The 136,180-nt window shown below is 41.8% G+C and overlaps 1 protein-coding gene across 3 annotated transcripts; it reads left to right on the forward strand.

Moving 5' to 3' along the window:
- The first annotated feature begins 53,466 nt into the window (after window positions 1-53,466).
- On the forward strand, window positions 53,467-107,730 carry SMS (spermine synthase). 3 transcript variants are annotated; one of them, XM_024240872.3, is made up of 11 exons: window positions 53,467-53,735; window positions 80,058-80,178; window positions 84,780-84,873; window positions 85,385-85,449; window positions 89,933-90,108; window positions 90,829-90,983; window positions 91,758-91,847; window positions 97,203-97,317; window positions 98,039-98,118; window positions 105,477-105,592; window positions 107,206-107,730. In XM_024240872.3, exons 1-11 carry the CDS (start codon window positions 53,687-53,689, stop codon window positions 107,243-107,245), a joined length of 1,101 nt encoding a protein of 366 aa, XP_024096640.1. In that variant the 5' UTR covers window positions 53,467-53,686; the 3' UTR covers window positions 107,246-107,730. The 3 variants fall into 3 exon arrangements, with proteins under 3 accessions (XP_024096640.1, XP_063577376.1, XP_002831496.3); XM_063721306.1 differs by having other exon boundaries at window positions 91,767-91,847; XM_002831450.5 differs by lacking the exon at window positions 53,467-53,735 and adding an exon at window positions 54,209-54,230.
- The last annotated feature ends 28,450 nt before the right edge of the window (window positions 107,731-136,180 follow it).

Genomic DNA, 136,180 nt, shown 5'->3' on the forward strand with positions numbered 1-136,180 from the left:
TTTGGATTTTTCATTCTGCCACTTGCTTATTGATATCCTTTGTCCAGTTTTCTATTGTGTGTGCTAACTTTTTCTGTTTGATCCATAGAAATTTCTTGTATATTCTAGATTGGAGGTCAACAAATTATGGCCTGCAGGCCAAATCTTGCTCACTGCCAATTTTTGTACATAAACTTTTATTGTGTTTTATTGGAGCACATTCATTCATGTATTCGATGGCTGCTTTTGTGCTACGATGGCTGAGTTGAGCAGGTGCAACAGAGATCATATAACCAAAAGCCTAAGATATTTGCTATGTTTTACAAATATTCAGAACAACCCATGTTCCAGATCAGTCTACTTACAGAACAACCCGAGTCCTAGATATCAATCTCTTGTCCATTGTAGATGCTGCAAATAACTTTTCCCAGTTTGTCACTCGTCAGTAAATTTTATTTATGAGGTTGTTTGTTGAACAATGATCTTTAGTTTAATATAGTAAGATCCATTAATTTCTTGAGTTATTGTTTGTGTTTTGTGGGTCTTATTGAAAAAGTCCTGTCCTGTCCCAGGGTCACAACAGTATTCTCTTACATTTTCTTCTATTTGCTTTAAAGTTATACTTTCATGATGAGATCTTTAATTTCTGGAATATATGATATGAGGCAGGGAATCGAGGTTTATTTTTTTATATAGACTTAACTATCCTTAAAATAAACATCATAGTATTTTCTTTTGAAGACTATTATATAAAACAGCTTACATAAAGTAGTTAATATGGTGCCTGGGATGCTCAAGTTATTACTGGTATTATGAACTTAAAGTACTTATTTTCAGAATGCAGGATTAGGACTTAATTTGCCCTGAAATCTCAGTGTGTACTGGTGTTAGCTGTTGCCTCCTTTTGATATGCCTTCTAGGCTTCCAGCGCCTTCAAGCTGGTTCTGATTGTCCAGAGTATCTTGCAGGCCTTGGCTCTTTTAAGCATTTCTTCCCCCAATCAAAATGGACCAACAATCGCAGTATTTAAGCAAATGGCTAAGGATTTTGCTTCCTGTAACTAGTCAAAATAACCTGTGTTCATGAGTGTATTAGCTGATAGTAACATAGGCCAGCATTTACATCTGGTCTTATGAAAACAGCATATTAACTCAGAAGGAAGCACTATGAGAAACCAATATAGGAGAGAATTCAGGATAGGATGGCCTTTGAAGCCACCAAATCAGACAATAAAAAACTTTCTACTCTGTGCATGGTCTGGGATCTTATATTTCAAAATAATCTGTTTTTTACATGTTCATTTTAATTTGCATTTTGTTGTTGTTGTTAGAAAAGAGGCTAAAGTTTTTAATTTTTTTCGAGACAGGGTCTTGCTCTGTCACCCAAGCTGGAGTGCAGTTGGCACGATCACAGCTCACTACAGCCTTAACCTCCTGGGCTCAAGCAATCCTCCCACCTCAGCCTCCTGAGTAGCTGGGACCACATGCACGTGCCACCGTGCCCAGCTAATTTATATATATATATTTTTTTTTTTTGGCAGAGGCCTCGCTATGTTGCTCAGGCTGGTCTCAAACTCCTGAGATCAAGTGATCCTCCTGCCTTGGCCTTCCAAAGTCCCAAAGTGCTGAGATTATAGGCGTGCCCAGCTTAAGCTTCTTTGTTAAAATGTGTGTGCTTTGGTAGATTCCTTATCCATATCCTTTGCCCATTATTTCCCTTCAGTGGTTGTCACCTTCTTATTCCTTTTCATTGTTCAGGAATCACATTTTTACAAAGGATTTACAAACATATTTGACCATACCTTACAGTTCCTTGGCTTTCATACTTTATTCCTAGCAGTCTTTTCTTACCTTTGAACCTCTTTGTTTCCATCTTTTAATGGCTTCTACTTTTTTCCTAGCCTTTATGTATTACCAGAAATCTATAATGGGAGGTAGCACTTTGCAATTTATAACATATTCCCTTCTCCAGTTTAGGGTACCCCTTTTCTGTCGAGGAAATACCTAGGGAAAAGAAGTTAGAACAGAAGGAGACAGGCCTTTATAGAAAAATAATTTCTTATCAGAAAATAAATACACTTTTTTTTTTTTTTTTTGAGACTGAGTCTCGCTCTTTCGCCCAGGCTGGAGTGCAGTGGCGCGATCACGGCTCACTGCAAGCTCCGCCTCCCCGGTTCACGCCATTCTCCTGCCTCAGCCTCCCGAGTAGCTGGGACTACAGGCATCCGCCACCGCGCCTGGCTAATTTTTTTTTTTGTATTTTTAGTAGAGACGAGGTTTCACCATGTTAGCCAGGATGGTCTTGATCTCCTGACCTCGTGATCTGCCCACCTCGGCCTCCCAAAGTGCTGGGATTACAGGCGTGAGCCACCGCGCCCAGCCAGAAATACACTTTAATCACAGAGAACAGGTTAATGAAAATAAATTGTGATTTTTTGAAAACAAACAGGGTTGTATTATGCATAAACTGGTAAGCCAGTGTTTAAACTTGACAATATATTACAAACACTTTTATGTTATTAATATTCTAATGTTATTTCAGTGGCCATATAATATTGCAGTGTTAAATATGCCATAATTTTATCAACCCCTATTATTTCTAATTTTGCAATATTATAAATAAAACTGTTAGGAATATCCTTACAACTAAATCTTTTTGCATTCTATGACTCTTTAGACAATTCTAGAAACTCTTAGGAAAATCCTAAAGATGACTTTCTTAAAGCATGAACAGTTATATATATAGTATACATTTAATTTTTTTTCTGTTAATTGGGTATCCGAAGATGGCATCTTGTTTTAATTTGTACTTTTTGATTTTTAAAAAAAGTTGAATATTTTAAAATGTGTTTATTGGCCATTGTCTTCTTTTTTTTAATCCACAATCTTTGCCCATTTTTCATGTGAGGGATTATCTTTTTACTGCTTTTCCTCGTAAGCTCAGCTCTACCATTCGATCTGTTACATGTAAATATATTAAAACTTCATTTAAGTATAATGCTTATTTTTGTTTTCAATATATTGTGGTCTGTCAATCTTTGTTTTGTTTACTGCCTTTGGTGATATGTTTTGAAAGTTTCCCTCACTCCAAGATTTTATAAATATTCACATTTTCTTGTAATAATTTTGTGATCTAATTTTTTAAAATATTTAACTCTTTAACCTATGTGGGATATATTTTCATGTTGGTGCAAAGTAGGGATATAATCTTATGTTTTGTTTTCCTCAAATGATTGGCCAGCCATCCAAAAGAGATGGCTAGTCTTCATATGAGAGGCAACTATTTATTAATTTACTTTTACAATTCAGTAATACAATGAAATGAGTACATACCTCATGTGTTTCATTAGAATAGAGTGCTTAAATCTTTTTTTTTCCTTTAGGTGGCTTTATGTTTTTATGGAAATAGTGTTTCTCATTCCTAAACAATATAGACTAGCAATCTGGAGATTACCCTTAACATATATCATTATCTAAAGGTACTGTTTTCACCACCTTCTTAATTAAAATATTTTTTGCTTCATAGATTTTCAAGCTTTAACTCTTCTATCTATCTCTGAATCATTTACTATTCATTTTTAAAGGTTAAAAAGGCAATCTGTCTTTAGAACAGATATCCTAATTTTAAAGTAAGTATTTTATCTTCATCTGTTTTCGTTATATAACGATTAAGCATGGAACATTGCATTTCTTGATTACTTGTTCAAATACATGCATTAATTTTTATTGTCATAATTTAAATCATGAAAATTAGGGGTAATGCAGATACTATGAATTTGTATTTTATTATAAGATTTAAACTGTTTTTTCTATTTATAATAAATGATGAGTTTAAAAGAAGTTGGTTAGCTGTGCTTTTTTCCTATTTGAAATGTTTTTCTTCTGAGCTCACTGTAGTTGGTTTTTAAGCTTGCCAAATTTTAGAATATGACTCTTACAAATATGATACACTAAGAGATGGCTATTGGTTTTAAAAAGTTCCATTTTTCATATTCATCCCTATTCTTTAATCACTGGAACCAATACATAAAGTCTTTCATTCATTTAACAAATGTTTATTACACACTTATTACGTGCCAGGCACTGTTCTAGGCTCTGGGGATACAGCAGTAAATAATACAATTTTTCTCTTTTGTATTTTGTAAGAAAAAAAGTCCCATTTGTTTTTATATGTTAAGGAGAGTGTGCACTTTAGCCTCATCACAAATAGGAAGTCATTGAAAATTTCAAGCAAGATTTGCCTTTTAGATGGATTATCTCAGCTAAAGGTAAAGCATTGGTGGGAGAATAGCAAGTCTGTTAGCAAAGAAATTGGTTAGAAGACTATTTCACAGCTCGGCGTGGTGGCTCACGCCTGTAATCCCAGCACTTTGGGAGGCTGAGGTGGGTGGATCACATGAGGTCAGGAGTTCGAGAGTAGCCTAGCCAACATGGTGAAACCCTGTCTCTACTAAAAATATGAAAATTAGCTGGGTATGGTAGCAGGCACCTATAATCCCAGCTACTCGGGAGGCTGAGGCAGGAGAATCGCTTGAACCTGGGAGGTGGAGGTTGCAGTGAGCCGAGATCATGCCGTTTCACTCCAGCCTGGGTGACAAGAGCAAAACTCCATCTCAAAAAAAAAAAAAAAAAGGCTATTTCAGTAATCTTCAACAAGAGATGACAGTGATGGCGAATACAGTGGTGGCAGCAGAGGCGAATACAGTGGTGGCAGCAGAGATCAGAAGGAAGAAGAGAACAAACCAAAAGTAGACTCCACTGTATTTGATGGTTAGGTGTGTATTAGGTTCAAGGAGTCAAGAAGGCAATGAAATGATGGAAATGCCATTGACAGAGCTAGGGAATACCAGAAAAGGAGCAATTCAATTTGGAACTCCTTTTTTTTTTTTTTTTTTTTTTGAGATGGAGTCTCATTCTGTCGCCCAGGCTGGAGTGCAGTGGCTCAATCTTGGCTCACTGCAACCTCCACCTCCCGAGTTCAAGTGATTCTCCTGCCTCAGCCTCCCAAGTAGCTGGGATTACAGGTGCGCGCCACCACGCCCAGCTAATTTTTGTATTTTTAGTAGAGACAGGGTTTCACCATGTTGGCCAGGCTGGTCTTGAACTCCTGACCTCAGGTGATCCGCCCACCTCGGTCTCCCAAAGTGCTGGAATTACAGGTGTGAGCCACTAGGCCAGCCTCAATTTGGAACTCTTGAGTTTGAATACCTGAGAGACTTCCAAGTGGAGATGACAAGTAGGTAGTTGTATGTACAGATCTGGAACTTAGGAGAAATTAGTTGGAGATGCCATCTGTGAGCTGATGCACCCCAAATACATAATTGAACCCATGGAAGTGCATATTGTCCAGCAAAAACAGGGAAAAATGAAAAGGGAAGGTGTCCTAGGATAAAGATCTCAGGAATACCAGCATTTAAGTTAAAAAAAAAAAAAAAAAAGTACAGGAAGAGGAAACAAAGGAGCTTCAGAAAATTAGAAGGAAAACCATAAGAGTTTGGTATTAGAGAAAGGGAAGAGAATGTGTCAAGAAGAGGGGGATGTCCATAATATGAGGTGTTGCTGAAAGAGAAATGATGTCGGATGAGGACTGAAAAATATCCATGGGTTCTAGTAGAACAGCAGTCCCCAACCCTTTTGGCACCAGGGACTGGTTTCGTGGAAGACAATTTTTCATGGACCAGAGGTGGGGAATGGTTTCAGGATGATTGAAGCACATTACATTTATTGTGTGCTTTATTTCTATTATTATGGCATTGTAATATATAATGAAATAATTAGACAACTCACCGTAATGTAGAATCAGTGGGAGTCCTGAGCTTGTTTTCCTGCAAATAGATGGTCCCCCATCTAGGGGTGACGGGAGACAGTGACAGATCATCAGGCATTAGATGCTCATAATGAGCATACAACCTAGGCCCCTCGCATGCACAGTTCACGATAGTGTTCTCACTCCTATGAGAATCTAATGCTGCCACTGACCTGATAGCGGGGAGATCTCAAGTGGTAATGCAAGCAGTGAGAAGCAGCTGTAAACACAGATGAAGCTTCTCTGGCTCACCCGTCGCTCACTTCCTGCTGTGCAGCCCAGTTCCTAACAGGCCATGGACCAGTACCAGTCCGTGGCCTTGGGGGTTGGAGACCCCTGTAGTAGAAGAGTTCATAGATGATCTTGAGAGAGAAACTCTAGTGTGGCAGGAGAAGTTGAGCCAGGTTGGAGTGGATGGATGGTGGATGGTGGAGTGGGTGGGGTGTGTGCGTGTAGAGACTGCAAATACAGAAAATGCCATCGAGAAGTTCAATTTGGAAGGGGAGGAGAGAAAAACTGTGGGACCTAGTGAAGGATGTAGGAGAAAGTTGTTATCGTTGTTTTAGCAATAGCAGAATCGTGTGCATGTTTTTGGTGCTAATGGAAAGGACCCGAGATAAAATAATTGAGGGAAGAGATGGGAGCCAGGGCACGATAGAGCCTTCATTAAGAGGGATGCCCTTTCTAAGAGGGGGAAAAACGGATGCAAGTATAGTTGTCGTGGTTTTGATAGAGAACCTCATGTGGCTCTCCATCAAACATCACTTGAGTCATAGGTGTCTGGAACACTATTTTGCACCTTAGAAATATTTGAATAGACACCTTAGAAATCTTTGCTGAGTAAGACAGATTCCTTGCATAGCTGCAAGAAGCTTAGCCAACCCCATTTCTAGATTAAAACTACCAGCAAAGAGGTACTTGAGGAATAGGCACCGGGTGCTCAGCTCTGGGCTAATAGCATTGAATGTCCTGATTTTTAGAATGTTCTGTGCTTAACTTCTCAGGCAACACAGGCTGAAGTATAAGAGTTGAAGGGATTTAGAATAAGTCATTATTTCATTAAAAATTATTTTTGGCTGAAGGAGAAATAAGATTTGGATGGGGACACAGCTAAACCATATCATATACCATCTTAATTGGGGATGGTGTTTTTTTTTTTTTTTTTTTGAGACAGAGTCTTGCTCTATGGCCCAGGCTGGAGTGCAATGGCATGATCTTGGGTCACTGCAACCTCCACCTCCCGGGTTCAAGTGATTCTCCTGCCTCAGCCTCCCGAGTAGCTGGGATTACAGGTGCACTCCACCATGCCCAGCTAATTTCTGTATTTTTACTAGAGCTGGGGTTTCACCATGTTGGCCAGCCTGGTCTTGAACTCCTAGCTTCAAGCAATCTACCCACCTCGGCCTCCCAAAGTTCTGGGATTACGGTGTGAACTACTGCACCCAGCCAAGTTCCTGAAATCTCTTATCTGTCTAAAAGCAGAATCTTCCAAAAAACAAAACAAAACCCTCGATTGCCATAAATTCCCTCCCTGAGAGCAACATAGATGGAGATGAGAAGTTGGCACCACACCCAAACAGACATTGTCACCAAACTCATATCTCCCATCTATTCTCCTAAGGGTTCATTTATCTTTCAAAAAAAATCATTTTTTTTCCATAAGTGCCCTTCCCTAACCCCCTTCTAAGAAGTTATTAGTTCTCCCAGAAGTGTCCTCTGACCCTCCCCAACCCCAATTAAGATGGTATGTGATATGGTTTAGCTGTGTCCGCACCGAAATCTCATCTTGAATTGTAGCTCCCATAATTCCCATGTGTCATGGGAGGGACTCAGTGGGAGGTAATTGAATCATGGGGGCGGGTCTTTCTCATGCTATTCTCGTGATAGTGAATAAGTCTCATGAGATCTGATGGTTTTATAAAGGGGGCTTCTCCTGTACATGCTGTCTTGCCTGCCACCATGTAAGACATGCCTTTGCTCTTCCTTCACATTCTGTCATGATTGTGAGGCCTTCCCCAGCCATATGGAACTGTGAGTCCATTAAACCTCTTTCCTTTATAAATTGCCCAGTCTCAGGTATGTCTTTATTAGCAGCATGAGAATGGACTAATACAGTATATAAGCCCCAAATTCTAACCACCTCCTTGAGTCACATTTGTTGTGAATTTCCATGCCAACCAACATAATTAAATGTTGCTGTCTCTTGTGAATCTGTCTTTTATCAGTTTAATTTACAGGGCTCCAAGAAAAGAACCAAAGAGGGCAGAGGAACAGTTTTTCCTCTCTGACAGAATAAAAGGGCATGGTGTTTGAAGCTTACTTCCAAATGGTTCTGAGAGAATGAGCTAATAGAGCAAATGTAGCAAAACATTAACAATTGTCGAATCTGGGTGAAGGATTTGAGGGAGTTTTTGTACTGTTCTTGAAACTTTTTTTTGAAATTATTTCAAAATAAAATTATTTTTAAAAGAAGAATAAGCTTCTGCATTTATTCATCACCTCTGCTTTTTTTTTTTTTTTTTTTTACTCTATTTCCACTTTCAATGCTTTTTTACTCACAACTTCCTATGAGTGGAAAGGATGAGGAATTTGAAAAACAGAGCTGCCTTTTGGGTTTGTGCAAAATCTCTGTGTCTTAATTTTTCTATCTGTAAAATGAGGATAATATCTTCAAACGTTTGCTACATGAACTGAGATGAGGATACAGTAGGCCCTCAATAAATGTTATTGCCTACCCTTCTAAGACCAGTTCAAGTCCTATTTCCTTTATTAAGTCTTCCCTCATCACATCCATGATAAAAACTTATTTTATATCGTACCATACATTTAGCTAAATGGCTTTCTCATACATTACCTCATTGAATTATCCCAATAACCTTACAAGTTAGGTTATCATTTTCTCTACATCATAGTTAAGGACATTTAATGAAGTTAAAAGATTTGGCTAAAATCACACAGTCGGTCAATAGAAATAACAGAATGAAAACTCAGGCTCTTTTAGCCCCAAGTTCTATCCTTTATGTTATACCACAATTTGATATTTCTCCTACTCAAGTGTTTTAAGTGTGGTAAGAATATATTTAACATAAAATTTACTATCTTAACAATTTTAAAATGCACTGTTTAGTGGCATTAAGTACATTCACATTGTTATGCAACCATTCCCACTATCCATCACTAGAACTTTTTCATCTTGCAAAAACTGAAATTCTGTACCATTTCAACACCGACTCTCCACTCCTCCCTTCCCCCCAGCCCCTGGTAACCACCATTCTACTTTCTGTCTCTATGAATTTGACTGCTGTAGATATAAGTGGAATCAGGCCTATCGTGGTGGCTCACACCTGTAATTGCAGCACTCAGGGAGGCCAAGGTGGGAGGATTGCTTGAGCTCAGGAGTTTGAGACCAGGCTGGGCAACATAGTGAGACCTGTTGTCCACAAAAAAATTAAAAAATTAGCTGGGAGTGGTGGTGCATACCTGTAGTCCCAGCTACTTGGGAGGCTAAGGCAGGAGCATCGTTTGAGCCCAGGAGGTCGAGGCTGCAGTGAGCTGTGATGGCGCCACTGCACTCCAGTCTGGGTGACAGAGCAAGACCCTGCCTCAAAATAAAATAAAATAGGCCAGGCGCAGTGGCTCACACCTGTAATCCCAGCATTTTGGGAGGCCGAGGTGGGTGGACCACCTGAGGTCAGATGTTTGACCAACACGGTGAAACCCTATCTCTATTAGAAATACAAAAAAAAATTATCCGGGTGTGGTGGCGGGAGTCTGTAGTCCCAGCTATTTGAGAGGATGAGGCAAGAAAATCGCTTGAACCTACGAGGTGCAGGTTGAAGTGAACCAAAATCAGGCTACAGCACTCCAGCCTGGGCAACAAGAGCAAAACTCCATCTCAAAAAATAAATAAATAAAATAAAATAAAAATTTAAAACTAAAAAATAATTATACAAAAAGGGAATCATACAGTATTTGTCCTTTTGTGATTGGCTTATTTCACTTAGCATGATGTCCTCAAGGTTCATTTATGTTGTAGCATGTGTCTTAAGTTTTATAAACACTTGTGCTCATGGCACTCATGTACAACTTCGTGTGTACTTATTTCCTTTCCTGGTTTATAAACTCCTTGGGGGCTGAAATCCCAGGCTTTCTCTTGGTATTGCCACCCTCATAGTGCCTCGTTCATAACAGTGCCCAGTGAGCTCTCTTGAATGGATAGATACAGGCCACTCTAAAGTAGAAAACGATCCACCTCCTATACTTGATGAAACTTGTATACAGTTTCATCACTGCTCTCAGCTATTGGAGACAAGGAGCTGGACAAGCATAATTGTTCTCTCTACTATTGAAACGGGAGCCAGACAAATTAAGAAGATTCCCCAGGTTGGAAGTATGACAGGCAGGTGAACTTTAGTCAAGTAGAATTAGCTCTCTGCCCAGTGTAAAAACATATATGCAGTATTCTTCGAAGAGGAAAAAATCTCATCTTTAGTCATATGAAGTGAGAGAGAGTTTGGTCATGGCTTTTTTTTTTTCCTGAGAAAAAGAAAAGAGATCTGTCAAGACTGAACTTTGCAGGAGAGAAATCATCAATCTTTGGTGTCATCTGAGTGCATTGGAAATGCATTTGCCTTGTCTTGCGGTTTGATTGTTTTCTAATCCCTGTAAACATTAAAGGATAAAAACAGGAGAAATGGAACAAGAAATATGTGGGATCCAGGTTTTAGCTGTGCTGCCCACTGGTGACTTTCGAGGTGAAGCTTTCAGGTCCCTTCTCCCTAGCACGCCCGTGCCTCCACCTCTATGAAGCAATAGAGCTTCAAGGGCAAATCTGGCCTCAGAGCCCAGAGGGGAATATGGCCACGTCAGGGGCCACCCCAGGAGACTCAAAGGCCTGCATCTCTTTGTCTTGCAGGAGTTGCTGCTGGACCACATGACACCAGTCCCATTCTTGAAGCAGAATGTTCAAAGAGTGTGTACAAAATGCAGAAGCCACCCATTTCCAAGAAAAATGGCTATGCTTCAACCAGCCTAAGTCTGCTGCAAGCGAGGGCACCCATAAGAGATGGACCTTGAGGGATTCAACCTAACTAACTGTGAGTAAGGGCGTCTAGCACATTTTGGAGAGTACTGGTGTGAAACAGATTCCAAATCAAATAACTGGAGGCAGGCTGGGTGCAGTGGCTCGTGCCTATAATCCCAGCTCTTAGGGAGGCAGAGGCAGGAGGATAGCTTGAGCCTGGGAGTTCGAGACCTGCCTGGGCAATGTAGGAAGACCCCATTCTCTACAAAAAGGAAAAAAACAAACAACAACAACAAAACAAAACAAAACAAAACAAAAAAACAAGAAATAACTCGAGGCAGCCTGTAACATACTAAATTATTTCCCATTAGCACATTAGCACATAAACACCATTAGCACATCTTTTTGAATACGTAAGGTCTGTGGAGACAAGACTACACACAGGATCTCAAAGAATCTCCCTTACTAAGGGGGAAATCAAGTTGGCTTTTATCCTAGCAACTTACTTAAGCCCTAACATACTTACAATTGTTTTACATAGTATATAATATTTCCCATACTTGATTGTGTTTCTTAAGTTTCATTTTTAATTTTCAAATCAAAACAGGAAATATGAGCTGGGCACAGTGGCCCACATTCTCAGCATTTTGGGAGGATAGCTTGAGGCCAAGAGATCAAGACCAGTCTGGGCAACACAGCAAGACTCTGCCTCTACAAAATTTTTTTAATTAGCCAAGCATGGTGGCATGCATCTGTAGTCCCAGCTACTCGGGAGGCTGAGGCAGGATTGCCTCAGCCCTGGAGTTCGATACTGCAGTGAGCTAGGATCATACCAATATACTCCAGCCTGAGTGAGAGAGGAGGACCCTGTCTCAAAAAACTGTCAAAAAAAAAAAAAACCCAGAAAATATAGAGAAGAGGTAGCTAGTTAGAATGCTTGTAGAACTTTTGTAACATTACTGTTTTTTAGACTTAGGAACATTCTCCAAAAATATGATTTGCACACACTTTTGATTGCCTAACCAAAAGTCATTTCTCTCTCTCTTTCCCTTCTGGCAGGGCCTGCTTCCCATAAGAAGGGCTAAACATGCCAGACACTCTCTTTCAGCCTCTTTTGCAGGTAGGGCTGGCCACATGACCCATCTGGCCAAATTAACCTTTCAGCCACACTCTTCCAAAGGCTTTTAGAAAGATTTTTCATGGTAATGAAAACAACAGATATTCAAGGAGAGCTTTTTTTCCCCACCTCTTCCTTCCTGACATTTCATAGGCATTTCATTTCATGGGAGCTATGGAGGCTATATTGCAGCCATTAAGCAGTAGACAAAGCGAACGTGCTGAGGATGGCAACAAACAGGGATGGAAAGAACCTGGATCACTGATGATGACACAGTTTAGCTTGGCACCATCACCTTCTGTATTAGTCAGGGTTCTCTAGAGGGAGAGAACTAATAGGATTTATATATATATATATATATATATATATATATATATATATATATATACACATAAAGGGGAGTTTATTAAGTATTAACTCACACAATCAAGAGGTCCCACAACAGGCGGTCTGCAATCTGAGGAGCAAGGAGAGCCAGTCCGAGTCCCAAAACTGAAGAACTTGGAGTCCGATGTTTGAGGGCAGGAAGCATCCAACACGGGAGAAGGATGTAGGCTGGGAGGCTAGGCAAGTCTAGTCTTTTCACATTTTTCTGCCTGCTTTATATTCTACCCATGCTGGCAGCTGATTAGATGGCGCCCACCCAGATTAAGGGTGCGTCTGCCTTTCCCAGTCCACTGACTTAAATGTTAATCTCCTTTGGCAACACCCTCACAGACACACTCAGAATCAATACTTTGCATCCTTCAATCCAATCAAGTTTACACTCAGTATTAACCAGCACACGTTCTAAACATCTTATTATGTAAAATGATACAATCCTGTTGGATATGCCACCTTTTTTTGAAACAGGGTCTCACCCTGTTGCCCAGGCTACAGTGCAATGGCGTGATCACGGCTCACTGCAGCTTCAAACTCCTGGGCTCAAAGTGATCCTCCCACATCAGCCTCCTGAGTAGCTGAAACCACAGGCGTGTGCCACCATGCCTAGCTAATTTTTTTTTTAGAGAGAGACAGGCTCTTGCTATGTTGCCCAGGCTGGTCTCGAACTCCTGGGCTCAAGTGATCCTCCTGCCTCAGCATCCCAAACTCCCGGGATTATAGGCGTGGAGCCATTGTGCCTGGCTGGATATACCACTTTTAGCTGGATATTGTTATTCACAGCTGAAAGCACCTTAACATATTCAATGCGATTTTAAATACAGTCCAAGAGGAAACTATTTTATACCAAATATTGACTAACTTTCTCTCAGATATTGGAAGGGCATGTTCCTAAACATAAGCATATGAGAAAATCCTTGTAATGACGAGATAAAGGGAGTTTGCCAGTTTAAACACCCGCAGGTTGCCCTGGCAAATGTCAGGTGTCACAGGGTCGAAAAGATTAGTTCATAATGTACTAGGAAAAACATCCTGCAATATATACGAAAATATATATTGTAAAAAATCTTTTTGGCTAAATGTATTGGCACAATTATTAGAATACAATCTAGAAACATTTACTTTAAATTTTAAGAGCAAAGACAAGACTTCTGATCTTAATTAGTCAAAGTTTTTCTTAAGGATTTCAATTCAAATGTGTCCTTTATTCTGATTGTGATGGGACTTTTGATTTGTCCTATTTGAAATGCCATGTAAATGCCTTAGAAAACCCAGACATCTGACCTTATATTTTACTTGATAAATAGAAAAAGCCACTTGCTGATAAAATTTTGTTATTCACAGGTAATTAATTACATGAGTGAATTCATTTTTCTACTTGCTATTTTTCTAGACAACTATCTTCATTAAAATTTTAGATTACTGTAATTTACATGGAGCTCATACATTCAATTTACAGATTTAGAATACTTATCAATTGATGTCCATTTTATTTTTTCTTTTAGTTGCTGAGATAAGACATCCATTTATCTCAAAATGTATCAGGTCAAGCTAAAAAAAAGAAGTGAAATTAATATGAAAATATCTATTAAAGGACATCAGTGTCCAAGCTCACCATCCTTTCTAACTATCTTTCATCTGGACATAGTCAGGGCTTATACAATAGAATTAAATATACCATCCCAGAGGACACCTGGCAGTGTCCGGAGACATTTTTGGTTGTCACAACATGGGGGCGCATTGCCACTGGCATCCTTGGTAGAGGACAAGGATGCTGCTACACATCCCACAGTGCACAGGACAACCCCCACAGCAAAGAATGCTCCAGCCCAAAATGTCAATAGTGCCAGGGTTAAGAAACCCTGTTCTACACCAAGCACCTTGATGTCTAAAATACAACACAAACTGGTTCTTTGTTCATTAGAATTCCTACAGAGGAAAGAATAGATTACTATCATTTTACAGTCATCTCAACAATTGAAGTCAGGAGAAGCCTTGATTCTTATAAACTGCAAAACATTAGTTTGAAGTCTAGTTTGTAGGTATCATTTGTTTTCTATGAGGAATTCCTTCTTTTGATGTTACATTTTCTTTCACTCAAAGACAGGACTTACATGAGCCTTCCTTTCTGCTGTTCCTTTTCTTAAAAAAAAAAAAAATTGTCTTATGGCTGGGTGCAGTGGCTCATGCCTGTAATCTCAGCACTTTGGGAGGCCAAGGCAGGCAGATCACCTGAGGTCAGGAGTTTGAGACCAGCCTGCCCAACATGGTGAAACCCTGTCTCTACTAAAAATACAAAAATTAGCTGGACGCGGTGGCAGGCACCTGTTATTCCAGCTACTCAGGAGGCTGAGGCAAGAGAATCGCTTGAATCCAGGAAGCAGAGGTTGAACCGAGATAGCGCCATTGCACTCCAGCCTGGGTGACAAGAGTGAAACTCCGTCTCAAAAAAAAAAAAAAATTGTTTTATATCTAGTGTGTCTTGAAGTGAACCTGAACTTCACTAACATTGCCAAGAGTCTTCCCCAAGATGTGGACCATAGATGTGAGTTCAGTATAAATTATATGGCTATAGGAAAGTCACTTAGAGAAACTTTCACTGTGCCTCGGTATCTCCCTGAGATGCCTGCCTTGCTTGTAGAGATAATGTGAAAACATTTCACTTGGAAATAAAGTCACCATCCAAATCTAAGATCTGATATAAAAGAGATGATAAAGAACACTAAGTTCACATTACCCTTCCTGGTATTTTAAATGTCTTTTCTATCTTTGAAAAGCTGACCTGGATCACAGAGAAGGGAATTTTTTTTTCCTTTTAAAGATCCCTATGGAGGATTGTTCTGGAATCCATCAGAATGTTCTAATATCTAGCCTCTAATTTTTCATAATAAGGCATGACATATTACAATGTAGATTGATAAAACTAGTTTGGAAAGCAATTTATCAACACTCATCAACCTCAAAAATGTTCATGCCCAATGCCTGTAGTCCCAGCTACTTGGAAGCCTGAGGCAGGAGGTTCGCTTGAGCCCAGGAGGTTGAGGCTGCAGTGAGCCATGATTGTGCCACTGCATTCCAGCCTGGGTGACAGAGCAAGATCCCATCTCTTAAAAAAAAGAAAAAAGTTAAAAAGAGTCCACGCCCTTTGAGGCAGTAATTCTTTTTTTGGAAATTTATTCTAAAGTTCTAAAGTAATAATCCTAAATATATACTAGGCTTTCTACAAAGAGATGTTCCTAAACCTGTGATTTACCACAGTGAATAACTGTAAACTACCTAGCTGTCCAACAACCAAAATAGTGGAATGGATACAATAAATTCACTAACTTAACTCAGCTTTATGTCTACATAAACATAGTAAGAATTATTTTTATAGAACATGTGTGATAACATGGGGAAATATTTTTATTAAAAAACAATATGAAACTATAGCCACTATATGATTATAATAGCATAAGAAATCAAGCAAAATCCTATAAATTGGTGTAATCAAAGCTGTGTACCCAGAAATTCCACTTCTAAGATCCTTAATCCTAGGGAAATGATTGGCTACAGGGATTTTTTTCTTTTTCTGAGACAGGGTCTCACTCTGTCACCCAGGCTACAGTGCAGTGGCACGATCACAGCTCACTGCAGCCTCAACCTCCCAGTCTCAAGCAATCCTCCTGCCTCAGCCTCCCAAGTAGCTGGGGCCACAGGCAGGCACCACCACGCCTGGCTAATTTTTTGTATTTTTAATAGAAAGGGGGTCTCCATACGTTGCCCAGGCTGGCCTTGAACTCCTGTGTTCAAGTGATCCTCCTGTCTTGGTCTCCTGAGTAGCTGGGACCATAGGCACGTGCCACCATGCCTGGCTAATTTTTTTTTATTTTAAATAGAGATAGGGGTCTCCCTGTGTTGCCCAGGCTGGTCTCGAACTCCTGGGCTCAAGTGATCCTCCTCGGTCTTTCCAAGTCCTAGGATTACAGGGGTGAGCCACCATGCCCAACCTGTTACAGGGAAATTAATCACCATGCAAAAAAGTCGAAACAATTTTAATTTTTTTTTAGTAAAAAAGTGGAAACAACTCAAATGTCCAACAACTCAAATAATAAGAGATTCGTAAAAATCAATTACGGTACAACAATACAGTGGAAAGATGAGCAGCCAATAAAATGATGTTGAAACACGTTTATTAACAAGACAACATGTTCATAATATATTAAGTGAAAATTCAGGCTTAAAAGGGTAGACGCATTAAAAATCCCTTAAAAGAGTAGGAAGAGGTAAGAATGTGTATGTTCAGTATATAAGAAGTCCAAAAGAATATTCTCTGCAAAAGTAGTTGGTTTTCTTTGAGTGGTAAAATTATAAGGAGATTTTTTTTTCATTTTGCTTGTATGTATTTTTCGAAATTTCTATAGTAAGCATGAACTATCTGCATAAAAAAAGAAATACATCAAATGTTATCAAAGCCTACAGAATAGAACTATGGATCTCTTCTTATTACATTTTGTTTCCTGTATTTTCCTAATGGTCTTTACTTATTTCACTTGAGAAGAGGTGAACCATTAGAAGAAAGCACTATCCAGTGTCTTCTTTAGGAGAAATATCTTGGGTCAGTCACTTTCCTTCTTTAAAATACCTGTCTCAGATGGGATAGGGTAGGTTATGTTGTTGTAACAAACAAGCCCAAACAACAAAGGTGTATTTCCCACTCATGCTACATGTCCATCACAGGTTGTCTGGCAGCTCTGACCGCCATAGTGACTCAGAACCTTAATCTGTGGATCAGCTACCATGTCAAACTGTGCCAGTTGCCACACTAGAGGAAAAAAAGAGCTCTGGAAAGTCACACATCAGCAACAAGTTGCCCCAGCCTGAAAGTTACTCTTATTACACAGTGGCCACAATTAGTCACATGGCCCTATCCAATTCATAGGAGGCCAGGACATGGGTAAGACAGATTGTGTTTGGTGAACGGCACCTAATTCACCAGCTCAGAACATTGTAAGCAAATATTGAAACAACTATAAGGAGACATCAACAAATTTATAATCACAGTGGTCATATTCCTGGCACCTGCTACTTGAGTCTGTGGCCAACTTTATCTTGTTAGATGCAAGCATTGTAGAAAGCATACCAATGTGTCAGATGGAGACCACTTACCACAAGCAAAATAGGACATGCTTTTTGTGAAATCAAAAACTAACAATGCATTTGTTGATTGGGTGGCAAAAAGAGGATAAAGGAGCATGCAATACATACACAATATATACATAGGTGACAGCATTTCACATTTACTCGGGATATACTCAGCTGGGCAAAGAAAATTGTAGCTTTCATGCCTTCTTGGCCTTTTGGCTAAGATCAAGTTATTGTAGCTTTCTTCTTTCTCTCTGACTGCTCTGATTTACCTTACAAGCCCCCACCCTCTAGGTAGAAGTAGGGAGGGGAAACAAGATTGAATTCAATTTATTAACCTCAATTCAGTCCCTAACTTAAAATGTCTTTGTGGGTAAATAGTCCCTACTTGGATGACTCAGTTAAGTGCTCAACCAGTAAGAGTTCCACCCCTTCCTCTGCTCCTTTCCAAGATGGCATCAGGTGTGTGAGGGAGGGGTGTAGCTTTCGAGACCTCTTAGTGGCAAAGGGCAGATGTTAATCCTCCCAAAGAAAAGCAAGATCCAGACCTTCCCATTTGCAGTCCTCTGCCTTCTCAGCAACCTAGCTAACATGCTTCCTGCCCTAGGACTTCAACCTAGAAGGAGGCGATCAGAACCACTGTGTCTTGTGACCTGCCCCCAGACTGGGAAGTGGGAAGGGGTTAGGGAGTGGGGAGAGTTTTTCTCTCTACTCTTTACAGCCTGACCAGGCCTCCCTTCTATCCTGCACACAGGCCTGTGTATTGAAAAGGAAGCTTTGTTATTTAGAAATCCCTTTCTCCAAAAAGCCTGGGTTTTACATATATTGTTTTACTCAAAAGAGGTCAAGAAAATCAGCTTTGAAATGCAAAGCTGGTGAATGGGCTCTGTTCTAGACAGCACCTGTTCGTCCTTTCTTTCCTGGGACAATAACCTTGATGACTCTATCAAAAGGCTAGCAGGAAGTGGGATTTAAAGGGGAAAATCAAAATGCATTGGTTTAATTATTATAAATGCATTGGTGTTCCTCAGAGGCGAGATTGGAAGAACTAAATTAATGAGGTATCTATTTTCTTGGGTGTCTTGTGAGATTTATCTCTTTTCTTCACAGAGACAAAGTAAAATTTTCAAAAATATGACCCTAATGAAAATACAGAATGAACACCTCACTGGTTTTATGCATTAATGAGGGAACCAGCAGGATGGTAAATCTGGTACAAAGGAGAATTCAAAAGATATGTTTAAAAAGAAAAAGCATGCCGAAATAAGCTTGCTAAGTTAGAGGCAAAACAGGGCAATAAAACCACAACCTTTGAGGTCAGCCCTTCTACTGCAAAGAAATCATTTGCATCTCTACTGGACAAAAACCTCCAAGTTAACATCCTGGGCTTTAATCAAGCAACAGTGCATTCTCACAGAGAACTGAATAATCCTTGGGTGGGCGCTTTAAATGGAGGCCTTTTAATAAAGCTTCAGTCTGGAAATTGAAAGGACAAGCAGTCATTCTGTCTCCTTGTTTGCAAGTGTTAGGGAATTTTTCTTCACATACTCAAACATTGCCTACATCCCACCCACCTTAACACACACAAAACCGATCTGCTGAGAGCTCATGGAAGAAAGAGTTATGAATGGATTAAAGAGCCTATAGGAATAAAAGATGGGGATTTAAAGCAAGCACAGGTTTCTGCTTCAGAGACACAAGTGAATGGGTATCTTTAAAAGCCTAAATATGTGATTTTGTTCTAAACCTACATATTTTAAAGATGTTTAAATTACGCTTTCCTTTTAAAATTACCTTTTCCTTTTCAAAATCTAGATAGACTTAACTAGGCCTGAATGATTCCATTACCAAAGCAGATTAATCTGGTTAAATGAAACCGTAAGGGCATGTGATAATTATTTTTCAGTTGTCACAGGTTACATAGGTTACCACAGCCCATTAATGTATGCTAGCCTATTAAGTTACTGAAATGACAAACATTATTGCATCGGTAAGGCATATTCAGTCCAGTTGAGATAGAAACCATTCTCCAAATGATAATAGTTTCCAAAAGAAACCTATTTTTAAAAATCTCATAACAGCTCATTTGTAATACAGCTTGCTGCTCAGATGGTTTCTGAAAAATATCTTCTTAGAGAGAAATCAAAACATCTCATATACTTCATAAATATACACACCTATTATGTATGCATAAAAATTAAAATTTTAAATTTTAAAATTTTAAAAAACAAAACAGACAAAAAAAGAAAACAAATATTATAATAGGACAAAGCCTACTCTGAATAGCAGGTTCCCCATGGAATTTTGTTTTCTGAGTAGAGAGCAAGATCATCTGATTAAAAGGCTCAAATTCTCTGAAACTTTCTGTTGAAGGCTATGATGTGTAACCTGAGCACATTTCCATATGAAGGTTATTCAGCTGTGGAAAACACCAGAACCCACACAAAGCTTTTCCTTTAAAAGCTGAATAAAATCTAAGACACTGCATGTTAGTGCAGAAATGAGAAATCTTAAGTTGTTGTTCGCTGACTGCTTGGCTGTGTTTTTTTTTGTCCTGCAAGAAAGCAGAGACACACATTTGAGAAAGCATTGTAACTCAAACGCGTGACCACAGCTAAGAAATTTAAGTAACCATATCACAGAAACACAGGAACGTAGAGTCTGTTGGCTAATCTAAATAGATAATTAATCATGTTCCTGGCAGTGTGGAATGCAGATTTGCATGCTATTCACAGAGACTTTGGCAGGCAGGCTGAGAGCTTTCTGGAATATCAGAATCTGGAGTGTCTTGAGGAGCTGGTAAGTCAGTCACTCTGAGATCTACAGATTTCTTGGATCAGTAACATTTAAAAGTAACGTTGAAGACCAACATGGTATTAACAACTTCTTGTTTTGGCAAATAATAATATTGTAAAAAATACTTACTCTTTATAATTGCCATTATTTCATAAAAGATATGGTTTCACAGACTCTATTTTTTTAGGCTAGTTCGTAATTGGATTTGCTGTTGGATTTGGGGGTGAAGATATCTTTAAGTAACTTATTTCTCAAACCTTTCATTAGTGACTGAAAGGCATATTGAAGTACCTGCCATGTCCAGTCAAAATGAATGTTACTTCTGAGACAGGTGAATGTGACAGGACTAGACTGGCTCTAGATAGGAGCTTGGATCTTGAGAGTTCTTCTGTGGGATCATCTTGTCTTAAGGAGGGTTTTTTCAAATGGTGGGGAGATAGGAGATTTAAACATTGACCAAATTCCAACTGTGGCATGTTTTCAGCTTTCTTCTGCCCTTCCTGACCTGTAAATAAGAATTAAATCAAGTAATACTGCCCAAATGCCTATTACTAAGAGTGCAGGGTTAAGCTTTGGGGCAAAACTTCTCAAACTTAAGTCTTCGTAAGAATAGTCTGAGAACCCATCAAAAGGCAGATTCCTGGGTCTTAGTGCCATGGGTTCTGAAGTCTGAGATGGCAACCATGGAATCTCAATTTTTAACAAGCATAACATGATTTTGGTGGAAATGGTCCATGGGCCCCATCTTTAGAAACATTAGCCTAGGAGTGAAAAAAAAAAAAACACTTCCAATTTCTGTAATGACATACTAGGTATTCAGACCAACTTTCCTGCTGAACATAATATATTAAACATCTTCTTAAAAGCATCAAAAAGCTAACAAAATAGCAGTAAATTACTGGGATGCAATTCAGAAAAGAATGGAAATCCACAGAAGTGAGCCTGACATTCTGAACCATTTTTGCCTTCCCATTACTAGCAGATCCTGAAGAGACAACTGAGAGGGTGAGCTGTCTTCTTAGCCAGCTCATGGGAATAGGGAGACAAAAATCAGAGATCAGGACCTGCCAAGGGTGGACACACGGCAAACCAGTCCTCATCCCATACACATGCACACACATGTTAGGAGGAACGGTGAACTGGAAGTGGCTTGCTCAGAGAATCTCATATCTTGAACTTGGACTAGGGCGATCAACTTGGGCCTCAAATTATTCTAACAAGTAATTTTTCTTATATAGTGCCCAGCACACAATCAAAGATAATCAAGCCTAATTGAGACAGAAAACCTTGAGCAAGAACCACTAGGAAAAATGAACAACAAAATGGATTTAGAATGACTCCAGATACGAGTAAATCTAAATGAGTATTAACTATGTGAAACAATTAGTATAGTCCCCTGTGGGAATAGATAGATAGATAGATAGATAGATAGATAGATAGATAGATAGATAATTTATTTTAAATGCATGATAATCATAGTATAAAGTCTTGAGAGGAAAATAAATGGAGATAAAAATGTTCTAAATTCCTAACATTATCCAAAAGGAGAGGAAATGTATCAATTAAAGTTAGATATTTGGCTGGGTGTGGTGGCTCATGCCTGTAATCCCGTCACTTTGGGAGGCCAAGGCAGGAGAATTGCTTAAACCCAGAAGTTTGAGACCAACATAGGCAACATAGTGGGACTCTGTCTCTACAAAAAATAAAAAAAGTTAGCTGAGCATGATGGTGCACGCCTGTAGTCCCAGCTACTCTGGAGGCTGAGGCAGGAGAATTGCTTGAGCCCAGGAGGTCGAAGCTGCAGTGAGCTATGATTGTACCACTGCACTGCAGCCTGGGTGACAGCAAGAGACCTTGCTTCAAAAAAAATGAGATATTTAGGCCAGTCGCGGTGGCTCACGCCTGTAATCCCAGCACTTCGGGAGGCCGAGGCAGACAGATCACCTGAGGTCAGGAGTTCGAGACCAGCCTGGCCAACATGGCGAAATACCGTCTCTACTAAAAGTATAAAAATTAGCTGGGCATGGTAGCAGGCGCCTGTAATCTCAGCTAGTCAGGAGACAGGCAAGAGAATCGCTTGAACCCAGGAGGCGGAGGTTGCAGTGAGCTGAGATTGCACCACTGTACTCCAGCCTGGGCAACAAGAATGAGACTCCATCTCAAAAAAAAAAAAAAAAAGGATATTTATAAGTGAAACATACATGCTGTAATTCTAGGGTAACCACCAAAAGAATAAAAGAAGAGTATATGATATATAAACTGTAAGAGATTTTTAAAAATTGAATGTAAAAGTCATCAATCCAAAAGAGGGTGAGGACAGAAAGAAAAAAAAACACAAAACAGACAAGAAAAGAAAAAGTACATAATAATAAGATTTTAACACAAATATATCACAATTACATTGAATGTAAATGGACTACATTTTCCAGTGAGAAAACAAAGATTATAAAATAGAAAATAGACAAACAAGCAGTACTACTATGTGTTGTTTAAAGAGACACATTAAAACATAAAAATAAAGAAAGGTAGAAAGTAAATAAATGACAATAATTTACTCCACAATTGGTAACTAAAAGCAAGTTGATATAGCTATATTAATATCACACAAAATAGACTTCAAGCAAAAAGCATTATTAGAAATAAAGCAAGTCACTTCTTTTTTTTTTTTTTTTTTGTTTGTTTTTCCCCCCGCCTGGAAGGCGTGTGCTTAGGGATGCAGTTGGCAGTGGTTGAATTCTCAAGAAACGTGCTGGGATGGCGAGGTAAGCGTGCATTAAGACACTCATTCAATTCCCGCTTGCATATTTCTGGAGGATATGAGGCCTGTTGCCACCTGGGTGATCAGGAGCTTTGAGAAGGGCAGGCCTGGGTTCCTAGCACCTCATGGTGTGCCATAAGGGAGCTGCCTTGCCTCTTGAGGAACAGCACGGCTCCTCCACGCAGGAAGGAGGGAGCACAGCCAGACTCCCTCCTTTGCCTTCTGCCCCTGTGTTCCTGTTCTTGAGATTCGGTCACTTTGATCACCGTGGCCACCATCCTGAAGCTGGTGCCTGGTGAGAAGTCCTTGTCCTAAGTGAGGCTTGGGCAGTTATTATGAGAACCTTGGCTCTGGAGCTATTGAAACTGGGCTCAGATTCCAACCTTATCGCTTATGGGTGAGTTTAAGCAAATTACTTAGCCTTTATGGGCCTCTGTTTTTTCTGTAAAATGGGAGTAATAAAGGTACGTACTTCACATGATTAAGGGAGATAATGTATGTAAATAGTCTCTAGCAGTGCCTGGAAAATAGGGAAATGCTCAGATAATATCAGCTCTTCGCAAGTCACTTCTTAAGAAAAGTTAAATTCACTAGGAAGACAGAACAATTTTAAATTCGTGCATAACTAATAACCTGGCCTGAAAATATATAAAATAAAAATTGAGGCTGGGCATGGTGGCTCACACCTGTAATCCCAGCACTTTGGGAGGCTAAGGTGGGTGGATCACCTGAGGTCAGGAGTTCGAGACCAGCCTGGCCAACATGGTAAAACCCCGTCTGTGCTAAAAATACAAAAATCAGATGGATGTGGTGTTGCATGCCTGTAGCCCCAGCTACCAGGGAGGCTCAAGCAGGAGGATCACTTGAATGCAGGAGGCGGAGGTTGCAGTGAGCCAAGATCATGCTACTGCACTCCAGCCTGGGCAACAGAGTGAGACTACATCTCAAAAAAAAAAAAAAAAAGAAAGAAAGAAAGAAAAAAAAATTGAGGCTCATACCTGTAATCCTAGCACTTTGGGCGACGGAGAAAGGAGAATCAATTGAGTACAGGAATTTGAGACCAGCCTGGGCAATATAGCAACACCTTGTTTCTACAAAAAAAAAATTTTAAATAGCTGGATGTAGTGGCATGTGCCTTTAGTCTCAGCTACTCGGAAGGCTGAGGTGGGAGGATCACTTGAGCCTGGCAGCTCGAGGCTGCAGTGAGCTACAATGGTGCAGTGCACTCCAGCCTGGGTGACAGAGTGAGACCCTGTCTCTAAATAAATAAATAAAAATAAATAAAAAATAAAAATGTATAAAAATAAAAATTGATAAAATCAAAATTAAAAGTACATCAAGGAGAAGAAAGAAAACCCCCAGTCATTTTGAGTGACATTAATACAACTTTCTTAGTAACTGGTGGAACCAATAAACAAAAAAAGTCAAAACACATAGGTGTACTCTACACAGCCGCTACAGGTATGACCATGTGAAATAGTACACAAGGCCAAAGTCCAGGGAGGATCATGTACAAGGGAATTCCTCCCAGAGGGCAGGACCAAGGTCTGACAGGAGAACTTCCTTCACTACTAGGGAGTCTTTGCACATCTTGCCAAACACGATTTCATCATTTCTATGCACCAGTGACTGATGAGTGCTTTCCATTCTACATTTTCCCAAATGGGAGTTTTCTCTGTGTCTATCCTGTTCTTGCTCTATATGATGTGCCAAATGTTGAGTAGTGTTGGGGGAGTAATGTTCTATTATTATATAGATTTCTGGATCATGAGACAGTAGATCTAGACCTGATAGAAAAGACTGCACATTACACAGAGGTGTCAGACTTTGTTTTGTACTCAGGAAATGGATTGTACTTTGAGGGATGAGTGTATTCTGTGTGTATGGATATTTAGATGCCAGAGGTTTGGAAGTGTCAGAGTTTGCTAATTGTTCCCTGTGTCCATTTTGCCTTTCTACTTTTTGGTAACAGAGGCCCCCTGCATGTGAGCTCATCACATGGCTGCCCGGCAAGATACTACATTTTCCAGTCTCCCATGAGGATAGATGTGGTCACGTGACTGAGTCTGGGCCAATGGGATGTGTGTAGATGTGATGTATATTTATCTCCATAAAGATGAAGCTGGTTGCCCTGAATATTCTGTCCATTAGTTGGGAAGTGGCAATGAATGGAACAATGCCTTGGGCCCCAAGAGGGATCCTGAGTATGGCAGAGCTTCCCACCAGCCTAGGTTCCTGTATGTCATCATGGGACAGAGAGGCCTTGTAGACCCTGGACTGTTATGTTAATATAAAAAAGAAATAAACTTCTATCTTATATAAGCTATTGTACTTTAGGATTCCTTTGCTACAGCAACATTGCCTGTACCCTAACTAATACATGTGTTATGGAGTGACAAAGGTCAGTTGGGAAGGTGGGGGTGAAGAGGAAACACTTGTTGTTAGCCTTAATAGTAAAACTCAGGAGTCAAGATTTGACAGGCTTGGTAATGTGACGCATTGCCGAGGGACAGGGCAGATGGTGGTGCCATTAATGGTGATTGGGTAGCTGATGAAATGGCTTCAGCTACCTTTTGTGTGATGTTTGTAATTCCATATCTCTGGGTAATTCTCTCCAGCATATCATGTCCATATCTCTCTTGAGATCAAATAGGCTCCTCAAACTCAACATTTCAAAGCTTAGTTTTCTTCTCCCCAAAGCCTTTCCTTCTTCCTGTATTTTCTATAAGGTTAATGACTGTACCTTTCAATATCACCCTTCACCCACTTGTCAGTAGAAACTAGAATCACCCTTGATTCCTCCTTCATCACCACACAGTGTCTCACAAACATCACCTACTTCTATTCTTTTTCCTCTATTCCCATCGCTAGTGCCTTAATTCAGGTCTTCATCATCTCTTACTTCAAATATTGCAGTAGTCTCCTTTCTTTTTTTCTGTTTCTTTTTCTTCTTTTTTTCAGCATTCTTCTTTCTAGCTGATTTCTCTGATTTCAACCTCCCCCATGCCTCATACTGCTCTCAGGACTCTTTTTCCAAATAACAAATTTGATCACGTCACTTACCCTGTTTAGACATCTTCTTCGATTTCTCAATTTTCTTTTTTTGAGATGGAGGAGTCTCACTCTGCCACCCAGGCTAGAGTGCAGCGGCGCCATCTCGTCTCACTGCAGCCTTGACTTCCCAGGCTCAAGTGATCCTCCCACATCAGCCTCCCTAGTAGCTGGGACCACAGGCACACACCACCATGCCCAACTAATTTTTTGTATTTTTGGTAGAGATGGGGTTTTGCCATGTTGCCCAGGCTGGTCTCAAACTCCTGAGCTCAGGCGATCCACCCGCCTCAGCCTCCCAAAGTGCTGGGATTACAGGCGTGAGCCATCGCACCTGGCCATCTTCTCCAATTTCTTATAAGCTAAGGAGCCTGGACTGGTCCCCTTTGTACCCTTATCAAGCCCCTCAGTACACTGTGGGCCCCAGGCACAATGAGCCTTTATAATGTCCTCTCTGCCTGGAACACTTTTACTCTGTCTTCATTTAACAGACTCCTACTCTGCCTTCAAAACCCAGTTTAAACATAACTCAATGAAATATCTTCTCAGGCCAGGCAGGGTGGCACACTCCTGTGATCCCAGCACTTTGGTAGGTCAAGGCAGAAGGATCACTTAAGCCCAGGAGTTTGAGACCAGCCTAGGCAACATAGTGGGACCACATCTCTACAAAAAATTTAAAAATTAGCCAAGCATGGGGGTGCACGCCTCTAGTCCCAGCTACTGGTGCGGCTGAGGCAGAAGGATCACTTGAGCCCAGGAGATCAAAGCCGAGGTGAGCTGTGAGCATGCCACTGTACTCCAGCCTGGGAGACAGAATGAGACCCTGTCTGAAAAAGAAAGAAGAAAGAGAAAGAAAGAAAGAAAGAAAGAAAGAAAGAAAGAAAGAAAGAAAGAAAGAAAGAAAGAAAGAAAGAAAGAAAGAAAGAAAGAAAGAAAGGAAGGAAGGAAGGAAGGAAGGAAGGAAGGAAGGAAGGAAGGAGGAGGGAGGGAAGGAAGGAGGGAGGGAGAGAGGGAGGGAAGGAAGGAAGGAGAAAGAGAAAAGAGAAAGGAAGAAAGAAAAGAAAAGAAAGAAAGAAAAAGAAAGAGAGAGAGAGAAAGAAAGAGAGAAAGAAAGAAGGAAAGATCTTCCCAGAATCCCTTGGCTTAGTTGTTTAGCTATTCCCACCTCAATATTTGATATATGAATGAATGAATTAAAGATACATTAAGAACCAAATCCCAAAGAACACACCTGGCAGAAAGACAAAAAATTTCCAAAGTATAGAAATTTATGACTGGAAAGGGAGCTTATAGATTGTAAAGATCATCTAAATGTGTTTACAGATGAGGTTCAGAATTATTATGTGACTATCTCAGGATCAGACAGGGTCTGACTATGCTGCCCAGGCTGAAATGCAGGGGCTATTCACAGGCACACAGCACACTACACAGCCTCAAGCTCTTGGGCTCAAGCAATGCTTCTGAGTAGCTGGCACTACAGGTGCACATCATTGTGCCTGGCTCTTCCTGTACTATTTTTTTCTGTATTTTGCTGTGAATGCATTAGAGAATAATTTTAATAGAAGGATTTGTTTGAAAAGCTGAATTTAAAGGTTCAATGCTTCAGCTTGCCAACAAAGTTGCACTTCAAGTCAAATATGAAATGATCACAATGTCAGTGTGATCTTGTCACAAAGATAATTATCTAAGTTACAAGCCATTCTCCCAGAGAGACTAATAGAAACCCTGTGTACACACCAATGTAGACATTGAAAACAAGAGATCATCCAGTCCAAGAATTCTAAACATATTTTTTTTCACCTAGGAGTCCTTTGGCAGGCTGGCTTCTCAGAATAATGCTTTTGAATGCATAAAACATCACACATAGGAATACAAAGGAAATCAGTATATTGAAAATATGCCTATCAAAATAGTAAATATTATAAATGTGTGATATAGTATTATATATGTTTCTTCATTTAATCTATTAATTAACAACATCTATCAGGAGTCTAATTTTGAAGCGGTAATAAGCATAAATGATATTTCAAGATATATGCAACAATTGTCATGTGATACAAAAATATTTCTGATTTCTATTAATGACAAATCACAGGTTCTGCTAGCATGACTATGGTTTAACACTTGCATTTGCAGTTAAATAAAACACATGCTTTTGTTAGAGATTACTGAAAATAAAAAGGAAATGTTTTTCTCTTTCAAGTTCACTGATACGCTGAACCCCAAGTTAAGAATCCCTGGGTTAGCTCAATCCCTCATTTTAAAAGTAAGGGATCTTTTGTCTGAGATATGTAAAATTAGGTCAAATAAAATTAATTCAGAGAAAACCATTGATGGGTCTATGACGTTGGCCTTTTTCAAGTCAGCACAGTTCCCTTGAGGAGCTTGGGTTTAAAAACAAACAAAAAGACTTGAAAAGGGAGGCTGTTTTTATACAATTTCTGCTTTCTGCTCAGTGTTCCTGGTCCCTAAGTCCTGCTTGGTACAAAGGCCCTTGAACTAGGGGAAAGGACATGTAAGAACTAAACTCAAATTAGTATCTCAATATGTTATCTTGCCACCGTACTAAGAACAACAAGAAAGATGACACAATTAATTTTTGAATAAATGTCAACAGTAAGAAGTGTCCAAAAATGCCCTATTAAAGAACAGAATACCCAGCCTTGAAATGAACTGATACTGTACAGGGATTTGGGGCAGCTGGATCTTTCAAACCTTTGTGATTGCAGCTCACAGTAAAAAATAGACTTTTCATTGAGACCCATCACTCACGTGCATGTATACACATACGTGTGATTCAAACAAAAGTTTCCCCAAACAGGCTTACCTTAGTAAGTGATGAGACCCACTGATAGTTTTTGTTTTATTCCTTTCCATTTCATTCAAAAAATGCTAGTCAGTGACTCACTATTCGTGAGCAAGGATTGGGTTACAGCCCATAGTTTCATAAATATCGGACTGGATGAACTTCAAGGACTCTCAAATTCTAAGATTCTATGATGTATGAGTGGATCATATAAATGAATACAGTATTGCAGGGGTGGTAAATGTTTTTAACTTTATTTTTTATTTCCAACTCTTCATTTTGAAAAATTTCAAAACTACAGGAAAATAAGAAGAATGGCAAAATAAATGCCCTATATAGTTCACCAAGATTGACGTGTATTTTATCACATTTGCTTTTTCCCTGTCACTGAACACACACACATAGGTATTTAAGTATATACATACGGAGACAGAGTCTCCTTCTGTAACCCAGGCTGGAGTGCAGTGGCACGGTCTCGGCTCACTGCAACCTCCACCTCCAGGGTTCAAGCGATTCTCCTGCCTCAGCCTCCCGAGTAGCTGGGATTACAGGCATGTGCCACCACACCCGGTTGATTTTTGTATTTTTAGTAGAGACAGGGTTTTACCATGTTGGTCAGGCTGGTCTCGAACTCCTGACCTCAAGTGATCCACCAGCCTCAGCCTCACAAAGTGCTGGGATTACAGATGTGAGCCACCATGCCCGGCTGGTATTTAAGTCTATTCTTGTTATTTTTGCTAAACCATTTGAAAATGAGTTGCAACATTATGATACTGAATCTTGAAGTGAAATACTTTAGCCTGTACTTCTTGAGAACAGGGATATTTTTCTACAAAGCCACAATACCATTGTCATATCCAAGAAATTTAGCATTAATGCAACAATATTGTCTAGTATACAGCTCACATTCACATTTTCCCAATTGCCCCAAATGTCCTTTATAGCTGTTTTTCTATCCAATCAAGAACTATGCAGTACACTTGTTATTTCTCATTAGTGTCCTTTCATCTTAGTTCTTCATGACACTGAGTTTTCTTTTTAATAGGTTTTTGAGGAACAGGTGGTGTTTGATTAAATGCATAAGTTCTTCAGTGGTGATTTCTGAGATTTTGGTGCACCCATCACCCAGCAGTGTACACTGTATGCAATGTGTAGTCTTTTATCCCTCACCTCCCTCCCACTTCCCACCTCCGAGTCCCCAGAGTCCATTGTATCATTCTTATTCCTTTGTGTCCTCACAGCTTACCTCCCTCTTATGAGTGAGAGCATACCATGTTTGGTTTTCCATTCCTGAGTTACTTCACTTAGAATAACAGTCTCCAATTCCATCCAGGTTGCTGTGAATGCCATTATTTCATTCTTTTTTATGGCTGAGTAGTATTGCATTACATATATATATATATATATATATATATATATATATATATCACATTTTCTTTATCCACTCGTTGGTTCATGGGCATTTTGGGCTGGTTCCATATTTTTGCAATTGCAAATTGTGCTGCTATAAACATGCGTGTGCAAGTTATCTTTTTCATATAATGACTTTCTTTCATCTGGGTAGATACCCAGTAGTGGGATTGCTGGATCCAATGGTAGATCTACTTTTAGTTCTTTAAGGAATCTCCACACTGTTTTCCATACTGGTTGTACTAATTTACATTCCCAGCAGCAGTGTAGAAGTGTTTCCTTTTCACCACATCCACGCCAAAATCTATAATTTTTTGATTTTTGATTATGGCCATTCTTGCAGGAGTAAGGTGGTATCTCATTGTGGTTTTGATTTGCATTTCCCTGATTATTAGAGATGTTGAGCATTTTTTCATATGTTTGTTGGCCATTTGTATATCTTCTTTTGGGAATTGTCTATCATGTCCTTAGCCCACTTTTTGATGAAATTGTTTGGTTTTTTCTTGCTGATTTGTTTGAGTTCCCTGTAGATTCTGGATATTAGTCCATTATCAGATGTATAGGTTGTAAAGATTTTCTCCCACTCTGTGGGTTGTCTGTTTACTCTGCTGATTATTTCTTTTGCTGTGCAGAAGCTTTTTGGTTTAATTAAGTCTCATCTATTTATCTTTGTTTTTGTTGCATTTGCTTTTGGGTTATTGGTCATGAAGTCTTTGCCTAAGCCAATGTCTAGAATGTTTTTTCCGATGTTATCTTCTAGAATTTTTATGGTTTCAGGTCTTAGATTTAAGTCTTTGATCCATCTTGGGTTGATTTTTGTATAAGGTGAGAGATGAGAATCCAGTTTCATTCTTCTACACGTGTCTTGCCAATTATCCCAGCACCATTTGTTGAATATGATGTCCTTTCCCAACTTTATGTTTTTGTTTGCTTTGTCAAAGATCAGTTGGAGGCCAGGCGCAGTGGCTCATGCCTGTAATCTCAGCACTTTGGGAGGCTGGGGCAGGGGCATCACTTGAGGTCAGGAGTTCATGACCAGCCTGGCCAATATAGTAAAACCCCATCTCTACTAAAAAATACAAAAATTAGCCAGGTGTGGTAGCAGGTGCCTGTAATCCCAGCTACCTGGGAGGCTGAGGCAGGATAAGAGCTTGCACCCAGAGGGCAGAGGTTGCAGTAAACCGAGATTGCGCCACTGCACTCCAGCCTGGACAGAGTGAGACTCTGTCTCAAAAAAAAGATCAGTTGGCTGTAAGTATTTGGCTTTATTTTGGGGTTCTCTATTCTGTTCCATTGGTCTATGTGCCTATTTTTGTACCAGTACCATGCTGTTTTGGTGACAATGGCTTCATAGTATAGTTTGAAGTCAGTAACATGATGCCCCTAGATTTGTTCTTTTTTGCTTAGTCTTGCTTTGGCTATGCGGGCTCTTTTTTGGTTCTATATGAATTTTAGGATTATTTTTTCTAGTTCTGTGAAGAATGATCATGGTATTCTGATGGGGATTGCATCAAATTTGTAGATTGCTTTTGGCTGTATGGTAATTTTCACAGTATTGATCCTACCCATCCATGAGCATGTGATGTATTTGCATTTGTTTGTGTCATCTATGATTTCTTTCAGTGTTTTGTAGTTTTCCTTGTAGAGGTCTTTCACCTCCTTGGTTAGGTATATTCCTAAGTATTTTGGGGCGGGGGGCAGCTATTGTAAAAGGGGTTGAGTTCTTGATTTGATTCTCAGCTTGGTTGCTGTTGGTGTATAGCAGTGCTACTGATTTGTGTATATTACCTGCATCTCTGGTATGAAACCCACTTGATCGTGGTGGGTTATCTTTTTGATATGCCATTGGATTTGGCTAGCTAGTATTTTGTTGAAGATTTTTGCATCTATGTTTATCAGAGATATTGGTCTGTAGTTTTCTTTTTTTGTTATGTCCTTTCCTGGTTTTGGTATTAGGGCAATATTGGCTTCATAGAATGATTTAGGGAGAATTCCGTCTTTCTCTATCTTGAGGAATAGTGTCCATAGGATTTGTACCAATCCTTCTTTGAATGTCTGATAGGATTCAGCTGTGAAACCGTCTGGCCCTGGACTTTTTTTTATTGGCAATTTTTTTATTACCATTTCAGTCTTGCTGCTTGTTATTGGTCTGTTCAGCATTTCAATTTCTTCCTGGTTTAATCTAGGAGGGTTGTGTATTTCCAGGAATTTATACATCTCCTCTAGGTTTTCTAGTTTGTGCCCATAAAAGTGTCCATAGTGGCCTTAAATGATCTTGTGTATTTCTGTGGTATCGGTTGTAATATCTCCTGTTTTGTTTCTAATTGAGCTTACTTAGATATTGTCTCTTCTTTTCTTGATTAATCTCGCTAATGGTCTATCAATTTTATCTTTTCAAAGAATCAGCTTTTTGTTTCATTTGTCTTATATATTTTGTTTGTTTGCTTGTTTCAATTTCGTTTATTTCTGCCCTGATCTTTACTATTTCTTTTCTTCTATTAGATTTGAGTTTGGTTTGTTCTTGTTTCTCTAGTTCCTTGAGGTGTGACCTTAAACTGTCTATTTGTGCTCTTTCAGACTTTTTGATGTAGGCGTTTAATGCCTTGAACTTTCCTCTTAGCACTGCTTTTGCTGTACCCCAGAGGTTTTGATAGGTTATGTCACTATTATTGTTCAGTTCAAAGAATTTTTTAATTTCTGTCTTGATTTCATTGTTGACCCAATGATCATTCAGGAGCAGGTTATTTAATTTCCATGCATTGCATGGTTTTTAGGGCTCCTTTTGGAATTGATTTCCAATTTTATTCTACTGTGGTCTGAGAGGTATGTGATATAATTCTGATTTTCCTAAATTTATTGAGACTTGTTTGTGGCCTATTATATGGTCTATCATGGAGAATGTTCCATGCGGTGATGAATAAAATGTATATTCTGCAGTTGTTGGGTAGAATGTTCTGTAAATATCTGTTAAGTCCATTTGTTCTATAGTATAGTTTAAGTCCACTGTTTCTTTGTTAACTTTCTGTCTTGATGACCTGTCTAGTGCTGTCAGTGGAGTACTGAAGTCCCCCACTATTATTGTGTTGCTGTCTATCTCATTTCTTAGGTCTACTAGTAATTGTTTTATAAATTTGGGAGCTCCAGTGTTAGGCACATATATATTAGGATTGTGATATTTTCCTGTTGGACTAGTCCTTTTATTATTATATAATGTCCCTTTTGACTTTTTTAACTGTTGTTGCTTTAAAGTTTGTTTCGTCTGACATAAGAATAGCTACTCCTGATCACTTTTAGTGTCCATTTGCATGGAATATCTTTTTCCACCTCTTGCACTCTCTTGGATGTCCAGTCCAGTTGAGTCTTCATCTGACTCCAGCCCCAGCTGCCATCTTATTATGCTGGATGAGAGACCCTGCTTAGCTGAGCCCAGTCAACTCACAGAACAGTAAGAGATAATAATAATTCAAAAAATATTTATTGACATAATTTCAGACTTACCAAAAAGTTGCAAGAATAGTACAATGAATTCTCAGATATCCAGAGTCCCCAAATGTTAATCCTTTACTATATTTGCTTTACTCTTCTCTCTCAATCTCTGCCCACCTATCATCTATCTCTGTCCATATCTTTCACTCTTATCAAAAATAGTTAATTAACATTGATACAATACTATAGTCTGACCTATATACTTGATTAAGATTTCACCAATTGTCCCAATAATGTCTTTTATAGCAAAACAAAAAACAAAAACTTCTAAAATATGTGTTGCCTTCAGTTATCATGTCTCTTTGGTCTTCTTTCATCTGAAATAATTCAGCCTTTGTTTGTATTTCATGACATTGACATTTTTTTGAAGCACGCAGGCCAGTTATTCTGTAGATTGTCCTTCACCTTCAGTTTGTCTGATGTTCCTCGTGACTAGATTTAGATTATGCATTTTGGGCAGGAATCCCACAGAATTGATGCAGAGTCCTTCTTAGTGCCTCATATCAGGAGGCACATGCTGTCAATTAGCTCCATTACTGATAATGTTAACTTTGATCATTTGGCTTAGTTGGTAACTGTCAGTAACTGTAAAGTTACTGCTTTTCCCTTTGTAATTAGTAAATACTTTCTAGAGAGATACTTTGTGACTCCGTAAATGTCTTCTTACTACTCAAACTTTCACTCACTGGCTTTAGCATCCATTAATGATTCCTGCCAGAATCAATTATTATTATAATGGCCACCAAATAGTGATTGTCATATTTCCATTATTCTTTCTACATTTATAATTTGGCTTTCTACTGTAAGGAAGATCTTTCCCTTCTTATTTGTTTGTTTGTTTGTTCATTTAAGTGTGGACTCATGGATTCTCACTTTATTCAATAAATTATAACTCTTAATACTAGTATTTGCTTTCATGCTCAAATTGTTTCAGAGTTGACCAGTGGGAGTTCTTCAAGCTGGCTCCTGTGGCCTTTTAACCTGTCTCCATTATTTCTTGAGTGCTCCTCTACTTTTTAACACAAGATGATCCAGGCTCATCTTGTATTTTCCTTGCCCCAGCTCTGATTCCTTTTAGTGGAGAATGTTATGTAGAAAGCAAGATATGGGTGCTGGGTGTGTTTATCATTACTGAGGTATCATTGCTTCTACAGCCTCTCAACAGACAGAGCTGGGAAAGAGAGGTCTGTATGTACATATTTGCACATACATATATGTGTACACACACATGCATTTACATATGTATTCAATACATATATATACATATCTATATTCATTTCTATATCTAGCTATCTATATCGATCTACATATATATATATATAAAATATATATAGTCATAACTTCCCAATGGTACCTCCAGCTCCAATCCAACACAATGACATTCAATCTGTTCTTCCCACTTTCCATAATGGTAACTGCCTTCCCCAATAATGAAAAAACTGGATCCCATTATCCACAATGTATTTACTTATTTGCTTAACCCTAGACCATACTGAAAGTAGTTTCAGAATTGTGAATTTATGCCTATGCCAAAAATAAGCTTTCTGACTAGAGGTCATTATTTGTTTAAAGTTATTTGAGGGCATGTGGTCCAAATTCTAAAAGTTACTTGGATTAATGCCCCCTTTCAAATATGGTTATGTTTTTATTTGAAAAATGCATCAGTTCACTTGTTTCTGTTTGTATTCAATTTTAAGGTCCCCTGATTGTTATTTTAAGCCACTATGGCTTATCATGCGACAATGGATAACCCTGACGCCATTGCATCACATCAGGAGGCATACGATGTCAGTTATTAGTGATGGAAGTTGGATCATATAGATAAGCTCTTATCTAGCCAGACCTCTCCATTATAATTAATAAGTAATCTGTGGGGTGCCTTACTCTATTTTTAAAGTAATTCTTGCTATTTGAACTTAAAACCACCATAACTACTACAATTGAGGGACCCTAAGTCAGATTTACATTTTTCTCTATGGAAATGCCTGCCTTGATGCCATAGGAATACAGACAGAAAGAAGAGCATCTATTGATGGATTACCCAGTGGGTGGGGTCCACAGCTGGCGAGAAGGTGGATATCCAGCTGTGATGAAAACATTGGATTCTACTTGTAGTTCAACAGCACTTAAAACAGAACACTACACACTGTGTGTAGGTTTGCCAAGTTGTGATTTGGATCCCAAGTCATGAGATAGGAAGGAAGGAAGGAAGAGAGAAAGGAAGGAAGAAAGAAAGAAAGAGAGAGAGAGAGAAAGAAAGAAAAAAAAGGAAAGAGGAAAGGAAAGAAGGAAGGAAGGAGAGAAAGAATGAAAGAAAGAAAGAAAGAGAAAGGAAAGAGGAAAGGAAAGAAAAGGAAAGGAAAGAAGGAAGGAAGGAGAGAAAGAAAGAGAAAGAAAGAAAATAAATAAATAAATAAATAAAGGAGAAAGAAAGTCTTTTTATTTTAGGTTTTTCATATGGAGTTAGAATTGGGTGCCTGCTAAGAAAAATGTCTGTTTGTAAAGAATGTTGCTTCTCTTTTTGACAATAATGCATTGATTTTCTAGTTAGGATAAACATCCTACTGTATAAAACTAGTCGAGTCTATGTTGCCCTCTTGATTCCGTGTCTTTTAATTTCTGTCATTACATATATTATTTGATCATATTCAAGCGATTGAATCACAGTCCTCTTACATTCCAAATGTACAGATGTTCATGGCTATATTCTCAGTGCCTAGGATGGCACAAAGTATGGCTGAGTGGGAATTCCTTTTTTTTGTTTTTTTTGAGACAGGGTCTCACTCTGTAGCCCAGGCTGGAGTGCAGTGGCGTAATCACAGCTCACTGCAGCCTCAGACTCCCAGGATCAAGTGAGCTTCCCACCTCAGCCTCCTGAGTAATTGGGACCACAGGAGCACACCACCATGCCTGGCTAATTTTTTAATTTTTCGTAGAGATGAGGGTCTCACTATGTTGCCCAGGCTGATCTCAAACTCTTGAGCTCAAGCAATCCTCCTGCTTTGGCCTCCCAAAGTGCTGGAATTACAGGCGTGAGCCTCCATTCCTGGCCAAATTCTTATTCTTTCATTCACTCTTCACAGATTTATAGCATGCCCACTCCCCTGTTATATGCCAGGAATTATCCTGGGCATCAAACCACAGTGGTTAATAAAATATAGCCCCTGGGTCAAGAGCTCACAGGCTAGATCTAGAGAAAAAGAAAAAATAAAAATTATTAAAATCTGTAGGGCCTAGGGAGAGGAACAGGCACTGACAGAACTATGCACTTGGTTTTTGTTGTTACATTTGTAAGGCGTTCTCCATTTATTCACAATTTAGGCACATGGAAGTATTATTCACAGGAAAATGCTTTAAAAAAAATGCACAGCATTTCAGTAAGCAGTTGAAAAAACAGCATAGTTATGGAAGTGACGGGTAGAGGACTCCAAATTCTTGTATACGTATTTATCATCATTATAATCGTTTTTTTTTTTTTTTTTTTTTTTTTTTTTTGAGACAGAGTCTCGCTCTGTTGCCCAGGCTGGAGTGCAGTGGTGCGGTCTCTGCTCACTGCAACCTCCGCCTCCTAGGTTCATGCCATTCTCCTGCCTCAGCCTCCCAAGTAGCTGGGACTACAGGCACCTGCCACCACGCCTGGCTAATTTTCTGTATTTTTAGTAGAGACGGGGTTTTACCATGTTAGCCAGGATGGTCTCGATCTCCTGACCTCGTGATCCTCCCGCCTCGGACTCCCAAAGTGCTGGGATTACAGGTGTGAGCCATTGCGCCCGGCCCTCATCATCATCATTTTTAAAAAGTAATATTTGAGTTATCTGAAAAGTACCCAGGATTACCACTGTTGCTAAATGTTTTCAGAGTAAGGCCTGGGTTTTATAGGATCAGAGAAGAGGTGATGAGAAAAAGCCCCCTGTAGTGAACCTGAGTTTAAAAGGATGTAATACTTGCGGGGTATTTTTCTCAGTACAACGGTAGTTTTAAAAATGAAGACAGCCCCCCAAAAATATTTCAATACCGTGCATAATCGCATCCACAGGTAATGGTAAACAATCTTTGTTTATATCCTTCCTATTTTTCCGGAATATAAATATATTTAAAAGCATATAAAAATATAACCAATCTGTATTTTTTCTTTTGCGATCTGCTTGTCTCACTTAACAATATTTTGTGAATATCTTTATGCATCATCAAATATTCTTCTACCATATCAAATTTAAGGGCAGCATTATATGGAAAGAAATAATGCTGAAATAACATTGCTGAGAGTAAGATATAAAGTTATATACAAATGCAACTATTGTTGTGTTCATTTTTATCTGGCAGAAATCATTTGCATTTCTACTGAACCAAATAAAAATTGCTCATAATCTTATCAGTCTTTTCTGAAAGTTAATATGCAAATATGTAGTTTTGCATAATCTAGGCCCTAATCAGTAGCCATTAGTAAGTTAAACAAAGTTACATTTCTCTGGAACTGTGCTTTACAATATGGTAGCCTCTAGCCACATGTGGCTACAGAGTACTTGAAAGACTAGTGCACCTGAGGAACTAAATTGTTCTTTTTATTTCATTTTACTTAAGTTTAATTTAGAAACAGTAGTGTCAAAATAGTTTTCCATCAAATTCAACTTTATTATTTAGGCAGGACAATATTTTACTTTAACCGTGGAATCTTGGCCTATGTTAAGTTATTGCTGCATTGGGCCGGGCGTGGTGGCTCACGCCTGTAATTCCAGCACTTTGGGAGGCCAAGGCAGGCGGATCACTTGAGGTCAGGAGTTCGAGACCAGCCTGGCCAACATGGCAAAACCCAGTCTCTACTAAAAATACAAAAATTAGCTGGGCATGGTGGTGGGCAATTGTAATCCCAGATACTCGGGAGGCTGAGGCAGGAGAATCGCTTGAACCTGGGAGGCAGAGGTTCCAGTGAGCTGAGATCACACCACTGTACTCCAGCCTGGGCAACTGAGCAAGACTCTGTCTCAAAAAAAAAAAAAAAAAGATATTGCTGCATTGTACTGTGTGTGTCCAGTGCATGAGTCATTTTCAGTATTACATGTAAACATATTATTACTCTAGTCACTGTCTGACATTGATTCAATTTAAATGATGTTTTTCTATGCACTGATGTAACACTGAAATGTGTTCATTTGAATATTTTATACAGACAGCACTAATTACAATGATACTTATGTAAATCAAAATTGGTAACTAAATTGAAGTATTTATGCCTTAAATTATGATATAATTAAACTGCTTTTTTTTTAATTAAAAAAAGCGTGAACTGTTTTAAATGTAAAACGAAGGCAGAATTGAGTGGAGAGGTAGAGATTATTACTGCTGTGCCTGGAATAGAGAAACAGAAACAGGAAGAAGGTATGTTGCAAATTTGAGGCAATTTGCCAAGGCAAAGCAAAACAAAAAAAAGCTGTTTGTTGTGTAAAAATTGTTCAAAGATAACAAAGCAGACAATATTAAGAGACATTTTCAGCAAATACAGAGTGAATTTGATAACAAAATTGAAAAAAATCAATAAAAGTAGTTGTCAGAATTCAAAATTGAATGTCCAATAAAAATTGTTTAAAAAGTGATAACAGGCTCTGAGCTTGGAACTTTGGCTAGCTTTATACTGGCTTGGATTCTTGCACAAAAAAGAAAAACAGTTTTAGATGGCAATAGTAAAAGAAACTATTTCAGTTATGGAAATTTTGTTTAAAAGTTGTAACGAAAAGACTTTAAAATATATTTTACAAAAAATGAAAGCTCTTCAATTAAACCACAAAATAACTGCCTGTAGAATGCAAGACCAGTATCCAAGATTAATTAATTTAAAATTTGAAAAATTGCAACTACTTTAGCTTTAGAGGATTCATGTGATCTATGACACTGCCCAATTAATACTTTGGGTATGTTTTGACTCAAAGGACTCCCATGTTTACAAAGAAATGCCAATTCATACCTTTAAAAACTTATAGCAAAAATTTTTTAAATCTTTTACATCTGTCAAGGAAGAACTTCAGTTAGATATGAAAAAAAAATCACAACGAATACTGCTCAGCCATGTTAGGTCAAAATTCCAGATGTATTGGAATTTTAAAATAGGAGTCTGATGTTTTCCTGGTGACTTCATATCACTGTATGACACATACCGAAAATATTTGGGCTCCCTTCTCTGAAACAGACTCTGTGAAAGGAGTCATGAATACTTTGTTAAAATTGTTCAGCATATACGCGCAAATGCTGTGTGACTCATCAACAGTTTCAAGAACTGTTGAAAGAAATTAAAGACAATGAATTTACTCTTGTGTTCATTGCCAGTGCTCATTGGTTAAGCCATAGAGTTTTACCAAGCTGTTAACTCCAATTCAAGATTTTCTTGAAACAAAAGGAGTGCTTGCCAAATATACAGCAATCAAAGAAAAAAAAATAGCAATGTGATTTATGTGTTTTCTCACGGATATCACACTGCATAGGAACAAGATAAATTTAAAACTCCAAGAAAAGGAAAAGCTTATTTGTGACTTAGCTAGACAGTTAAAGGATTAATGTTGAAATTGAACTTTTTTGTGATACAAGTCAATAATAATGATTTTATACCTTTTTCTAACATGAATCAAATATGCATAAGACTTTATTAATAGACAGTTATGTAAATTGGCTGCAAAAACTATAGAAAATTTTAAAGAATGCTTTGTTTATATTGATAAACTTAGAATTGCTTCTCAAATCATGCAATACCCCTTTGAATTCAATGTTAATAATATGGAGTTGACACAAATTAGTGAATTTACTTAACTTGGACAGACATGATTTTGAAACTGACATCCTTTTTCTTCAAAGTAAAATCACTTCTTCTAAAAAAATTAAAAAAATAAGCTAGTTTTGTCAATGAGGATGCAAATATTAAAGGAAAATAATTTTTGCTACTCAGTTCAGTTACAGGAAAACTTTTAGGTATGTTAAAACAACTTGGATATGTGAATCCACCTTTCTTCCAAATGCAAATTTTATGAAACCTAAATACAGATGAAGCACTTCCCGTGAAAATCTAGCATCTGAAGATGTGCTGTGAGTGTAAAATACTCATTGTATTTCAAAGGCTTAGGATGAAAAAGTCAATCTAAAATATCTCATTAACAATGTTTTTACATATTGAAAGAATAATATTTTAAATACATTAGGTAAAATGTTACGCATTATTAACAGCAATCTATCTGGTTTCTTTTTCTTTTTCTTTTTTTTTTTTTTTGAGATGGAGTCTCACTCTGTCACCCAGGCTGGAGTGCAGTGGCACGATCTCAACTCACTGCAACCTCCACCTCCCGGGTTCAACCAATTCTCCTGCCTCAGCCTCTTGAGTAGCTGGGATTACAAGCGTGCACCATCGCACCCAGCTAATTTTTGTGTTTTTAGTAGAGACAGGGTTTCACCATGTTGGCAGGGCTAGTCTCAAACTCCTGACCTTAAGTGATCCACCTGCCTCAACCTCTCAAAGTGCTGGGATTACAGGTGTGAACCACCGCGCCTGGCCTCATCTGGCTTCTTTCTACCTATTTTTTAATGTGGCTACTAGAAAACTTAAAATTGTATCTGTGGCTCAATTGGACAGCACTGCTCTGCATTAGGCAACGTAGATTTACTTTTTAAATAATACTCCAGTGGGACACAGAAAGACCAGAGAGTAATCTTTTTATTACTTAATATGTAATCTTATTTCCAAATTTTGGGTAACTTTTCTTAACATTATTAGCTCATGAAAGACCATGCTGGCCGGGCACGGTGGCTCACACCTGTAATCCCAGCACTTTGGGAGGCCGAGGCAGGTGGATCACGAGGTCAGGAGTTTGAGACCAGCCTGGCCAAAATGGTGAAACCCCATCTCTACTAAAAATACAAAAAATTAGCCGGGCGTGGTGGCAGGCACCTGTAATCCCAGCTACTAGGGAGGCTGAGGCAGGAGAATCGCTTGAACCCAGGAGGCGTAGGTTGCAGTGAGCCGAGACTGTGCCACTTGCACTCCAGCCTGGGCAACAGAGTGAGACTCCGTCTCAAAAAAAAGAGAAAGACCATGCTATGTCTAAGACTTACACCAACTTAGCAAGTTTAGAGTCCTGTGTCTTTGGAGGAATAATAGGAGTTGAGTGACAAAAGGCAGGCTAAAGCCAGATCATGAGATGTCTTTAAGCCACATGTAGCATTTGATCTTTCTTCTGTAGGCAACTGGCAGCCATTGAAGAGTTTTAATGAGGGAGTTGTTGCATTATTAGATTTGTATTCTGGAAAGATAACAGTTGAAGAAAGCAAGGCATGAATTGCAAGGAGCCAATTATTATTGTACAGGATAGAAAGAATAAAGGCCCAAATTTAGATAATTAGAAAGAGGGCATGGGGGAAATGATGAGATGAATTTAAGGAAGATTTGGTGTGGGAAAGGAAGATTTAGTGATAGGGTGTGGGAAGTGAAGGAAAGGAATCAAGAATGAGTCCAAAGTGTCTGATGTGGTCAGCTCCGTGGGCTGTGGTACAGAGTCTGTTCTTATTCACTATTTATGAGCATGTAAATGTCTCAAGTTTGAGATTGCACAAGAAAGACCAAGCGGGGGAAGAAGGTAAAGAGTTCAATTTGGTCATTTGACTTTGAAATTGTAGAGGGTAAAGAGGAACAATAAATAGATCCAAAGCTCAGGGGAAGGAATAGGAGCCAGGGATGGAGATTTGGGAATCTGCATACAGGTGGCTAGAACTGTAGGCATGGATGAGATCACCTGGAGAAAGAGGTTTTCCACCTTGCCTACACCTTAGAATCACTTGGAGGGATTTAAAAATAACCCAATGCCTGGGACATACCACAGACAAATCAGGGATGAGACCCAAGCATGACAATCTTTTAAAGCTTTCCAGTTGATTCTAATATGCAGCCAGATTTGAGAACCATTGGTACAGGGAAAAGAGAGAAGACGTGCCAAGGATGGAAGCTGTGAGAAGCTCAACATTTACAGAAAAAACATGGAGACAGGAAGAAGTTGGTGAAGTCACCATCAAATTGAAGAAGCAGGGGGAACCAGAAGGTAGTGATGTCATGGAAGCCACAGGAAGAGGAGGTTTCAACAATCTATTATAAAAACAAAGATCAAATAATGAAAGAACTGAGAAAAGGTCAACAAGGATTGCTGAATGGGATGAAAACCCAATTGCATTGAGGAAAACACACACACACACACACACACACACACACACACGCACAGAGTATATATGAGTCAGCACCAGTGTGAGGTTTTCCATTATCCTGAACAACAATTGAGAAGCACGGGAGAAGGCAAAAGCCTGGATTGGTCCAGGGTTGGGAGTTTGCAGTGTCAAAGGATGAGGGATTGAAGAGTTGAAGACATGATGTGACTGATGTGAGCAACCATGGGGAGAGAACTAAAATGAGAAAGTGAGGGACCAAGTGAGGAGGAAATGAGGTGGTCAGGGGACTGAAGGTCCTGATATGGTCACAGAATGGGTATAGCACACATATTCTGAGTGGCCTCATTCCCTTTACACCAGCTGCCTCCTCCTCCTAACTCCTCCACTTCCTCCCTCCCACCCTCGATCTCCTCACCCACAAGTGCATCCAGAATGATTGGTGCTGTGGAGGTCAAAGAATTGAGATGGGGCATTGGCTGCCTCATGCACGGAGAAGCCAAAACTCTACCCAGGATGAGGCAGGCATTGAGGTAATGGCTGCATCAAAGTCATCAGTGAAGGTGGGAGGGTGACCTAGAGGCCTGCTAGAGTGGCTAAATGAGGCATGAATCTCCCAAGGGAGGAATGTGTTAGTTTTTTGTTGTTTTTAAACTGAGTTTGTGAACAATGGGGCTGAAAGTATAAAAAAGGCAACCTTCCTTTTTTTCCTCAACGCTGCACTTTAAAATGCAGAATGTTTCTCTTAAATCAAACTTGCCCATTAACAAAAGATTTAAACATGCCTTAGACTCCGCTGTGTCATGTACATTTCAGGAGCATTGCTTTTTTTTTTCTTTTTCTTTTGTAATATTCTTTTACCTTCTATACATCTATTGTTTTTTGATAATCTTTAATTTTGATATAGTTTTAAATGTGTGCACAAAAAGTTGCAAAAATAGTACAAAAAATTTTGTATATATACCTTTACCCAGCTTTGACAGTTGTTGACATTTTGCTCCATTTGCATTATCAGTCTCTTTCTCTCTCTTTTTATTTGTACATGCAATTTTTCCCCCAAACCATGTGAAAGTAAATTGGAAACATATTGCCCCTTTATACAAAATGCTTCGGTGTGTAATTCCTAAGAACAGGGATATTCTCTTACATAACCACAGTACACTGATCAAAGTCAAGAAATTTAACATTGACACAATGCTTTTGTCTAATCCACAGTCCTTCCTCTGCTTTGGTCAACTGTCCCAATAATGGCTTTTATGGCTTTTATGGCTTTTTTTTTTTCTGGTCTAGGACATTATGATTTAGTTGTCACATCTCTATAATCTCTTTTCATCTAGAACAGTTCCTTACCCTTTCTTTGTATTTTTTTACCTCGACATTTTGTGAAGAGCATAGACCATTAATTTTGTGGAAGTTCCCTTAGTTTGAATTTGTCTGATATTTTGCCATGATTAGATTCAGGTTACGCATTTTTGGCAAGAAGATTACAGAAAGGATGTTGAGTTCTCAGTGCATCACAGCAGAAGGCACATGATGTCTGTTTGGCCCAACTGGCGATCATCACACCATTGCTTTGTCATAGCAAAGGAAAGTTCTTTTAGCTTTATTTTTTCAATTTAGAAGGCATCTTGCATTGCAGCAAAATTTTCTTTTTTACACAAGCATAACTAGAGGCTTTTAAATTATTTTTGATTAATTGCAAATAACCAAAGAGCAATAACCTAGGTTGCTTTTTTTTTGAAGAAGAAGAAGCAAGTTTAAAAAACTTGTGGAGTTTTACTGTCAACAAGTATACTTACACTGAAACAAAATCTATTACTTTCAGAGAAAAATGAGAAAACTATACATTTGTAAATAAGCTTGATAAAATGCAATTTAAGATTATTAAAGGACAAAGTTTCAGACACAATGTACATATGTGTGTGTGTGTGTGTATATATATATATATCTTGTCTTGAGACAGTGTCTCACTGTCACTTAGGTTGGAGTGCAGTCACACAATCATGGCTCACTGGAGCCTCCTGGGCTCAAGCAAGCCTCTCACTTCAACCTCCCAAGTAGCTGGGACTACAGGCCCATGCCACCACGCCTGGCTACTTTTTGTATTTTTTGTAGATGCCCGGTTTTTCTATGTTACCCAGGCTGGTCTCAAACTCAAGGGCTCAAGCAGTCTGTCCACCTTAGCCTCCCAAAGTGCTGAGCGTGAGCCACCGTGCCTGGCCAAATGAACATATTTTTAAAATACTGATATGAATATATCCTTAAAGTACAAGGCCTTTATAACTAACATTGTAATATGCCAGGCAATACAATATAACCAGAAGAGACATATGGCTTAGTAGAGAGGAGTGAATCCTAGCAGTGATCGCTACGTAATGATTTTAGGCAGATACTCAAGAGTCTGACAGAGGGCAGTCATGGGACTGGTTGTGCCACGGGGAAGAAATTGAAAATGGAGTTTAAAAAGATTTGAAAATAAGAGTTGGGTCAACACGCATAAATTTACTTGCTTTGAAGATGTTGAAATGGGATCCAGGAACAGGAAAAAAGAATATTTATTGTTTTGCCTTTGCATGCCAAAATGTAATCTCTCTTTTTCTTCTAGACTTTCCTTAAAATAACAATTGTCTGCATGTAGAATGAGTGTGTTTTAAAAGAGCCATTCAGGGCTTTTTTCGGTGCTCATTTCCTGTACTGAGTAGCAACATGATGACAGACTAGAAATTCTACTGACTTTGAGTCAGACTGACCCTCAAGCCAAGCCTCACTCTGCCACAGACTGGCATGAGGCCTTGAGCAAGTCACTTGACCTCGGTGTCTCAATACAGTATTTAAATGAGAGAATGAACCTTGCTGGGTTCGGAAGGTTAGAAATAACACATATAAGTAACTCATAATACTTTACGAATACCGTGGTCTATCCTAGGTATTCAATAACGGAATTTAAACATGAGGACAATTTCATGAAAAGTTTAGTTTAATGAAAAGAGCTCTGGTCTGGGAACCAGGACACCAGGGTTATGGTCCCTTTCTAGTTTATTTAACTAGCAAGCTCCTAACCTTGGCCTCAAACGTTTTGGACTGTAGTCCCATTAAGCAAGGAGTGTTGGCGAGAGATAAACAGGTCAAGTTCTTGGGGAGCTGGCAGGGAGCTAACATGGTACCATTAATCCAAGTTGGGCTGTTTTTCACTGGCAGGCTGAACATTGTGCTGTGGAAACACGGAGGTGAGTGAGTGAGTGCACAGCTCTGCCTGGGCCAGGGGGTGCCACTTGAACTGGGCCTGCTTGAATGCTCCTGTATGGATTTTTCCACTGGAGAAAGGAGGGTGTTCCAGGTACCCAAGATTTAGCAGGTGAAGAGACAGGGTGCTGCCACCATGCAAAATGGTGCTTCACATCAAATGCCACTGCAAGCAGCTTCTGAGACTGCCCCTGACTATTAAGTTGTATCAAATACATGTTAAGATAAGTAGGCCAGGTGTGGTGGCTCACGCCTGTAATCCCAAGCACTTTGGGAAGCTGAGGTGAGTGGATCACTTGAGGTCAGGAGTTCAAGACCAGCCTGGCCAACATGGTGAAAACCCATCTCTACCTAAAATACAAAAATTAGCCAGGCATGGTGGTGTGCATCTGTAATCCCAACTACTCTGGGGGCTGAGGCCAGAGAATCGCTTGAACTCGGGAGGCGGAGGTTGCAGTGAGCCAAGATCATGCCACTGCACTCTAGCCTGGGTGACAGAGGAGACTCTGTCTCAAGAAACAAACAAACAAACAAACAAAAAATAGAAATAAAGATACGTAAAAAAGTAAGGAGTCCTGAAGGAGTGTGACACCTTCATAACAAAATCAATGCCCTCTTCAATGGAGCTGCTATTTAATGAATACTAGTCATGTGTCAGACACTGCCCTCAGTGTTTGCCAGATATCTATTCATTTAATTCTCACAACTTGATGAGGAGTTTATTACCTCGATGAGGTAATCATTAGCTCCATTTTAGAGAGAGGGAAGGAAGCACAGAGAGGTTGATGAACCTGTACACTGTCACACAGCTAGTAATAGGTAGGGGTAGGAATTTCACCCCAGAAGTTGTTTGGTGGAGTTAGGGAATAGCTTCAGAGAGCAGGGATAGAGGACACCCCCCTCCAATCACACACACATTGATGGGGATGGGGGTGCCTACTGGTGGGAGGTAAGCAGACTCACACACCTGAGGTTTGTGGAGTCCTAAGAAAAGTGGAGACACTTTGGGACAAGTAGGCAGGGCAATCGGAGTCAGCAAGGTGAGGGGGTAAACAGCCTGACTCCTGAGCCACCCGCTTGGGTTCAAGTCCTGGCTCTCCCACTTTCTAGCTACCTAACCTCTTTGTGCCTCAGTTAACCCATTTGTTAAATGAGGATAATTTCACCTACCTCTTAGAACTATTGTAAGCATGAAATAATTTTGTATTGGAAGCTGAAGAAGCTATCAAACCAGGTAAGTGTTAGTGGAGCTGGCCTCACCTTCCTTGTGGCCCAGGAAAGATATTTACCGCAGGGCATTCTATAGGCTTCACTGGTGAGATGTCTTTCCTCTTAGGCCATCAAATATTTAGAATTTTTTTACTTGCCCAGTCATGATGGCTCACATCTGTAATCCCAGCATTTTTGGGAGGCCAAGGCGGGAAGATCTCAAGCCCAGGAATTCCAGACCAGCCTGGGCAAGATAGTGAGACTTCGTCTCTACAGAAAATAAACAAAATTAGCCTGGCATGGTGGTGCGTGCTTGTAGTGCCAGCTACTTGGGAGGCTGAGGTGGGAGGATCAATTGAACTCAGGAGTTTGAGGCTGCAGTGAGCCAAGATCGTACCACTGCACTCCAGCCTGGGTGACAGAGCAAGATCCTGTCTCAAGAAAAAGAAAAAAAAAAGAATTTTTTGACTTAAACTTTATGGTGAAATGAGAGAAGACCTGAACTTAGGGATAGTGGTGGTCTTGGGGCCAAGACAGAGAAAAACGTTTCTTTCAGTCTCTGCAGGCACTTGTAACACTTGTAAAGTGCTAGGCCTCTGGGTTATAGGATTATCCCCACCTGTCTGCACATCTCTGGGAAAACCACAACCAGGTAGCTGGTTTCCCAGCAGCCTTCATTTTTGCTTTTTTCTGGCCAACACCTCACTTCAATTCCCTCCCATTAGGCATTTACCTGAAATTTTGGGGTGATGAAGTCTGCTTATTAAAAATTTCTATACAGCTTTACCTTTCAAACTTGGTGTGACTATAAGCTGCTTCTTTTTTTTTTAATTGAGTTAAAATGAAATAACATAGAATTAGCCATTTGAAAGTGAACAATTCAGTGGCATTTAGCACATTCACAATGTTGTGCAACCATTACATCTAGTTCCGAGACATTATCGTCACCCCAAAAGGAAACGCTTACCTATAAAGCAGTCACTTTCCCTGTCCCCCCCCCACTTCCTGCCTCTATGGATTTACCTATTCTGGACATTTCATATAAATGGAATCATACAACATATGGTTTTTCGTGTCTGGCTTCTTTACCTTGGCATAATGTTTTTGAGGTTCATCCATGTTGTAGTATACATCAGGACTTCATTCTTTGCATGGCTAGATAATATTCCATTGTATGGCTCTACTACATTTTGTTTATCCATTCATCTATTGATGGACATTTGGATTGTTTCCACCTTTGGGTATTGTGAATAACTGAATAATGCTGCTATAAACATTCGTGTTTTTGTTTGAACATCTGTTTTCAATTCTTTTGTGTATATACCCAAGAGTGGAGTTGCTAGATCATACAGTTATTCTGTTTAACCTTTCAATAAACCGCCAAACAATTGTCCACAGCAGCTGCACCATTTTACATTCCCGCCAGCAATGTACGAGGGATCCAATTTCTCCGCATCCTTACCAACACTTATTTTCTGGTTTTTAAAATGTGTTTCTTTATTTACCTACATATAGCCATCCTTGTGGATGTGGAGTGGGATCTATTGTGATACAAGCCGCTTTTTGATTTGGCAGTGGTGCTCTTGGCTTTACATTGGAATCTCCTGGGTTGGTATTTATTTATTTATTTACTTATTCATTTATTTATTTACAATCCCAATGCCCAGGCTGTACCTGGGGCCAATTTCATTAGACACTAGGGCTAGGCCCAGGCAGTGGCAGTATGTTTAAGGTCCCCAAGGTGATTCCAGTGTGCAGCTGAAATTGAGAATCACTGTAAACATCCTAGCCCCCTCTTGCTTACATACTTTTTTTTTTTTTTGAGATGGAGTCTCACTCTGTCACCCAGGCTGGGGTGCAGTGGCCTGATCTTGGCTCACTGCAACCTGTGTCTCCCAGTTCAAGCAATCCTCCCATTTCAGCGTCCTGAGTAGCTGGGATTACAGGCGCCTGCCACCATGCCTGGCTAATTTTTGTGTTTTTAGTAGAATGGGATTTCACCATGTTGGTCAGGCTGGTCTTGAACTCCTGACCTCAGATGATCTGCCCGCCTTGGCTTCCCAAAATGCTGGGATTACAGGCGTGAGCCACCACGCCTGGCCTTACATACTCTTTTTAATCAAAATTTTAAATAGTGTTAAAATAGCTGGGTGAGTCCCACATTCATCTGAAAAAATGGCGGGGAGTGATCCAGATCTTTGTCAGCCACTCTAACACTAATAGCTAATGCTAAGTTTTTAAGAGGGGACGTGATTTCACCACAGTGGCACACAGGGGCCAGGGAAGCAGAATGTCTCCAAGGGTCCCAAATGAACTGGTGAAAAAAAATTATATTAAAAAAAATGAAACAAAAGGCTACTGGCTTTGATGACCAGGGCAGCTGTTAAGGACTGCCAACCCCCATCAGCTCCCTCACCCGCCCTGCAATGAAAGTTTGGGACAGCAGCATGATGGGTGGCCTTACAGTGCAGGCCAATAGCCTATGGATATTTCCAATTAGCACCTCAGCTACCCATCCACTGCCACCACCACCACCACCTCCTCCTTTTTAACAGAGGGCTCTTTTCTGCTTTTGACTTCCTTCTTCCCAGTACACACTTGCTCACTGTGTAGGACAATGTGGCTCTTTCTCTGAATTTTTAGAAACTCTGTTGCTGATGTCCAGCTTGGCCTGTCTGCTCAGAAGCAAGTGGGCCCATTTGAAAGGGAGGTAGGGATAGGGCTAATACGTAATACTAGCATTTTGCTAAGTGGGTCACCAAAGTTTTCACTCTAAGCCTGGACTTCATCTTGTTGTCTATATTGTCACTGCACTGCAGCCACACACTCCCAGGAACACACCTAGAGTTGAAGAAGCAGTTTTCTTCTCCTTGCAGGTGGGGGAAACACATGCCATGGGAATAGAGGCAGTGATGGGGCAGGGGCTCTCAATAAGAGGGTGTGAGAAAGGATGACTTAGAGGATTTGCACCTGGGTATGTTAGTGGCACCTGACAGCAATAACCTGTCAGGTGAGAACGACCATGTATGTCAAGTGCACCTGAATGTGTGCTTGGAGTTCCCAGCATGGCCAACCAGAGAGTTATTCCTTATCTATGGGGAACATCTGAGCCTCTGGCCTGGCCAAAGCAGTGTGGGTCCTGAAGGGGATTGAGGCCCTTTGTTTAGGGTAAATGAAGGTTGCCAGGTTGTTAGGGGGAGGGTGTTCTCCTGTTGAGCCCACTGCCACTGGATTGTCCCCGTATGTAAGTTACCAATAAACTCTATGTCTTTGAGTCTCTTCTTTGGCCCCTTGAACCTGGTGCCATCCCTACTGAATAGGCATCTGGCATGACACTGTGTCAGGTGTTTTTGGGGAGCGTTTAGGGAAGCCAGGTGTTGCTCTGGATTGGAAGCTGGTGCGGGGGGCGGGGGTGGGGGGAATTCTATGATTGGATGGTTTAATAAATGTTCTCTAGAAGCAGAGAAAATTAGAGCCAGGCTACAGCTGTGGTTGGTAAAGAAGCAGCAGTCCCTCATATTAGCCAGGATTGGGGGGAGAGGTGGTGTTTGGTCATATTTGTGGTTTGGACAAGGCTTATGTTTTCTCTATATTCAGACATGATTACAGAGTGGTCTTGTTTGTGTTTTGTCCCACCCTGGTCATAGAGTGGCCTTGCCTGATGTTGGTGTTTTTGGGAGTTGTTTCTGATCAACAGGACATCCAGGCACAGCTGTGAGTGCCTGGCCAGCTCCGTGAAGGCAGGACTGCTTTACTCTTTCTCAGTCTTCCTTTTCGGGCAAGAGTAGTCAGCGGCAGGCTGCAGGACATGAATCCACGATATCCACATTTTCACCATTGGCAAGACTTTCAAGAATGCAGTCTCTAGTCGGACTAGGGTAAATCTAGTCTCTGCTGAGTCTTTTGTTGCAGGACGAGTCGCTGAAGAGTCTGATAACAGCTGTGCAGTATTTAAGACTCTGCACAGGATCCACTGGTCGACTGTAACACAATTACCACAAACAAAATGATTATTAGTCCTGAAACAGGCCTGGAAGCCAAGGGCCTAGATTATAAAACTCAGGTAATGAGAACATGTTCCTGAATCCAAACAGATACTCACGGCCCAATTGGAGGTGTTTAAAAGAGGCCTCGAGCAGGATTATGTTACTGCTCGACGTGCAGTGGGAACATCCTTGCAATAACTCCTAATGTTACCCCAACAATGTAGGTTCCTTATTGAGGCCAATTTAACTCTGATGCTGTGCTAACATCATGAAGCATTTGTTGTGGTTTTTTATTTTTTGTTTGTTGAGACTGTCTCGCTCTGTTGCCCAGTCTGGAGTGCAGTGGCATGATCGCGGCTCACTGCAACCTCCACTTCCTAGGTTCAAGTGATTCTCATGCCTCAGTCTCCCGAGTAGTCGGGATTACAGGTGTGCGCCACCAAGCCCAGCTAATTTTTGTATTTTAGGTAGAGACGGGATTTTGCCATGTTGACCAGGCTGGTCTCCAACTCCTGGCCTCAAGCGATCCGCCTACCTCGGCCTCCTGAAGTGTTGGGATTACAGGCATGAGCCGCCATGCCCAGCCAATGAAGCATTGGTTAAACTCCACTTTTGTTATGGCTGTCTGATAAGTTAAGCAAAAGCATCTCAGGTTTTTCATCTCTGCTTTGTACCTTGCAGGAAACAAGGTGAGGCACAAGTGCCGGGGATGAGATTTCAAGCTTGAGCCCGAGGGCCACCTGTGCTGCCAGACACAAGCTGCAGAGCATAACCAGCTACACAGTTTGCAGGCCAAGGGCAAAATAAAAACACGGGGCCCCTTGTTCGAGAGTTAAGAATTTCAAGATGGCAACAGCAGAGAATTAAACCAAGTGCAGGGCTCTTTTGATGTGAGGCCCACACTGGTGCTGAGTGGGGAAAGGCACACCTGAGGCCCATGGAGCCCTACTGCTCCTGCAACATGCAGGACAAAGACAACTCTATTGTCAGTGACCTGACTCCAGAGGAGTGGCAAGAAGTGAAGAACATCCCAGGAAGAAAGAGGAGCTGCAGACTGACATAGCTAACTGAAGGATGAGAATTGCAATAGTTAACAAAATTGAGAATCTAGGACACAGAGAAGAATGGTAAGACATGCAGAATAACAAACAGGTGGCCATGGGTAGACAAAAATTAATGCAGGTCCTAGAAAAAGATTCAGTTCTTAACAGAGAAAGGTCTGTTCAACAGACCCTTGTAGAACATTTGTGAAGACACTGCCCAGTTTTTGTAGAAAGGTGAAGAACTCAGCAAAACAGCCGTTGCCTGGAGGAAGAGATGAGTTTAATATCCAGGTGCTTCGTTGCTTTTGTGGAGGCACATGAGTTCATTGATTTAAATTTTGTCTAACCATTACAGCAATTCCTGTGGCCGTGAGAGGCACATAAGCCTGACACGATGATGGAGGCATTTGCCCAGGGATATTGTCAGTGCAATAAAGAATAATTTTAGTTCAGACGCTCATGCTCTCTCCCCTTTGCCATCATTTTGTTGAACAGCAGCCGTAACCCCGGTGTCAAAAATAAGCCCACCGCAAAGGCTATTGCCCTGAATAGAGGCGCCAGTGATGGAGGAGTCCTGCTAGACAAGCAACTCCGGAGTCTGCAGTTTCCTAATTCAATATTAACAACAATGCTGTCCTCTTACTGGTTTCTCCCTCATTTTATTTTGCGTGAAACTGTAGATAACGTAAATGCCCAAGCGCTTTCTATTCAGTCCTCAAATGCAAAGCAGACCCTTGCTAATAATGGTAATAATCCGAATGGGTTTAACTGCAGCATTGTAAGAAAAGGCAGGCAGTACTCTTAGACTACAGGGGTGGATCTCATCATTTGATTTTCCCGACTCCGCCAGGAAATAAGAGGGGCCTTGGCTTGGGGAGAGGTGTGTGGGGAGGCGTAAGGGGTGGGCCCCCCGGAAATCCTGCTGCGCTGTTTAAACCTAAGGTGACCTAACGGATGGCGGGAGCGGCCGCGCGAGCCTTGGAGCAGGGCGCGGCCATTGGTGACGCACGCCGGGGAGCACGGCGCCCACGTTTCCACCATTAGCGAGGCCTCACACCCGGCGCTCCAAGTTCGGGGCTGGAGGCGTCCCGGCTTCCTCCCTCCCGGAGGCGGGACCGGCCCCGCCCCCGCGCCCCGGGTCGCTCCCGGCGGCCCCTCCCACCTCCTAGTCCTGGCCTCCCCGGGCGCAGCGCACTCCCCGCCGGCCGCAGCCTGACACGCCGCGCGGCCCCCCAGTCTCCCGCGGCCGCTCCCCCAGGCATGGCACAGGGCCTCGCCTCACTATGGCAGCAGCACGGCACAGCACGCTCGACTTCATGCTCGGCGCCAAAGGTGAGGGCGTCCGCCGCCACCTGCGCGGCCATCCCAGCCGCTCCCGCCGCCTGGCGGGCTGGGGCCGGGGTCGGGCGGGGCGTGCGCCGCGGGCCGAACAATGCGGGCGGCCCGCGCGGCGCCGCACTCTCCCGGACTGCCGCGCACAGCGCGCTGCGGGGCCGCGTGCGCCGGCGGTCGGGCGGAGGCCGCGCTCCTGCTGGCTCCGCGCTCCGTCCCGGCCGCAGCTCGGGGCCTGGAGGGGCAGTCCCGGGTGCCCGCCGGCCGCGCCGCCCTTCCGGGCCCTGGCCGTCCACCCGCGCTCCCACGCGGGTTCGCCGTTTTCGCGCTCCCGCTCGGGGAGTCCCCGGGCTGCCGAGCGCGGGCGGACCCCCCCATGGGACGAGGGTTGCAGGGTCTGCGGCAGAGCGAGGCGTGACCCGCGCGGCGAGCCCGGGCTGGGGGCGTGCGCCGAGCGGGGCTGCCCGCGCGACCTTTTCCTGTTCTTGCAGGCGGGTAAATTTCCCTCTTGGGGGCGGGGGTTTCCCCTCCTAGGGAGCTGGGGCTGGGGAAAGGTCTGCGGACGCGCAGCGCTTGCAGAATTCTCAGCCGACTGCGTAGGAGACGGATCCCCCGGAAAGGAACTGGGGGACGGGAAAAGGAAACGATTATTATTATTGGGGGTGGGGAGGCATGAGGTCTGGGCGCGGGAATCGTTTACACCCCGAATCGGGGGGCTATCAAAAGACAACCGGCCGGGCGCGGTGGCCCACGCCTGTAATCCTAGCACTTTGGGAGGCCGAGGCGGGCGGATCACGAGGTCAGGAGTTCGAGATCAGCCTGGCCAACGTGGTGAAACCCCGTCTCTTCTAAAAATACAAAAATTAGCCGGGCGTGGTGGCACGCGCCTGTAATCCCAGCTACTCGGGAGGCTGAGGCAGGATAATCGCTTGAACCCGGGAGGCGGAGGTTGCAGTGAGCCAAGATCGCGCCATTGCACTCCAGCCTGGGTGACAGAGCAAGACCTTGTCTCAAAAAAAAAAAAAAAAAAACCGACCAGAAGAGAGAGGCCTGCTAAAGTCGGAACTGTGTGCAGGAAATTTGAAGGGGAGGGATAATTTGCAGGCTTCTTTTCTCGGGGTGCCTCTGTCGTGGGGGGTGGGAGTCGCGGGAAGGATAGAACTGCCCTTTCTTTTTCTGGTGGCTTTTAAACCTGTGACTGCCGAAGACTTGAATCTGCACTTCCCATAGGTTCCACTTGGAGTGTCTCGCTCATACCTTGCTTTTCCCACTGTTTTCCTCGAATTGGATAGAGCAGGCTTTTCTCTTACCATTTTTAACACTGACTTTTTCTTTCTTTCTGAATTTCTGAGTACTCACTTTGCATTTTCTCCCGCAAATTTAAAGGATCTCCGAAGGCACAAGATTTAGTGGAGACAGGATTTGGAGCAGCACCTGGGTTTGAGTCTGGCTTCTTCCTGTTGGGGTCTGCGTGTGGCCTTGCGTTTATGTTAACCTTTCTGAGCCTTCCCTGTCTATTAAAAAGAAAAAAAAAAGTGTACACCTCTTCGGGCTTTTACTCTTAAGGGGGTAGCTGTGGAGCACACTGTAGGGTTTTTAAGCAATGTCAATGTATTTAGGTGGTCTGAAGTGACTTAGAGAAAACAAAGCATGTTAATTTTAGTTCCCACATTTCTTAGGTGAGGATGTAGGGCATGGAGACTGCTAGAGATGAAATGGTGCTTGAGTGGTGGAGCTGAAGAGCCAAGTTTTCATTAATTACCCTGCCAGCCTTAGGGCTGAATGGTTAATGAAAGCTCTAGCATACTGAATTTAGTGGTGAGGAGAAATAGTGTATTAGGGTCACCCAGCTAGTAAGGGGTGAGTCTGGGAAGTGTCCTTGTTGTGAGCACCTTGTGAACACTCACCTGTATTTATCGTCCATGGATTTTCTTAACTTTTTTTTTTTTTTTTTTCCCCTGAGATGGAGTCTCACTCTGTCGCCCAGGTTGGAGTGCAGTGGTGCGATCTCGGCTCACTGCAACTTCCGTCTCCTGGGTTCAAACACTTCTTGTGCCTCAGCCTACCAAGTAGCCGGGATTACAGACTCGAGCCACCACGCCCAGCTAATTTTTGTATTTTTTTTTTTTTTTTAGTAGAGACAGGGTTTTACCATGTTGGCCAGGCTGGTCTCAAACTCCTGGCCTCAAGCGATCCGCCTGCCTCAGCCTCCCAAGGGGCTGGGATTATAGGCATGAGCCACCGTGCCCGGCCTGTCCATGGGCTTTCTTTTATGCTTTAAGGAGGGTGATCTCAGCATGGGGCCCAAAGACTCTGGCACTTCCCTTTGTCCTTAAACCTCCTTGGCCAAATTTAGATTTAGTCTCTTGAAGTGCTGGTTCACAGTAGGATGTTTCTGTTGTTTTGTTGAAGTGGGAAAAGCGAATGAAGAAAAAGCGAGAGAATTTTAACACTTTGGGCTGACACTGTCCAGGAAAACCATGGATGTATAGTGTGGGAGGGAGGAGGAGAAACTGGCGTTTTTTTAAGTTGGAAAGGTGTGGAAGTGGCATCTTAATTTAGTTGTGCAACGAGGAAGTAAAAAGATTGATGATAAAGACATGTATAGATCAGAATAGAACGTTAAGAGGGAAAGAAGAAACATAAGCTGTTAATATTTTAATTCCCAGTCTGTTCTTAAAGATGAGAAAGCTTTGATGGCAAGGTGAACATTCTAGAAAGAAGTATTACATGTGTGTGGGGGTTGGGTGGGGAATGTGTGTATGTACGCATCTGTCAGACCTTGAGTCATTACAAGTGTTCTGGGCATAAGAACTCCGATTCATATTGTATTCTCTCCCATCACTTTATTTGGGGTGAAGCACATCGCCCTGTCAGTATCCACATTTGAAAAATAAAGAGATCCTGGCTAGATTGGGATCTAAGTTCGCTTAGTTTTTAGTAAGGGGAACTTGGTGAAAAATCGACTTGTGAGGTCTCCAAAAACATTTAATTGATAATGAGTCAAAAGGCATTACTCTTGGCATGTGAATATTGGATGTGACTCAAGGGTGAGTCAAATGCCTGTGGAGCCTGGATTCGTGTTCTTTTCCCCGTTTGTCAGTAATCCTTTCTAATGTTCCAGTTCCATGATGTGATTTTAGTGGAATTAAACTTGAACCACTTAGTTATTATGTTGTTACTGTGTTGGGAACGCAGCAGCCACCAGACCACCAAGAGCAACTGTAGGTTGGGCTTGATGGTGCTGGTTTAGTGTTCTGGGTGATGAGGTGTAACCCAGGAAATTTTTATTTTTGCTTTTAAAAAAACAACTCATCTGTGGTCATCTTGTAAGTGAAGTATTGGACTCTAAGGACTCTTGAGCCCGAAAAACATTTTGTGACTTAGCCTGAGGCTAACAGGAATAAATTTGTCCCATGTTTAGATAGTTTAGGCACATCTGAGCTGGTGGAGGAAATGTGATCTGTGCCTAGCCTTATGTGCTAGGCAGAATGCCTGGGTATCCAGACGGTGAGTGAGAGGCCGGGCGTGATGCCGCATGCCTGTAATCCCAGCACTCTGGGAGGCTGAGGTGGGCGAAGTGCTTGAGCCCAAGAGTTCAAGACCAGCCTGGGCAACATGGGAAAAACCTAGCTCTACCAAAAAAAAAAAAAAAAAAAAAAAATTAGCCAGGTGTGGTGGGTTTTCTGCACCTGTAGTCCCAGCTAGTTGGGAGGCTGAGGCGGGAGGATCCCCTGAGCCCAGGAAGTTGAGACTGCACTCCAGCCTGGACAGTGGCATGAAACTCTCTCAAAAACAAAACAAGGGCCAGGCGTGGTGGCTCATGCCTGTAATCCCAGCACTTTGGGAGGCCGAGGTGGGCAGATCACCTGAGGACGGGAGTTTGAGATCAGCCTGGCCAACATGGTGAAACCCTATCTCTACTAAAAATACAAAAATCAGCCAGGTGTTGGTGGCCTGTGTCTGTAGTCCCAGCTGCTCTGGAGGCTGAGGCAAGAGAATTGCTTGAGCGAGGGAGGTGGAGGTTGCGCTGAGCCCAGATCATGCCACTGCACTCCAGCCTGGGCGACAGAGAGACTGTGTGTCAAAAAAGCAAAACCCGCACGCAAAAACAGTGGTGAGTGAGCTGCTATAGCCTCTTCTTGCCATGTTGGAGTGGAACATCTCTAACAGGCCAGCCAACTCTGAAAAGATCTAGCAATCCTATGTCCATTTTTTTCCTCTGGGCTGGGAATATCTTTTGAAAGCAGACCTCCACCAGGGTCTGTATCCTGGAGACAGCTCTGGTACATGGTAGATATTTGGTACACGCTGATTAAATAGACCAAGTTTATGTTAAGGTAAAAGTGGAATGCTGGTTCACGTCCATTAGGGGAAAGTGAGACACTCATTTACCTTGTAGAATTAGGAGGATGGTCCAGAATTCAGAAATGTGGCAGATACTGTTAGGTCTGTCATTTGGACCATTGCTATATGATTTGTGCAGGGACACAAAGTGATTTGTGTCGCTCAAATTCACAAATTCTATAACAAACCTTGTTTAATAATTTAAGAACAGAAGGCTACTTGGGAATTATGGGCTTAGCAGAGAAGGTTTGGGCCAGGGAGTTCTGTTGTACCCTTGACCCTCATCAGGGAAGCCCGTGCACCTCTTCTCAGAGTAAGAATTTTAAATGCGTGAAATAACCCAATCTTCAAAATACGAAACCCCCACCGTGTGGTATGGTAACATGACATGTGCTTCGCTTCCCCCCCGCCCCCCCACCCCCCCGCCCCCCCCACCCCCCCACCCCCACACACACTCCACACTCCCTCTGTCTCCCTGAGCTGGAGTGCAATGGCATGATCTCACTGTAACCTCCAGGTTCAAGCAATTCTCCTGCCTCAGCCTCCAGAGTAGCTGGGATTACAGGCACGCGGCACCACGCCCAGCTAATTTTTGTATTTTTAGTAGAGACGGGGTTTTGCCATGTTGGTCAGGCTGGTCTCGAACTCCTGACCTCATGATCCACCCGCATTGGGCTCTCAAAGTGCTGGGATTACAGGTGTGAGCCACCGCGCCCAGCCCATGTGCTTCTTTATTAACACATCAAATAACAAGATGTGGCAGCAAGGCTAATAACTTTCATAAGTAGAGCTGAGCAAATTGATATTTAACAAATTGTTAGGCAGGGAGAAAAACCTGATTGTTTGTGACAATGACCAGGTGTAGTTGACAATGTGTGATTTTTTGGCCTCCAAGCATAACTGAAGAAAGTGCTAAATTTCTATTAGTGAAAATAAGTCTTTGTGTTTTTTTCCATTCAAGTTCACAGGCCCCCTGAATTGTATCCATTGGCCCCTTGGGCATCCATGGACCCCAGGTTCAGACCCCAGGCTGGGAAGGGGGAGGACTGAGACAGCCCGTTCTGTATATTGTATGTTCCTTTTAGGGGGTGTAGGTTTCCATCCAAGGCCAATGCTGGAGGCGCATGTCCCTAGTTACTCTTCAAAAACAAAAGCGGCTCTTTGAACTATTTGAAAACATAAAAGTTGTACTTCGTAATTGCCACAGGGGCTAGGTGCCCTGAGTGCTTTGTGCGTTATTTTAGGTAAATCCTCAAAATAACCGTAGGTAGGTCTTGTTATCCTCATTTTAAAGACAAATAAATAGGCCTAACCTTGAGGTTTTTTACTTTTTGAGTGGCAGAGCTGGAATTCAAAGCCATGTCTGTTTGATTGGAAGGCTGGTTCTGCTTCCACGATTCTGAAGCCTCTTAGTTTAAGGCGATGATTCTCAGTGTGGGTGCTTCCCTCCATGGGTGACATCTGGCAATTTCTGGAGACATTTTTGGTTGTCACAACTGGGGAGATGCTACTAGCATCTAGTACGTCCTGCAGTGCACAGGACAACTCCCCCACAGCATTGACAGCCCAAAACGTCCGTAGTGCCCAGACAGAGAAACCCTGGTTTAAATTCATACTAGACCATTTCAGTAATTTGGATGACAGATCATCAGCAAAATTTCCCTGGTCCTTCTTGGAAGTGTCAGTTATGCCCACAAATTGTTAGGCAGGGAAGGAGGATGGGCCCTGTCTTTCTCTAAGGTTGGCACTGGGGTCTGTTAGGAGCTTGGTCATCGCTTCCTACTCAACTGAGCCTGTGGTTTGAGGTGACCTTCCCTCCTTGATTTCCTGAACCATCGCTCTTTTTAACCAGCTCCCACGCTCCCCTGTATTTGAGCTGCTGTCTGGTGGAGGCATGTCTTCTTTGTGTGTTTTAAATAGCTCTAACTGTCTAAATAATAAAACCTAAACAATGTAGTTCAGATTGCATCTAGCTTTCTCAAGAGTAGAGAAAGCTTCCTTCCTCCCCCTCCTTCAGCATTATTATCCCGTCCCACTACACTTTAATCCCCCATTGTGATAACACTGCAGGCGCAGACAATGAAGCCTTTCGGGGCTGATGACTGGGAGTGGGGAATGCATGGTTGGGCCCTACTCTACACGGACTGAATCACAGTTGGTGGAGGGGGGTGAGTTCCTGGATTTTGCATTTTTAATCATCTGCCTCACAGTAATTCTGTTGCTGATTAAAGTATGAGAACTCCTCTAGTAGGTTCCTTATTTAAAACAACAACAAAAACTTGTCTGAAACCTTTGGCACACCTACCTCACTCAGCCCAACCCAGTCAGCCTAGTCAGTCATTAAGTCCTGTGGCTTCTGCCTGCCAATGTTCTCAAATTTGTTGCTCACCACCTGTTCCTTACTTTAGTTTCCTGGCTACAATCTCCCCATTTGTCTCTGTTTGGGGATGGGTTCGATCATTAGGAACTCAACAGGATCCCTGTCCCTTTTCCTATTTAAAAACCCTTCCATGGGTCCCTATTACCCCATGGATGAAGTCTAAACTCTGTATCAGCACATACACGGCCAATTTTTACCCGGTTTTTCCTCTTCCCCCAGTATATTCCTTGTGCTTCCCAGTAGCCAGGAAGCACCTGGACTCAGGATTTGACAGCTTTGGAGAAGACTTTTTTGTGTGCTTTACACAGGAATTCTCATGCGTTAATTGTGTTTGAAAATATTTTATGGGCTGCTTCCGGGAGATCCCTTGTTGGCATTGCCTTCCTTTGGCATGCGCTTTTGCTTTGTGATTTTTTTTTAAATGCTCTTTTCCCAACTCTGCAAAATATTCTTAATTGCACAGGTTATGCTCTATATGACTCCAGGCTGAATAACCTCATGTTGCCGGGAATTAGTTTTGTGGGCTTGCCATTAAAAAATTGAGTAAACCATAATGATTCTTTTTAGATTGTAGTTTCCAAGTCATACCGATTTCTTTAAACCTATGGAGGTAGCATATGGTAAGACTTTAGTTTCTACTTTATATCTATAATCCTCATCTAGTTCTCATTGGGTAGTTCAGTATTTAAAATGCTTTGGAAGGGATGACAGATGTTTAACAAATTGACTCCATAATCAAGGCACTAGGAGTGAGCCCCATCCTGGCTAACAAGGGAGGGGTACTTTTTCAAGTAATCTGAAGCCCTGCATGAGACATTCTAATTTAATAACCAGTAGTCAGTCAATGTGTCTTTTTTTTTTTTTTTTTTTTTTTTTTTTTTTTAGAAAGTCACTTTTGCATTTGCAGTGGAGGAATTACCAATTGGGAATCTTCTCATCCCCTTAATATGTAATTTACTCCGTTTTGTTTGAATTGGTAATTTCAGGCCTTAGCTACCTTCTCAGGAGATAAAGATTAAAATGCTCTCTAATAGCTTTAAAAAGTTAGAGCTTTTGATTTTGGATTTGATACCCAGAAGATTTGAAATTATGGGCTTTATAATTGCGATCACCATGGTTATACTAATCTTTCACAGATAAGGATTAGTTATAAAGTTACTAGTATCTGTTTAAAAACGTCAATAAAGTTATTAGTTTAGTTTTGGGAGTCTGCATATTCCAGGTGTTTTAATTCACTATTTCACTGCAGTTGTAACCTAAGCCTGCTGGTGTGCACTGTGGCTCCAACCACCATTTCGTGGTATAGACTCAGTTCTTTTGAAAAGTCAGAAAACCTCCTCAATTGAATCTGCAAACCATGTATGTAAACCATGCACAAATGCTCTTTAAAACTCTTACAACTAGGCACTTTTCCAGACCCCAGGAAAAACAACCCTGCGGCCCTGAGGTGTGGTGGGCCTGGATTTCATTAAATTGACACTGTCATCTGTGTTCCGGAAGGAGCCACTGAGCTAGCTAGTGGTGATACTGGTGATAAATGTGTTTACGTGCTAAGCCACAGATTCAAAAGGAGCTGGTAAGAGCCAGTAGCATGTTCTAGATTCCTGAACTGACTTGACTCTGGGTAGTTTTACACACACCTTAATTTTTCCCTCTCCATGAAGGTGCTAATGATACTAAAATCCCACACACTGTGTCGTTGGGTGGAATGTCCAATAAAATGTTTGGAAGAATGTCAAATGATACATAAAATACCTAACACTAATTGCAGTACTTAGGGCCGAGTACTTTGAAATTGTGCCAGTGGATAAAGATGCGCAGTTATAAAGAGGTGTGAATTTAACTTACTTGAAGGGTAACGAAAGCTGCTGGCAAGAGAAGAGGCAGAAAATAATGGGTTGCCCTATGTTTTGAAGGTTGGTCTACTTTATTTAAAGGGCTTCCTCTCTAAATTATAAAGCAGAAGTTTTAAAGGACACTTTGATTTAAGATATCAATTACCTGTGTTGCATGACTCCATTTTTTTTCATAAATGAAAATTTCTCCAGTGAGAATCCTGAGCAATTCCTAGAACACTGCTATATTTAATTCTGAATTCTCCCTTCTAGAAGGACTGTAGATCACAGTGTTCAAACAAGACTTATGTGCCTGTAGACATTCCAGATTCCTTTGCTGGCCTTAGAGTGTAGAGATGAATATAGAACTGTTCCTCAATCCTTTTTCTTAGAGTACAGGTTGAGCATCCCTAATCCGAAATGCTCCAAAATCTGAAACTTTGAGCACCGACATAACACAAAAAAATGCTGATTCGGGATTTCCGGATTAGGGACTTTCAGTCAGTGAGTGTGATGCAGATATTCCAAAATGGAAAAAAAAAAAAAAAAAATCCAAAACACTTTTGGTCCCAAGCATTTTGGATAAAGGATATTCAACCTGTATTTTCAGGGCCAGTGCCTTGGATCATGCTTTGGAAAACAGTAGTGGCATAGTTTTTTGTTTTTGGTTGCAAAGATGGGGTCTTGCTGTGTTGCTTAGACTGATTTCAAGCTCGTGGACTCAAGGGATCCTCCAGCCTGAGACTCCTGAGTCACTAATGTTACTGGTGCACACTGCAGTACCTGGCTGAAGTTTTATAAATGGCTTAACATTGAATCTTTTAACTGTATAATGCTATAGCTAAGTGGCCCAGTTGCATGTGGGATTTTGAGGAAGATGGTCATGGGTTTCTCAGTCCAAGTGTTTGTTCCTACGTGGAGGTTTGTCTGATTTGGAGCTGGAGGCTTGGTGTTGAGAGGAAAAGAGCTTACTATTAACTCCCTTTGGTATGAGATGCAAGAATATGACAGGACTTTTTTTTTTTTAATTTGAGTTCTGGGATGCAGTACAGAACGTGCAGGTTTGTTACATAGGTATACATGTGCCATGGTGGTCTGCTATACCTATCAACCTGTCATCTAGGTTTTAGACCCTGCATGCATTTGTCCTAATGCTCTCCCTCCCCTTGCCCCCCCCACCCCCTGACAGGCCCAGGTGTATGATGTTCCCTTCCCTGTGTCCCTGTGTTCTCATTGTTCAATCCCACTTATGAGTGAGAACATGTGGTGTTTGGTTTTCTGTTCCTGTGTTAGTTTGCTTAGAATGATGGCTTCCAGCGTCATCCATGTCCCTGCAAAGGACAGGAACTCATTGTTTTTTATGGTTGCATAGTATTCCATGGTGTATATGTGCCACATTTTCTTTATCCAGTCTATCATAGATGGGCATTTGGGTTGGTTCCAAGTCTTTGTTATTGTAAATAGTGCTTAGTAAACATACGTATGCATGTGTCTTTATAGTAGAATGATTTATAATCTTTTGGGTATATACCCAGTAATGGGATTGCTGGGTCAGATGGTTTTTCTGGTTCTAGATCCTTGAGGAATCGCCACACTGTCTTCCACAGTAGTTGAAGTAATTTACACTCCCACCAACAGTGTAAAAGCATTCCTATTTCTCCACACCTCTCCAGCATTTGTTGTTTCCTGACTTTTTAAGAAAGACCATTCTAACTGGCATGAGATGGTATCTCATTGTGGTTTTGATTTGCATTTCTCTAATGACCAGTGATGAGCTTTTTTCCCATATGTTTGTTGGCTGCATAAATGTCTTCTTTTCAGAACTGTCTGTTCATATCCTTCACCCACTTTTTGATGAGGTTATGTTTTTCTTATAAATTTAGTTCTTTGTGGATTCTGGATATTAGAGCTTTGTCAGATGGGTACATTGCAAAAATTTTCTCCCGTTCTGTAGGTTGCCTGTTCACTCTGATGATAGTTTCTTTAGCTGTGCAGAAGCCCTTTAGTTGAATTAGATCCCATTTGTCAATTTTGGCTTTTGTTGCAGTTGCTTTTGGTGTTTTTTGTCATGAAATCTTTGCCCTTGCCTATGTCCTGAATGGTATTGCCTAGGTTTTCTTCTAGAGTTTTTATGGTTTGGGGTTTTACATTTAAGTCTTTAATCCATCTTGAGTTAATTTTTTGTATAAGGTGTAAGGAAGGGGTCCAGTTTCTGTTTTCTGCGTATGGCTAGCCAGTTTTCTCAGCACCATTTATTAAATAGGGAATCCTTTCCCCATTGCTTGTTTTTGTCAGGTTTAGGGACATTTTTTTTTTTTTTAAGCATTTTGTGACTGTTAAATTTTTAGTGGAGTTCCTGTAATTTATTTCTTTGAACAAAGGGTCTGGCTTTGTTTCAGAAGGCTGCAGGAACTGTTCAAGTAGTGGTTTGTGCATTTGTCTTTTTACTACATCTGCTCATTTTACGCTATGGGGTTAGGGAAATACAAAGAAAGAGGGGATACAACTCTGATACTATCACAAGTAGATAACCACTTTGATGTGTGGTACAAATGGCTTGCTTATTCTTGTTGCATATATAACAGTGTTGTACGTAAAAACACTGGATTTTGGAGCCCAACTGTTGGGGTTTGAATCCTGGTTCCACTACTTACTAGTGTGTGTGACCTTGGGCAAGTTGTTAATCTGTGTGCCTTACTGTGCTGGCTATACTTTGGTTACCCTTGAATAGCAGCTGTGAGAACAGACATCCTTGCCTTGTTTGGACCTTATGGGGAGAGCAGTCTTTTACCATTTTGAGTATTATGCTAACTGTAGGTTTTTTGTAGATACCCTTTATCGAGTTGAGAAAGCTCTCCTCTATTCCCATTTTTATGTGTTTATGTTGAATGAGTGTTGGATTTTGTCAGGTTCTTTTTTGCTTAAATTAATATAAAATGTGGGTTTTTTTCTTTAACCTATTATGGTGGATCACGCTGTTGTTTTTTGTTTTGTTTTGTTTTGTTTTGTTTTTGAATGTTGAACTAGCCTTGTATACCTGGAATAAATCTCACTTGGTCATGGCATATAATTTTTCTATATTGCTGAATCCTATTTGCTAATGATTTTGTTAAGGATTTTTGTGTCTATACTCATGAGGGATATTGGTCCATAGATTTCTTTTTTGGACTGTCTTGGTCTGGTTTTGGTATTAGCATAATACTGGCTTCATAAAATAGGGAGGCCTTCCCTTCTGGAAGAGATTGTGTAGAATTGGTGTTAATTCTTTAAATGTTTGGTAGAACTCTCCAGTGAAACCATCTTTGTCTCAAGATCTCTTTTCTGGAGTGTTTTTTTTTTTTGAGAGAGGGTCTTGCTGTGTCACCCAGGCTGAAATGCAGTGGTGTGATCTCAACTCACTGCAGCCTTGACCTCCAGGGCTCAGGCAATTTTCCTGCCTCACCCCCTTCCCCTCCCGCCCCGCAAAGTAGCTGAGACTACAGGTACGCACCATCATCACTGGCTAATTTTTGTATTTTTTTTTAGAGACAGGGCTTCCTCATGTTGCCCAGGATGGTCTCAAGCTCCTGACCTCAAGCAGTTGATGCACCTTGGCCTCCCAAAGTGCTGGGATTACAGGCATGAGCCACCATGCCTGGCCTCTTTCTGGAGTTTTTAAGCTATAAATTCAGTTTCCTTAACAGTTATAGGACTCTTCAGGTTATTTCATATTGGGTGAGTTGTGGTAGTGTAGTGGGAACCATAAGGCATCAGAGAGACCAATGGGGTTCACGAGAATATTTATTATTTAGGTGCACCGGCCCAGTCGGATTAACATCCAAAGGACTGAGCCCTGAACAAAGAGTTAAGGTACCTTTTAAGCATTTCGTGGGGGCAGGGGGAGATCTGTGCAGGGGGAAGCATATTACAGAAGCAAGAAACAAAGACAGTTATTCAATTAATTGAGACATGCATTACATCATTTCTTACTTTTTAAGGAAAAACATGTTTTACGACTTGAGTTTGTCTAGTGACCTTGCAGCTGCACAGCTAGAGAAACAGGGTCTTCACAATGCCTGGGAAAGGAGGAGAGATAAGGCTCACTAGCCACAGAAAAACAAGCAGTTAATTTTTAAAGGACTCCAGCTCTTTCTCTTTCTCAGGGGGAATTGGGTTTTCTTACATACAACTGAGTTTCTGCTTACACATTCTTTAATTTCTTTTAATTCCTATTTCATTAGTTTGTGTTTTTAGAGGAATTGCCCCATTTCATTCTCAAGTTGCCACATCTATGTGTGTAGAGTTGTATTCCCTTATCCTATTGGTGCTTGCAGAGTATCCATAGTGATATCTCCTGTTATTCCTAATATTGGCAATCTGGTTTTTTTCTTTGTAAGTCTTGTTAGAATTTATCTTAATAATCTTTTCAAAGAAATAGCTCTTTGCTTAATTTTTTTCTCCTCTAGTTTTTATCAATTTTTTTTTTATTTTTTTATTTTTGCTGTTATCCTTTTCTTTTTGCTTTGGGCTTTTCTCTTTTTCTAGGTTCTTGAAGTACTAGTGTGGATTAGGGATTTGAGATTTTAAAGTGGAATTTGATACTCTTAAGTATTCTCATTCTCTAGTATGCGGTTTCTGTTGATAGTAGTTGATAATGTTAGTTTCACGTATTCCTTAAAAAGCAAGAGTCTTAGTTATGTTGGTTGTTAGCTGTTCTTTTTTTCAACACAATAAATTGCTAACTTGAATATAGGAAATATTCCTCAGATTATTCTAGTTTCAAATGCTAAGAATGTTCTAAGTCCTTGGACCAGATTCTGCTCATCTGGCCTATTTTTGTGTGACCCTCCAGCTAAGAATGATCTTTACATCTTAAAAGGGTTGTAAAGCACACACACCAAAGAATATGTGACAGAAACCTGATTTAGCCAGAACGCTTTACCATGTGGCCCTTTACAGAAAAAGCTTGCCCGCCCCTGCCTTTAGACCATCTAGGCACAGTGATTTTGGTTGCCTGTTTCAGAGCCATCTGGAAAAATTTTAAAGTACAGATTTCCAAGCCCTTCACGTGGCTGCCTTCTCATCTGGAATCCATCATAGTGCACGGCCCTCTCCGTGTTTGAGTAGTTTTGACTTGTGTCCTTTGTCTTTCATCTTTATTCTCCAGTGGCACTTACTTGTCCAGCACCTCCTAGGTGCGGAGTAATCTCCTTGGGGGCCCAGTTGAATGTGGACTTGGCTAATAGTACTCTGGTAAAGCCACAGGAAGGAAAGGCAGAGGGACCTCCTCAGCGACATGTGTATCAAGGACAGTCTAATATAAATGTGATTTTTTTTTTTGACATCACGCAATTCCCAAAGTCCAAACTGTTTTATCTTTGGAAATGCTATTTCATTGTTGATACACAGCCTGGCATAGATGCTCAGACAGAACCCTTGAAGTATTGTTTTTTTTGAGACAGAGTCTTGCTCTGTTGCCCAGGCTGTAGTGCAGTGGCGTGATCTTGGCTCACTGCAACCCCTGCCTCCTGGGTTCAAGGGATTCCCTTGCCTCAGCCTCCCGAGTAGCTGGTATTACAGGTACCCACTACCACGGCTGGCTAATTTTTATATTTTAGCAGAGACGGAGTTTCACCATGTTTGTCAGGCTGGTCTTGAACTCCTGACCTCAAATGATCCGACCGCCTTGGCCTCCTAAAGTGCTGTGACTACAGGTGTGAGCCACTGCGCCCGGCCTTGAATTATTTTTAAACACAAAAATGGTATGACCTGTAAGGGATTCTGCCCGGTTAAGGTTAGTGAGAAGAAAGCTGGATGTTCATGATAGTGATACAGTGCTCAGAAAGCATATTTCATCCTTCCCATATAATAAAACTGGCAATCCCATGGTTTCGACTTTGGCAAAGAAATCTTGTTTGCCCTTCTGGACGGAGCTAAAGGAACCATTGTCATTTGACCAGGGCCAACCTGTGTCCTCTGTTTCAGCCTGCCCCTCTGTGATGAGGGGGTGAATGTAGGTTGGTGGCTGGGGCCGTCTCCACACGTCACATGCCAATTTTGAACTAAAAGTAGTGGCTGGTCACTTGACCTGGTCCAGATGCATTCCTAAGTCATCTCCTGTTCCCTGACCTCAAACACTGCAAGTCCCCTCTCAAAACCTTCTTTTTGTTACTTCTCTAACTTCTCCTTTCTGTTGGGTTGTAGCATGACCCCCACCCCCTGCTTTTCTGTGGGTTCTGATCTCTTTTCCTAATCCTCTGCCTTGGTTCTTCTCTTCCACAGCTCTGGGCCAGAGTTCCTTCCTCTTCTCAAAAAACATGGTCCTTAAGCTGATGGGGCCCACTGAAGAGCATCGTAGGATACCTTATGTTGTTTGCATGATTCCTTTCAGGAGAGGTCAAGTGGCCTGGTTAATCAGTGTCGCATAGCCACAAACTAATAGATAATATTCCTTGCAGATGAAAGGCAGGCTTTAGTATACTGTCTTTTGTCTGTGCCTTGTTTTCTAAGTCTTGACTAGACTCTCATATGGGTTAAATCAGAAGGGTGAGGATGGGTGAGTTTGAATCACTTGACAACCAGCAAGATGCTGCCCTCCCCAGTCCCAGTGTCTGTGGGAAATGCTCTCCCTTGCAGTGGGAATGACAAGGCAGGGCAGTGAAATAATTAGCAACACATTTAAGTTATGCTATAACTTAGCGTATTGAGTTTTAAGAAACAGTCATTGTGGCTGGTACTCTGTAAACATGCCCATATGGCTTCCCTTAGTGCATGTTTGCATGAAAAGAGCTTGGTGTCATTTCTGTGTTGATGTTGTGTTTTTCTTCTGTAGTTAATTTTTCTTGTCTGGTTGCCCTTCTCTGTGAACATCAGAAACCATTCTATGAAAAAGTCCTGTAAATTTTTCACGCCACTGTCCCTGTTCTGTCACCCAGGCAGGAGTGCAATGGCAAGATCTCAGCTCACTGCAGCCTCTGTCTCCTGGGCTCAAGCAATTCTCCTGCCTCAGCCTCCCAAGTAGCTGGGACTACAGGCACGCACCACTGCACCTGGCTCATTTTTTTTTATTTTTATTTTTATTTTTTTATTTTTTGAGATGGAGTCTTGCTCTTGTCACCCAGACTGGAGTGCGGTGGCGCGATCTCGCCTCACTGCAACCTCCGCCTCCCGTGTTCAAGTGATTCTCCTGCCTCAGCCTCCTGAGTAGCTGGGATTACAGGCATGCGCCACCACGCCCGGCTAATTTTTGTGTTTTTAGTAGAGACGGGGTTTCATCATGTTGCTCAAGCTGGTCTCGAACTCCTGACCTTGTGATCTGCCTGCCTTGGCCTCCTAAAGTGCTGGGATTACAGGTGTGAGCCACCGTGCCCGGTGTATTTTTAGCAGAGACGGAGTTTCACCATGTTGCCCAGGCTGGTCTTCAGTGATCCTCCAGCCTCAGCCTCCCAAAATGTTGGGAGTACAGGCGTGAACCACCACGCCTGACCCCTGTCTGTATTTTTGCAGCCATACCTCACGGAGGCCTGAGATTGGCTGTAGGCACTTTAGTGTTAGGAAAGCTGTGTGGGAGCTGGGCACCAGCCACCTCACTGTGCAGTGACAGTGCCTTCACACAGCAGCCACTCAGATACTTGGTAGTTTATGATGGATGGGGACAGGTAGAGAAGACCACTTCTTGCAGCCCCTTTACCTGATGCGTGTTGCATCTGAGCCCGTGCCTGGTGGGCAGCTTGTGGTGGAGGAGGAGGAGAAACCAACTACTTTTTTTTTTTTTTTTTTTTTTGCATAAGAATGTATGTATTAGTTTTCTATTGCTGTACAGTAAATTACCACAAATTTAGTCACCTGACACATAATCACAGTTTATGTGGATTAATAATCTGAGAATGGCTCAGTTGGGTCCATTTTTATTTTATTTATTTATTTTGAGACAGAATCTCTTCATGTCACCCAGGCTGGAGTGCAGTGGCACCATCTCGGCTCACTGCAACCTCCACCTCCTGAGTTCAAGCGATTCTCCTGCCTCACCCTCCCAAGTAGCCAGGGCTACAGGCGCCTGCCACCACACCCAGCTAGTTTTTTTGTATTTAGTAGGGACGGGGTTTCACCTTGTTGGGCAGGCTGGTCTCAAACTCCTGACCTCAAACCTTGGCTTCCCAAAGTTCTGGGATTACAGGCGTGAGCCCCTGTGCCCGGCCTTCTTTTTCAAATAATGGCTTTTTTTCCTCTGGGTAGATACCCAGTAATGGGACTGCTGGATGCAATGGTAATTCTACTTTTAGTTCTTTAAGGAATCTCCATGCTGTTTTCCATAGTGGTTGTACTAGTTGATATACCCACCAGCAGTGTAAAAGTGTTCCCTTTCACCACATCCACGCCAACATCTATTATTTCTTTGACTTTTTAATTGTAGTCATTCTTGCAGGAGTAAGGTGGTATCTGATTGTGATTTTAATTTGCATTTTCCTGATAACTAGTGATGTTGAGCATTTTTTCATGTTTGTTGGCTGTTTATCTTTTGAGAATTGTCTATTGCCCATGTCCTTTGCCCACTTTCTGATAGGATTATTTGTTTGTTTGTTTTTTTCTTGCTGATTTATTTGAGTTCCTTGTAGATTCTGGATATTAGCCCTTTGTCAGATGCATAGTTTGTAAATATTTTCTCCCACTCTGTGGGTTATCTGTTTGATGATTATTTCTTTGGCTGTGCAGAAGCTTTTTAGTTTAATTAGGTCCTATTTATTTATTTTTGTTTTTGTTGCATTTGCTTTTGGGTTCTTGGTCATGAATTCTTTGCCTAAGCCAATGCCTAGAAGAGTTTTTCTGATGTTATCGTTATCTTCTAGAATTGTTATGGTTTCAGATTTTAGATTTAAGTCTTTGATCCACCTTAAGTTGGTTTTTTGTATAAGGTGAGAGATGAGGATCCAGTTTCTTTCTTCTACGTGTGGCTTACCAGTGGAGAAACCAACTTCTGAGACTTCTCCATTGCCTTGGCAACCTTGCAGTAAGTGGGATTCTGAAGGCTCAGCGTGTTAGTTTGGGATTTTTGGGGAACAGCTTTATTGAGATATGATTCATATGCTATATAACTCCTTTATCGAACATGTACAATTCATTGGCTTTCAGAATATTTGCAGAGTTGTGTGACCATCATGACAATCAACTTTAGAACATTTTCATCACCTCAAAAACAAACCCTGTGCCCCTCAGCCATCACCCTTATTCCTCCCCACATTCTTCCCAGCCTCTGGCAACCACCAATCTGCTTTACATCTCTATGAATTTGCCTTTTCTGTTTTGTTTTTTGAGGTAAAGTTTCGCTCTTGTTGCCCAGGCTGGAGTGCAATTGCGCCATCTCGGCTCACCGCAACCTCGGCCTCCTGGGTTCAAGCGATTCTCCTGCCTCAGCCTCCCAAGTAGCTGGGATTACAAGCATGTGCCATCACACGCGGCTAAGGATTTGCCTTTTCTGGACATAACAAATAGAATCACTTATTTCTCTTAGCATAGTGTTTTTAAGGTCCGACCGTGTTGTATGTGGCGTGTATCAGTACTTCGTTCCTTTTATGCCTGAATAGTGCATGGATAACCACAGTTTGCTTCTCCATCTATAACCTGATGGAAGTTTGGGTCGTTTCTACTTTCTGACTATTAACATATCATGCTACTGTGAACATCTGTGTCAGCTTGGGTTGTGTGTCATGAGCTTCATTTCATCATCGTGCAGCTGTTGTAAAAAGGACTAGACATAGGGCTATAAAGCCAAGCTGTTAAGTAAGGCATGCCAAAGGACCACCTGCTTGACCTAGAAATTCATTAAGCTTCTAATATCTGAGAAGTCTAATAGGCAGATCCTTTTTTAAAATTAAGTTAAACTTTTAATTGTAAACTAAAATTCTCTTTTGTGAAATTGAAGTCTTTTTTGCATATCACTTGATTTCTGTAATCTGGACCTGCTGCCTGTCAGTCTTCGTGCTTTTGATGGACCTAGCACATTCTGAGTTCAAAAGATGCTCTCAGACCCTTAGGCAGTGCTCAGCCATGGGCTAGGGTGAAAAGGAGACTTGAGGGATGCCGCGCTGTTTGTCATTCTTTTCAGAGGGGTTATGCCAGTGGTGTTGGTGACTCCTGAACAGATACTTCTTTAACTTGACTCCTGAACAGATACTTCTTTAACTTGGTATAATTTATGTAAATTTTAATGTACCAGTTCTGAGTTTTGACCAATGCATACAGTTGTGTAACCACCACTATTATCAAGATTAGAAACATCTGAACGTGGTTTTAAAGCAGCTACCTGATTTCAAATTGGGTTGGAATCCAGTTTCCTTTTCTCTTTTAGGTTTAGGGGTCTATCAAGAAAAATCAGAAAGCTGCTTTATGTGTGAAGGGAAATTGTGCACAACCTGAGTCTGGCTGTTAGGTTATCTGATGTTAGGATCTGGGGTTTAGGGGAAAGGATGCCTGCGTTTGTGCTTCCCCTTGCGGGGGAGTTGCAGACTGGCCCTATTGCCAGCCAGGTCGCATGCCATCTTCCCGTGGAGAGAGTGCAGATCCCTGAAAGGAGCAGGCAAGAAGGGGCTGGGTATAAGCCAGACCAAAGGTGGGCCCTTGGACTTAGGTGGCAAGTGGTAAACATGGGTGGGGAAGGCGTGAGTGAGTGTCTGTGTGTACATCTGTGTGTGTGTGTGTGTAGGGGCACTGAGAATAAAGTGTGAGTGAGGGCATGGAGCTCTGGAAATCTCGGCAGTTCTATGGTGGCTGGGGCTGCAGTTGCTGGAGCAGTAGGTGGGCTGGAGGTTCGGCTTTGGGTCTTATCACTTGGCATGATGCGATGATGGGGATGACTAAACACCCCTTGGAGCCAGTTCTGGGAGAGACCTAGGAGGGAAAGGGGCTTGATAGTGAGGTATGAAATTTTCAGCCTTCGTAACTAAAAATATGCTTGGCGAGAATAGAAATTCATCTCCCAGTTTCACAAGCCAGGTGCTCCTTGACCATGAGAGAGCTGAAAGGAATGTGAATGTAAATCTTCTGTTCCTTTTTTTTTTCACATGTATAGATCATGTATACAATAAGGTAGATTATCAAACATGTACAGCAGAAGGCTCATTTCAGATCAGAAGTTCTACGTTCAGTGTCACAGGGTGGTAGACATGAAAACATTGTATTTATTTTGCATGTTGCCTATATTTTCTAATTTTAAAAATACACATGTTGCTTCTTTCTGTATTAATGAAAGCTTATTTTAAATGACCGTACTAATACAGTTTGTACCGTGATAAAATATACATGACCTTGACCATGAGAGAGCTAAATCTTCTGTTCCAACCGCCTCATTTTGCAGAGGAGAATGTCAAGGCTCTGGCCTGTCGAGTCTGATGGCTCTGCCTGAGGGGAGGGGTGGTGACGACACACAAGACAGCTGGAGTTGTGTAGCCTTCAGAAAGCCCCGTGTGCTCATGGCCTGAGTTTTCTTAGCTAAAGTTTTTGAAGTTGAAAAAACAGCCACAAGCCAAGGTCACAAGTAGAGAGAGGTTTTTTTGTTATTGTTGTTTTTTGTCTTTCTGGATGTGTGAGAATTGCATATTTCCTTAGGGCAGCCTCTAATGGAATTTCGTTTGTTAAGGAGGATGTTAGATTCTCAAAGCTGAAGGAGGAGCAGGAATATAACATGCATGTCTTTTTTTTTTGTGCCAGGTTCGATTTTGATTCGGAGTGACTCCCTGGCCTAGTAAGGTTGGCTAGTACAGCTAATCTACTTTATGCACACGGGGCTGCATACCATATGGATCAGTGATTAAATAGCAGTACAAGACCATGAGGGAAGGAAGGAGCTGATGTTGATTCTGGGTTCTATATAGGAACCCTACAAAGTAGTGTTTCTACCTTATGAGGAAGTTAGGTCCGTAAGTGAAAAGTCCTGGCCAGCGAGTTTGGTTGGGGTAGGCTCTGGTGGGAGCCTTTGGGGAGCCTGTTACGGGGAATGTTAAGTGGCTGGTGATGTAACCATTGATGAGAGTAGGGAACTAACAAGCCTGATTTTGATCCAAGGCTTGTGATTGAAACAGTGCTAGGAGCAGTTGCACAGGAGGCAGGTTCCAGCTAGATAAACAGATTTGGGCTTTGGGCATCTGGAGCTGATGCTTAGGGTCAGAAGAATGAGTTTCTCCATGACGGGCCTATAAATGGTTCCCTGGTAAAAAATGAAGCAGGAGGGTGAAGCTTAGGCCTTGATTCTTTTTTTCCCCTTCCTGTCTTCCCTTCCCTTCCTTTAGTAGTGGTGTATTTAATTTGGACCAGTTTATTCATTTTAAGTTGTTGTTGAACAAACACACAAAGTAGGCAGTGGGCTGGAAATGGGGACATTGCGTTGTTCAGTAGACAAAGGACACGTTTTGCCTTGGGAGAGGTCACTGCGTTTCTGAGCGCTTTGGAAGTCTGACTGATCTACTAGTTACAATATATTGTTCTTGCCTGGCCATTGAAGTGAATTTTCTGAGAACTTCTGCCAAAGAAGAACATTTCATTGGCCTAATATGGATGACTATGTCTCCTTCAAAGTAGTGTGATGAGCTCTTTCAGCATTTGAATCTGTCTTCACATTTTCTTCTGATTTGTGGACACTTAACGACCTTGCTATCCTGTGTTCTCAAGTTTGGGTATATTCTGACCTCAGGCTCGTTTTCACCTGTGTATAGAGCATCTAGTAGTTCTCAAGGGATTGTATTGCTCCTCTCCTGCCCTTGGGGCAGTTGGGGTGTGGGGTCTTTTATTGACAAGCAAGGGCATTCCTGACATTTAGTGGGTATGGCTGGGGTTACCAAAGTCCTGTGAAAGACAGGGCAGCCTTTCTTACCATGTTGTTAACCTTACCCCTGATATCAGGGAACCCTGATAGAGCAAGTCTGATTTGTTTGGTCATTTTACAAGTTCCATACTAGACAGGCATAAAAGTTGAAATTTGGAATAATTACAAAACATTTTCTGGGGCATGTGACAGGTTACCCGTGGCTTCAGTTAGTAAAGAGTTCTAACTTTTTTCAGCCCCTCTGTTGAGCATTTTCTATAACTTTTTGATGAGTTGAGTATAACTGGTATGGAAATGGTAGGGGGTTTCTTTTCCTTTTTTTGTGTTGGGTGATTTAGATTAGTGGTTCTCAACTGTGGCTGGACATTGGAATTTCCCAGGGAGCTTTTGAAAATACTCACCCCTGGGGCCCATCCCCACATTTCTACTTAATTGGCCTAATGTGTGGCATTGGAATTTTTTAAAACTCCTCAGGTGATTATTATTACTTATTTTTTTGAAATAGGGTCTCACTGTTGCCCAGGCTGAAGTGAGGTGGCACAGTCATGGGCCACTGCAGCCTTCACCTCCCAGGCTAAGGTGTTCCTCCCATCTTAGCCTCCTGGGTAGCTGGGACTATAGGGGCGTGCCACTATGTCCGGCTAATTTTTGTATTTTTGGTAGAGACAGATTTTACCATGTTGCCCAGGCTGGTCTCGAACTCCTGGGCTCAAGTGATCCTCCTGCCTTGACCTCCTAAAGTGTTGGGATTACAGGCGTGAAACACCATGCTTGCCCTCCCTGGGTGAATGATAATGCACAGCTAGGATTGTAAACCACTGGTCTAGATGTTTTTGAACCTCTGCAAAGATACAGTAATAAAGGATGATGAATTCAGCCAAATAAAATAATTTTTTATTTGCCATCAGACATTTATTGAGCACCTGGGATCAAGATGACTAAGTGAGCCACCTCATGCTTTTGCTTTGTTTTCACTTAAAAAGCCCTGATTTGGAAAGAGATATTACCGCGGAGTTTTCAGCTCTAGCTCCCCTTCCTGGAGTGTCTTCCCCAAGGACTGGGTGACAGGGGAGGCCCCAAATCAGGAGGAAGGTGAGGATGGAGGGAGATGAATGGTGGGCAAAATGGTGGTGTCCCCATAAGGCCCTGCAGACACCTTCCTGGCAGGGCTAGCATACTCAGATGCCCACAGGACCAGGCGGCCGCACAAATGAATAGGGCTTGTGGGTAAATGAGCTTCCAGAAACACGTTCAGCTTTGGCCTGTTTTTACTGAACTTGGCGGGTAAGCCTATAGTGTGGGAACAAGTAATACTTCAAATCAGATTTCTTGTGTAGTTTTTCCTTCAGTTTGAAACCTGGCCGGAGGACTTTCTTTAGCCCACACGGTGCCTTTCTGTTAATTGTGCCAGTTAGAAAAAGGGGATGGCCACTACACTGGGCTTGGCCAGCAGTCAAAGCCTTTGCATAGATCAGACAAAGACACCCCCTTTCCTTGGCCTAAGGGATGAGGTTCACCCCAGCTCAGCCACCCAGGCCAGGGTCCTCGTTCAGTGCACAGCCTGGTCAATTACACGCAGGGTGGCCTTGTCTAGATTGTTCGTTCACCAGCATGGGGGTTCGGGTTCTGTTTTGTAATGTGCCAACAGAACCATCTTCAGGCCATTACCAGGAGTGATGATGTGTTTTATATGCTTTCAAAACAGAAAACATCTGTTCTAGCCAAGGAGGGATTGCTTAATTTCAGAATGGCTCTTCAGATTCAGGGAAAGTTCTGCCTGGCTCAGTACACTTAAGCCACCTCCACAGTGGGCTGGCCAACCACACTTCAGTGACAAACACAAACTGAACAAGGTTAGTTTATCTTACCAAGTTTGAAATCAGATTTTTTTTTTTTTTTTTTTAGTGAAGTAGAATTCAGTCTTAAATGCTACAGTTCTGGGGATATAATTCAGACCTTCGCTTTTAATTTCCTGAAACCAATTTCAGAATAGCAAAGCAAGCTAGATTATTTTCTGCCAAACGACTTTCCCAAAGGCACAGTTTTGCTAGGAACAAATGAGAGCTTAAGGATTCGTTGGGCCACCACTGCTCGGTGTTTATAGATGCTTGTGCTGCTGTGGGAGTGTGACGTGGATTCTGCGCTGGTAGTTTCTCCCTGATGTGGGACTTTTTCTTGGAGGCTCTTTCATTTTGGCCATCTGTAGGGCTTGACCACCCTGACATCCAGCCCTACCCAAGTCCTTGCAAGTTTCAGCTGCATCCTCACTTTGACTAGCCGGACCCCTGCATTCTGAGGGGGAGGAAACCATTTCTTTGGGGGTGAACACCTGTTGGTGACTTTTGGAAGGGGTTCCTCTAGTTCTTAGGGCTGTCTGAAGTCCCTTTGCTTTTTCTCTTCTTCCTGTCTCAATTGCTGATACCCCACGGGTCTCAGGGCTGTGGCCCATTTATTTCTACCTATACCTGTTTGGGGATTTAGGGTTACACTCTGTCATCTAGTTTTGTTCCAGATGTTGTCCATGAGTTTTGGCTGGGCTATCAACTGCTCTGCTTGACAATTCTGAATATTAAATTATGTTTTCACTGCCACTTTTAGTATTCTGTTTGCTATTGTTAAAATTGAAAACGAATTTTGGGCAGGTGTATTAGCTTGCTGGGGTTGCTGTAACAAAGTACTACAAATTGGACAGCTTACAATGGCAGAGATGTATTCTCTCACAGTTCTGGAGGCCAGAAGCTCCAGATCAAAACATGACAGGCCCATGCTTCCCCAGAAGGCTCTAGGGGAGAATCCATCCTTGCCTCTTCAGCTTCTGGTGCGCTTCCGGCTGTCCTGGGCTTGGCGTGTGGCTCTTAATCACTCCAATCTCTGCCTCCGTCTTATGTCACCTGCCCCCTTTTCTCCCTGTATCTTCTCTTCTGTCTCTTATAAGGGCACTTATCATTGGGTTTAGGATCTGGGTACCTGGATAATCCAGATGCTTTTATCTCAAGATCCTTAACTTAATTACATCTACAAAGACCATTTTCCAAAGAAAGTCACATCCCCAGGTTCTGGAGATTAAGATGTGGATATATCTTTTTGGTGCCACCATTATACCCACTACAGTGGGAGAGGGTGAAATCTTCTGATTTTTAAATGGCAATTGATTTACACTTTTAAAAAGTCTGTGCAGGGACTGGGTGCGGTGGCCTACGCCTGTAATCCCAGCACTTCAGGAGGCTGAGGCAGGTGGATTGCTTGAGCTCAGGAGTTTGAGACCAGCCTGGGCAATATGGTGAAACCCCATCGCTACCAAAAATGTACAAAAATTAGTTGGACATGGGCCGGGCGTGGCGGATCACAAGGTCAGGAGATCGAGACCATCTTGGCTAACACGGTGAAACCCCATCTCTACTACAAATACAAAAAAAAAAAAAGCCGGGCGTGGTGGCAGGCGCCTGTAGTCCCAGCTACTCAGGAGGCTGAGGCAGGAGAATGGCATGAACCTGGAAGGTGGAGCTTGCAGTGAGCCAAGATCACACCACTGCACTCCAGCCTGGGCTACAGAGCCAGACTCTGTCTCAATAATAATAATAATAAATAAAAAACAAATAAATAAAAATTAGTTGGGCATGGTGGTTCGCACCTGTAGTCCCAGCTACTTGGGAGGCTGAAGCAAGAGGATCACTTAAGCCCAGGAAGCAGAGGTTGCAGTGAGCCGAGATTGCGCCAATGCACTTCAACCTGGGCGACAGAGGGAGATCCTGTCTCAAAAAATAAAGAGTCTGTGCAGGCCAGAATAAGTCATATCTGTCCACTTTGGCCTCTAAACTCCCCGTTTGTAGCCTTCATTCAGTGGCCTTGGGAACACAGTTCTAAGTCACTAGAGATAGACTCTTTATGCATAGTGAAAAAATCCTTAACTTCCCAGTTCTGGTTTCGGCACTACTTAGTTTATGGCAGAAATTCTAATGTAATTTTCTTGGCAAATCACACTGCAATCAGCTGTGACTCTGTTTTTTTCTTTTACCTCTGTTCAGGTCACAGAGATGCTTCGTTTTGATATTTACCAGGCTGTTTTTCCCCTTACAGGAGCCAGCCTTCAGAGGGCTGGTGGGAAAGTAAAGAGTAATTCCTCTTGTCTTATCTTGGTTCTTTGTTTTACATTTATTAGGGAATGCCTGCTTTGTAGATAGAACTAGAGAAGAAAAAAATGCATTTACTCCTTATTCTAAGTATTGTAATGTTGGATGTTCTTGAAGATCCTGGCTTCAAGTGAACCTGTGGAGGTTAATGTACTTTACCTGGGAACACTGATTGCACTTTTGGGAGTAGGACACTGGGCAGGATGGGAGACAGGAGGATTGGCTTCTGTGACCATGGGGGTGGGGTGGGGAGACCGACAAGCCAGCAGGTTGTCCCATATGGAATCGTTGTCCAGTTTCTACCATTTAGAGCTGTGTTACTGAGGATTACTGTTGGATGTTTTTTTCCAGTTATAAAAGCAGCATATCATTTTTGTAAAACATGGAAAAAAAAAAGCTTGTCATTTATATTACTCATCAGCAGTGGACAGGTATCCCCTTTCCAGTACCATATGTCCTCATTAATTTATTTAACCTGAAGTGGAATCTCATTTGTTGTACTTGAATTTATTTGCATTTCTTTAATTTCTGCTTAGGGTGAATATTTTGTTATGCTGTCTCTAGGCTGAATATGTCCACATCCTTGGCACAGCTATTTGTGATCGGCTTTTGTGTTCTTAACCATCGTGTAATCTGGTGGTCTACGTCGCCTTTCCTTGCAGGGTGGAGAATGTTTATCGCTCATGTCATGACAAGGGATAAGTGACACTGACAACTTTGTTCAGGTTTTTTTTTTGTTTGTTTTTTTTTTAAGCTCAGTCCTCAAACTGTGCCTCATTGGCCTTCCTTCTGAACGTTTCTTTCTGACCATCTTGCCTTCTTCCCCTTGTTCTCCAGCTGATGGTGAGACCATTCTAAAAGGCCTCCAGTCCATTTTCCAGGAGCAGGGGATGGCGGAGTCGGTGCACACCTGGCAGGACCATGGCTATTTAGCAACCTACACAAACAAGAACGGCAGGTGAGCAATCTCCAGTGCTGTTCTTCCTATCTGGTCACTTATGAGCAGAGAGGGTGACAGAGTGGAGGATGGGGGTGGCATCTGGCATTTTTTTTTTCTCCTTTGACATCTTTTAGGATGGGACTGGAACTTGGTGCTTCTCAACCCTAGCTGCACATCAGAATCTCCTGGTAGCGTTACTGACCACAGGTTCTTAAGCTCTCATGTATATAGAGATTGACAGGAGGCCAAACATGTTTCCCAGACAAGTTTTTTGTTAAGACTTATGCCCAGAGTGGGCATAAGGGAGGCAGCCCAGGAAAAGTTTTGTGGCTGACTCCCCCAAGGGTAGCTGCAGGTGATGTTTTGAAGGGAGTGACGTGAATAGTTCATGAGGTAGATGAGTGTCATTACAGGTACGCACCCAGGGAGTGGTGTGCAGACTCAGTGAGGCCTCTGCTGATGTATGCACCCTGAAGTGGCTGGTGAGCCCCGCTCTTGGTGGGGACTTTAGCGTAATAGTAAGACGGGTAGGATCGCTCACTGGGTTCATGCAAGCGGTAGGTCAACTCCCTGGAGTAAAAAGTTTATGGTGGAACTCAGCCTCTTAAGTCCCTGGAGTAAGATTTACTAGAGGATGCTGCTTATCTTAGTGTTTTCCAGGTCTCTGGTCAGCAGAGATGATATCAGAGGGGCTGGGGTCCAGATGGATGGGTTGGTTGGGGTGCCCACCACCTGTGGGGACCCACTAGTTTGCAGCAGAGGCCCGTAGAGGACATGCCGGGGCCTTCTCGCTGCGGGATGCTGAGCTGCAGCTGCCCTTGCTCAGCTCGAAGTAGGGTGGGTGCAGGCTGAGGGTGCCTGCTCTAGGATGGCCAGCAGCAGTGCTGCAGGGCCCCAGGGGCAGCCCGCACAGAGCCTCAAGCAGCGCTTTGCCATCTTCCTGGCTCCTAGAGCCTGGTATTTCTGGAAGTAAGTGTATTATTACGGTTGGGGGGAGCCCAGGTCCCTTCTCTACTCTGTTTCTTGAGAGCTTTCACGAAACACTCGTGCCTGGGCATTTCCCCCAGAAATTGAGGTCACAGGGCCTGGACATCTGGATTTCTCCAAAGCCCCAGTGGTTCTGTGTGGCCAGGACCAAGAACCCCTGGTGGCATAAGCAGTTTGAAATGGCAGGCAATGATCCCCTGGGCCCCTACCGTAAGAGTTCTTGAAGCAATAAGTGGATCTGCGGCAGGACCCAGATTCCATTTCCAGGAAGCTCCCCGGGGATGCGGATGCTGCTGGACAGCTGACCACACTTTGAATAGCACTGTTATGACTGATTATCAGCTACTGCAGACCATGGTAAAATGCAGAAGAAAACCTAAACTAAGAAATGACTGATAACAAGAAACCAGTGCCTTGAGCTCTTGGTATTTCCTTAAATCTTGGTTTGTATTATATCTGGACTGGCTTAGTATGTAAAACTACTAATTAAGATTCTTAGTAATTTGCACTATTAATTTAGAAATGTAATAGAGTGCAGTATATACTGCTCAGGTGATGAGTGCACCAAAATCTCACGAATCAGCACTAAAGAATTTACTCATGTAACCAAACACCACCCGTCCCCCAATAACCTATGGAAATAAACATTAAAATAAATAAAAATATGAACTCCAGGATGGGGTATTTTCGATGGCTTTTATTTTGTTACCTTAGTGGGTACCCAGTACTGGAATTACACGTGGCTTCCTTAATGTCCCACTTTCTCTCTCTTTGTTTCTCTATTAAAGGAAAAAGTAGCCACCTGCATGATATTCCAGAGACCTAGAGATGAGGGAAACCTGTACTTTTTGAGCTCACTGCCCCTTCCACTATTCTCTCTATAAGTCTCCATGGCCCACCCCTGTGGCATTAATTGGTGTTCTCTATCCTGATACCTCTCAAAGACATCCTAACCCCTTCTTCCCCAAGCCCAGACTTGTATTTCTAACTGTGTAGCAAACCTCCCTGTGTGTTTAGTAGATACCTCAAATGTATCTAAGATGATGATTTCTTCCTCATATGAACACCACCACCAAACCCTCCTCTCCCCCTGTGTCCTTTTCTTCCCTGCTGTGACCCAGTTGATGGATGGTCTCTTGGAAGCAGAGGCTGTAGCTGTCCTAGAGCCCTCTGGCTCCTGCAGGATTACACTCAGCCTCTCCCTGTACCTGCCGCCTCTCACTGTTTTTACTGTGGTCCATCTTTTGGGGACTACAGCAAATTGGAACTCATCATCCACCGCCTCTGGTGGCAGGCTCCTCAGCCAGCACCAGGTGAAAAGTTGCACTTCTTATCTCCTAAAGACCTTTGCAGCTGGGCCCTGCCTACCTCTCTATGACAGTTATTGAAGTTTCTACCATAGGCACCAATTCCAGTTGTACAGAAGACTTAGAATTCTTCCCAGAAGGGGTTTTTGAGTGACAAGAGCTGTTTGAAAACTGCTTTGAAAAGCAATCAACAAAAATAAAAACCCCAAATGAACTGCTTAGGGCTTTTGTTGTTGTTGTTGTTGTTGTTGTTTTTGAGACCGAATCTTGCTCTGTTGCCCAGGCTGGAGTGCAGTGGCGCAATCTTGGCTTACTGCAACCTCTGCCTCCCGGGTTCAAACAGTTCTCCCACCTCAGCCTTCCAAGTGGCTGGAATTACAGGCACTCACCACCACATCCAGATAATTTTGTGTTTTTGATAGAGACGGGGTTTCACCACGTTGCCCAGGCTGGTCTCGAACTCCTGGCTCAAGCCATCCACCTGCCTCGGCCTCCCAAAGTGTTGGGATTACAGGCATGAGCCACCGCGCCTGGCCAGCTTAGTTTTTAAGAGTTTTCTTCTTGGTCTCCTTCCTCTCTCACTTGGTCAACTGGTACCCACCCCGAGGTGCCTGTCCTGAAACCTCACCTCTCCTACCCATGCATGGGCTTGGGGAAAGGACCTGAGCCACCTTTATTCAGGTTCTCTATTCTCTGCCCCCCGACCCCGGGCACATTTTCCCCCTCTACTTCTGGTTTTATCCCTAGGAGCACCTTAATCCTTGACACTGCCTTCTAGCATTCTCTGTGTTCATGCTAGAACCACCCAAGTGGATAAAAGGGACCTTACTTCTCTATTGTTCCTTCCCCCTCTCCTGTCTGCTGCTGGTGAAGGAGGGAAAGGAAAGATGATCCTCTCATTCTGGTGTAGAAGAGTTTGTGGACTCTGGGCAAGAACATGATTTTTGAGGTCACTTAAGGGCTGAAGGTGAAAAATTAATAGTTTTGTTTTATTTTAAATTTTTTATAGAGACAGGGTCTCACTCTGTCTCCCAGGCTGGAGTGCAGTGGTGCGATCATGGCTCACTTTGGCCTTGACCTCCCGGGCTTAAGGAATCCTCCTGCCTCATCCTCCCAAGTAGCTGGGACTACAGGCATGTGCCACCATGCCGAGCTTATTATTTTTAGTTTTTTTTTTTTTTCCATCCAAGCACACTGTCTGTATTCTCTGAACAGAATTGATCTTCTAATTTAGTATTTTTCAAACATTTCATTACCTATAATTTATAGTAGAAGGTAATCATAACCCTGGAAATACACATCTGTGTAAATGCAAAACAAATACATGCATAGGCCGGGCATGGTGGCTCACGCCTGTAATTCCAGCACTTTGGGAGGCCGAGGCAGGTGGATCACCTGAGGTCAGGAGTTCAAGACCCACCTGGCCAACATGGTGAAACCCCATCTCTACTAAAAATACAAAATTAGCCAGGTGTGGTGGGACACGCCTGTGGTCCCAGCTACTCGGGAGGCTGAGACAGGAGAATTGCTTGAACCCAGGAGGTGGAGGCTGCAGTGAGCCGAGATCATGTCACTGCACTCCAGCCTGGGCAAGACAGAGCGAGACTCCATCTTAGAAAAAAAAAAAAAAAAATGCATATAACTGAAACAAAAGTTTCATCAAATACATCTTAGTGCATGTGATACACTCGAATATGTTTATTTCATTAAAAAAGAAAAAGGGCTGGTCAGAAAATTTTGTGTAAAGGTTGCTGTCACATTTTTAAAAATCTTTAAAAATGTAAACCATTCTTACTTATCCTGCAGGCTTTACAAAAACATACTGTGGGATGGATTAGGTTTGCAGGCAGTTGGGCTGGATTTTCCAGAGTGCCTACTAAATTAATTTACCTACCAGCAGCCTGCAGTTAGGAAAAAATGGCTCTGGTTTGAACTCTGAAGGTTAACTGAGAGAAACCAGTTTACCCTTCTCCACACTCCCTTCCTCTTAAGGCAGTAGTTACTAGACCTGACAAAATTACCTAGAGAACCTTTTTAAAAACTACATTCACAGAACTGCTACTGAATCACTTTCTGGGCTTAAGAACCAGTTTTGAAACCCTTAACATTTGGTAATGCCCTCTAAACCTTCCACAAATGATTGGTAGTTTCTCCCCGCAAGACGCAGCCCTAGTAAGAAAGCAAAAAGGTTAACTGTATACTTCTAGGGAAATAAAGAGCAGTGGTCTTTTAATTGGGTGACATCTCTCTCTCTCTCTCTCTCTCTCTTTTTTTTTTAATGCCCTGATATAATTCTTAAGCTTAAAATTATATTTTCCTTTGTAGCTTTGCCAATTTGAGAATTTACCCACATGGATTGGTGTTGCTGGACCTTCAGAGTTATGATGGTGATGCACAAGGCAAAGAAGAGATCGACAGTGTCGGTTTTTCACTTTCATTTACTTAGTGTTTAAGGATCATAGTATCTGCTTAGCTTAGTGTTAAAATAATGTTCTCTTCATTGCTTACTTTCCAGTTAATTTTAAACTCCCTCCACATAAGTGATTTTAGAATAGAAGTAGTTGTTTAGTTGTTTTTAGGAACCTGGGTGTCAGCGGTCCCTTTTAACTGCCTTACTATGAGTAATCTTATTTTCCACTGGAGAGAATAGAAAACCTTTAACCAGGATTTCATAGCTGCAGTACCCTTTAGCCTTCCTCTTCCATGTTATTTTGTTGCTAACTTACGCTAAGGTTAGGTCAGCAACATGAAGGGATAGTTGGTATGGGAGAGTGGAATTGGGCCAGGCGTCTACAGGCTGCTAGAGGGTAGGAGGAGGGACAGGTCAGTCTTGCACAGCTCTGTCAACACGGCCCCAGTCGTTGGGTCTGTAATTTACTTCTTCCATGCAGCTTATTCTACAAGCCCATTGATTTTTCTTTTAATTGTAGATTTTGAACAAAGTAGAAGAAAGAATGAAAGAATTGAGTCAGGACAGTACTGGGCGGGTGAAACGGTAAGTCCACTCTTGAATGTCCTTTTATATTTAATCGATTGAAACAATCATAGTTGGCTGGGCGTGGTAGCTCACACCTGTAATCCCAGCAATTTAGGAGGCCGAGGCGGGCGGATCACTTGAAGTCAGGAGTTTGAGACCAGCCTGGCCAACATGGCGAAACACCATCTCTACTAAAAATACAAAAATTAGCTGGGCGTGGTGGTGCATGCCTGTAATTCCAGCTACTTGAAAGGCTGACGCATGCGAATGGCCTGAACTGAGGAGGCAGAGGTTGCAGTGAGCCGAGATTGCACCACTGCACTCCGGCCTGGGTGACACAATGAGACTGTCTCAAAAAATAAATAAATAAAATAAAAAGTCAGAATGGCGGTGTGGTCCCCAGTAGTGTCTGCTTAAGATATGGAAAAGATCAAACTCAGCACCTCCTTCTGGCAACATGGTGAACTGAACTGCTGAGCCCCTCACACCAAAACAAGACAGTGTATGAACATTCATGTGCATGGATGCACACACAGAAATGCTAGGTAAAATGAAACTAAGGCAGAAAGGGGATATGGACCAACTCCAAGGAGTTGGAACTGCCTAAAATGGAGACCCAGGTAGAGCTGCCACCTCATCAAAGGGAGCTAGAAAACTCCTGACTTCAGTTTGAGACCAGCCTGACCAACATGGGTGAAACCCTGTCTACTAAAAATAGAAAAAGTAGCCAGGCGTGGTGGTACGTGCTTGTAATCTCAGCTTCTCAGGAGGCTGAGGCAGGAGAATCGCTTGAACCCGGGAAGCGGAGGTTGCAGTGAGCTGAGATTGCACCACTGCACTCCATCCTGGGCAACAGAATGAAACTCGCCTCAAAACAAAACAAAACAAAAACCTGACTTCAACCCTTCCAGGAAAGAGAAAGGTCACTTTTTCTCCTTTAGGCTCTAGGCCCCAGAGTAAAGTTAAGCAATTTTAAGAGACTTCCGACAGGGTGGGGTGATAAAAAAATTTGCTTCAAGGCTTTCAAAGAAGAAAACTTTCCAAGATACTAAGAATTGATAGGCCACCAACTTTAAGCTGCCATAGGCAGGTTATTTTCAAGTGATCATGAGGAAAATGAAGCTCTCCCTATCCAGTGGGATGGGCACTAGCCCCACATGGCTATTTAAAGTTAATTAAAATACACAGTTCAGTTCCTTAGCCACAATAGCTAGTGGTTAGTGCCTGCCATGTGGGACAGTACAACTACGGAACATTTTCATCATCCAAATTTCTATCGGACACTGCCGAAGTGTTTGCCAGTGGTGTCAGATTTTAAAAGAATGCAATTTGGACATCGTGGGAAGGAACTAGTGTCTGGTACATCATGGGAATTAAGAAGTGCTTTGGATACACAGCATGTAAATGCAGGACAATTTACTCTTGCCCTGCCTTGGTGGATCCTCATCAGGCCTTAAGGCATAGAAGGCCTGTCCCTTGCTCATAAAATTAACCTCATAGTTGCAGACACCAACACAGAGGGACTTCCTCATTGCTGAGCAACGGAAATACAGGTTTCTCCAGTTCATGGCACTTTCCAGAAGAAGGAATCCTTACTGGCAAGTGTTAGGATGTTTAAGTACTTAATTACTCACCATGCTAAGTTTGATCAGCCCACAAGAAAGCTCCAGAGCAGATGTAAGATAACTAGGTAATTGTTTAACCTCCTGTAGTTAAAGAGGAAAGCAGGAAACTGAAAGTGAAAAGAAGATGCCACAGTAAAGAACTGTCTATTTTTTTGAGATCTGTTAGAGCACTCAGGCTCTTTTGGAGCAGCCAAGCTCAGTTTAGGGTCCCCAGCCATGTCTCTCACCCTTCACCTTCCTTTAAAAACACATCCACACCCATATACCCATACCACTTTTTGGACATTTCATCTTTTCCTGTTTGCAGGGTTTTCCTTATCTGCACCCATTTGCAATGAACAGATTCCCCACTGTCAGAAAGGGTCTTAACTTGATGATAATGAATTGGTCCACATCAAAATGTGGTCTGATTTTTATCAGTTGCCTCTAGGAGTGAGTAAACAGAATACATTTATGGGCTTCAGCATTCATGAGAAGTCTGGTTCTTTTTTTTTTTTTGGTATAGGAGTTTCCTAAGAGTGGAGTTAAGCTTTAGATCTTCAAAATACCTTGCTTATGCTTGTCACAGTTTTTATTATCTTTTCATGAAATAAGGTTGACGAGAGCTAGAAATTGGGAATACCTTGTTGTAAACCCTTTGTTACTGGCCTCAAAAGGACAAGGATTGCTGTCCTTTTTTTTTTTTTTTAATCTGGAGAATAAAGATCAGAGGTTAAATGTTAGAGATTAAATCATTAACAAATAACCCAGTAACATTATCTGGAATTATTCCCCTTTGATAAGTTAAGTCTGAATTTTTGACTAAGAAGCTATAGGATGTACTTGAATTTTTGTTTTCTACTTTCAAGTGAAAAGGAACAAGAAAACAAGGTCACATAAATTAACTTTGATTTAAAAGGTTCTTGCAATTTACACAGTATACCTAAGGCCTGGGCTATAATCTACCTGAATTGGTATAGTCCAGTTTCATTTTTCAGCAGTGAAGGTTGAAACGAGTTTGGTAGGGTGCTCTATAGTACCTCCTGGTAGCCTGTTATAGGGCTACCAGCGAGATGCCCTTTAATGCTAGGTTGAGCACTTCATCAGGGTAATGGCATTTACATCCTGTTAGGATCCTTCTTTCTTTGCCAGTCTTTAAAAAAACCATAGTGTTACAATGTAGGAAAGAGCTCTTCACCTTAGCCAAGGCACTATTGACACAATTGAGAACAGGCACTGTTTATTTTCAGTGGGTTTGTCTGTAGTGCAGTAATTGCCAATAGGTGGCTGTCTGTCAAGGAGAGGGTAGTCTCCCTCCCCTGGAAGTGAGTGACTTTGTCTTTCATCCAGTGCCATGGGTGGCTCACTCTCACCTCACTCCCCACCATCAGCCAGGGGTGGAAGAGACTTCCTCCAAGTCCTGTTCACCTGCTCTCTAGCAGTTGTCCTGATTGGTGCTTCACATTTTACAGTTTACAAGAAAAACCCTCTAGAATTCCTCACATTCTGAAAGCTGAATTTGTTCACATGGAAGGTGAAGAAGTGGTTAAATCAAGAGTTGTCAGGATGACATGAATTTATGGGAGTTTGCCTTTTCAATCTCGGTGTTCTTTATAGATGTTAGTATTCCCTCATAGAAAGCCTCGTTAACTTGTAACAGGTTGAGACTGTACTCTTGGAAGCTGGTGAGCAGGGAAGGGAAAGAGACTCATAAGAGTAAGTCAGGCCGCATATCCCAGCATTTTACATGTCTACAGCTGTACATCGTGGCGTTTTAATGTTGAACACTACTGTGTTTGAGAACACATGACTCACACAGTTGTGTTATGTATGCAGTGAGCTCTCCTTTTCTTTGTGTTTGGGTTAGACTTGCCAAGCCCCTTTTCCAGGTCTTTTTTTTCCTGTCATTTAGTGTCCTCTGCTGGTACCTTCTAGTACATTCATCCTGTGAAAAATACCGGGTATTTACAAAAGAATGAATGAAAAAATCATCATTTTGCAGCCTCTCTAGTAGTAACTGGTTCAGGCCAGAATCTTCTGCATGCTAAAACCACTGGTAAAGGTTTGTTGGGGGGTGAGGACTTTTACCTAGTTTCAGAGGACCACCCCACAGCCTGCTTAGTAATTTCAGAGGGTGAAAAGGTACCTTTGCAAATGGAGAGATCCCATGAATACCACTTTAACCAAGTGATCACAGACTTAGCATCACCAATAATAGGACAGATACACATCTTGTGTTCCCGATGTGATCCCTGTGTAATATATGTCAACCTGATTCTAACCATGAAGAGTGAGAGATTATCAGGTAAACCCACGAGTCATTTTTCAGCAGAATAGCTGGTCTGTACTTGGAGATATCAGTGTCATGAAACATACCAGTAAAAAAAAAATTCTACGTTACATGAGGATAAAAAAGAAAAAAAATAGGGAAATGCAGTGTATGAGCCTTTATTCAAGAGCAGAACATCTATAAAGGACATAACTGGCATATAACTGGGGACACTTGAAGATGGACTCTGTACTAGATAACCATATCATACCCATGTGAACTGGTGTAAATGTGGTAATGTCAATGTAGTTATGTAGATAGTCTTAAGAGACACATGCTGCTGGAGCATTTGAAATATGAAGTGTGCAGTGGCCATCTTCTCCTCCAGCTTTTTGTTAGAGAAAATCTAAAGCATGACAGGATTTTTTAAAAAGTGAACTGTGTACAAGAGTTGTCAACATTTGGTGGTGGCCGTGATTATATAAAACTAAAAGCCCAAGCTTTGGATTCGTTTTGTGCTTGTCAAAAGTCAGCAGTCATGTGGCTTTCTTTTGCACACTCTTCATCCCAGGTCCACTTGTAAGATAGTGTTCTAGTAAGCTACATTTCTGTTTTTCTCTTTTTCCAGATTACCACCCATAGTGCGAGGAGGAGCCATCGACAGATATTGGCCCACCGCCGATGGGCGCCTGGTTGAATATGACATAGATGAAGTGGTATATGACGAAGATTCACCTTATCAAAATATAAAAATTCTACACTCGAAGCAGTTTGGAAATATTCTCATCCTTAGTGGGGATGTTAGTAAGTATTCCATCCCTGCCCCGATCGCGTAACAAAGTGGTGATGTGTTGAATGATGGTGTTTTCCTGACAGTTACTGCTGTTGTGGATTTGTTTGAGTTTGTTTTTGACACTGCTGGTTTTTGAGATGCACATTTATGTCATATTAACCTGTGGATTGTCTGGGCTTTCACATAAACTTTGTCTTGACGTTGCTTCCTTAGTGATGAGTATTTGGATTGTATTTCAAAAGAAAATGCATTTGCATATTAAAAAAAAACCTTTTTGTTACAGAACAATTCAAACCTAAGTAGACAAACTAGTGTGATGAACCCACATGTACTTACCATCGAGTGTGAACAATTACCAACTCCTAGCCAGTCTTATTTTACCTAAACCCCAGTCCACTTTGTCCCTCTCATATTATTTTGAAGCAGCTCACAGACATCATATTATTTCATTTGTAAAGATGTAATTGCTTTTAGTTATTCGGTATATTGACACATTTTTAAGGCTGGATTTTCTTCCCACTGACTAATGTCCATTTGTATTAGGTGTCAGATGATCAGGGTTGATGAAAAAGTCCTCAATGGAAAAAAAGCTTGCAAATTGTTCACAGTTTTAAAAAATTGAAAATGAAAAATTTACATTTTGGTCTAGATCCCAGCTCTTCAGTGTGGTGGGGCCAGGTGGTTTGTGTGTTAAGGTAGACTCACCATTTGGATCTGTTTCTCCTCCCTAGATTTGGCAGAGAGTGATTTGGCATATACCCGGGCCATAATGGGCAGTGGCAAAGAAGATTACACTGGCAAAGATGTACTCATTCTGGGAGGTGGAGATGGAGGCATATTGTGTGAAATAGTCAAACTAAAACCAAAGATGGTCACTATGGTAGAGATATCCTTTGTTGTATAAGAGAACAAGTTCAGTGGGCTTCTTTTGTTTCCTTCCTTCCTTTAGTGTCTCACAACTCAAATTAATGTTACCACAGACTAGAGGCAAATGTGTTACCTAGACTGCCTTGAACAGACAATTTAGTAACAGTACCCTTTTATGTGGCCATCAACAAAGAAATAATCAGCTGGGTGCAGTGGCTCGTGCCTATAATCCTAGCACTTTGGGAGGCCGAGGCGGGTGGATCACCTGAGGTCAGGAGTTCAAGACCAGCCTGATCAACATGACGAAACCCCGTCTCTACTAAAATTACAAAAATTAGCCAGGCATGGTGGCGGGCACCTGTAATCCCAGCTACTTGGGAGGCTGAGACAGGAGAATTGCTTGAACCCGAGGTGGCAGAGATTGCAGTAAGCCAAGATTGCGCCACTTCACTCCAGCCTGGGCAACAGTAAGACTCTGTCTCAAAAACGAACAAACAAGCAAATAATCTACCTAGTTGAGGATTAAAGGGCAAATGACTTTGATACTGTGTCTGCTGCCCAGCAGTTTCCAAAATGGCTTCTCTAAAGCCATCTCATGAGGAGAAAAGAAGATTAAGTTCCTTTTGAGTGTCCTTAGCATGAAAATAAAGTCACTGCCTCATTCATCATTTTGTTAAATTTGTGATACCCAAGTTAGTATTATAAAACCTTTGTTTGTCTTAACCCTTCCTTTAAAGTATTACTATTTCAGAATTCTTTGATATACCCAAATTCTCCTTAACCTGTTTCGGACATTGACCAAATGGTGATTGATGGGTGTAAGAAATACATGCGAAAAACATGTGGTGATGTCTTAGACAATCTTAAAGGAGACTGCTATCAGGTAATTGTTTTCTGGATAATGTAGTTTTAAGTCAACTAATAATATAATTTAAGTTATTGATCAGAATTGTGCCTTATTAAAACAGCTTTTAGTATAATTGAGAAGATAAATACATCATCTGTCTCTTCATATGAGTTATATGTATATTTGTATTTAGGTTGTACACGTACCAATGATGGGAAAGCACCAACTCCAGATTCTCTGAATTAAATAAAATTAATTCTTTTTTTTAAATTATACTTTAAGTTCTAGGGTACATGTGCAGAACGTACAGGTTTGTTACATAGGTATACACGTGCCATGGTGGTTCGCTGCACCTATCAACCCATCATCTAGGTTTTAAGCCCTGCATGCATTAGGTATTTCTCCTAATGCTATCCTTCCCCTAGCCCCCTACCCCCCGATCGGCCCCGGTGTGTGATGTTCCCCTCCCTGTGTCCATGTGTTCTCATTGTTCAGCTCACACTTATGAGTGAGAACATGCGGTGTTTGGTTTTCTGTTCTTGTGTTAGTTTGCTGAGAATGATGGTTTCCAGCTTCATCCATGTCCCTGCAGAGGACATGAACTCATTCTTTTTTATGGCTGCATAGTATTCCATGGCATATATGTGCCACATTTTCTTTATCCAGCCTATCCTTAATGGGCATTTGGGTTGGTTCCAAGTCTTTGCTATTGTGAACAGTGCCGCAATAAATATACATGTGCACGTGTCTTTATAGTAGAATGATTTATAATCCTTTGTATGTATACCCAGTAATGGAATCGCTGGGTCAAATGGTATTTCTAGTCCTAGATCCTTGAGGAATTGCTACGCTGTCTTCTGCAATGGTTGAACTAATTTACACTCCCACCAACAGTATAAAAGTGTTCCTATTTCTCCACATCCTCTCCAGCATCTGTTGCTTCCTGACTTTTTAATGATTGCCATTCTAACTCCAGCCTGGGCCGCAGAGCGAGAATGTCTCAAAAAAAAAAAAAAAAAAAAGAAAGAAAATCTTAATAAAAAAAAAAACCTTAATAATAAAAAAAGAAACCTTAATAGTAAAAAAAAGAAACCTTAATAGTAAAAATCAAGTAGTACACAAAGCTAAAGATTGCTTTTACATATGTACAAAATTTCCAAGTAAAATAATAAGCTAAATCTGGCAACTTAAGTCTATATTATGCTCAAGTAGGATTTAGTTAGAAGTGTAAAGATTTGAATTTTAAGAAATCTGTCAACTTAATTCATTATGTGAATAATTTAAAGGAGGAAAATAACAGATGACAAAGAATTTGAGAATATTTAGCAGTCATTTTAAATAAAAACTAATGCAGTATAGCTATGTAAAATTAGCCAGGTGTGGCAGCGTGTGCCTGTAATTCCAGCTACATGGAAGGCTGAGGCAGGAGAATCACTTGAACCCAGAAGGTGGAGGTTGTAGTGAGCTGGGATTGCACCACTGCACTCCAGCCTGGGCAACAGAGGGAGACTGTCTCCAAAAAAAAAAAAATATATATATATATATATGTCTCCATCTAACAAATCTGTACATGTACTCCCTGAATCTAAAATAAAAGTTAAATTATAAATTACTTGAATAAAATAAAATTGCAATAGAGATGAAACTACCCAAATGTTAATAGAAACTTAGGTTGTGGTAAATAGAAAAATAGAAAATATAATAGATAGCAAAAGCCATTTCCACTGAAAATAGGAAGAAGATGAGGATGCCTATTATCTTTTTCAACATTATTTTTTGAGGCAGCTGAGATAGTAAAGTAGATGAAAACAGTATGAATCTAATTATTTGTAGATGATGTGAATACTAGAAAATCCAGGAAACTTACATAGGAAATTATTTGAATTAATGAGAATTTGATAAAGTGATTGGATAAAAGCCAGCCTAGATTTTTTCTCTATACTAAATGCTAACTCATTTAAATTGGATTTCCTTCCCACCCATTTCCTTTCAAAGTAATCAAGTGTTAAATTCCTGGGAATATATTTAACAAGAATGGTATTGTGAGACTGGTATGAATTATGTTAAGATCTTATTGAAAGACATCAAAGTCTGAATATGTGGAGAGGCATGCTGTATTTCTGGTATTGAAATAACAGAACAGGCCGGGCTTGGTGGCTCACCTGTAATCCTAGCACTTTGGGAGGCTGAGGTGGATGGATCACTTGAAGTCAGGAGTTGGAGAACAGCCTGGTCAACATGGTGAAATCCCATCTCTACTAAAAATACAAAAATTAGCCAGATGTGGTGGTGCATGCTTGTAATCCAGCTACTCTGGAGGGTGAGGCAGGAGAATTGCTTGAACCCAGGAGATGGAGGTTGCAGTGAGCCGAGATTGCACCACTGCACTCCAGCCTGGGTGGCAGAGCAAGACTCCGTCTCAAAAAAAAAAAAGGAACAATGTCTATTCTTCCCAATATATTATGAGTAATCCCAAGGAGGGGGGAGGGGTTTAAAAGTAGACCAACTGATTTTGAAGTTTATTTGTAAAAATAAGTATTTAAGAATACCCAAGAAAACTTGAAAAAAGAATCATAGTGTGAAGCAAAATATGTCCTATTTGTTGTTAATGTACTATAAGGCACGGTAATCAAATAGGAAGTATGAAAGGAATACACAAGGACCTAGGAATGTCAAAGGAACTTGAACAGGTCTGAGTATGTATTCCTACACACTGCTAATATGGTCTAAGATACATTTTAGTTGACTTGGGAAAAGGTTTAGTTGAGTTAATGTGTTATGCCGGTATAAGAAATTATCCATCTGCATGAGAACCAAGTTAGCTAACAATAGAAATAGGAATTTTGGTGACTTAGGCTCTAAATGTAAAAACTAATACATTTAAGACAATTTAGAGTACTTCACCTTGGAGTTCAGAAATCTCTTAAAGATAGGACACTCAAACTGTTAATGGTATTATAATGTCATTACCAAGCCAAAAGTCAGACTAGAAGAAAGACTAGTAACAAGCATGACAGGGAATTGATCCCTTGAATAATGCAGAGTCCCTACAACTTAGAAATGAAGTTAGCTAAATTTAAAAAGGTATAAAGGATATTTACTGGTACTTCTCAGAATAAGTCACATAACCTGTAAAAAGTACCATAAGACAGGCTGGGTGCGGTGGCTCACGCCTGTAATCCCAGCACTTTGGGAGGCCGAGGCGGGCAGATCATGAGGTCGGGAGATAGAGACCATCCTGGCTAACACAGTGAAACCCCGTCTCCACTAAAAAAATACAAAAAAAATTAGCCGGACGTGGTGGCGGGCACCTGTAGTCTCAGCTACTCGGGAGGCTGAGGCAGGAGAATGGCATGAACCCGGGAGGTGGAGGTTGCAGTGAGCCCAGATCACATCACTGCACTCCAGCCTGGGCGACAGAGCAAGACTTGTCTCAAAAAAAAAAAAGTACCACAAGACAGTCAACCCTGTTGGTGGCCCAGGAAGTTCTAGTGAAAACTTAGCAACAGACTTCACAAAATTTAGTAGAGGGGCAATATCCCATGCTGGGGAGGTTGCGAAGAGACAGGTGCTCATATACATTGTTGGTTGGCGTGTGAATTGCTATCAAAACCGAAACACATGGCTTCTACCCTGTGTTTGAGCACACAGCCCACAGTTAAAAAGGTGTCACTACAAGGTTTTATTATAGCTGTGCTTGTAGTGGCCAAGGCTTGGCAATGACAACAGAAAGAATGTTTTTAGTGGAATGGTGTATTTTTTAAAATGTGTGTTATTACCTGGAGAGATGTTAGGTGAAATGTTCAAGTTCCAAATGATGTGTGGGATCCAAATTTTACAAAAGAGAACATACATTTGTGTTTGTGTGCAAGTATTTGTAAGAATCTGTGTGAACGTATGGAAAAATTATGAGCATATCAAACAGGATTAATATGTGGATTGAAAGCAACAGTGGTGTTAGTACCTCCTATATTTTTCCATAGTTGGACTTGTATGATGCATTGAGGCAAGTTATAAAACAACAGGACAGAAAAGTCCCAGTTTCTTAAAATTATAACTGAGGCTATAAGAAGAATGATGAGAAATAACATGGGATAGGTTATCTTAGGGAATTGTGGTGAACTTTTTTTTTTTTTTTGAGACAAGGTCTCACTCTGTCACTCAGGCTGGAGCACAGTGGTGCGATGATCATGGCTCACTACAGCCTTGAACTCCCAGGCTCAAGCGATCCTCCCACCTCAGCTTCCTGAGTAGCCGGGACTACAGGCAGATTCCACTAGGCCCAGCTGATTTTTCTTTTATTTCTAGAGACCGGCTTTCACCATGTCGCCCAGGCTGCTCTAGTACTCCTGGGCTCCAGTGTTCCGCCCACCTCAACTTCCCAAAGTACTGGGATTACAGGCATTGGGCCACTGACCCCAGCCTGGCAAACTCTTAAACTCTTGGTTTCTGACTATTATATTTAATTTTTCTTTTACTTAATGTATTTTTGTTTTTGGAATTAGAAAACTAAAAGATGACAGTAACTCCTGTTTAGTTCAGGATGTTGCTTAGATCCAGATGTGTCCCCAGCGTAGAGCCTCAGTACTTCAAAGATACAGCCGACCTCAAACTTCTTTCCTGTATTAATTATATATGATGTGTATGGGAATTCCAGCTGGTCTCTGTATTGACTCTGATGGTGGGAGCTGTTATATATAGCTTTATTAGCAGTAGCCCAAGCGTTAGAGAAAATTGAGAAATAACATGTTAATAGTTTGAGTAAGATGCAAAAGTGAATCCATAAACAATGAAGTCATTCAGTGCTTAGTATAAAAGAAAAATTAGGCTGGATACGGTGGCTCATGCCTCTAATCCCAGTGCTATGAGAGTCTGAGGTGGGCAGATTGCTTGAGCTCAGGAGTTCAAGACCAGCCTGGGCAATGTAGTGAGACCCTGTCTCTAGAAAAACTTTTTAAAAATAGTTTATTAATTAAAAAAATAAAAATGGAAAGAAGATGATACGAATAGTGATAGGAGAGGCAGTATAGATTAGAGATGAAAGTATGAAGTTGGCTTTCAGATAGTAGTAGGTATACTTCGTGGATCTGTGGGCAAGCTGGATAACACCTCAAGTTTGTTTCTGCGTTGGTAAAATGGGGATGATAATAGTGCCTCTAGGATTGTTGCTTTATTGAAATGAGAAGGCATATAAAGCATATATGGTAAGCACTTAATTTTTGCTGTTAACAGACATAGATGAAAGTTTTTTGGTTCCTGTAGCAGATGCTGTGGATAGCTGTGGATATAAGCCCATACTTGGCGCTTTTTTCCTCCTTCCTTTACTATTGTTTTTTTGTTTAACTACATCCACATGTTGGCTCACTCATTTATTCCTGTTCTTTCTGGAAGGTTCTAATAGAAGACTGTATTCCGGTACTGAAGAGGTACGCCAAAGAAGGGAGAGAATTTGATTATGTGATTAATGATTTGACAGCTGTTCCAATCTCCACATCTCCAGAAGAAGGTAGATTTTTTTAACCAAGATATTTATAACGGAAATGTTTCTCTTGGTACCGTGTGAGGGTGAAAGGATCCTAGAGATTGTGTAGTTCTCTCACGTTTTTAAAAAAGGGAGTTAAATCGAGGTCCATGGTGGAAAGATGACTGGATTTGGCTTCAATTCCTGTTCTGCCAGTAAATGAGTGAACTAATTCAGTCATTTGAAACAAAAATGAAGTAAAATGACTCATTACATTGAGACAGTAAATCATTTGACAATTTATTTAAATTATGTGATTTTCAACCTATATTGGTACAAACTGGTCACTTATCTAAGCAACAACAGAGATAATTCCCTTTCTCAAACCAGATGTTTGTTCCAAATCACAGCTAGTTCGTGTTTTTTCTATAAACTCAAGTTCCTGCTGAGTTTGCAGGCTCTGCATTTCTCTCAGGATTTTGCTGCTTGCCCCCTTATTTAAAGCAGTTTTCTTTCACGTTTCAGCCACTGCCTTTGTGTTTTGAGAATCTATTGGTATTTTGAGAGCAGTGCTAGGTTGATGTGATTTTGGCATCCAAAATCAGTTTCATTATCGTTCATGAACAAGCTCGTTGAATAGTGGGTCTTACACTCGTGGCTCTTTTTCTTCTTCCTCTTTTGGTATTGAGTATTTGAATATTTTACTTCAGGTGTTGTGGATACATACAAACCCATATTTATGAAACTTCTTCTTTTAAACATTCAGATTCCACATGGGAGTTTCTCAGACTGATTCTTGACCTCTCAATGAAAGTGTTGAAACAGGATGGGAAATATTTTACACAGGTAGGCTACTTAACAGTTTTTTCCCTCAAAACGCTCTAAGACTTTTATATTTTGAAATCTGAATGCATATTTTTGAAATTTACATCTATTAAGGATAGAGCGGCATCGGATTATGTTCTTTCAAACAGTAAGCTTCTAAGTGACCTGTTGTCTGCTGGGAATTAATGAGTTATCAGCCCTGGTCTTTCGCTGTAGTATGAGCTGCTGCCACCAGATGGAGACACAGACTGATTTTCTTTTTTCCCCTCCCCTCATGAACATACACTTGATGAAATAGCTCTGGCTGTACTGTGAACTGCTGCCACCAGATGGAAGCCGATTGTGGTGTTTTTCTCATTCTCTAGGGGATTCTAAACTTAAACTTTAAAGATTACATTTCTTGGTGTTAAAAATATACATATATATCTCCTATTGAAATCCTTAAGAAAATTTTGAAAATGACAGCAAAGACAGCTAATTGATAATCCAGTCTCTTGGTACAAAATTCCTTGATGCATAAACATAAGATAAGCACTTACGTAGCATTGCACTCTGGATCTCTGAATTATTCTGAGTTTACAGGAAAATCCCCTCCTCCATTTTTTTAAAAAAAAGGTACTGCCAGCCTGGACAACATAGACTTCATCTCTACGAAAAGTTTAAAAAATTAGCTGGGTATGGTGGTGCATGCCTGTAGTCCTAACTCTGGAGGCTGAGGTGGGAGGATTGTTTGAGCCTGGGAGGTTGAAGCTGTAGTGAGCTATGATCATGCCACTGCCCTCCAGCCTGGGTGACAGAGTGAGACCTTGACTCAAAAATAAACACAGTATTAGTATACTGTATTTAAATGTTAGGAACAGGCCAGGTGCAGTGGCTTACGCCTGTAATCCCAGCACTTTGGGAGGCCGAGGCAGTTGGATTATCTGAGGTCAGGAGTTTGAGACCAGCCTGGCCAACATGGTGAAATCCCGTCCCTACTAAAAATACAAAAATTAGCCAGGCATGGTGGCAGCAGCCTGTAATCCCAGCTACTCAGGAGGCTGAGGCAGGAAATTGCTTGAACCTGGGAGGCGGAGGTTGCAGTGAGCCGAGATTGCACCACTGTACTCCAGCCTGGGCCATAGAGCAAGACTCCGTCTCAAAAAAAAAAAAGGAACAGGTAGAGGTTTTAACTTTATCCTCTTGAGGAGATGTCTGCCAGCAGACCCTATCCTGGACATTTTATGAAATCTGAGATTAATAATGCTGAAAACAACTTAGCAATTCTAAGAGACATCTTGATTCAGGCTCCAGCCTATCCTGTTGTTCCCCTCTTCCCTCTGCGTGCAAGACCTGCAAGCACATTGTGCTTAATCTTGGACTTTGCGCTTGGCGAAATTGTTCGGAGGCTTTGAGGAGAGCAAAGCACTATCAATGAATGGAGTGTCTCCGCCCCCCACAACATTTAGAAATGATTTTTACAAACATGCTGTAGATGGATATAACTATGCAAAGCAGGAGTCTGCAAACATTGGGCCAAATCTGGCCTCCTGCTTGCATGTTTGTAAAGTGTTCTTGGCATGCAGACACGCCCATTTATTACATAGTGTCTGTGGCTGCTTTTGTACTGAGTAGTTGTAGTAGATACTGTATGATCTGCACAGCCTAAAATATTTAAAATATTTTCTATCGGACCCTTTACAGAGGAAGTTTGCTGATCCCTGTCTTATAGGAAACCAGTGAAACCTGCTCAGATGAAGCTTTCTTATTGTAAAGAAGCAAGTTGGATTTATGATGGTTTTTTTTTTTTTTTTGAGATGGAGTTGCGCTCTTGTTTCCCAGGCTGGAGTGCAATGGCGCGATCTCAGCTCACCGCAACCTCCACCTCCTGGGTTCAAGCGATTCTCCTGCCTCAGCCTCCTGAGTAGCTGGGATTATAGGCATGTGCCACCACGCCCGGCTGATTTTTTGTATTTTTAGTAGAGATGGAGTTTCTCCATGTTGGTCAGGCTGGTCTTGAACTCCCAACCTCAGGTGATACGCGCCCCCCCCCCCAGCCTCCCAAAGTGCTGGGATTACAGGCGCAAGCCACTGCGCCCAGCCATGATGGGTACTCTTTAAGCAGAGCATATAGAAATTTTTTCATTTTTTTGAGCTAGGTTCTTGGTCTGTAGACTAGGCTGGAGTGCAGTGGCACAGTGGCACTCATTGCAGCCTCAACCTCCCAGGCTGAAGTGATCATCCTGCTTTGCCCTCCCAAAGTGCTGGGATTTCAGGTATCCATTGCTATGCCTGGCTAATTTTTGTAGAGATGAGGTCTCAACTATGTTGCCCAGGTTGGCCTTAAACTCCTAGATTCAAGTAATCCTCCTCCATCAGCCTCCTGAAGTGTTGAGATTACAGCCATGAGTGACCATGCCCAGGCAGAATTTTTTCTTTTAGGTTTCTGCAAATACAGAGAAGGAAATCTCAAGCAGCTTAAATTAATCAAGGAAAAATGTGAGGCTCTGGGATCTTGAACAAAAAGAGACTGAAAAAAATTTGGATCCACTACAAACTAGTCAGTCTGTAGTACAAAAGGCAGGACAAAAGAAGACAGCCACACTAAGTCTACCTGTTGTCTACTACAACTGAGTGGCTGTTCTTTTGTTCTGAATATTGGCATGGCAGGCTGCTTCCTATGGAGAGCTGTTATCTTAGTATGAAAGGCTAATAGAATGCTTGCTTAGAATACTACCACAGCCCATTTGTAAATATTAATGACCCAGGCTTTGATATCTTGCCTTTGCCAATAGACTTTTTACCAAAATCAAAAGGATTGTATGCCCAGGGCTGTCTTGGTTTCTAAGAATTGTCCAAAAGACATATGATATGTTTTCTGTCCCCATGTTCATTACAGTTGGAACCACAAAACAATCTCATTATATAACACCTGGGGTTCATTCAGTACATTTTGTGATTGACACTGTCACATGGTAAGATTTATGTGGACCAGCATGTATAGCCCTTTCAAGAAGTAGTAATTAAGTCAGAAAGCAAGTGATTTGACTCAGGATGTATTGATGTACTTGCCACAGTGCAGTTTTTTTTTTAACTGCCAGGTGACATGCTTAGGAGGTAACCCAGATTCTTGGCATGTCCACCCGCTTTGTGCAAGTGTGCAGCTTAGAACTGGAGTCAGGTTGGCCGGGTGCAGTGGCTCACACCTGTAATCCCAGCACTTTGGGAGGCCGAGGTGGGCGGATCACGAGATCAGATCAAGATCATCCTGGCTAACATGGTGAAACCCCGTCTCTACTAAAAATACAAAAAATTAGCCGGATGCGGTGGCAGACACCTGTAGTCGCAGCTACTTGGGAGGCTGAGGCAGGAGAATGGCGTGAACCCAGGAGGCGGAGCTTGCAGTGAGCCGAGATCGCGCCACTGCACTCCAGCCTGGGCGACAGAGCGAGACTCCGTCTCAAACAACAAAAAAAAAAGAACTGGAGTCAGGTTAAGGGTGGGATGAAAATGTTGTGTTTTACAAAAGCTAAATGTTCCCACCCAAAACTGCTAGCTGTGAGTTCCTGATGTCATTGGTGTTACTGTGGCTGCCTGAAGGCAGCCTTGTCAGTATCCCAGGAAGCTGGGGAATGCATCATGGAGGGACGTGGGAATCAAGGTGGGCCAATAGAATTTGAATTGGGGAGGAAGTGTTTTCATGGAACCTAGGAGGCAGATCCTGGGACTTGACCTTCCTCTCTTCTCTCCCCACAGCCCCATTTGAAAAAAACTATAAGTTATATTTCTCTCTCCTTTCTGCTTGCCTTCTAGAAGCAACCCATCCTTGGTCTCACTTTTTTCCGTTTCTGCATTTTATAGATGGTTCTTACACGTATGATTTCCTAAATCATTATACTATTTAATTTTACTTGCTTTTGAACTAGATAAAAGTTGCTAAGGATGTATTCTTCTGTACCTGTTACTGAGGTGTCATGTGCCTGTAATCCTAACTACTCAGGAGGATCGCTTGAGCCCAGGAGTTCGAGGACAGCCTGGGCAACATAGTGAAGACCCCACCTCTAAAATAAACAAAAGCAAATGTCACCTGTCCACACCTAACATGGGGAAAAGAACTTTCTAGAACTGAAGCTATCGAATTTGGATTTAATCCCCTAGTGAAGCCTCAAAGGGTTAAAGAAACCAATGACTAATAAAATCTTGAGTTTGCAGGATTGCAGGTAAAAAAAGAAACAGCTTGCTGAAACACTGAAGCTCCCTCCACTTAAGAGAGAAAATCATTGGCTAAAATCTGTTAAAACCAATATGGCCAATTAGAATTTGCACAGAATAAGCTTGCTGATGTCACAGCCTAAGTTTCCACCACTTGCTTCATACTAACCACTTCCCCGCCCTCAAGTTTGCACACAAGACCCATTAGTGGGCATAAAGAGATAACTATACATGTCTGAGGATTTTCCAGATCTACCCTTTCCTTTCCATCCACGAATCAATCACCTGCAAATCTCAGAACCTACCCTTTAAACTTTTTTTTTTTTTTTTTTTTTTTGGTTGAGACGGAGATGGAGTCTCACTCTGTGGCCCAGACTGGAGTACAGTGGCTCAATCACTGCTCACTGCAACCTTTGCCTCCCGGGTTCAAGCACCTCTCCTGCCTCAGCCTTCCGAGTAGCTGGGATTACAGGTGTGCACCACCACACCTGGCTAATTTTTGCATTTTTAGAAGAGATGGGATTTCACCGTGTTGGCCAGGCTGCTCTCAAACTCCTGACCTGAAGTGATCCGCCTGCCTCAGCCTCCAGAGTGTTAGGATTATAGGTGTGAGCCACTGCACCTGGCCCCTTAAACCTTTTCTAATAAAAGGACTGCCTTTAAGCCCAACACAGGGAGACATATTTAAGCTGGACTCCTGTCTCCTTGTTAGTTGACTTACAATAAAAAGCTTTTCTTAGGCCAGGCACAGTGGCTTATGACTGTAATCCCAGCATTTGGGGAGGCTAAGGCGGGAGGATTGCTTGAAGCCAGGAGTTTGAGGCTGCAGTGAGCTGTGATCACAGCACTGTACTTCAGCCTGGGCAACACAGCAAGGCCCTGTCTCTGAAAAGAAATTAAAATAAGCTTTGCTTTTCTTAAAACCCCAGTGTCCTAATATTGACTTATAGCACATTGGGCAGTGAGCCCCTTTTTCTTCGATAATGCCAGGTGTGACCCCCCCCTTGTTCCATCCCTTCTTCTTACCCTTAATGACTGCTTAATTCTTTGCTATTAGATTTTTATTCTGCATCTCCCATTTGTTTCTGTTAAAAAGAAAAAATGTCATTCCATTTAAATAGACAGGAAAGTGAAATGTATCATGTTACTTTTTTGGGGTAGGTGTCTATTTGTGGTGTGTGTTTTCTTCTTCTTTGAAACTTCTTGACAATGTTGGGAAAGAACAAACTGAAACTTTCCTATTTTCTTACCACAGTCTGTGTAAGGAAGTCTTCCCATATAACCTCTATAAAGAGAGAGTGTGGTGTCAGTTTTAATATGGCAAAGCCATTTACTGTGCACCTTGGTGGCATTTTCATTCTATAGCTTCCCCAGTGGTGATGTGTTCTAAAAACAACTGGGCAGTTTTCTATTTGTGAATCTTAAATTACACGTGTGGTGTTTATATGCTCTCATGGTGAACTTGATGTTGAAACCAAATTACATGCTGGCGAAGGGCACTTTGGCCATGGCCATATCCCACTGCAGGACCCTAGATGATGGGTTACTAAACAGGCTGGCACTGAAGGATGACATCACGTTGAGTGAATGTGCTAAGTTAAAACCACCAAGGCCAGCTCTCAGAATAGTTCTAACCTCTTGCCCGTGACTAGCTGGCTGGTTGGTTTTGAAAGCCATTCTCAGGAGTTCTTACATCACAGGCTGCCTTTATTTGTAAATAATTTTCATCTTGTATTATACTTGGCTATTTTGAGGCAAATTAAGAGTAACTTTTTTTTTTTTTTTTTTGAATTGGAGTTTCGCTCTTGTTGCCCGGGCTGGAGTGCAATGGCGCAATCTCGGCTCACTGCAACCTCCACCTCCTGGGTTCAAGTGGTTCTTCTGCCTCAGCCTCCCGAGTAGCTGGGGTTACAGGCGCATGCCACCACGCCTGGCTAATTTTTGTATTTTTTAGTAGAGACAGGGTTTCACCATGTTGGCCAGGCCGGTCTCAAACTCCTGACCTCAGGTAATCCACCTGCCTCAGCCTCCCAAAGTTCTGGGATTACAGGCCTGAGCCAGCACGCCCAGCGAAGAGTAACTTTCTTAAGAAATAGAATCAGCCACCTGGATTCAGTAGTCTTGTGAATACCAACTTCAGAGATTAAAAGGAAATAGGCAGTATTAAATACCAGTTTTGTTTTCTAAATTCACAATGAAAAGCATTTGGGGAAAATTGTGCTAAGAGGATGATAAATGCTTCCCCAGACTTAATCCAAATCTACATTTTAACAAGATCCCCTATGATATCATGTACATTAAGGAGTAAGAAGCATTGCTGTAGAGTTAGGCAAATACTGTATCCGTTCAGCAGCTCTGCTGTACCTTGGCTGGCATCTCTTGATTATCTTCACCTTTTTTTCCTCGTGGTCACAGGATGGCTGCTGCAGCTCCAAATAGCACATCTGGGTTATAGCTTGGAAGAAAGTTGAAGAGGCGGGTGGCTCTCTCTTTGTTCAGAATCAAAAGCTTTTCCAGCAGCTACCAGCAGACTTCCAGTATATCTCATGGACTACCCCTAGCTGCTGGAGATGCTGAAAATCGGGTGACTGGAAAAGGAGAAATGTTAGAATAATGAAGTTGAGAGAAAGTTTTTGATAAGGTGTGCAACTAGGGGATATCCCTAGCATATATATCCTGAATAAACTTTTGTTCTCTTATACACAGATTCTAGGAAAAAAAATGGGGGTGAATATAGTTCTGTGTCAACATTTTAGACTCTTAGGAGAATTGTAGTTTAAACCATTGTGGAAATCAAGAACACTATCTTTTTGATACTTCATTTGTAATATAATGGTGACCGTTATTGAGAAAATTTCCTTTGAATGAGTTATTTGTATGAATCTTTGCAAATTGCATGGTTTTAATTCAGTGAGTGTCACTAATAAGAAATTGGTTTCACTGCTTTATATCATTTCATATTCTAATAATTTGAAATGGCTTGGTAAATGAGGTAGAAGGATAACGAGCTCTAATGGGTCTATAAATAGAATGCAGTGTGATTTGTGAAAATACAGAAGCCTTATCTTGTTTTTAAAGATGAACTTTTATCTAAAGCTAGAAGTGTTCTCCTCTATTAAAGACCTTCAGATGAGTGGGGCCTTTGGAAGGACTCAAGAATCCCATTTCCTTATCTCTCTTTGGTTTAGGGGAACTGTGTCAATCTGACAGAAGCGCTGTCGCTCTATGAAGAACAGCTGGGGCGCCTGTATTGTCCTGTGGAATTTTCAAAGGAGATCGTCTGTGTCCCTTCATACTTGGAATTGTATCCTTTGACCATGACATTCTGTTGCCAGATCAAAGCACCCAAGTAAATCACATGCCAATGAAAAAATTTAAATCACAATAATAAACAATTAGCTTAGCCGTAGAGTATATAAAGCCCTGGTTCTCAAGCTTAGGTGCACGTTGGAATCCCCTGAGCAGCTTTAAATAAAATCTAAGATTCTAGACTTCCATTCTCAAAAGTTTTGGGGTATGGCTTGCCACAGCTTTCCAGGTGCTTTTAATGATCAAGCACTACTGGTCTAAAGCATTGGTTCTCAAAGGTGTTGCCAGACCTGCAGCATCGCTCAAGAACTAGTTAGACATGGACATTCTCAAGCCCCACCCCAACCTGCTGCCCAATCAGAGGAATTCTGGAGGTGGGGGCCCAGTGACCTGTTCTACCAGCCCTCCCAGAGATTTATGTGCATCTGAAAAGTTTGAGAAGCCCTAGTCTAAAATAACCACCCTACCTGTGGCAGGTAAAATGTCTAAAGACACTCATTCTACTCTTACATTAAAATTACCTGTCATTAATACTAGTTTCGACACTTGATGTTAATTTGCAGTAGAAATCGAGAACTAGAATGATGTTGGGGACTGCACAGTTAACATTGGTGTTCTCTGTTAGTTCCGCTTAGTAAAGTTAGTCTAGAGAAATAAAACACGGAGAGAAAAAAAGAAATGAGCATTATCATTGGAAATTTGTGCCGCAACACAGCTGTGGGCTGTAGTCTGCAGACGACAGCTTCCTTATCTGCTGTTGCCAAGTCCAGGTTCCTGTGACAGCAGGTTTTTTTTTTGCTGTCAAGGGAGAAACTGCTGCTGACCTCCAGTGAGGCCTGGTCCCATCAGGCTGGGGCAGAGCCCGACAGGGCAGACTGCCTGCTGAGACCAGATGGCCAGCAAGAGGCAATGAGAACCCTCTAGATCCTCCATGTGAGGAGGGGAGTACTCCACCTGCTGGGTGGCTCTGTCCTTCCACAGCCTGTACAGAGCTTCAGCATCTCCTACCAACTGTCCACCTTTGTTTAGGGTTCCCCTCAACATTTTTGTCAGGCCTGTGTTTGCATGTTTGGAGATTTGAGAAATTGGTTGATAACATTTGAGGCAAAGGCTTCCACCTGCTAGTTCTCTCTCCCTCCTTCCTTCCCTCCCTCTCCTTTCCTCCTCTGACCTTTTTCCCCTCTCCTCCTCCTCTCCTCTCTTCTCTCCCCCTTCTCTCCCCCTTCTCTCCCTTGCATCTCCCGCTACCCCAGCTTTCCCTCCCTCCCTCCTTTCCTCCTTCCTTCCTTTCCTTCTCCCTTCCTTTCCTTCTCATACTAATTCCCTAAAACTTGTGAGACTTTGGAAGCAGTAGTGTTACCTGAGAGAATATTTGTGTTCCTTTAGCCTTCTGTTGTCCACTCAGTACCTCCTTCGGACCTCCCAGGTGGTGAGGATGTCCCCAGGCTGCAGAGTGGCCTTATTCAAAGTCCTTCGTTCTCATTCCCACAGTGCTCTAAGCCATGAAGCTTTTCATCCATCTTTCAATTCGTAGGCCAGCAAACGAATTACGAGTGATGCCTTTTCTTCCTTGAATTACCTGCTTTTATTCCTTGACTCTTTGTCCAGGTGGGTATTTTACACTGTTTGGAAGAAAGCTAAACCCTGAAGATCAATAGCCCCTAATCACATGTGCTGCAAATAGCCTTCCTGACCTCCATATGCTGTACATGACATCAAAATGAGTCAGGCAATTGATTGTGAATTCCTTAAAGTTTTCCTTTTTTTAATAATTATTTTTAATTTAAAAAAGCAAATGGAAAATGTATATTTTGATGAGCTTAGGGTGTTTTTTTTTTTGAAAGTCAGCTGAAGGATGGTTAGACAGCACAGCGAAGACTGCTAAATGCACTGACCCCCCCATTAGAATGTGATTTTTGTTCCTTTTTATTTCTCTGTGGGCTTTTGTTTTTGTTTTTGTTTTGGTAGATCTTCAATTTGGATATTTGGAGGAGTGAACATCGTTGTTTCGCTGGAGGGAAGATCTTGATGGTGATTCTTTCCCCAAAAATTGACTTAGATATTAAAATTTGGTGCTTATAAGAGAGAGTTAAAAAAAATAGGATTGCTTCAATTAAAATTACAAAAGAGACATTTCATGTGTTCTGTCCTTTTATTTCAGCTCAGTCCCCTCTTTCTGACTTGTGATCTCATAGAGCAACGGTATCTCCTGGTCTGTTTTTAGTTCTGTCACTCGATGTCATTTATCTCTTTATAATAGGATGGCCTTGGGGCCTTTTTTGAACAGTAGTAATGACTTCATTTGCCACCGTGCTAAATGATACACAACCTATTACATTCACCAGTCCTTCATTATACCATTGACCTGAGGCTAGCAAGAGATTTTGTCTGACTGTAAAGTTGAAAGTCAAAAGCTTATTTCTGTTCCCACTCTTAGCAGCGTATTAGATGTGGAAATAAAGGTCATTTTGGGTAGCTGCTATGAAACTTTCTGAGCAGATTCTTGGCTGCACCGATGTATGACAGAATTTATGGAGAGGCCTGTGGCAATATCAGCAACTTGAAAACTCCTAAGGAAGTGCAGGTAGCTAACAGCTTGGTGGTGTTTGTGGGTAACGATCCACATCAAAAGTGAGCTTTACATTGACTTGGATTGTTAGACATCAGTGAGTTATTCTGTTGTTTTTATAAAAGGTTTATACTGTATCAATGGAATGAGTCATTTATGGTGAATTTGCAATAAGCATTAAAAATGAAATATTCAGTGTCCATTTTGAGATAGAATTGGTGTCAACACAGAACATTCTTCCTCTCAAGGTAGGAATCAATAGTATGGTATGTAAAAAAAAAATTTTTTTTTTGAGACAGAGTCTTGGTCTGTCACCCAGGCTGGAGCGTAGTGGCCTGACATTTTTTTCTTAAGTGAGTGAATGTCTACTTTTTCTTTTTCTTTTTCTTTTTTTTTTTTTTTTTTTTGAGACAGTCTTGCTCTGTCGCCCAGGCTGGAGCGTAGTGGCGCGATCTCTGCTCACTGCAACCTCTGCCTCCCAGGTTCAAGCGATTCTCCTGCCTCAGGTTCCCGGGTAGCTGGGATTACAGGCGCCCGCCACCATACCCGGCTAACTGTTGTATTTTTTAGTAGAGATGGGGTTTTGCCATATTGGCCAAGCTGGTCTTGAACTCCTGACCTCAGGTGATCGGCCCACGTCAGCCTCCCAAAGTGCTGGGATTACAGGTGTGAGCCACCACGCCCGGCCACCTACCTTTTCTTTGTATTAGATTGGCATGGAAGAAGATGAAGAAGAAAGGAATTAGTCATGTTGTAATTAGATAGACTTAACTTAAATTTTTCTTGTGCATGTAGGTTAAAAATAGCATTAGTAGACATTCTCCCCATCCCTTCCAACTCTACTATAGTGCTTTGCAAAGCTCTGTGTACTGTGTAAGATATAAAATGATGGTACTGTTACTGTAGAACACTGTTTGGGGGTCAATAGAATTGGATTTTTTCTACTTTATAAAAGAAACCGGGTATATGTACCTGGTGTCTGGATATCGTGTTTTTAATAACTGGGCATGACTTTGTACTTGAAGACTAGCTTGAGGCTGGGGCAGCAGATCCACTGATAAATCTGTTGACACACGTCCTGCAAAGACCTGAGAGGTGGAAATGAAGTGGATCAGGTTGTGCCAGGCCGTGGGAGATAGATTCAGGAGAGAATAAGGGATGTGGAATGGGAAAGAAAGGAATGGAAATCTCTGTCTTTTCATTTGGGTTGATAATAGTGAATTTTGACCCAACTCACTTCTTTGTATTGGAGAAAGGATGATGTATGTTTTGAACATCTTTGTTACTGTTTTAAAACAAAAGCATATAAACTGAACTCTGATAACTGAAAATCCCCTCTGCTTTTGCTGACTTTTAAAGAAATGTTATAAGATCTAGCATTGTTGTTTTACTTTAATGGCTGTGGTGTTATATAGTGTATTATAGTCTCCTTTATAACTTAAACTGGAATATACCGTAGTATCCTATAGCTGCTTTTTAATTAGAGAAAAGACAAATATGACTGTTTAAAATTCCATTTAACATATCAGCAGATGTCAATAGTTTATTTAAAAAATGAAATGCTGCTTTCTCGTAGAAGTGTGATCGATTGAATATTTTAGAGACTTGACTAATGGTGATCCAGCAGGGCTAGAGGAAGGCTGGGTTGACATTGTTTTTAATGGGCTGGAGCAGTGCTGATGTCGAAATAAAAATGTGCTAGTACTTCCTGTACAGTCTGCATAGTCACTTCCTTGCTTGCATTAACTATTGCTGACGCAAGACTTTGCATTTCTACCATCTGTCTCAGTAGATTCATCAGTTTCATTCTGGTCCCATGACTCCTGGGATAGGGTGGGGAATTGTGGGGGTGTGGGTTTTGTGTTAAATATCATTGGCCTGTGTTCAAGGCTCTAGAGCAGGACCAGTCAAAAGCGTGGTTTGTCAACCAGCTCTGTTTTCTAAGCACTGCACTTCAGCTGACCTGTTTTTCACAGCAAGACTCTCACTGAAAGAAGCAGTGTGCTGATTTTTCCCTGTGGCACAAGCTCTTTACCACATCTTGGAGCAGCATTTTTTTGAGACTCAGTTTTACTCTGTCACCCAGGCTGGAGTGCAGTGGCGCGATCTTGGCTCACTGCAACCTCCGCTAGGGTTCAAGCAAATTCTCGTGCCTCAGCTTTCCGAGTAGCTGGGACTATAGGCGTGCGCTACCACACCTGACTATTTTTTTTATTTTTAGTAGAGACGGGGTTTCACTATGTTGGCCAGGCTGGTCTCCAACTCCTGGCCTCAAGTGATCTACCCGCCTCAGCCTCCCAAAGTCCTGGGATTACAGGCGTCAGCCACTACGTCCGGCCTTGGAGCAGCAATTTTAGTACTACTCTTCCAGAAGCCAGTTGGGCCGCATTATTTGAATACCTAGTTCCTAGATAAGAGCTGTTATGTGACCTTGAAGAAGTACTCTATCTCCTTCAATTATCCTCTTGCCGCGTGTCTTTGTACTAAATCTTCAACCTTGCTGTTCTTTTGGCTAATAAACCACTTTCATTTACATTATCCTGCTCTGTCTTCAAACAGCTTTGTGAATGAGATGTTAATAACACTAGGCAGGCTAGCAGTCCAAGTTTGAAATGTGCCTGAGGGTCCTATGAATCTGGGTTCCAGCATTCTTAATTTCTAACGTGGATGCTTCCATCAGAGGTGCTTAACTGTTTTTGTACCTTGGACTCATTTAGCAGCTGCCTGGTGAAACCTGTGAACCCCTTCTCAGAAACATTTTAAATACATAAAATAGGATTCCAAGAAACAAGTTAAATTTTCCAAAAACTTACGATAGAATATTTGTGCTGCTTTATTTGTTATATAGCTAGATCAAGTGGTGGGTCACATACCATAATTGTGAAGTAGTAATAAGCATAAGATCTGTAGCAACTGAAATGTGATGAAAACACATTTGATTTCTCTTGTTGACAAAGTTACAGGAACTGCTGTGTACTAACATGGTTTGTCACCCGTGTTCATGCTTAAAGGAAATGCTAAATTTCAGTGGGAGTTGATAAAGATAGAAACATTTTCCCATCCAAGTTTATGGAGTCACAGAATTCTGTCCATAGGCCCCAGGTTAAGAACTCCTGACCTACAGTTTTTGCTTCCATTGTTTTCATTGTATTTGAGCGGTGGGGAAGGGTAGGTGGGATCCCTTCACCGTTCTGTCAGAACCTGAAATCAACACTGGCAGATCAGTTCACCTCAGCCAGAACCATTTAAAATCTCAATTACCTCATGTAGTAATCCTACTGATTTCTGCTTTACTCATTATTTCAAAAATGAAAAATAGAACATGGGCAAGAAATAGCCCAGTGCTTTTGGAAAGCTATTTGAATCCTCTTGGATGTGATTTCCCTGGGAAATTGGATGATAAATGTGACTGGACAGGTAGACTTAGCTCCTGTATCTGGGGGTCCTGGGGTGCTCAGGCCAGCTAATTAATGCAGACAGTTTTCCCATACACCAATCAACCATGTGATCATTTCAGTGAGCAACTTTTTTTATGATGAAGCATCAGGGAATAGGCCCTCCTCTGTGCAACTTTGCACAGGAATGTAAAAATAAGTGAATTTGGCAGCCTTTCTGGGAAAGAAGCAGGCCAGGTATATTTTAATGGAAGGCCTCCCATATCCAGAGAAGGGAGGGTTGGGTGTTGCTCCACCCCATTTCCTAAGAAAGACTGGCAGGAGGTCAGTCTCTGTAGCCCTTGGCTTTGACCATAGAGTTACTTATTAGAGATCATTCGTAGTTCCACCTATTAGGGAATACTTTTTTCTTGACTTTGTTCTGAAATAGTCTTAATCTTGGTAAGTGATTATGATGGTAGCTTAGGTTCTTGCTAAGTGATTCAGACTGCTCCTGTCTGTTCATTGCTAAGGGACAGAAACACTACTTGGACTTGGTCATGCACATAGCTCTACACTACATTCCACATCCTCTTATACTTTCTAGATGTTCTTTCTCCAGTTTAAATTTGGCATGTGAAACTCCCCCTTTGTCCGTCTTCCCAATGCTAAGGGGGAGCTTTTGCCAGCATGTCCTATGCATTGCATGTTCCCTTCAGTGTTTCTGTTTTATAATCCTCATCCCATATCTACTGACCATGTATGTTTACTTTTTATTATTATACTGTAAGTTCTAGGGTACATGTGCACAACGTACAGGTTTGATATATAGGTATACATGTACCATGTTGGTTTGCTGCACCCATCAACTTGTCATTTACGTTAGTTATTTCTCTTAATGCTATCCCTCCCCCAGTCCCCCACCTCATGACAGGCCCCGGTGTGTGATGTTCCCCGCCCTGTGTCCAAGTGTTCTCATTGTTCAGTTCCCACCTATGAGTGAGAACATGCGGTGTTGGGTTTTCTGTCTTTGTGATAGTTTGCTGAGAATGATGTTTTCCAGCTTCATCCATGTCCCTGCAAAGGACATGAACTCGTCATTTTCTATGGCTGCATAGTATTCCATGGTGTATATGTGCCACATTTTATTAATCCAGTCTATCATCGATGGACATTTGGGTTGGTTCCAAGTCTTTGCTACTGTAAATAGTGCCGCAATAAACATACGTGTGCATGTGTCTTTACAGTAGCATGATTTATAATCCTTTGGGTATATACCCAGTAATGGGATTCCTGGGTCAAACAGTATTTCCAGTTCTAGATCCTTGAGGAATCGCCACACTGTATTCCACAATAGTTGAACTAATTTATACTCTCACCAACAGTGTAAAAGCATTCCTATTTCTCCATATCCTCTCCAGCATGTGTTGTTTCCTGACTTTTTAATGATCGCCGTTCTAATTGGCATGAGATGGTATCTCATTGTGGTTTTGATTTGCATTTCTCTGATGACCAGTGATGATCATTTTTTCATGTGTCTGTTGGCTGCATAAATGTCTTCTTTTGAGAAGTGTCTGTTCACATCCTTTGTCCACCTTTTGATGGGCTTGTTTGTTTTTTTTCTTGTAAATTTGTTTGAGTTCTTTGTGGATTCTGGATATTAGCCCTTTGTCAGCTGGGTAGATAGCAAAAATTTTCTCCCATTCTGTAGGTTGCCTGTTCACTCTGATGATAGTTTCTTCTGCTGTGCAGAAGCCCTTTAGTTTAATTAGATCTCATTTGTCTGTTTTGGTTTTTGTTGCCATTGCTTTTGGTGTTTTAGACATGAAGTCCTTGCCCATGCCTATGTCCTGAATGGTCCTGCATAGGTTTTCTTCTAGCGTTTTTATGGTTTTAGGTCTAACATGTAAGTCTTTAATCCATCTTGAATTAATTCTTGTATGAGCTGTAAGGAAGGGATCCAGTTTAAACTTTCTACATATGGCTAGCCAGTTTTCCCAACACCATTTATTAAATAGGGAATCTTTTCCCCATTGCTTATTTTTGGCAGGTTTGTCAAAGATCAAATGGTTATAGATGTGTGTTATTATTTCTGAGGCCTCTTTTCTGTTCCATTGGTGTATATATCTGTTTTGGTATCAGTACCATGCTGTTTTGGTTACTATAGCCTTGTAGTATAGTTTGAAGTCAGGTAGCGTGGTGCCCCCAGCTTTGTTCTTTTTGCTTAGGATTGACTTGGCAATGCGGGCTCTTTTTTGGTTCCTTATGAGCTTTAGTTTTTTCCGATTCTGTGAAGAAAGTCATTCATTGGTAGCTTGATGGGGATGGCATTGAATCTATAAATTACCTTGGGCAGTATGGCTATTTTCACAATATTGATTCTTCCTATCCGTGAGCATGGAATGTTCTTCCATTTGTTTGTGTCCTCTTTTATTTCATTGAGCAGTGGTTTGTAGTTCTCCTTGAAGAGGTCCTTCACATCCCTTGTAAGTTGGATTCCTAGGTATTTTATTCTCTTTGTAGCAATTGTGAATGGGAGTTCACTCATGATTTGGCTGTTTGTCTGTTATTGGTGTATAGGAATGCTTGTGATTTTTGCACATTGATTTTGTATCCTGAGACTTTGCTGAAGTTGCTTATCAGCTTAAGGAGATTTTGGGCTGAGATGATGGGGTTTTCTAGATACACAATCATGTCATCTGCAAACAGGGACAATTTGACTTACTCTTTTCCTAATTGAATACCCTTTATTTCTTTCTCTTGCCTGATTGCCCTGGCCAGAACTTCTAACACTGTGTTGAATAGGAGTGGTGAGAGAGGGGCATCCCTGTCTTGTGCTAGTTTTCAAAGGGAATGCTTCCAGTTTTTGCTCATTCAGTATGATATTGGCTGTGGGTTTGTCATAAATAGCTCTTATGATTTTGAGATACGTCCCATCAATACCTGGTTGATTGAGAGTTTTTAGCATGAAGGGCTGTTGAATTTTGTCAAAGGCCTTTTCTGTATCTGTTGAGATAATCGTGATTTTTGTCTTTGGTTCTGTTTATATGATGGATTACATTTATTGATTTGCGTATGTTGAACCAGCCTTGCATCCCAGGGATGAAGCCAACTTGATGGTGGTGGATAAGCTTTATGATGTGCTGCTGGTTTCGCTTTGCCAGTATTTTATTGAGGATTTTTGCATCGATGTTCATCAGGGATGTTGGTCTAAAATTCTCTCTTTTTTTGTTGTGTCTCTGCCAGACTTTGTTATCAGGATGATGCTGGCCTCCTAAAATGAGTTAGGGAGGATTCCCTCTTTTTCTATTGATTGGAATAGTTTCAGAAGGAATGGTACCAGCTCCTCTTTGTACCTCTGGTAGAATTCAGCTGTGAATCCTTCTGGTCCTGGACTTTTTTTGGTTGGTAGGCTATTATTAATTATTGCCTCAATTTCAGATCCTGTTATTGGTCTATTCAGGGATTCAACTTCTTCCTGGTTTAGTCTTGGGAGGGTGTATGTGTCCAGGAATTTATTGATTTCCTCTAGATTTTTTAGTTTATTTGCATAGAGGTGTTTATAGTATTCTCTGATGGTAGTTTGTATTTCTGTGGGATCAGTGGTGATATCCCCTTTATCTTTTTTTTATTGCTTCTATTTGATTCTTCTGTCTTTTCTTCTTTATTAGTCTTGCTAGCGGTCTATCAATTTTGTTGATCTTTTAAAAAAACCAGCTCCTGGATTCATTGATTTTTTTTTTTTTTTGAAGGGTTTTTTGTGTCTCTATTTCCTTCAGTTCTGCTCTGATCTTAGTTATTTCTTGCCTTCTGCTAGCTTTTGAATTTGTTTGCTCTTACTTCTTTAGTTATTTTAATTGTGATGTTAGGGTGTTGATTTTAGATCTTTCCTGCTTTCTTTTATGGGCATTTAGTGCTATAAATTTCCCTCTACACACTGCTTTAAATGTGTCCCATAGATTCTGGTGTGTTGTGTCTTTGTTCTCGTTGGTTTCAAAGAACATCTTTATTTCTGCCTTCATTTTGTTATTTACTCAGTAGTGATTCAGGAGCAGGTTGCTCAGTTTCCGTGTAGTTGTGCAGTTTTGAGTGAGTTTCTTAATCCTGAGTTCTAATTTGATTGCACTGTAGTCTGAGAGATAGTTTGTTGTGATTTCCGTTCTTTCACATTTGCTGAGGAGTGCTTTACTTCCAACTATGTGGTCAGTTTTGGAATAAGTGGGATATGGTGCTGAGAAGAATGTATATTCTGTTGATTTGGGGTGGAGAGTTCTGTAGATGTCTATTAGGTGTGCTTGGTGCAGAGCTGAGTTCAAGTCCTGGATATCCTTGTTAACCTTCTGTCTCATTGATCTGTCTAATACTGGCAGTAGGGTGTTAAAGCCTCCCATTATTATTGTGTGGGAGTCTAAGTCTCTTTGTGGGTCTCTAAGGACTTGCTTTATGAATCTGGGTGCTCCTGTATTGGGTGCATATATATTTAGGATAGTTAACTCTTCTTGTTGAATTGATCCCTTTACCATTATGTATTGGCCTTCTTTGTCTCTTTTGATCTTTGTTGGTTTAAAGTCTGTTTTATCAGAGACTAGGATTGCAACCCCCGCTTTTTTTTGTTTTCCATTTGCTTGGTAGATCTTCCTCCATCCCTTTATTTTGAGCCTATGTGTATCTCTGCACATGAGATGGGTCTCCTGAGTACAGCACACTGATGGGTCTTGACTCTATCCAATTTGCCAGTCTGTGTCTTTTAATTGGGGCATTTAACCCATTTATATTTAAGGTTAATATTGTTATGTGTGAATTTGATTCTGTCATTATGATGTTAGCTTGTTATTTTGCCCATTAATTGATGCAGTTTCTTCCTAGCCTCGATGGTCTTTACAATTTGGCATGTTTTTGCAGTGGCTGGTATGGGTTGTTCCTTTCCATGTTTAGTGCTTCCTTCAGGAGCTCTTGTAAGACAGCCCTGGTGGTGACAAAATCTCTCAGCATTTGCTCATCTGTAAAGGATTTTATTTCTCCTTCACTTACGAAGCTTAGTTTGGCTGGATATGAAATTCTGGGTTGAAAATTCTTTTCTTTAAGAATGTTGAATATTGGCCCCCACTCCCTTCTGGCTTGTAGTGTTTCTGCAGAGAAATCAGCTGTTAGTCTGATGGGCTTCCCTTTTTGGGTAACCCGACCTTTCTCTCTGGCTGCCCTTAACATTTTTTCCTTCATTTCAACCTTGATGAATCTGACAATTATGTTTCTTGGGGTTGCTCTTCTCGAGGAGTATCTTTGTGGCATTTTCTGTATTTCCTGAATTTGAATGTTGGCCTGCCTTGCTAGGTTGGGGAAGTTCTCCTGGATAATATCCTGCAGAGTGTTTTCCAACTTGGTTCCATTCTCCCCGTCACTTTCAGGTACACCTATCAAACCTAGATTTGGTCTTTTCACATAGTCCCATATTTCTTCGAGGCTTTGTTTGTTTCTTTTTACTCTGCTTTCTCTAACCTTGTCTTCTCGCTTTATTTCATTCATTTGATCTTCAATCACTGATACCCTTTCTTCCACTTGATCGAATCAGCTTTTGAAGCTTGTGCATGCATCACGAAGTTCTTGTGCCATGGTTTTCAGCTCCATCAGGTCATTTAAGGTCTTCTTTACACTGTTTATTCTAGTTAGCCATTCGTCTAACCATTTTTTCTGGTTTTTAGCTTCCTTGTGATTGGTTTGAACATGTTCCTTTTGCTTGGAGAAGTTTGTTATTACCGACCTTCTGAAGCCTACTTCTGTCAACTCATCAAAGTCAGTCTCTGTCCAGCTTTGTTCCATTGCTGGGCGAGGAGCTGCAATCCTTTGGAGGAGAAGAGGCACTCTGGTTTTTAGAATTTTCAGTTTTTCTGCTCTCACCATCTTTGTGGTTTTATCTACCTTTGGTCTTTGATGTTGGTGACCTACAGATGGGGTATTGGTGTAGACATCCTTCATGTTGATGATGGTGCTATTCCTTTCTGTTTGTTAATTGTCCTTCTAAGAGTCAGGTCCCTCAGCTGCAGGTCTGTTGGAGTTTGCTGGAGGTCCACTCCAGACCCTGTTTGCCTGGGTATCACCAGCGGAGGCTGCAGAACAGCAAATATTGCCTGTTCCTTCTGGAAGCATCGTCCCAGAGGGGCACCTGCCTATGTGAGGTGTCTGTAGGCCCGTACTGGGAGCTGTCTACCTGTTAGGCTATACGGGGGTCAGGGACCCACTTGAGGAGGGAGTCTGTCTGTTCTCAGAGCTCAAACGCTGTGCTGGGGGAACCACTGCTCTCTTCAGAGCTGTCAGACAGGGATGTTTAAGTCTGCAAAAGCTGTCTGCTGCCTTTTGTTCAGCTATGCCCTGCCCACAGAGGTGGAGTCTATAGAAGCAGTAGGCCTTGCTGAGCTGCGGTGGGCTCTGCCCAGTTTGAGCTTCCTGGGCTGCTTTCTTTACCTACTCAAGCCTCAGCAATGGCGGACACCCGTCCCCCAGCCAGGCTGCTGCCTCGCAGTTGTATCTCAGACTGCTGTGCTAGCAGTGAGCAAGGCTCCGTGGGTGTGGGGCCCGCTGAGCCAGGCACGGGAGAGTATCTCCTTGTCTGCCGGTTGCTAAGACCTTGGGAACAGCACAGTATTTGGGTGGGAGTGTCCACTTTTTCCAGGTACAGTCTGTCCTGGCTTCCCTTGGCTAGGAAAGGGAAATCCCCCGACCTCTGGTGCTTCCCCAGTGAGGTGACGCCCCGCCGTGCTTCGGCTCGCCTTCCTTGGGCTGTACCCACTGTCCAACCAGTCCCAATGAGATGAACCAGGTACCTCAGTTGGAAATGCAGAAATCACCTGTCTTCTGCATCAGTCACGCTGGGAGCTACAGACCAGAGCTGTTCTATTTGGCCATCTTGTAACAGAAGAGCGTATGTTTAATTTTTTAATGTCTGAAGAAGATAGTGTGCCTTGGGAAGAATACAGACACCTGGGTTTGGGTTCTGACAGCCACTTAAGAACTGGAGGTTTTTAACTTAAGTGTAGTGAGGGCAGGGTCAGCAAGAACTTCAGCCCAAGTCCAGTTGGCATGAGCTAAAATGGAAGCTCTGAAAGCCACTGGGTCCCCCTTTTGCCTTTGATGCTTCATGCATGTAGTAGGCACTTAGTCAGTATTTGCAACCTTGGGAGATTGAAGCGTACTGTAAAAGGGAATTCTTAGAATTGCATTTTCCATGTAGAACATGGAGGAAACAGGTTGGCTGGAAGAAGTTATCCATAGCTGGGCTTGTTGAAGAAGAAAAGCAGTCTGTGATGATTAAGGGAGAAGTCCCTGCAAATTCATTTTGCTCAAAGGAGCAAAAACATCTACTTGGCACTAGCAAAGGTGCAGTCTCCGTAATGGTGAAAGTGCTGTGTTGGCGAAAGGGGTCCTCAAAGTCCAGCTCCTTCCTGGTTCTCCTAAGGGCTGAAGAGGAACAGAAACTGGAAGATGTACAGTGGTCAGACTGGAAAATGGAAAAAGTGGAGGATCTGTAGCCATTTGGACTGTCAGCCATTTCTGTGACTGAGTCTTCTCTCCTTTCTCCTTGTTTGATCTTCACTGACCTGAGTCTTGAATATCTTAATTCCCCACCCATTTGTATGGAGTTTCTGCACCAGGCCTCCAGTTTGATCCGGGGCAGCCCACAGAGGACTGTCTTTGGCTCAGGTGCCGACACCAATCTGCAGAGGCCAGGGTTCAAGGCCACTCAACTCTGATTTTGGTTGCTTGTGTTTAGTTTGAGCCTGTCCCTTGGCTCTCATTTGATGAATCTACTAAGGATTTGTGCATCAAAATAATTAGGCATAGTGATGAATTATAAACGTTTTAAAAATTGGAAATCATGGCCGGGCATGGTAGCTCACGCCTGTAATCCCAGCACGTTGGGAGGCCGAGGTGGGCAGATCATGAGTTCAGGAGATTGAGACCATCCTGGCTATCACAGTGAAACCCCCTGTCTACTAAAAATACAAAAAATTAGCCGGGCTTGGTGGTGGGTGCCTGTAATCCCAGCTACTCAGGAGGCTGAGGCAGGAGAATTGCTTGAACCCAGGAGGTGGAGGTTGCAGTGAGCCGAGATCGCGCCACTGCACTCCAGCCTGGGCAACAGAACGAGACTCTGTCTAAAAAAAAGAAATCATAAGTATGTATAGATGATAAGTAGGGGACATAAAGGGAGCTCTTTTTTACTGTTCAGTGGCAAGTGGCTATGGGAGAGGGAGTGCTGAAATTGAAAGACTAGTATTTTATAATCATAATGAAGACTGAATCAGGCAAGAATCATCCATTGGTGTTAGATCTTAAGGGAAATCTCAGCAAGGATCATATTTACATGGCTTTAAAGTATCTCCCACAGATTGCTTATGAGTTGTGTATCAGTTCCCTATTGCCTCTTTAACAAATTACCGAAAACTTATTTCCTTAAAATAACACGGATTTCTCTTACAGTTCTGGAGAGTCAGAAGTTCAAAATGCACCTTAGAGGGCTAAAATGAAGGTGTTGGCAGGGTTGGTTCCTTCTGGAGGCTCCTGGGAAAATCTGTGTTCTTTCTTTAATTTCAGTCTCAAAGCCAGCAGTGGAACAGTTTCAAGTCTCTCTGCTCCTGTTGTCACATTGCCTTCCATCTCTGTCTCCTGTGTCTCTCTTGTAAGGCCACTTGTGATTACAAGTCCTACCTAGATGATCCAGGATTCTCTTCCTGCTTCGAAATCCTCAACCACTTCTTCAAAATCCTTTTGCCATATAAAGTAACATTCTTATAAGGCTCTGGAGATTACATGGGGTGGGGCGGGGTGGCGGGGCGAGGGCATTTATTTCACCTACTGCATGTTGCAAGATAAAAGTAACTTTACAGTGCCGAAATTGGACAGCATCTTGACCAGGTAATCAAAATCGTCATCCACAAGGGCAGGTAGACATCCTGTGCCTCCAGAGGTGACACTCTGAGAAGGGTCTATCACCACCTATGCAGTATTTGGCTTAGGATCCATTACCTGAATCAAATCGTGAAACCTGAGATCCCCAAAGGAGGAATGTTCTATTAAGAAAGAGGCCTGGTACAAAAGTATTAATGTCAAAAAAGAGAAAGGCTGTGAAAAGATTCCAGTTTAAAGGAGGCTAAAGAGACATGGCAACTAAATGTAATACCTGAACCTATCCTAGATACTGTATTGGAGGAAAAAAAATGCTGTAAAGGACATTGTCAGTTGACAAGTTAGAATGTAGTTTAATACAAATATTGTATCCTGTTTATTGAAGTTCTTATTGCAACTCTGAGCTTGAAGTTATTTCCAAGTAAAATGTTAAACATTTTAAAATAGGGGAAGGAATTCTTTTGGCACAGTTTATCTCCCATCTGCCTGAGGGGCATGCTAGCCAGACTTCTGGACATAGAATTCAAGACCTGAGAGCAATAAGGCTCAAGGGACCCGTGTAACACCCAAAGGAGCATTCTTCTGCTTTACAGTTAGCCCAGGAGGCAGTAAGGTGGCAAGCTCCTCAGGCAGAAGTCCTAGTGGTTAAGTTATGTCTTTGAGGCTTTCTGTCTGCTACGCAAGAAACCGAAGCTGCATGGGCTCCCACCAGAGACTACGGAGGCCAGAGGAGCAGGGTCTGCCCGTGATGTCTGTGGTAGGAGAAACAAAAAAGGGAGATATGAGCAAGAGGATGGTGTGGCAACTGGCTGTACAGCCGCACTCCAGTCCTGCTGGCTTAGAAATAAAAGGCCCCAGGGAAAGAGCCTGCTTTAAAGACTTCCTGAGCCCGAGCTGCTGCTAAGACATTGCAGACGTTGAAGGGTTTTCTTTTTTTTTTTCTTTCCCTGATGTGTGTGGCAGAAGGGAGGGATGAGAGTGGGTTCAAAGACTTAAGGCAAAGAGCCCCACGTTGTAATATTTCAAATTTGAAAATAGGATCTGATTAAAAAAGTTGTCCTATTAGTTTTACAACGGAAGTGACCAAGGACTTCAAGAGGTTCTGTTGGAACAGTAGTTGTCCTGCTTTCTAGAAGTAGGACTTGGCCGGGCATGGTGGCTGAGGCCTGTAATCCCAGCACTTTGGGAGGCCGAGGCGGGCAGATCACTTGAGGTCAGGAGTTCGAGACCAGCCTGACCAACATGGTGAAATGCTGTCTCTACTCAAAATACAAAAAAATTAGCCAGGCCTGGTGGTGGGTGCCTGTAATCCCAGCTACTCAGGAGGCTGAGGCAAGAGAATCGCTTGAACAACCCGGGAGACAGAGGTTTCAGTGAGCCAAGATCACGCCACTGCACTCCTGCCTGGGCAACAGAGTGAGACTCCGTCTCAAAAGAAAAAATAGGAGTAGGACTAGAAAAACTAGGGCAGTGCTTCTGAAACTTGAGTGCATGTGAAAATCACTTGAGGATCTTGTTAAAACAGAGTCTGATTCAGTAGTTCGGGAGTAGGGCCCAAGAGGCAGCATTTCTCACAGTCTGATTAGTAGATGTTGATGGTGCCAGTATGTGGACCACACTTTGAGTAGTACTGAGCTAGAGTAATGGTCAAATGGAAAATTGGATGGGTCACATTACAGAAAAATGAAGACAGCTGTTGCATGAACCACTGCTGAATTTAAATGTAAATATCAATGTACTGCTCTAAGTGGCCTTGAAAGCAATAGGTGTTGCCATAGTAATTGCTAAAATGTGTGTCTGATTTCCAAGGGTTGGAAATTTTCTCATGTATATGATTCAAAAGCCAATTTGATACCACCCAAAGCAATGTACAGATTCAATCCAATCACTACCAAAATACCAATGACATTCTCAACAGAAATAGGAAAAACGATCCTAAAATGTATATGGAACCACAAAGGACCCCAAATAGTCAAAGCAATCCTGAGCAAAAAGAACAAAGCTGGAGGCATCATGCTACTGGACTTCAAAATATACTACAAAGCTGTAGTAGCCAAAACAGCATGGTACTGACATAAAAACAGACATCAATCAGTGGAACAGAATAGAGAACCCAGATGGCCGGGCGCAGTGGCTCATGCCTGTAATCCCAGCACTTTGGAAGGCCGAGGCGGGCAGATCACGAGGTCAGGAGATCGAGACCATCCTGGCTAACACGGTGAAACCCTGTCTCTATTGAAAATACAAAAAATTAGCCGGGTGTGGTGGCAGGTGCCTGTAGTCCCAGCTACTCGGGAGGCTGAGGCAGGAGAATGGCGTGAACCCAGAAGGCAGAGCTTGCAGTGAGCCAAGATAGCGCCACTGCACTCCAGCCTGGGAGAAAGAGCAAGACTTCGTCTCAAAAAAAAAAAAGAGAACCCAGATGTACATCCACACACAGTGAACTCATTTTCAACCAAAGTCCCAAGAATATGCAATAGGGAAAGGACAGTCTCTTCAATACATGGTGCTGGGAAAACTGGATAAACATATGCAAAAGAATGAAAGTAGACCCCATCTCCAAATCAAATCAAAGTGGGTTACAGACTTAAGTATAAGATCTGAAACTATGGAACATCTAGAAGAAAACGTTGGGGAAATGGTCAGGATGTTGGTCTGGGCAAAGATTTTTTGTGTAAGACCTCAAAAGCACAGGCAACTGAAGCAAAAATAGAGAAAAGGGATTACATCAAACTAAAAAGCTTCACAGCAAAGGAAACAGAAAAGTGAAGAGACAACCCAGAGAATGGGAGAATATATTTGCAAACTAATGATCTGACAAGGGGTGGATAACTAGACTACATAAGGGGCTCGAACAACTCAGCAAAAAAATCCATTCAAAAGTGGGCAAAGGACATATCCTCAAAAGAAGACATACAGATGGCCAACACGCATATGAAAAAATGCTCACTAGCACTAATCATCAGAGAAATGCAAATCAAAACCACAATGAGATATCATCTCACCCTAGTTAAAATGGCTTTTATAAAAAAGGGAATAATGGGTGCTGGTGAGGATGTGGAGAAAGGGAACCCTCCTATGCTTTTGGTGGGAATGTAAATTACAGCAGCTGCAATGGAAAAGTATGGAGGTTCCTCAAAAAACTATAGATTATATAGATATACCATACATCTATATATAGAGATATACATCTATATCTACTCCCTATCTCCAAGAGATCTACCTTTTTAGCTCCCACTTTGATACTTCTCTTACTGTGCTTGGCATGTTTCATTTAACGTGACCTCCAGTTCCATCCACATTTCTGCAAATGACAGGATTTCCTTTTTATGGCTGAATAATATTCCATACTATATAATATATATAGATATAGATGTATATCTATATAGACATATAGTATATATCCGAAAGTAAGGAAATCAGTATATTTAAGAGAGATTTGCACTCCCATGTTTATTGCAGCACTATTCACAATAGCCAAAATACAGAATCAACCCAAGTGTCCATCAATAGATGAGTGGATTAAATGTATTTGTACACAGTGGAATATTATTCAGCCATAAAAAGGAAATCCTGTCATTTGCAGAAATGTGGATGGAACTGGAGGTCACGTTAAATGAAACATGCCAAGCACAGTAAGAGAAGTATCAAAGTGGGAGCTAAAAAGGTAGATCTCTTGGAGATAGGGAGTAGATTGGTGGTTACTGGAGGCCAGGAAGGGTGACGGGAGGGGATGGAGAGAGGTTGATTAATGGGTGCAAATATACAGTGTGATAGAAGAAATGAAACCTAGTGTTTGATCAGTAGGGTGGCTGGTTTATAATTATTGTATATTTCAAAATAGAAGAAAATAGTTCTAATGTTTCTAGCATAAATAAAAGATAAATATTAAGGTGATGGGTATACCAGTGACAGTGATTTGATCTTTAAAAGTCATAGGGACTTAGGAAATTATCACATGTACTCCCAAAATATATTATGTATCAATAAAAATAAACACTAAAAAAAGGCAATTTGATAAACCATTAATCTGGGGCTTCCTTTTAAGCTCTCCCCAAAAGGCATGGATACCCCCAGCCCTTGAAAAATTACAAAACAGTGCTGGTGGATAGAGGCCCATTAGGAGAGACTTTGAAGCAACAAGCAGTGCAGAAATGATCAAGGATTCTGAAAGGGTATGGACTCTGTTCATTTTGCAGACACTGCCCTGACAGCTAGAAGGTTCTAAACACAAGGATAAGGGATTATACCCTTTATTCACCTAAGCATGCAACTTACTGAAGTCTGGATTGTGCTTTGATTTCATGGCTTTAGGTAAGTTTATTTCTGTGGAGAGTAAAACTGGAACAAACTTCACTTTGTGCTTGAGTCTTTTGCAAGTTTATTGAAAATAGAATAATAAGGGGAAGAATTAGAGGTTATATGATTCTGTCCTGATGCTGTACTAGAACAGCTTTTGGCAGCGCTTATAGACCACTTTTGCTGTAGCCTCTGTAAAGGGTCATAGGCAATGTGTGGGATATATCCATGGCAATGTGTAGAGGAAAGAACACATGGGCAGCCTCTTTAGCAGCAAAGAAAAATAAAAGCCATAGGGCACTAGGAGGGCTGCTGGAAACAGAAGCATGAAGGGGAAATTAAGACTTTATAAGGTGAAGGCTGTAAAGAAAGTGCACAAGTTTTAGTTTAAGGGAGGGCAGGGCTGGAGGTGATTTATTACAAGTACTTTATAAAACACTGAACATTTAGAAGATACTGCAAAGCCTAATACTATTTAGCCCTGCTATAGCTATATAAAAAATAAACTGTTAGGTTTCTCCATAACCAAAAAGCCATCAGGCCCTTCCAATCTTATTCCCTCCCCTAACTCCCCAAGCTAGAAAGATATCTGGGCTGGTGTTAGAGATTGAATTGTCTTCCTCAAAAAGATGTTGAAGCCCCAATCCCCAGTACCTATGAATGTGACCTTATTTGGATATAGGGTCTGTGCAGATGGTAAGATGGGGTCCTTAGGTTGAGACCTTATCCAATGACTGATGTCCTTATATTAATGGCAAAACAGCAGTTACTTTTGCACCAACCTGATAAAGGAAATTTGGACACAGAGACATGTGCAGAGGGAAGATAATGTGAAGACACAGGGAGAATACCATCTACAAGCCAAAGAACAGCTGAGGCTACCAGAAGCTAGGAGAGAGGGATGAAACTGAGTCTCCCTCACAGCCCTCACAAGAAACCAGCCTTGCTGATGCCTTCATCTGGGACTTCCTAGCCTTAAGAACTGAGACAATTTCTGTTGTTTAAGCCACCCAGTTTATGGTACTTTGTTATGGCATCACCAGGAAACTAGTTCAAATGGTCTACAAAATAATTAGCAGATGGAGGAAGGTTTGTGTATCAGTCAGCTGTCACTGCGATAATACCGCATAGCAAGCAAACTTGAAATGTCAACAGCTTCTAGCAACAAGTGTTGATTTTTCTCCTCAGCCATCTGCAGGTTGGCTGGGGTTCAGCTGATCTAGGCTGGGCCCTATTTCAAACTGTGTTAGGTCCAGGTTTGCTCCACATGTCTCTCATCATCCTTGGATCATTGGCTACCTGAGACATGTTCTCACAGCAAAAGGCACGGAGCACAAGAGGACGGGCACAATGACACAAGCACATGTCAAGCCTCTGTGTGTGCCATGTCTGTCAGTATTCCATTGGCCATAGCACACTGCATAGCCAAACCCAGGGCGAAGAGACCGGGCAGTACCCTTTGCCAATCATGAGGCAAGGAGATGGATGATAGGGGAGTGAATAGTTGGCAAAGAGATTTCAATCTACCCTATTTGACTCCTGAATTTATTGTAAGAGGCCAGGAGTTCAAGACTAGCCTGGCCAAATGGTGAAATCCCATCTCTACTAAAAGTGTAGAAATTAGCCAGGCGGGTTGGAGCACTCCTATAATCCCGGCTACTTGGGAGGATGAGGCATGAGAATCACTTGAACCCAGGAAGCAGAGAGTGCAGTGAGCTGAGATCCCACCACTGCACTCCAGCCTGGGAGACAGAGTGAGACTCCATCTCAAAAAAAAAAAGGTGTTTTAGGAACTAGGAAAGTTCATTTCTCAGGGATAGCAGCAGTCTAGCTTGACTCTGACAAACGTGGTGAAGACTAAATCCTGTAGCCTGCTATCACACTTCAAGTGAAGCATTCAACAGATGACCTTTTATTAGCACAGATGTTAAAACCTTTGCAGGAAATAACCAAATGCACTAATGGGCATCTTATATGTAAAATAATACTGTGAAGTGCACAGACATCCTACATTGTATGAGATGCTAACATTTGTGGTTTCCTGGAAAGAACATTGTTCTGAAAAATGAGGAAAGGCGCCCTCTGGTGAACATATTCTTTTGGTAGTTAGAGAACCTGAAACACAGGCTAAATTGTATTCCATCCTTTGACATGAAAGTCGAGAGTTACAAGGCAGTGTCGTTCCTTCTCTCCACTCCTTGCTATTAGTAGTAGAATCAAGACCCACTTGAGAAATCATCCTAAATTTCCAGGCCTAAAAGTCAATAGTGTTGTCTGTTTACTCTGTTGATTGTTTTTTTTTTTTTTGGTTTGTGTGTGTGTGTGTGTGTGGTGTGTGTGTGTGTGTGTGTTGAGATGGAGTTTCACTCTTGTTGCCCAGGCGGGAGTACAATGGCGTCATCTCAGCTCACTGCAACCTCCATCTCCCAGGTTCAAGTGGTTCTCCTGACTCAGTCTCCCAAGTAACTGGCTAATTTTGTATTTTTAGTAGAGATGGGGTTTCACTACATTGGTCAGGCTGATCTCGAACTCCTGCCCACAGGTGATCCACCCGCCTCAGCCTCCCAAAGTGATGGGATTACAGGTGTGAGCCTCCATGTCCGGCCAAGTATCAGGTTTCAAAAATTAATGTGCAAGCTCAGAATTTATATCAGCGCAGCCAGTCTGCCTACTATGTTGTGCCACTGCTGCCTTTAAAAGAAATCAGAGGCCAGGCGCGGTAGCTCACGCCTGTAATCCCAGCACTTCGGGAGGCCGAGGTGGGCAGATCACGAGGTCAGGAGTTCGAGACCAGCCTGGCCAATATAGTGAATCCCTGTCTCAACTAAAAATACAAAAAATTAGCCGGGCATGGTGGTGCACACCTGTAGTCCCAGTTACTCAGGAGGCTGAGGCAGGAGAATCTCTTGAACCTGGGAGGCAGAGGTTGTGGTGAGCCGAGATCAGGCCACTGCACTCCAGCCTGGGCAACAGAGTGAGACTCTGTCTCAAAAAAAAAAAAAAAAAAAGAAATTCAGATGGCAGAATCTGGAAAAATACTAATGGCCACACCTGCTTTAGTATTTACATTTACAAAAAACAGTTGTACAAAACTGGTTTCATTTTTAAGACCTATTACTTTAATTTCCCCAAATGCTCAATTTTTCCCTCCAGTTTCTCCACATGTCCCCAAGTTCACTGGGTATGTTAGATGATAATTAAATGAGGGCAGTAAAGATGTTAGATGTCCTTGATGTATCCTGGAAGGACTCATTTAAGGGAGGATAGGGTGATCTTCCATTTGTATGTTAAAAAGGGTTAAGGTTAGATATTTACTTTAAGTAGCTCTGTAAGTTCTTGAAGTCATAGGGCCCATGCCCTGTTGAGCTTTGCACCCTAGGGTTGGGCAGGCACACAGGACCCAATAAAAAGAAAATGAAAATATAAACGATCAAAGGGATGAGGCCGGGTGCAGTGGCTCATGCCTCTAATCTCAGCACTTTGGGAAGCCGAGGCGGGTGGATCACCTGAGGTTGGAGCTTGAGACCAGTCTGGTCAACAGGGTGAAACCCTGTCTCTACTAAAAACACAAAATTAGCCGGGCGTGGTGGCAGGTGCCTGTAATCCCAGCTGCTCAGGAAGCTGAGGCATGACATATCTGGTGGTTTGGCTGTGGAAGACCCAGTAACATGCCAAGGACTTAACAGGGGATTCAACATAACAGTAATAGTAGTTACTAATTGATGTTTCAACTTGGCACAGATATGTGGAGAAAGAAATCCACGTGAAAAAGATGAACAGCCATCTCTTTCATGGAACAAATGCATTTAACTAGGCCTGAATTCACAGGCCTTCAAAATTTGTAAGACTGATGTCAATATCCTCATGGAAGAATCAGAACACCACAATAATGTTACTAGGAAAAAGACGTGGAGAAGTTGGAAAATATTCACATTACTATAGGGTTTTGTTATGTGCCAAAGAGCTCCTTTAAAACATGCGACCAGCCACTGAAGTCACTGCCTGTGAAGGGCTAAAAAACAAAAACTGTTAGAAATTATAAAGATACTTGGCAAAATTTATCAGAGGTGACCTACACTTGTGCCCTTTTCATATATTACCACCCAGTGCTTGGCTCCTGGATTTGAAATTTGTAATTCCTGCACATTCATTTTAAAAAAAGAAAACCACAGTTCTTCCAGTACCTTCCATCTTCCCACATGTCTGCATCTCCAGGCTTCAAATGTATCATATGTTGTTAAATTGCTTTTCAAAACGGTGTACCAATTTACACTTACGATTAGGGTTATGAGGATTGAAAGTGCTCCATTGCCAATTGACATTGTAGACTTTTAAATTTTTTGCCAGTCTCTGCCGGGTGCAGTGGCTCACGCCTATAATCCCAGCACTTTGGGAGGCTGAGGCGGGAGGATTGCTTAGCTCAGGAGTTCAAAACCAGCTTGGGTAACATGGCAAAACTCCATCTCTACCAAATATACAGAAATTAGCCAGGCGTGGTGGCGGGCGCCTGTAATCCCAACTACTCAGGAGGCTGACGCATGAGAACTGCTTGAACCCAGGCGGTGGAGGTTGCAGTGAGCCGAGGTTGGAGATTGTACCACTACACTCCAGCCTGGGTGACAGAGCAAGACTCTCAATCAATCAATCAATCAATCAATCAATTTTTGCCAGTCTGGAGATGTGAAATGGTCATTTCTTATAGTTTAAATTTTCATTTAACTGAGTATTAATGAGGCTGGGCATATTTTTGTAAGTTAATTGGCCAGTGTTCCTCTTTGGAAAAATGCCTGCCTTTTTGTCCATTTGGCTATTGGGTTTTGATTTTCTTATTGATCAGTTGTACTTTAAATCTTCAGGATAATAATCCATTGTTGCTTGTATTTTTGTTACAAGTATCTACTCTCAGTCTGTAGTGTGTCTTTTTCATTTTTAGTAGTATTTTTGGATGCACAGAAGTTTTTTATTTTGATGTAGTCAAATTTGTCAGTCTGTTTCCTTTATGATATGTGTTTGTGTCTTGTTTTAGAAACCTTTCCCTAACCTGATTTTCTATATATATTCCAGTGTTTTAAACTTTTGCTTCTCATAATGAGGGCTGTCATTTGTCTGGTATTCCTTTTGGGGCGGGGGGGCTTTTAAAAGAAGGTAGCTGAAAGTAGAAGAGAAAAAAAGGCAGTAGCTGCCATATTGCATTGATCACTTGTTGCAACCCCATTCAAAATGATTCCGTTTTAAGTATTTCCAGAATCTGATGTATTTTCACTTCACCTCTAAAAAAATAATCAAGACTCCGTCTCAAAAACAAAACCAAACCAAACAACCTTGGATTAAGTGCAGTGTTGTACCATTTTTCAAAACATAGCCAAAGCTAGTGTCCTGATGATTAGATTATGTTATTAAAACAAAATGCGTTTTTAAAAAACAACATTTTCACAAGGGCATGCCTTGTCAGTCTTGTCTTTGCCACTAAATGCTGGGAGTTCTTTGTATGTCTTTCCCTACCCAGTGGGATTTGGATGGAATTATCCAGGATCTTATATCTGGACTTTCTGATTCTCAGATTTCAAAATTTATAAAGGTAACACACTGGGTTAATTCACTTCCATGGAGAATGGACTCTGATATTCTTTTTTTTTTTTTTTTTTGGAGATGGAGTCTAGTTCTGTGGCCCAGGCTGGAGTGCAGTGGCATGATCTCAGCTCACTGCAGCCTCCGTCTTTTGGGTTCAAGTGATTCTCCTGCCTCAGCCTCCCGAGGAGCTGGGTTTACAGGCATGTGCCACTGTGCCTGGCTAGTTTTTGTATTTTTAGTAGAGACAGGGTTTCACCATGTTAGGCAGGCTGGTCTCGAACTCCTGACCTCAGGTGATCTGCCCTCCTCGGCCTCCCAAAGTGCTGGGATTACAGGCATGAGCCACCGTGCCCGGCCTACAACTCCTGATATTCTTCATGCCAGAATAACTCTCAATGTTACGTAGTTCCTGAGGACAATAAGGTGATCATTTATTTATTTAATACATTATGGGCACTTCCTATATTTCAGGCTCTGGTATGGGTAAGTGAAGCAAGATGACAAAAGGCCCTTAAGAATGTCCCCCAGTCTAAGGAGACTAACTCACAGGCATAAAACAGTGGGCTGCTGTCTCCTGATGCTGCGTGGTGTGCCCCATGGACATTTGAAACAATGCAAGTAACCATGTAAAATGGCCAAAAAAGGGCTGGGTGTGGCAGCTCATGCCTGTAATCCCAGCACTTTGGGAGGCAGAGGCAGGAGGATCGCTAGAGCCCAGGGGTTTGAGACCAGCCTGGGTAACATAGTGAGACCCCCATCTCTACAAAATATCAAAAAATGACCTGGGTGTAGTGGCACATACCTGTAGTTTCAGCTACTCGGGAGGCTGAAGCAAGAGGATTGTTTGAGTCTGGGAGGTCAAGGCTGCAATGAGCCATGATTGCGCCACTGCACTCCAGCCTGGGTGACAGAGTGAGACCCTGTCTCAAAATAAAATGGCCAAAAAGGGACAGAGGAAGGAGAGAGTGAGTGCTTTTAAGCACTCGAACGGAAACTCTGATGGTTAGGTGGAAGATACAGTCAAGGAATAGCTGTATATTTCCCATGTTTCTTTTTTCCTTTTTTAATTCATCATCCTTTTAGATAGAAATGTTTAGGGGAAACAGCAGGGAAGGGCTGCCAGGAACATAGCAATTTGGTTTACCAAGATCATTATATTTAGTACTTTAATGTCTAGCTTTTGAGGTGGGGGTGAGGGGTGTTGGATTTAAGAAAAAGTAAACAGTTGTTCTTAATTATACCATACTATAAGACTTGGTGTGCTAGCTTCAAACAAAATAATACAGTCTTTTCACCATTGCAGGAACATCAGTGACTAAACAGAATCGATCATCTGAGTGGTTATGATTGGAAGTTATTGCAGTTAAATAATGCTAAGCCTTTGAGACAAGCAGTAAACTCCAAATGGAATTCATGGCTAATATCAGTGAGGCAGTCTACTGTGCAATGTAGTATTTATCACCTCCTTTGGAAGACAAATGATCTTTTCGGTTTGCATAATGTATTACATTTTTGAAATTCATATATCATCTGTGTTTTATATAATAATAATACAATAAAACGTTCCTAGAATGTGACATGTTGAAAAACATTGTCTCCTTAAACAAATGAACATGCATAAATTATTTAAGAACCCATAACTGAGGTATTTTCCTTTTTGCTTTAACTGTCAAGGCCCTCATTTGCAGTGGGTAACTCATCCTCACTCTCTTTTCACCTAAGATCTGTATTTCTCTGCTTTAAAAAAATTCTTATAATTTAAATCTATTTGAGTATTTTCAGTGGGAAAGGATTTAATATCATAAGCTACGGGATAAGGAGCTACAGTTTTGCCCTTAGCTCTGGGCAACAGGGACCCTGCCCTGGGTCCTGGCTTCAAGAGGGCTCCACTCTGGCTGTCCTGGGGCTATGCCCTTCGCCATGGAGTGAAGGATCTGCAATGCCAAGGGGATGTACCTGTGTCCCTTTCTAAAACACAATTTTTATCTCTGAGACTAGAAATGTTCTGTTTAAACTTGCTCAGAGCTCACATCCAGGGCCCATGGGGGTCTCTTTCTCAGCTTGTCATCCCATCCTCCTGAGGGAAGACTGTGCCTGGGCTCCCATGTGTTGTCAAGGTGCTGCTGGGATGGGGGATGTGAAAAGAGAAAGGGGATGGGCCAAGGACTGGGGCCCGCTCTCCAACGTGTTTCTATCTGAAACTCCCAGGAGTCTGAGAATTCTGAATTGGAATCAGGCCTTCCAGGTGGGTATGAAGTATATTTCCAAGGTAGGAGGAGAGAATGTATTTGATTGAACAGTTTGTAGCCTGATTTACAGCTTTAAATGGTATGTGGCTGCCCCTCCATCTTCACTCATGGGTACTCTTCGCTCAGACCCATGTAGTGATGAGCATGGGGAACTATATTATAGTTTTTTAGAAACAGGGACAATGAGTATTCATTAAGCTATGTTTGGAAGAATAATGGCAAATTTATTATGTCAAACAAGCTCTTTTAGAGTTGAGGTCTTTCAAATGCATTACAAAGCTGAAAATAATCAGTAAAAATTTGAAAATCGTATCTTAGTTCCCATCCCCCATTTGTAAATGATGCCCTATTTTATGTCCATCCATCCTTTTTTTTTTTCTTTTCCACTGAGTATTCTATTGGCAGAAAGTTCTAGAGAAGTGAGATATGTTTTGATTTGAATAAAGTCAGGCTTGGTGAACTCAGAGAATACTTGACATCAAGGAATTCGATAGTAAGTTTTAAGGCAACCCATCAGAGGAGATGTGAACCACGCTCGGTAACCACTATCTTGATCATCCCTGACCATGACTAGTAACTACAGAGTCTGTTATTGCTCCTCTCTTTTCCTTTCTCTTCGTTCTGGCTACACAAATCACATACTGAACCTAGCCTTTTCAGGCCGACTTCGGTAATCTCATTGTGATTTCAGTTGCATTCATCCTGCAAGGTTAAATGCCTTCTCGGTCAGGTCCCAGAGGTATAAAGCTGTCCAAATCGTGGTCCCAACCACCAGGTGGCTGAAAGACTGGACACCTGCTGTCCTTACTACCAATAGGAACACAACAACCAACTAGGGTTAGAGGTTGACCAGGGTCTGCAGTGAAGAGCAAGAGACCAAAGAAGAGGTGATGTTTCCTTTCCATTCCCTTCCCTCCCCTCCCCTCCCCTTCCCTCTCCTCCCCTCTCCTCTCCTCTCCTCTCCTTTCCTTTCCTGACACAGTCTCACTTTGTCACCCAGGCCGGAGTGCAGTGGCGTGATCTTGGCTCATCCCAATCTCCACCTCCCAGGCTCAAGCAATTCTCCTGCTTCAGCCTCCCGAATAACTGGAATTACAGGTGCATGCCACTACTGCCCAGCTAATTTTTGTATTTTTAGTAGAGACGGGGTTTCACCATGTTGGCCAGGCTGGTCTCGAACTCCTGACCTCAAATGATCCACCCACCTCGGCCTCCCAAAGGTGATGTTTTCTTAAATTGTGGTAAAAAAACACTTCCCTTCCCTACCTCTTCTCTCCTCTTCTCCCCCTAATTCCTCTCTTCTCCCGTCCCCTCTCCTTTCATTTCCTCTTCTTTCCATTATTTCTTCATCCCTTCCTCTTTTCCTCCCCCAATAAGTCTGGACTGAATACCTCCCATAGGCATAGACAGCCCTGAATAAGAATTTTAAAACACAAACAATAGAGACATCTATAAGGCATATCTATGGGTGACAAAACATGAAATATTAAGAAACAGAACAATAATAATGCCTGCCACTTCTTCAGAAACCATTTTAAGCGCTTCATAACTATTATTATCATAGTTTATTATTATCTCCCATTGCCAGATGACAAGATTGAGACCCTGAGAGATTAGGCAATTTTTTCAAGGTCACATAGCAGTAAGTAACAATGCTAGGAATCCAGTCCAGGGAGTTTGTTCCCAAATACCAGGTATTTAACCACTGTCACACTGCACTATCCTGCCTGGCAGCGTGGAAACATGTATCAACGTGAATCAACATATATCAACGTGAATGGTGCAGTTAGCAGTTACAAGAAAAAGAGAAGGGAGCTCTGTTATAGTGTTATGTGAGGAAAGCAGAAACCACTCTAGGTATTTCAAACAAGTGTATTTAATGTAGGGAATTGGTTTCAAAGGTAGTGGAAAGGCAGAAGGAACAAAGGACAGGATGTTACCCAGAGTTCAGTGACTGCAAAAGGCTGCTACTGCCCTTAAGACTAGAGAAGCAAAAAGGGAAAAGGAATGTGGTCTAAAGTCCACATCACACTCACCTCGGAGGCTGCTGCTGCTGCTGCTGAGTGGGACTCTAGGAGCCACAGTCCCTCTGATGCTACCAGAGTCTGCAGTCATCTGCAGCCATGTGCCCCTGCGGCTGTCACATTTGCGGTCTTTATGTAGGATCCTGGAGTTTCCTCCTGTGGCCCTGGATAAACCCAGGATCAGTAAAGAAAAAATAAACCAGGCTTCTACATTCCTCCTGTTTTTGAATTTCCTATTAATGCCTTCCCTTGACAGAGTCTAACAGGAACCCAGCTGGCAAGGGAGCCTGGAAAATGTAGTTCATGGGCTTCCAGCTGCCAACCATACGTTGAACACACTAGAAGATCACAGCGGGGCTGAAAGCCAAAGCGTATTCTACATGCTCAGTGTTGCATAAGAAAACGTGGGTACAGGGAAGAAAAAAACATTTAACTGAATCTAAGATTCAATCGATTGTGAGATGTATCATAATACCACCATAATAATACCATCGAGAAAGAAAAATACCGTCAAATTATGCCACATCACCACTTACGAGGTACATTCTACTTCTAGAAATGTTAAAGCTTGAAAAAAAGTCCCTGTTAAAATTGATAAGATATAGTAAATGTCTGATCTCAACTTACATGCAGTCTAATGGGGCAGACTTCTGCAGAGACTATTGTAATACAACCTGACATCCTGTGACCCTGTGAGCTTACTGAGAAGAGGGGTCTGGGAAGATTTTCTCGAGGAGGTAAAATCTGAGCTGAGTCTTAAAAGATGAACCCGAGTTTCCTAAAGAAATAGTTTTCCAGGCAAAAGGAGAAACGTTTTCTTTTTTATTGTTATTATTATTTTTTGAGATGGAGTCTCGCTCTGTCGCCCAGGCTGGAGTGCAGTGGCGCGATCTCGGCTCACTGCCAGCTCCGCCTCCCGGGTTCACGCCATTCTCCTGCCTCAGCCTCCGGAGTAGCTGGGACTACAGGTGCCCGCCACCACGCCCAGCTAATTTTTTGTATTTTTAGTAGAGACGGGGTTTCACGGTGTTAGCCAGGATGGTCTCTATCTCCTGACCTCGTGATCCGCCCGTCTCGGCCTCCCAAAGTGCTGGGATTACAGGCGTGAGCCACCGTGCCCGGCCGAGAAATGTTTTCAAAGCGCAAAAGGCTGGGTAAAGTTTAGTGCATTTGAGAACTTGAAGGGGTTTAGAATGACTGGTGTGTAGGGTGTAAATTGAGAAGCCGTGCAGAGGTGAGCCTGGAGGATTGCGTGGGCTCAATCATGCAGGAACCCCATGTGAAGTATTTTTACATTTTCCTAAAAACTGACAGCAGCCACTGAAGGATTTTAAGAACATCAAAAGTCCATTTGAAATTTGACTCAGGACTGCAATTTAGTTGGTTCATACCAGTGTGGCTGCTGCTGTTGTGAAATAGTGAAATATCTCCTTACTAGCTATGGATGGCTGCCCCTCTGGGCCCCCTGCAGCCTCATCCAATCCACCTCCTCTCCTAGAACCCTCCAGATCCAGCAACTAAGATAGTACAGTAGGGGCCACTGAAACTGGCCCCAGTCCCCTGGTCAGTGCCATGCCGTGGTGGTTGTTAAATATT

Source organism: Pongo abelii, chromosome X (assembly GCF_028885655.2).
Source record: "Pongo abelii isolate AG06213 chromosome X, NHGRI_mPonAbe1-v2.0_pri, whole genome shotgun sequence".
NCBI classification, from domain to species: domain Eukaryota; kingdom Metazoa; phylum Chordata; class Mammalia; order Primates; family Hominidae; genus Pongo; species Pongo abelii.

Coding starts and splice junctions, on each gene's coding strand:
- SMS (XM_024240872.3), top strand. CDS start 53,687: ATGGCAGCAGCACGGCACAGCACGCTCGACTTCATGCTCGGCGCCAAA. Junction 84,874..85,384: donor GCAAAGAAGAGATCGACAGT/GTCGGTTTTTCA, acceptor TTTTAATTGTAG/ATTTTGAACAAAGTAGAAGA. Junction 90,109..90,828: donor CATCCTTAGTGGGGATGTTA/GTAAGTATTCCA, acceptor TCTCCTCCCTAG/ATTTGGCAGAGAGTGATTTG.